Source organism: Arvicola amphibius, chromosome 4 (assembly GCF_903992535.2).
Source record: "Arvicola amphibius chromosome 4, mArvAmp1.2, whole genome shotgun sequence".
Classification (NCBI taxonomy): domain Eukaryota; kingdom Metazoa; phylum Chordata; class Mammalia; order Rodentia; family Cricetidae; genus Arvicola; species Arvicola amphibius.
Window position 1 is genome coordinate 14,854,160 of NC_052050.1, and position 108,515 is coordinate 14,962,674.

The following is a 108,515-nucleotide window of genomic DNA, read 5'->3' on the forward strand; positions in this document are numbered from 1 at the left end:
CTAAAGTTAATGTTTTAAGTTTAAATCATTGTGCTTCAGAGATCTATAAACCAACAATGCCTCTAATGTGTAAGCCCCACTTGCCTAAGGACAGACAACTTTCTGGAATGCTGGGGGCTGTGGTTCATGTAGGATAAAAAGGCCCTTGTTTTCACTTCTGGAAACAAGTTTGGTTGCCCCAGCTACTGGGATGTGTTTGATCACATGGAGGCTGGCAGTACTAGGCAGGAAGTACGCCTGGATGTATGCTTGTTCCTTATTGGGTAAATGTGGGAAGTGTATAGCACAGTGGATTTTGCCTTTATAAGCCTCTGACTAATATAATTTGGTGCCAGACTCTGGGAATCCTGAGAAAGGATCTGATCAGCGTCTGTTGTCCCGGCCAGTATTCAGTTTGCTTCACATTTGGCTCAAAAGTTGTGGTAGTGGGCTTATTCTTGGCCAGTGGTATTAACAACACCCCCTACCCTGTTCGTAGCTCCCTATGAGGTGAGCCACAGGCTCCAACACTGTACATTCATGTGGGTGCCAGCTGGGACCAGAGAGAGCATCTGTTCTGTAAGAACTGAAGTTACAGGTGGGTTGTGAGTCTCCTCATGTGGGCACTGGGAGCCGAACTGGGGTCCTCTGTACACCAGCAAGCTCTCTCACTGTGAGCCACGGCTCCAGCCCCAGCATGGCTGTTTTTGATACTTAAGTTAGTTACATCATTAAAAGTTCTTCTTGCAAAAACCAAAGCAGGAGGGACTGAGCTGTGTGGTGGTGGCACACACTTTTAATCCCGGCACTTGGGAGGCAGAGGCAGGCAGATCTCTGTGAGTTTGAGACTAGCCTGGTCTACAGAGCAAGTTCCAGGACAGCCGGAGTTACACAGAGAAACCCTGTGTTGAAAACAAAAAAGATGCTTCTTGATACTTTAATTAATTAATTTATATACATTACAAATAATCCACCTGTGGCCTTTATCTGTCTGGAAAACACAGCGCCTCGTAGGCAGCAGTACTTCCTTCCTTAAAATTAGAAAAGCATGTTTTGAGCATGGGAGATTGCAGAAACTGAAACAGCTATAGACAGACTTCTCTGTGTCCCAGCAGCCGCTTCCAAATAAGCACACAGAGACTTAATGTCAATTATAAATCCTCGACCAATAGCTTAGGCTTATTTTTAGCTAGTTCTTATAACTTAAACTGACCCATTTCTATTAATCTATGTGCTGCCCTGAGGCTCGTTTACCTCCTGTATGCACTTCCCATCCTGTGTGCTCTGTGCTTCGTGGCATCTCCTCTGGCTCTGCCTTTCTTCTTCCCAGCATTCCTCTGCCCCAAACATCCTGCCTGGCTATCAGCAAGTCAGCTCTTTACTCACCAATGTGAGTAATACATATTCATTTGTACAGAAAGAGTTTTCCACAGCAAATAACACAATCATGAAAGGGTCTGGTAGGCACGAGGTGATCCCTTTTCACTTATTGTCTCTGCCCTCAGGAATGCATTTTGGTTCTACTCCACAACTTCAAAAATCCTTAGGACAGTGGCTCACGGCAGCAGCTATTATTTCTGGACATGGCTAGTCAACATGCTTTTCCTGCATGCTGTTCTTTAATCCCCTGGAGGACTGTCACCCTCGTTGTACATTTGAAGAAATTTGCTGAGAAAGTTTTGGATTTGTGAGCAACTTGGACACTGAATATTTTGGATAGGGATGCTCACCTTGTGCTGGAATGACTGCTTTCTGTCACTAAAGCAAGAGGACATTAGCCGGCCACGGTGGCACACACGCCTGTAATCACAGAGATCAGGAGGCAGAGGCAAGAGGGCCAAGAGATCAAGACCAGCCTCAGCTATAGATTGGGCTTGGAGAAAGAAAAGGGAGATGGGGGTGCAGCTAGGTCAGACGGCAAAGGTCCATAACTCCAGCGCTAAGAAAGTGGGGCAGGAAGATGGAAGTTCAAGGCTGGTCTAGCTCCTGGCCAGTGTGGGTTGCATGTTATGATCCTATCTCAGAACCAAACAGACAGATGTTACTGGAAGTGGGAGGGTGAGGATGCAAGTCAAAAAATCCTAAGCTAACTCCAAAAGATTCCAATTATATTCTTTATTATAAGGGGAAAACTCACAGAACAAGAACGAGAAGCCCAACCTCAGGTGTGTAATACAGGAACCAGAAAGAGGGAGCGAGCCCTGGGCAGGCTGGTGGTTTTTCTCTGGGTACCCAAAAGGTTACACCTTAACCTTGTCCAGCCTTTTAAAGGTTATTGACTGAATGAGGTTCCCCATCACCTCCCCCTTTTGTCTAAATAAGAGAGTTTCAAACCCAATACAAAACTATATACAATAAGAACAGATATCAAGCAGGGCAGTGGTGGCGCATGCCTTTAGTCTCAGCACTCAAGAGGCAGAGGCAGGCGGATCTTTGTGAGTTCAAGGCCAACCTGGTCCAAAAGAGCTAGTTCCAGGTCAGGCTCCAAAGCTACAGAGAAACCCTGTCTCAACAAAACAAAACAAAACAAAACAACAAAAAAAACTAAGCCAAAAACAAAAAAAAAAAGATATCAAGTATAGGATTACAACCAATATATATAATATTAAGCAAGGAACACATGCTAATTGTTTTAATAAACATTCTATTCTAAAGAGTCTAAGTCTTGTATTGGAAATGACTTGGCTAAATCATAAGAGGAAGGTAACTAAGACTATCTAATCTTAAACCCCATCGAAGGCCTGAGAAGGGAGATAATATTACTTGAGCCCGCAGGAAGTGCAATCAAGCAGCTTCCAAAATGTGCAGTATATGACAGAGACAACTGGCTACCTAAGCAATCGCCCAAAGTCTCACTTGCAGTGTTGAAGCAACCAACTTTGGCTAAGGACTAGAGTAACTTTCAGAAGAAGGAAAATTTTCAGAACTGTCTTACCCTGTCTTGGCAAGGATTGGCAGTCTTTTTCCTTGTGTCCTTATTCAGTCCAGACACCATGCACTTTGCCAGTGGTCGAGGCATGGGCAGTTCTTTGCCCAAAGACCAATTGTGCCAAGAAGAAAACAAACTCTGAGTGGAGTGTCTTTGATGCTCAACATTCTCTCAGAAATAGATTACTGCTGTCAGGAGCAATCGTGTCTCATATCAACAGAATCCGAAGTTATTTAAATGTCATATTCTACAGATCTTTGAAGCAGCTGAAATCAGTATCTAAAGAACTTGATTCATCTGACTATATGTATAACAAACATGAATAACTATTGACCTATAATACTTAATACCTGTATAACTTAAAGACTAAGACTTTTTATCAGACTATTAAATGGGTTAATTCAAAATATAAGAGTTAGTAGAGCTGTGAGCCTGCCACAGAAGAAGCAAGATGTGATTGCCTTGCTGAAAAAGGTACCGAGCCCAGCTGTATTTTTTTTTCTGGGTTGTTTTGTTTTGTTTTGTTTGTTTTTGGAGACATGATTTCTCTATAGCTTTGGAGCCTGTCCTGGAACTAGCTGTAGTAGACCAAATTGGCCTCGAACTCACAGAGATCCTCTTGCCTCTGCCTTTTGCATGCTGGGATTAAAGGCGTGCACCACCACCGCCCAGCTCTATTTTTCTATTTTTTTTTTAAAGTTCTTGTTCGTTTAATAAGGAGTGTATCTAAGTGCACACATGCATGCAAGTGCCTGTGGAGGCCAGAAGAGGGCAGCAGATCCTGTGGAATTGGAGTCACAGGCACCAACCGAAGGTGCTGGGATCTGACAGAGCAGCATGTGTTCTTAATCAGCCTGCAGGCTCTCCAGACCCGAGTTTCATATTTCGGGATACACTTACAAAAACCCTTCCTGTCCCTGCCCTCCAGCACTGACGACTGAACCCAGAGTCTCAAGAATGCCAGGGAACCTTGTACCTGAGCTACACCTCAGTCCCCATCTCACTTTTCGTTCTGAAACAGGGTCTTAGTAAGTTGCCTAGGATTGCTCGGAACTCTGTAGCCCAGACAAGCCTTGAAGACGTCATCCTGCTGTGTCAGCCACTCAAGTAGCTTGGATTACAGGCCTGAGTCAACAGTCAGAACTTGAAAATACATCTTGTCATCTGAAATTCAAGTTTAACTGAGTATCCTCTATTCTTTCTTTTTCTTTTTTTTTTTTTTTTTTTTTTTTTACTAAGTCTGGGGCTTCCATACTCAACTTGCAGCCAGCACCCCAATTCAGTTTCAGAACCTCTCCATCACCCCAGAAGGCCCCTCTTGCCCATTGGCCAATCCCCAAGCCCAAACAACCAGTGGTTCCTATTCCTCCTGTAAATTTGAGATGACTGCTTTTTGTTTGTGGTTTGCTTGTTTTGAGACATTCTCTATGTCACTCTGGCTGTCCTGGAGCTCACTCTGTAGACCAGGCTGTCCTGGAACTCAGAGAGCTGCCTGCCTCTGTCTCCTGAGCACCACTATGCACAGCTGAGATGACTGTCTTGCCTTTTTAAAATAATTTTTTCCTTTTTCTTTTCTTTTCTTTTATGTGTACATTTGTCTGTGTGTTGGATCCCCTGGAACTGGAGTTACAGGCAGTTGTGAACTGCTACATCTATGCTGGGAATCGAACCCAGGACCTCTGGAAGAGCAGCCAATGCTCTTAACAGCTGAGATGACTATATTTTTAAGTGGAGAGAACTGGCCATTCTTTGCACAATTTAGTTAATGTTGAATCATTTGCCTGTGGATTTTGGTTTCCTTCTTCGAGTGAGCGACAAGCAAGCTGCCCATTGTGGAGTTTGTCTCTTGGTCTCTGGCTTGCAGGTAAGCGGATTATTTCAGTCTCTTGGTGTTTCATAGTTGTGGAGAGGCTGAGAGCCTGTTGGCCCAGCACTGAAGGTGGGATCTCTTCCAGTTCCAGCCAGGGCAGAGCAGGAAGGGAGGGGATGTTGGACAGTCAGAAGGGACATTTGAGCCCGCCGCATGCTATACGGTCAAAATGTTGGTACTTTGTTGCCTGGCTGGTCTTGGGGTGACATAGCTAAAGGAAATATTAGCGATAATGTTCCTAGAACCATCTGTGAGGGCCAGAGCACAACAAGCCATGGACTCAGAATCTCATCTTTGCTAAACACCCATAGGAGTCAAAGCATCCTGCTGGGGAGTGGTGGCGTGTGCCTTTAGTCCCAGCAGGCAGAGGCCAGCCTGGTTTACAGAGTGAGTTCCAGGACAGTCAATACTATTACACAGGGAAACACCATCTCAAAACAAAACAAACAAACAAAAACAAAAATAACCACAAGAGTCAAAGCATCCTGCCTGACCTGGGGTACTCATGAAGATGGCACCTGTTTATTTAGTATGTATGTACTTATTCAGTGTGTGTGGATGTGTGTGGGCTTTTTGCCAGGCACATATGTCTGTGTGCTCCATGTGCATGCCAGATGCACTGTGGAGTCACAAACCTGGGCCCTCTGGGAGAGCAGCAAGTGTGTTTCTAACTGCTCAGCATCTCTCCAGTGCTGACTTCTGATTCTACTTTTTTGTTGTTTGTTTTGTTTCATTTGAGACAGAATCTCACTCTGTAGCTCAAGCTGGCCTAGAACAAAGTAGAGTAGTCTTGGATTTGCTAGAATCCTCCTGCCTCAGTCTCCCTAGCGGTAGGATTATGGGCATATACCACATGTACCACGCAGAGGACTCTTGCTTTTTAATTGTTATTTTTTAATTATGGTCCCGCGGTGTGTGAATGAATGCATAGTGTATGCATGTGGGCTCACTTGCCACGGTGAGTATGAGGAGGTCAGAGGGCAAATTGTGGAGCTGGTTCTCGAGTTCTACCCTTAGTTGGATTCTGGGGGTAGAATGCAGATTGCCAGGCTTACACCTCTACCAAATGAAGCGTCTCTCAGGCCCCCGACTTCTGCTTTAAAAACAAACAAGCAGCCGGGCGGTGGTGGCGCACGCCTTTAATCCCAGCACTGGGGAGGCAGAGGCAGGCGGATCTCTGTGAGTTCGAGGCCAGCCTGGTCTACAAGAGCTAGTTCCAGGACAGGCTCTAAAAAAGCTGCAGAGAAACCCTGTCTCGAAAAACCAAAAAAAGAAAAAAAAAGAAAAAAACAAACAAGCAAACAAACAAAAACAAGCTGGATGTGGTGGCGCACACCTTTAATCCCAGCACTCGGGAGGCAGAGGCAGGCGGATCTCTGTGAGTTCCAGGCCAGCCTGGTCTACAGAGCGAGTTCCAGAACAGCCAAAGCTACATAGTGAGACCCTGTCCAGAAATAAAACAAAACAAAAACCAAAAAACCCCAACAACCCCAAAACACATGTTTGTATGTGTGTGTGTGGTGTGTGTGTGTGTGTGTGTGTGTGTGTGTGTGTGTAGGGGCACATGTGGCGGTCCAGACCCTGGTGGGAGTCCTGAGAGGCCCAGGACCCCAACCACCCTGGCGCCTGTCGAGGGTTTGCAGGGAATCCAGGGGAGGGAAAAATCCTGCAGCTAGCTCCCTGCCTGGTGATTTATCACTATGGAAACTGCGCTCTCTTCCGCTGTCCCCACTGCTGCTGCTGGGGGCGCATTGTTGATGCCACAGCGGTGCAGGTCACAGTTCCTTCCTCTTTCCTGCTGCAGAAATGCCACAGTAACCTACGTGGCCCGAGCACAGCCACTCACACCTGAAGGACCCGGGCTTGGGAAAAACAATCTGGCTGGATTCCCCTGGGCTCTAGGGACCTTCTGGGTCAACGAGGAGCAGAACAATGCCGGAGGAGAACAATGCAGGCTCAGTGGCCCGGCCTTCTTCCTTAAGGGGCCTCTGGAGTCAGGGGGTTAAAAAGCGGATCTATAGGCCGGCATGGCAGGTAGCTAAAAACTGGAATATCAAGTCCCTTTGTATGGGCAAAAGCTCGCTGTGGGTACTACCATCTTGGGTGGGGGGTGTCTCAGTAGAAACCTGTTAAAGCTGCGGATGAGTTCTTCAGGTACTTATATCAGACTTGGGGACATGAAGACATCAGGTAAATACTAAGAGGACCCTAGAGACAATGAAGGAAGCTCCCTGGCTAGGATATTTCAGCCCAGTGCCAGGTCTGGCAGTCACTGGCCATTCATATCACAGGTCATGGCCAACCTCAAGGCCTTAGCGTCTTTATCCGTGACCTAAGGAGTCCCGGGACAATGCTAGTCCTTGGGGAAACAGAGAGCAGCCCAGCAAGGCCTTCAGCCAACTCATCTAACCTCTTCTGGCCCAGAGGATGCTCCTCTGAGTGCTTAGGGACCTGAGGAAGCAGGGGACTTCCACACATGTAGAGCTGAAGGCCCTGGGAGTGTCCCTAGATGCTGTGACACCCCAGCCACATTGGCCTCAACATTAACATTCTCCAAAGGCAGGAGGCAGCTCCCCTCCCCTTTAAAAACTAAATATTTTAAATTGAAACAATAAAATATCCCTGTTCATTTGCAGTGAACAGTACAGAGGGATAAACACTTTGTTCTGTTTCCCCAACAGTAATATTTCTTTGGAACTACAGTTATAGGCAGTCGTGGTAGCACGTGCGTGAGACAGGAGGAATGCCATAAATTCAAGGCCAGGCTGCCGCTCCACATAGTAAAAGCCTGTCTTCCTTCTTTCCCCCCTCTCTCTCTCTCTCTCTCTCTCTCTCTCTCTCTCTCTCTCTCTCTCTCTCTCTCTCTCTCTCTCGGTCTCTATGTAGCCCTGGCTGTCCTGGAATTCACTATGGAGACCAGACTGGCCTCAAATTCACAGAGATCCACCTACCTCTGTCTCCATAGTGCTGGGGTTAAAGGCAAATACCACCATGCCTAATCCTCTCAGTTATCTCAACTGGTCCATTTAAAAAAATATTTATTAAATTAAAAAAATTGTGTGTGTGTGTGTGTGTATTAGAGGACACCTTGCTTGAACTGTGGGTTCCAGGGATTGAATTTATGTCCTTGGTCCTGGCAGCAGGTGCCTTTACCCGCTCACTGAGCCATCCTGCCAGCCTCATCACCTGCTCTGTTTTCAAAGAGCTCTAACTTAGCAGGCCCTGGACATGTGGGAGGGGCCTGGACATGTGGGAGGGGCCTGGACATGTGGGAGGGTCCTTCTTGAGACCCAGGACACTTTTCCACTCCACTTTTAGCAGTTTATGTGGCTCCTGGCTTCGTCCTGAGTCACATGACTTGCACTGCTGTCCAGAAGCACTGTTTCCTGTGCATATTCTCAAGCTCCAACTTGGCTGCCCTTAAAAAAAATGTCTTTTATGTATCTATTTATTTTGGTTGTGTTTAATCAGGTAACGAAGTTGTGAGGAAACAGGAAGCAGAGACAGTTGTATAGAGCGGAGTGAAGGATTGCATCCTAGAGCAACCGTGGTGACTAAGTATTTCATATTGGGCGTGTTTGGACATATTCAGGCTTTGACCCCTTCAGCTATGTTCTAGGCTGACCTTTTTTTTTTTTTTTTTTTTTTTTTTTTTTTTTTTTTTCCAGAGGGGTGGCATTTCAAGATACCTGAAATGCTTTTCTTCTCCAGGCTCGGAGAGGACTCAGGAGCAGGAGTTCCTACTAACTCTCCCATGCATGACTGTCATTTGTGGGTGCACTGGACCCGTCAATAAGAGGCGCCTTTCTCTTGTGAGAATGAGGGTGACCAGATATGGAGGCACATCTGTAATTGCAGCAGTCAGAAAGCCAAGGCAAGGCGACTGAGAGCTCCAAGCTGTTAGGTTTTGGAGAGGGGAGGGTGGTTTAGGTGATTCAAGAGGACCCTGAGATGGATTACTGGGACTAAAGGGTTCATTGGAAGGGTTATTAATGTCACGGACAGAAAGGCAACAGCGTTGTGAAGGCTCTCAGAGTCCCCATTGCAGAAGAGGAGTCTCTGTTATTCCCATATCATGAACCCCCCCCCCCCCCCCCCCCCCCGCCCCAGAGACCACCAGGAAGGAGTCTGAGTTCATATGCAAAAGCAAAGAGCTCAGGCTTGGTCTCTCCATTCGCTCCATAGTGGTTGGATCAGGAGAGCACTGAGCTCAGCTATCATGGGGTTTTTAAGGAGTTAAGGATGGGGATAAGGGAATTCTGGATTTAGGTGGAGGTCAAACTCCTGATTGGGCAGGAGTGAGGTGACAGAAGTCTTGTCAAACAGGGATTATTACTGGCATTTCTGCAAGGAAATTGGAGTCTACATACAGATTGTATAAGCTATCCTTGAAGTTCTGGAGCCTCTAGAACTCATTTGTCTCAATTCTGGTTGGTCCCTGGAGGGTAGAGTCTGTTGTTTCTCCTGGTTATTGTAATGGTGAGGCCCAGTCCCAGTATTGTTCATCAGCAGCCTGTCATGGCTGCACTAATGTTAAGTTCGGCCTCTTCAGTCTCATCTTTCTGAGGATGGGGGAGGCTTCATGGCATAAACCTGCAGCCAGGCTCTCTGATTCCCAGGCAGGAAAGAAGGAGGGGAGTGGGAGCAGGATGTGGCAACAGTACCCTCTTTGATAGTAACTTACTTCCTGGGTGAGAGATCCTGGCCCTGGGACACGCAAACAGTGCCTCAGGCGCATGCTGCTATCTGTGAGAGGAAGATGTTGTAGACGGGGCTGAAAGAAAGAGGGAAGGAAGCCGGGTGGTGGTGGCGCATGCCTTTAATCCCAGCACTTGAGAGGCAGAGGCAGGCGGATCTCTGTGAGTTCGAGACCAGTCTGGTTTACAGAGTGAGTTCCAGGGCAAGCTTCAAAGCTACAGAGAAACCCTGTCTCGAAAAACCAACCAACCAAACAATCAATCAATCAATCAATAAAAGGGGAAGGGAGGAAGGAGATAATGCTAATCACAGTACTCGAGGTGGGCATGGTAGTGCCCATATGTAAGGCCAATGCTCTGGAAGATTGGGCTACATAGGTAGACCCTGCCTGTCTCAATAATAGATAAATATTAGTTATTATGTATGAAACAAAAAAATCTATAAAAGTCTTGGCTTTTTTTTGTTTATTTAGTTTTTCTAGACAGGGTTTCTCTGTGTAGCTTTGACTGTCCTAGAACTCACTCTGTAGACCAGTACTGTCCTCGAACTCACAGAGATTCACCTGCTTCTGCCTCTAGAGTGCTGGGTTTAAAGGTGTGTGCCACCACTGCCCAGCTAGAAGTCTTGTGTAGCAAGCTTTCTTATCAGACTATTTTTGGATTGCCGCCTTCAAATTTTGACATAGGGACATCTTACTAATTATGAAAGCTTTTTTTTTTTTTTTTTTTTTTTTTGGTTTTTCGAGACAGGGTTTCTCTGCAGCTTTTTTAGAGCCTGGCCTGCCCACTAGCTCTTATAACTTAAATTAACCTGTCTCTACTAATCTGCTAATTCTGACACGTGGCTCAATTACCTCTGCTCTATACTGTATGTCCGACTTGTTCAGAATCTCCTGGCATCTCCCTGGTGTAATCTGTGAACCTAGATTCCTCCTCCTCTTCCTCTCTCTCTCTCTCCCTTCAGAAATCCCACCTCTCTCTCCAGCCTAGCTATTGGCTATTCAGCTCTTTCTCGAACCAATCACAGTAATATATCTTCACAATGTAAACAGTTTCATTTTAAAGCATAATTCCTAAAAGCAAAAGCACAGCCTCAAACATGTATAAAATAAACATTTATCAAATATTTTATTGACTTACCAACTAGTGCGAGATTCTCCATCCACCTGAAAGAAAAATCAGAATATATATATATACATATATATATATGTATATATATGTATATATATATATATATATATTATCCTGAGCTATACAGAAAGTTTGGGGCCAGCCTGGGCTACAGAGTGAAACCTTGTCTCAAAAACCTAACCAACCAAACAACAAAATAATATATATAAGCCTACATAATTATCTAGATGATGGACTAACAGACTGATTCATCTGTAGATATCTATTTGCCATGAAAAATGTTGAAAGGAATTTGCTTAACGGATGCCACATCATTCCGTGTGAACAGGACAGCAATAAACTACACGTCCCCATCTCATACACTGTGTCACTGGCAGAATTCTACAACCCAGGGAGATGTAAAGTATCCTATGACAGTGGAAGGCACAGGCAATCTATGGACTCAGACAACCTACCAGAGAATACTCCAGGGCTGGTGAGATGGCTCGGGGGTAAGGGTGCTTTGCCACCGAGATCAACAATCTGCGTTCAAACCCCAGGACCTCTGTGGAAGGAGAAAACCAACTCTTTCAAGTTGAGCTTTGACCTCCAGTATGCTGTAGCAAGTGCATGCCCCCCCTGTGCTAAACAAGTAAATGCAATTTTTATTTCCTTGTAAAATCGCGCTTGGCGATGCCTAGCTTTTATGGAAGATAACCAAGAATGTTTTTGATCTTGTACTGGCTGGTTTTGTGTGTCAGCTTGACACAAGCCAGCGTCGTCAGAGAGGAAGGAGCCTCAGCTGAGGAAATGCCTAGATGAGAGCTAGCTGTAGGGAATTTTTTTCATTTAGTGATCAATGGGGGAGGCCCAGCCCAGGTGGGTGGTGCCATCCCTGGGCTGCTGGTCCTAGGCTCTATAAGAAAGCAGACTGAGCAAGCCATGGGAAGCAAGCCAATAAGCAGCTCCCCTCCATGGCCTCTGCATCAAGCTCCTGCCTCCGTGATCCTGCCTTGTTTGAGTTCCTGTCCAGACTTCTTTCAGTGATTAACAGCAATGCTTAAGTGTAAGCCAAATAAACCCTTTCTTTCCCAATTTGCTTTTTGGTCATGGTGTTTGTCGCAGCAGTAGAAACCCTGACTAAGACCCATCAATTACGAAATCTTCCCCAACTTTTTCTGGTATTTGTTAGCTTGACATAAAGTTACGCCAAAAGGATAACATTTGAAATTACCTAGATCTCTGAAGACCTCCCCTCCTGCCCTTCTCCTCATGTAGTCTGGCCTAGCCTTGAGTTTTTGTAGGTCATGGAGGATGACCTTGAACTTCCTACATCTGACTTCTGGAATTACTGGCATGAGGCCCTGCACCCCATTTATCTGGTGCTGGGAATCAAACCCAGGGCTTCAAGAACACCAGACAAGCCCCTTCTCGGCTGAGTTACATTCCCTGGTCCTCCTTGGTGATGTTTCTTATGCTAAGACCCATGCTGACCTTGTAAAGAACACCCTTTGGATGAGCTGGGACGTGAGGAAGACTTGGGTACAGGGGCTTGGCACCTTTCCATGCTTGTGAGATGGAGGAAGATTAATCTTCGGGCTTTGTCAGGGAGATATGTAGCGCAGGTTATTTATAGAGCCTCTTAAAGAGTGAAGCCATCTCCCCTGCCTGTTTGTAGTTGCATGTCATGCCTGACACAAAAGACCAGGAAATTCCTTCGCCTCTGTGCACCTCCGCCCTCCCTTCTTGGAGCATCTGACAGCATCAGCATGGCTTCAGACTGAGAACTAAAATGACCCAGTACAGTGGCCATGCGCAGAGGATGAGGGGCCCGGGGCTGGGGGAAGGGTCCACTATGTGTAGTTTCCATCCTGCCCATGGTTTCCTTCCTGAACCTGTGAGAACGAATTGCAAACATGCAACCTTTGCTGGGCACTTTAGGAAGCAGCAGGGGCAGGGAAAATAGACGTCTGACTTAACCTGAGCACTATGCCATAGTCAATATGAGAAAGCAGTAGCAATGCAGGGGGACGGGGATTGAGAAGGGATGGGTCACTTAGGCCAGGAAATCTTGTAGAAAGCCATCAGATCTGTGGTTTTCTTTTTTCTTTTTTTTAAGCGCCCCCCCCCCCCCCGCTCCGTTTTGGTGCTGGAAATCAAACCCTGGGGCCTTGTGTGCACTGGGTGGATGCCCTATGGCCTTGTGTACCTTGGGTGGATGCTCTACACCTGAGGTACAGATCCAGCAGTGAAAGTCTTCCATGAATTGGCATGGAAGTATACGTTTACTTCCTAGCCACTTGGAAGGTAATCCTAGCACATGGAAGGCTGAGGCAGGAGCAGGAGAATTGCTGTGAGTTTGAAGTCAGCATGGACTACATGAGACTCTATTGCAAGCAAAAAAAAAAAAAAAAACCAGCAAGGGCTGGAGAGATGGCTCAGATGTTAAGAGCATTGCCTACTCTTCCAAAGGTCCTGAGTTCAATTCCCAGCAACCACATGGTGGCTCACAACCATCTGTAATGGGGTCTGGTGCCCTCTTCTGGCCTGCAGACAGAATATTGTATACAAAATAAATAAATATTTAAAAAAAAACAGCAAAAAGCCTTTATGTGAGCCATCAAAATGCATGTTGAATGGGACAGAGACAACAGGTAGGCAAGCTAGAGCAGCTCTAAGGGTCTTCCTTCCTGATGTGTGACAGTTTCCTCCAACTGAAACATTCTATCCTGCAGGGACGCTCCTTAAGCAGGAAGGTAAACAAACACAGACTAGCTTCAGGAAGTCCCTGAAGCTGAGCAGATTCACTAGGCCCCTCCCTGTCAGAGTAAGCAAAAAAAAAAAAACAGCTAAGCGTTCCTCTTAGACAAGACAAGCTTTGAAGAAGACTCTGACACCAGAACAGCTGCTCAGAGGAAGCAGAAACCAATTTGGCTGCCTGGAAGAAGAAGTTAAGACCAGCTGAGTCACTTGGAAAGGACACTTCCCAGCCTGTTGAGCTGCCCACAGGCTGTGAGCTGTCACTCTCCCCCTTAACACCCCCCCCCCCCCCCCCCCCCGTGCTGAGATGGACTTTGATCATGTAGCTGTCTTTGGGACATTTCTGCTCTTGTAAATAACCCCTCACCCATATTCTTGTAAGGAAATTCAGTAAAACTCACTGTTCACCAAAGTGGATGTTGGTCTGTTGTGGGATTCCTGGAGTGAGCGGATGTGTGTCATGCCTCCCTAGGAAGAGTCTTGTCACAACATGTCTCTGCCTCCCCAGCTTGATTCTGTTTATTTTTTAATGTGGGTGCTAGAAATCAAACTCAGGCCTTATGTTTGCAGGACAGGATGGGTGCTGATGTCACAGGCTGGAACCATTATATTTGGTTTGTGCAAGGCTCTGACAACTGAGCCATACCCCTGGCCCTGATTTTACTTTATTTTTCAAATTTTTATTTATTTTTTAAGATAGGGTTTCTCCATGTAACTTTTGAGTCTGTCCTGGAACTCACTCTGTAGACCAGGCTGACCTTGAACTCACATAGATCCACCTGCCTCTGCCTCTTGAGTGCTGGCATTAAAAGCATGTGCCACAACCACCCGGCCTGATTTTATTTTTTGAGACAGGGTATGGTTACGCATCCCAGATTGGCCTAATATGTTTCTTGGTATTATTTTTAATTATTTATTTTTAATTTTATGTGCATGTATGTCTGTGCAAGGGTATTGAATACCCCTGAAACTGTTATGAGCTACCATGTGGATGCTGGGAATTGAACCTGGATCATCTAGAAGAGCAACTGGTGCTCTCAACTGCTGAGCCATCTCCCCAGCCATGTTTCTTGGTATTTTAATGAAACTTTTTTTCTTTTTTTTTTTTTTTAATTTGGTTTTTCGAGACAGGGTTTCTCTGTAGCTTTGGGGCCTGACCTGGAACTAGCTCTTGTAGACCAGGTTAGCCTCGAACTCACAGATCTGCCTGCCTCTGCCTCCCAAGTGCTGGGATTAAAGGCATGTACCACCACCGCTGGCTCTTTTCTCTTTCTTTCTTTCTTTCTTTCTTTCTTTCTTTCTTTCTTTTTTTCATTTCTTGAATTCCCAGAGCTGATTTGCAGAAATGGGGCAAACTGTAGAGAGGATGTATAAAGCCACTCATACAGTGTGCCTCCACCTCTTGAATACAGCTTTATTCTCTATTATTTACTATTAATTTTTATTTATTATTTTATTAATTTTAAATTTCATTTTTATTATTTATTTATTTTATTTATTATTCTATATTATTGTGTCCTTATCACAACCCAGCAATCCCCAGGTTCTAGAGATGGCTGCCCTCTTTCCTGAATCATTAGTAAGGCACTAATAAGGCTGATGTATATAGAAATGGGGTCTCCCATATGTCAGACTGGCCTCAAAAGTGCCACAAAGCAGAGAATGGCCTTGAAGTCCTGACCTTCCTGACCCTACCTCCTAAGTAAAAGTTGCTTATGGGTCCTTTCTGCTGGGAAGAAAAGCTGTTTAGGCTCCTCAAGGCCCTCCACCCCCACCCCCTAAGGTCAAAGGAGTTCGAAGCCTGAGGTCAGAAGTCTGAAGAGATTCTGGGTTTAGGCTAATGATTCAATCTCTTTCCTTCCTTGCTTGCTTGCTTCCTTCCTTCCCCTTGCCGTTTCCTTTCCTGGGAGTGAACCCAGCTCCTTGTATCTCCATGCAAGTGTCTAGTCAGTGAGCTACCTCCGCAGCCCCTAACACCCTACCAGTTCAATTTCAGCTTCCTTATGCATAGCAGGCTTGGGGGAAGGTGCGACTAGAGAACATACTGGATATTTGTCAGTTTGCTCAGCAGCCAATTCAAACTTCTGGATCAAAACCCGGTGATAAGCTAGTGACGGCCTGTTCTTTCAACCAGAGTTACTGTTTGTGCCCAAGGCTCTCCTGCTGACCTCTAGATAACCACAGTCATTTTCCCCAGGCTATTCCTGGCAGGGTAAATTGCTCCCTAAATTTGAGATAAACCAATTAGAGGCTTCCTCTTATTTTACCAAATTTCCTCTTGTCTGAGATAGAAAGGAGAAAGAAGGAAGGCAGAGGACAGAAAGTACTCCAGGGTTGGTTTGACTGTTCATCAAATAGCATCACGGTTGCCATGGTAGCAAGAGCAGCCCTCATCTACTGCATTCAAGCATCAAGACTCAAGAGGGTGATTGCTCAGGGGGTAAAGCGCTTGCTATGTGTGCAAGCGTCAGCATCTGAGCTCAGATCCTCAGCGCTTATATAAAAACTGGCGAGCCAGCCTGGTCTACAAAAATGAGTTCCAGGACAGCCAGAGTGACACAGAGAAACCTTGTTTAGAAAAACAACAAAAAGAAAAACAGAAGCAAACAAACAGATAGGTGGTGTCACCAATCTGTAACCCCAGGTCTTGGGAGGCAGAGACAGGCAAATTCTGGGGGTCACTGGACCAGTGTAGTCAATGTAGCCAAAATGGCAAGCTTCAGGTTCAGTGAGAGACCGGTGTCAAACCATGAAGTGGAGGAAGACATCCTAAAGCCAAGCTCTGGTGTCCGCATGTGCCTGCACAGATGAGCACACCTGTATGCGTATACCACAGACACAGACACACAGATACACGCGCATGCACACATGCACACGATTTGTAACATAGCCTCCCTCCTGAGGAATCCCATTATCCTCCTGGAGAAGAGTGTGGGAAATGATGCCAGGATGTGTAGCTACCTGAACTTTGTCTCAAAAGGATCTTGACTAAGTAAGGGGCTGGTGATGTAGTTCAGTTGATGGGGTACTTGCCTAGCGTGCACAGACTCTAGCATGCGTAACAGTTCCATCCAAGCCATCTTGTAAACTGTGCTTGGTGTCTTGTCCATATACTCTAAGCCCTTGTGAAGTGGAGGCAGAAGGATCAGGCCTTTAAGGTCATCTTCCTCTGCATGGTGAGTTTGGGACCAGCCTGGTCTACATGAGACACCGTCTTTAAAGTCTTTAAAAACCTTGGGGGAAGCTGGTCAGCAGTGGTGCATGCTTTTAATCCCAGCAGTTGGGAGGCAGAAGTAGACGAATCTCTGTGAGTTCGAGACCAGCCTGGCCTGGTCTACAGATTAAGTTCCGGGACAGCCAGGGCTATTCAAAGGAACCTTGTTTCAAAAAAATAAAATTAGTTTAAAAAAAAGGCAAAAAACCAACAACCTCACTAGGAGCCAGGCATGGTGATGCTTGCCTTTAATCCAAGTACACTGGAGGTAAAGGGAGGAGAGGAGGGATTTTTATACAGTGGACTGTAGGAAACCTTGTCTGAAATAAACAATAACAATGAAAACTAACCAAACAGGCGAAAGAGTAGTAGAAGCAGGGTCCTATAGGCAGATAGCATTGTCTAGCGTGGAGTGGGGAGATAATGAACAAACCCCTCATCTAGTGGGGCCTTCTTATTTGGGGCCTCCCAGCACTTGGTCAGCCTGTAAGCTATGAATCAGTGTAGAAAGATCTGCTGCTAAATCCACCTCCCACGAAGCTCAGAGGGCAGGGCAGCCATTTGTCTCTTCCCCAGGAGTTTAGTCCAGAGCCACTCCATGGCCCATGGCTTCCTCCCTGGACCTCTGGTTCCACAGGAGAAGCATCTTGACCCCTTGAAGTCTCCAGCTTCACCAAGTGCTGTCTGATTTGAGAATCAGTATTGGGAAAGAGATTCCTTCAGCCCTGGAAAGGTCTGGCATTTCTGTGCAGGCTGTTCCAGAGACGGGCCCCCACGAGGTCCTGAGGAGGTTGCATCAACACAGGATGTTCAGTTACTGTTGCGTTCCAAACAAATCAGCTTTTATAAAACGGGATTCTGAGAAGCCAGCTGGAATCACCTTGTGGTCCTTGATTGCCACACCTGTAACGTGAATTTTTTTTTTTTTTTTTTTTTTTTTTTGGTTTTTCGAGACAGGGTTTCCCTGTAGTTTCTAGAGCCTGTCCTGGAACTAGCTCTTGTAGACCAGGCGGGCATCGAACTCAGAGATCCGCCTGCCTCTGCCTCCCGAGTGCTGGGATTAAAGGCGTGCGCCACCACCGCCCGGCTGTAACGTGAATTTTGACACTCCATGTGGGAGGCTGAGAGTGACAACCCCCCCCCCAAGCATGAAGTCCTGATTCCCATCCTGAGTGATGTTACCCTATGTGAGGGTTGGTCCCTTGGGCGGTCATATGTAATATCATCAAGTTGTTGAAAACAGAGATGCTGGCTGTGGGTGATAGATGGCTATGGGCTAAGAATATTTGCTGCTCTTGCAGAGGATCCAGATTTGATTCCCAGTTCCCACATGGCAGCTCACAGCTGTCGGTAATTCTAATCTAAGGGATCTGATATCCTCATCTGGCTTCTTCAGGCACAAGGCATGCATGTGGTGCTCATACATACACAAAGGCAAAACACATACACATAACATAAAAATATAGATATATTTTAAAAAGTAAGAAAGCAATGTTGGGTGCAGTGGTGCACACCTGTAATCTCAGCACTTGGAGGTAGCAGTAGAAAAATCAGGAGCTCAAAGTCAAAGTCACCCTTAGTGATATGGCAAGTTGAAGGCCAGCCTGGGATGCATGAGACCCTGTCTTTAAAAAAAAAAAAGAAAAAAGAAAAAAAAAAGCCAGCACTCAGTGGGACAGGTGGATCTCTGTGAGTTTGATGCCAGTCTGGGCTACTTATATAGTGAGACCCTGTCTCAAAAAACTTTTTTTTTTTTTTTTGGTCTTTCAAGACAGGGTTTCCCTGTGTAACTTACTCTATAGACCAGGCTGGCCTCCAATTCACAAAAATCTGCCTGTCCCTGCCCCAGCCTCCCAAGTGCTGGAATTAGAGTGTGCACCACCATGCACTGGCCCTCTTTTTGATTTTTATTTTGAGACAAGTTCTCACTAAATTGCCCAGACTGGTCTTGAACTCACCCTATAGTTCAGGTTAGACTTGAAGCTTTGATCCCCAGTCTCCCAACAGAGGCATTTTACTGCTTTTTCAACGTGTATTGATGTTTATCGCTCAGCACCGCTTGCCCACTTTCTCTGCCTTCTTTGGGGCGTTGATTGAGAGCCAGATGGGCTCACGTCTACCTGATTTCAACTCCCGAAACCCTTCTACGGCTTCCAGTTTCCAGCTGACAGTGTGCTCTGTAGGTTAAGTGACTTCCAAAGGCTAGCTCTTGTGGGGACTTCCTGACAAATCCGAGCAATGGGTAGATGGTCATATTAGTCCCATTATAGGTGAGGAGTGAGCTCAAAACGTTGAAGTCCTCAAACCCCAGAAAAGAGGCTAGAACTCTCTGGCCTGCACACTCTTGCTGGTTTATACCCTGGCTAGGGCATGCCTGATGCCAGCAGATTTGTCTTCAATCTACTTTCCAAGGTTCCTCAGAGCCTTGGAAACAGGTTGGGGGCACATGGCTATGAGTCATGCTTATTGTCACCACAGCCTAGAAATGGGTGGAAGCCTGCCTGGCCTGCTGCCTGCAGAAGGGGTCTGCCACCTGCCTTGTCCCCCTCTCCCCCAACCTGCTGCAGCTGCTCGGAAAAGCTATTTCCAGAAGTGTAGGCCAGAGGGCAGCTTTCTAGGTGTTGTGATCTAGCTGCCCTCACTCCCCCTGACTGACAGCAGAACTTCCTTGTGGTCTGTAATTGACAAGGATGTTTGTGTTCTTTCTGGCCAGGGGGTCTTCACAGAAGGTATAAAAGGAGGTATAAAAGGTTGCTGAACAAAATAAAGTTGCTGTTCTTCCACCTGAAAAGAAGCCTCCGTTTCTCAATCCGGGCACTCCCCGCCAGTCTCGACTGTCCAGGCTGCACTGGCTGCCGCACTAGGTGTGATTTTGGCCCTGTGCCACTTGCAGGAGCACGGCGGCTAGAGATAATCATTCAGGTGAATTTGGGGAGGAGAGGGAGGAGGAAGAGAAGGGAAAGGGAGGAGAAGGAAGAAGAACCCGTGAGAGGAACGGGGTCCTGAAGGAATCTGGTCCTGTATGGTTGGCACATCGAGGACTCTCATTCATTGTAGGAGTCAGACCCTTGATCTGTTACCCAGAAGGCAATAGTTGTAGGCAACCTTCCCTACCCACCTTCCCATCAAGGATTTCACTGAGAATAGGGACGGCAAAGAAGAAAATGGAAAAAGACCACACACAAATAGAGCAACCCGATCAACCAATAGATTTTAAATGTTATTTGTTTGTTTATTGTGGGAGCATCACTGTGCTTGTCTGTGTTCTGGTGGAAGCTCCGCCCTAAGCCCCTCCTCCGCCTCGCCCCAAACCCAGCCACATCTCAGAAAGTCCACCAAATGCTGACCTCTCCCCCAGGCATGCTCAAGACCACTCCCCAGGGAATTTAAACTGCCCTCCAGAAAACAGATATGTTTTTTTTCGTCTCTCTTCCCTGTCTCCTCTCTGGGGGTCCAGAAGATCATCCGGGAGCGTTTTACCCATTAAACCTGGCCTTTCTAATTCAGTTTGATTTGGTCTGATTAGGATTGCTGTGACGGTGGAGAGGCTTACGGGGTGCAGAAACTTCAGTGTGGACACCAGGGGACAGCTTGTTGGGGTCGATTCTCCCCTTCTGTTGTGTGGATCCTGGTACTAAAATTCAGGCTATCTGACTTGGTGGCAAGGATTTCTGCTCGCTGTCTCTCTTGCCCTTAATTTATTGCTTTTAACTTTTTTATTTTTAATGTGTATTATCTTGCCAGTCTGTATGTATGTGCGTCTGGTGACCTCAGAGGTCAGAGAGGATGTCAACTCCCAGTTGTAAACCACCATGTAGGTGCTCGGAATCAAACTCGGGTCCTTTGCAAGAGTAGCAAGAGTTCTTAGCCTCTGAGCCCTCTCTGCAGCTTCAACTTATTTTTTTGAAATGTGGCCTCAGCTAGTCACAATGGCACGCCTGGTGGCGCACAACTTAATAACAAAAAATCAACAACAACAGACAGAGAGAGAAGGGAGAAAAGCAAAGAAGGGAGGGGAGGGGGAAGAAGGGAAGGGGTTACATGCCCAAGGCTCTTCAACAGCTCCTATCAAACAAGCAGAGCAGGGAATGATTTTCTAGATGGAAACCATCACTTTTTGGCTCTGGCTGGATGCAAGCAGCAGGGTTGGGGAGCAAGGAGTTTTCCACTTAGTGAGTTCAAGGCCAGTCAGAGCAACAGGAGATCCTGTTCCTAAAGCAAAGGAGGAAGGAAGGAAAGGGCACCATCAGGGTACAGATCATCCGATTCTGACAATACGGTAATTCTCATCACTAGCCGAGACAAACGTCAGACTAATGCTCCCTGGGATTTCGTTGTTGTTGTTTGTATTGTTTTAGGACAGAATCTCACAATATGGCTCTGTCTGAAACTCTAGCATGGCCTTGAACTCAGAGATTTGTCTATGTGCCTCTGTTCCCAGAATCCTGGAATTAAATGTGCGCCACCATAGCTGACTCTCGAGTTTTCGTTTGTTTGAGACAGGTTCCTTTGACGTACAGTCTGTCCTTAAACTCACTATGCAGCCGAGAATAACCTTTAACCTCTGATCCTCTTGCTGCCATCTCGCAAGCGGAATTACAAACATGTCCCCCCACACCTGATTTGTGTGATTCTGAACAGTGAACCCCAGACTTCCTGAATGCCGGGCCAGCACTCTACCAGCTGAGTTACAGCTTTAGTCTCTAACTAATGTTTTGTATTATTATTTATTATTATCTTTTTTTTCTCGACAGGATCTCTATGTGTTCTGTCCTGGAACTTGTCCTGTAGACCAGAATGGCCTTGAACTCGAAGACCTGCTTGTACCTGCCTCCAGAGTAGCGCCAGGCGCTTTTTACTTTTTTGTTGTTGTTGTTGATTATGTAGATGTAAGTGTCTATATGAGTATCTGCAGTGTGTGTGTGTGTGTGTGCCCTCAGAAGAGGGCACTGGCTCCCCCGTGGCTAGAGTTACAGGCAGTTATGCGCTTTCTGATGTGGGTGGTGGGTACGAAGCTCTGGTTCTCCAGAGGAGCAGAAATGCTTTTAACTGCTGAGCCATCTCTCTGGCCCTGACTAAAGCTCCTTGGTCTACTAAGTAGGAGTCACTTCCCCTGCGAGCATGGAGGTGTCATTCTACTTGAGGAGACCAGGCTGTTGAGAAAATGAGGGAGGGGAAGGGGCATGGAGGGAGTTCGCAAATAAGAGGGGAAGGGATGCTTCAGTGGGCAAATGGCAATGGGAAAGGCACGTGATACATTCTGGGAGTTTACATTTCAGCAACCAAAGCCTAGGGCAGGGGAGGAACAAGGGTTAGGTAATGATGGGTAATGGAGGCTTAGGGTCTGCTTTTCCCCAGAGAGTGTTAACTACGTTCCAAACATCAAAATGAAAGAAACCAATTTTTAGTCTAGAACATTCCCTAGGAGACAAGGCTGCACGTGTCTGTTATCTCTGTTGTCTGTGATAGGAGGATTGTGTTCAAAGGTAGTCTTGGGCCATTTAGCCAGCCCCTGCATCAGAATAAAGGAAGGAATGAGGGAAGGGAATAGGGAATGTTAGCCTAGCACCTTGGCATCTCTGGAGCCGTTGGAAGGAGGGTGTAGGGAGGAGGGAGAAGCGGTGAGCTGGAACTGGAGAGATGGCTCAGCAGTTAAGGGTATTAGCTGAACAATCATGAGGATTGGAGTTCAGATCCCAATTGCCAAGCAGCATCAGCTCTGGAGGACCTGACCCCCTCCCTGGCCTCCAGACACACACAGGCACACAGGCGCCCCTGCCCTGACTCACTTATTCATACTCTCATGAAGATACATGCATAGAGGGCGGGGAAGGATGGTTCAGTGCCAAGCCTGATGCTCTAAGTTTGATTGGAGTTTGAGCCTGGGACCCTCATGATGGAAGGAAAGAATTCCTACAGGTTGGCCTCTGACCCCACCCCAAACACGTAGTGGCACACATGCTCCACTCCACTCCCACATGCACAAACAAATAAATGTTATTAAAAAACCAAACAAACAAATAAATAACAAACAGAAAGGTTGGGGGTGGGGGAAGAGAAACCTCCCTGTGATCTGGTTTGGACTACATATACATACATAAACCTATATATGGCCAAAGGGACCTTTGGTGCCTAAGTCAGAAATTAGAGCCCACTGCAGAGGCTAAAGAAAGTCCCTGTTCCTACTGAATTCCCAGCTCCGATGCCCGGGTGACAGTGTTCCTCACAAACACGGCATATTGTCAGAAAAGCCAGCCATGGAAGGACAGGAGGCCCAGATTTACACTGTGTGGACACAGGCCCCTTAGGGAGCCCACAGGAAAGGCAGGCCTTACTGGGTGTCCCACAAAAGCACTTTGGGTAGAAGATGAAGGGAGGGAAATAAGAACCCTTCACCTTGTCGGGGAGAAGGAGTCCCCAAATCCAGAGGAGGCAAGAGACTCAAGAACTCTGAGGCAAATGTCACTTCTGGCTTTTTGTTGTTTTCTCCCCTTCTAGACAAAGCCACTGGATTCCGTGGTCCCTCCGGAAGACCAGTCATTTCCTGAGGAGATATCAGGCCAGCCCAGACCTTATTGTTCTTGGTTTCCAGCTATGGCCACCATTACCTGACGAGTGCCAGAGCTGGTTGGTCTCTGGACGCCAGGAGAAGCTCTCAGAGTAGTTTCTGCTTTTCATACTGCAGGCTTCTGGTCTGTGACTGGGAAGAGAATTCTGCACCTGAGGCATGGCCAGAAGGCAAAACTAAGTGTACGCCTCTGTCGTCGCAAAAGTCTTCCTCTCAGGATGCTGCTGAGGTGGATCTCAGTCAGCAAGATGCACCGGACGGTCCTGCTCACACTGCTGCTCTGTGAGTTTTTAACCTACTTCTACTACAGTTTCAGCAGACTTTGGTCTGGGGTGAGTGAAATCAACAGATGTTTTTTTTTTTCCCCGTCTTTTCCAGATTCAAGCCTCCAGGCGCAGGAGAACTGTAAGTCCTGATGTTTTTACGTGGCTTCCTTCTTGGTGGTGTTTCTGAGATTCTCAGCTCAGAATCTTAGGGTTGGTGTGTGTAGACTGAGAAACGTATTCCAAAGGAAAACCAAAGTGGATTCCATCTTGGCATTTTTAAAAAAGAGGCTTTAAGAACAAAAACGTATTATAAGATTCCAAGGGTGTGTTTGAGAAACTTGGTTGTAGACGCTCGTTCCGGAGCTCAGCCTTAGGTCTTGGTGGGTTGCTGTTTGTTGGAATTCGGGAGATGATTTTTTTAAAAACCCAGGGATCCCTCATTTATTTGCAGTCTTTCTACCCTAAACTATTTGTTTTTACATCACACTACATCTCCATGTTTACTTTCAAACTCCTCTTTATTCGGTTGGGTTTTGTGCCTGTGATCCTAGCACTTGGGGGGTAGACACCTGAAGGATCAATAGTTAAGGCCAGCTGGAGTTACATAGCAAGTTTGAGGGAAGTCCAGGATACATGAGATCTTGTCTGAAACAACACAAAACCAACTCCTCTAAACCAAAAACTAAACACACTCACACACACACACACACACACACACACACACAACCAAGTCTTTAGATTGTTCTGATTTACAATGGAACCCAGTTGACTTGCCACAGAAGGAACTGATTGTAACTGAATATTAGGACTCCCTTTGTCCTGGGAGAGTAAAAGAAGAGCTTTATCTCCTTTTCTACCCACCTGAGAAGCTCCATTTCCACCTCAGATCTTCTGAGCCTGCACACGGGGAAGGGTTCTGTCTTAAAACTGGCCCCATGCATCCACTTGAGAGCTGCTCCGGAACCTCCGAAATCTCAGATAAGGGGTTTTATTCTGCTTGGTCTGGGCCTCTGAAGCAAGGGGCTCAGCTGTGGGCCAGGAAAAAGGCCCCAAGTTACATTCTCTGTCAGTCAAAAGTCACTTTGATGGGCAAATAGGGAACCCTGAGTTATAGGCTTATGCCTATAGCTCTTTTGAGCTGACATAGCTGCACACGATAGGGCTGAGTTAAACCAAGGATGGAGCTGTGGCCCCAGGGTTAGGAGGGCTGTAGTCCATGTGTCTCTGGTTAGTCTGCATTTCCTTAAGCATCTAACTTCCTTGACGACTCATGGAGGTAGACTGTGTGTTCCTTCAAGCCATCCCCATTTAAGGATGCTATCTCGGAGCCTCTGAAAGATGTGATTCAGCCTGGAAAGCCAGGGTTTGTCGGCACTACGATCTGATCTCCAGTACCTTCAACCCAGATGTCTGTCTGGGGTTTATCTTTTGCTTTACTTTGTGCAGTCTGGTTTAAGTCAGGAGTCTCACAGTGTGGCCTAACGTAGTCTTGAGCTCACTGTGTAGCTCAAGATGCCTTTGAACTCTAAATCCTGCTGCCTCAGTCTCCCTAGTGCTGGGGTCACAGGTGTGTATCACCGCCCCGTATCACTCATCTCTTTTAAGTCCTGGTTTGCTTTGTTTCTTGGGCTCTTTCCCTCTTGATAGAAGATGGAATGGCCCACAGATGCTGTGGCATGGAGTAGGGTAAAGTTGAGATTGAAGTAGAGGAGGTGACTTGCTTGTCCTGTCTTCAGGGGTTAGTGAATGACAAGGGTGTTCAGTCCTATGCACCTTTATAATTTAAGCTTCTCTCCCATCTACTCCCCATCCCAGCCAGTCCCCCTATTTCTCTGTCTCTCTTTCACACACAGGGTGTCGTGTACCTCAGACTTACTATGTAGCTGAGGATGACGTTGAGTTTCTGGTCCTCCTGCTTTTGTCTTCCAAAGACTGAGATTATAGGCACACATCACACCAGGTTTATGCCATGCCGGGGAGCAAACTAAGGGCTTTAAGAGTGTTAGGCAAACACTCTAGCAACTGAACTACACCCCAGCCTTCCCCTATCTCCTGTCTGGATTCTGCTCTACCAACCCTAGAGGGTTTTGCACCTCAAGATCCCATAACCTGTTTCCCGTGGTGCCCACTACGCTCACCTCTTTCTCTGCTTCAGATGACACCAGTTATAAGAAAAGGGAGGCAGATGGGGGGCAACAGGCTGAGAGTGCTTTATTGGAATAGCTAGGGGCTGCAACCTTTCTGAGCAGTGAAGGCTGAGCATTCTTAGAAGGTAGAGGGTGTGTGTGTGTGTGTGTGTGTGTGTGTGTGTGTGTGTGTGGCTACCAGGCAGTTACAGCGACTTTTTTTTGTGGTTGGACTGGAAGCAGGGTGGGTACTTTTTGATACCCAGACATATTGTTTCTGCAGGCGAAGTGGAAAGGGCAGACTAGAGGCTGAGCCATTCTTTATTGCACAGTGTAGCCTGACTCAGTTCCTCATGACCCGAGGCTATTATGCTATATACCCCAACTCTGGGAGGGTGAGAAAAAGAAGGGAGAGGTGCTGGAGTGGGGGAGGTCTTCCAGTTGGGGGGCAGTGATGTTCTCAGTGGTGAAAGGAGCGTGTTAAAGTCCCTTCCATGACATAGGGTCTTATAGTGCGGGGCCATGGAGAATGGAGTGACCCTCTGGGAGGTGAAAGCTTTCAAAGTCTTTGTTGGAGTAACTTGGTGAGAACTGGAAAGGCAGGGACAAAAGATAAAGTTAAGTACAATCATGAAGATCGGATCTGCCAAGGGGTGGCCCATGGCCCCCAAGCAGTCTGGGTAATCTTCCAGAGAATATTGCCTACTTTTTCTCCATGTTTGATTCTTTCCAAGAATTGTTCAGCATTTTCCAGCCCTAGGCCATGTTGGTTTGCATAAAAACAGCCCCTCTGCCCCTAGGTAGGCACAGGTGCCTCCCTTTTGGCCATCATTACTGAAGACTGGTCCTCTGTGGCTTTGGGGGACCACTGCAGCCAGGGGATTTGATTTCATAAGGCGACTGTGATGTGTTGTACCAAGATCAGGTGTTGCTTAGCCTGATTGGTCAGTTGGCTGGGTTGTACCTGTTGGGGCTCTATCGCTTGTGTAGGATCAGAGCCATGGGGAGAGGGGGTTGGGGGCTCACATAGAAACACTTGTTTCATTAGAGGGGGAGGTTCAGGGGGTAAAATAAGGACTGGGTGGGGAGAACAAGGAGGAGTTTTGCCTGGGAGAAGCACCAGAGTGGGGAGGACATAAAAGCCCGTATCCAGGAGAAGAGGTATGGCTGAATTTTTGCTTGGTACCTGTGTCTTCGGGTCCCATCTCAAACCATCTGGGCTTTGTTGGTGTGGAAGCAGCATCATTCTTGGAGGGGGGCACGCGTCCCACCCACAGCCGGCATCAAGTTCGGCTGCAGAGCACTAAATGGAGTTGGTCCTGAGGGATGTTAAGCTGGTCGGAATTTTCTCTTCGGTGTTGAGAACTGTTGAGACAGCAAGGTTAGTTCATGCAGAAAGGACTTCAGTCTGACTGCCCTAGTTCTGAGTACTCAAGACAGTGTGCAGCGTCGCAAGTAAGGGATGAGCCGGATTGAGGTCACGTGAACTGCTTGTAAGGGTGTAGGGAGCAGATTTTTCTCGGAATTGACAAAAGGAACAATGTAGAAAGGGCAGCAGCTAGAGGAGGGTCCACCCAGGAGGGCCTCAATAAGACTCAACAGACAGCAAAGATCCAGACAAAAGTTAGGAGGTTGTAACTGTAACCTTATGGGGAACATTAAGAGTCAAAGTTTACACCAGCCAGTCCCTTTCTTGGATTCCCAGAGAAGGTTCTTTCTATCCCTCCAAGGAAGGTTGTGGAAAGAGATCTCCCCCACTGACCCCTCAGATAGGAAGGATCAACACCAGGGGTAAGCAAGCCAAGCTCCACCTCCCAGGCCATCATGTGAAATGCATGTCTTACTAGTTTATTCCACGTTGCCCAGTCGGCAAGTCAGGTCCCAGCCAAGAACGTGACTCTCGTCCTTCCTTCTGTCTTAGACCCCTCTGGCTCTCACCTAACCACAGCCCACCTCTCTTCATTTTAGGAGATGACTTCAGCTCCATCTTCATCTAGAAAACAGTGGGCCTGGAAGGAACTCCCTGAACTTCCCGCCCAGCCCTGGCTGCTGCCTAATCTGCTTCCCCACCCATCCTGCAGCCTCTTCTCCTGGTTTCAGAGCGCAGGTCCATTCTGCAGGCTGGTCCAGGGCCCCTACTGGGCCACCTGGGCCTGAGCCCATCCCCTCCCTCACCATAAGGACCTCACTGATATATTTATTCCAGTCTCCTTTAAAAGTCTCTGCTTTACTTCCCGTTCCTTTCTCTGCATAGGCAAACCCAACTGATGGCTATTGTTTCTACAGAAAAAAACCAATCATATACAAACTACCCACCCCCAGTTGCTTCCATTCTTCATGGAACTTCGAGGCCGGTTTAGAATGGCTTGTCTCTGCTTCCTCCTGTCATGGCCTCCCTGCCGACAATCTCTGCTCCCTAAAGAGTCACCAAAGCCCTCCTGATGCCAAGTCTACTCATCCCGGAACTTTTGCTACCCTTGACTAAGGATCACACCCAGAATTCGGCTTCTCTGACCTAGGATTTCCTTCCTGGCATTTTTCTCTTTCTTAGTAAGCCCTCCTAACTCACCCCCAGGAGAGACCAGGCTCTGGCATGGGTCTGAATCTAGATACCACCCCACCCCCATGCCTCTGGAGCTCCTAGGAACAGTTTCTCCATAGCCAGTCTCCCTCCTCAGCATACCAGGCCTTCATGGTTTCCCTCAGTGCCAAGGTTTTGTCTCCTCTCTTAGCTTTTACCTGGCATTCTCTGGAACCAAGAACCTGACTTCTACTTTTCTATATTCAACCAAATCAGGCATTAAAAAATGTGGTAAAATATAAGTAATCTAATATTTATTCTTTACATTGACATTTATTTATTTATTTTTGAGCCATGGTCTCGCTATATAACCCTGGCTGACCTGGGACTTGCTATGTAGACCAGGCTGTCCTGGAACTCACAGAGGTCTGCCTGTCTCTGCTTCCCGAGAGCTGGGATTAAAGGTGTGTGCCACCATCGCCTGGCTAGTTCTAGAATATTTTATCACTCTAGAAATGAAGCTCTTTGTTTGTCTTGACAGTCTTGTGTGCCTCTGATTCAGCCCCACCTGCCTGCTCTGCCTCAGCCACTTCCATCTGAACCACTCCAGGTTGCTTACTGCCCTGGAGTCTGAGGCCTCGGTGATCTTTCTAGAACCCTCATCCATCCTGCTCCCCCGTCCTGACCCACCCAACCCCTCTTCCCCACATTCTGCTTCCCTCCTAGAACCGTCATGTCTGGAACACACAGGTTTCTCATGCCCCTGTACCCTGGTACATGTTGTTCTGGAAGACCCACAGCTGGCCTGCCTGTGGCCCAGCAGATGAAATCCCTGGGGGTCTGTCCTGCACACCGCACGGATCCTTGTGCTGTCTTGAGCAAACCCTCCCTCTCTACATCACGTGACTGAACTCTAGCCAGCTATCCATGTCTTATTTTCCTCAGATGCCCAGCGCCTGGCACAGGTGTACGATAAATGTCACATGACTGGGAACTTGACATGAACTTGGAGCTGCTTGAGATTGCCATGGGCAGATGGGTCAGCATGTTCTCTGATAACACAGACATTTCCTCAGGGACTCCACGTGTCCAGGAGCTTTGTAATTTTCCTAACAATGGCGGGCAGTGCCTCCTCCTCCCCTCCAACTCTGAGTCATTTCCAGGTTGAGAACCAGGTGGCTGGCTGGGGGTGGCGGTGGAACTCATCTTGCTAAGGGGACTTGATTTGGGAAGGGATCTCCATCGTTTTAGTGTTTGGCATTGTGTCTTTTAGTTGCTGGTTTTGGAGACAGGATTTCCCCGTGTAGCCCTGGCTATCCTGGAACTCTGTAAACCAGGCTGGCCTTGAACTCACAGAGCTCTACCTGCCTTTGCTTCCCAGTGCCGGGATTAAAGGCTTATGCCGCCACCGCCTGACTTGGCATTGTGAAGACTTTGCTACTCTGGTCTCTTTTCAACAACCTTCTCTCTCAGATCTCTTTAGGCTGTTTTGATCCCTGTGACCCCTGCTTTCCACAGCAGTTTTGAGCAGTTTGAGGCTTATTGAGGGGAATGGAAGGAGAAGCCCCCCACCCCGAAAAATACATTTGTGCATAACAGGAGTTCTATGGGACATCGCTGATGTCACGTGCGCCTCCCAGAGCCAAGCATGCCAGTTAGACTCCGTGCAGCAGTCCAGGGCGTTTCTGCTCGGGGGACAGAATTTGTTTTACAGACATGGAGAATTCTCAAGATTGGCTATTGCTTTATTTTTTGTTTGCTTGATTTTGGCTTTTGCAAAACAAAACCAAAGGCGGTAGTGGCACACACCTTTAATCCCAGCCCTTGGGAGGCAGAGGCAGGCGGATCTCTGTGAGTTTGAGGCCAGCATGGTCTACAGAACCAGTTCCAGAACAGCTAGGGCTGTTACACAGAGAAACCCTGTGTCGAAAAACCAAAACAAACAACAACAAAACCCTAAAGACGGATCAACAAAACCAGGGATATTCCTTAGCATTCGTCAGGCGTGCATTGAGTTCTAGTTTTGACCCCCAGCACTGCCTAGACCACACGGGGTGATGCATGCCTGTTAGAGACGGAAAGATCATAAAATTCAGAACTCAAGCTAATCCTTGGCCAAAGTGGGGTCCAGTCACTGGTTTACAGAGCTGTTTGTTCCAGGACAGCCAGGGCTACACACAAAACCCTGCCTCAAACAAACAAAATAAATAAAATCACCGCCCGCGTGAGGCCTGCAGGCACAATATTGTTGTCCTACTTACTTGGGAAAGTGGATCTGGGAGGTTGCACATTCTAGGGTTACCAAGATCATAAGGGGGAGTGCCCAGCCAAACCGGGCCACTCAGTGTTAGCAGAACATACAAGGGGGCTGGGAGAGGGGTGGGATGGCTCACGTGTCGTCCCAGTACTTGGGAAGCTAAGGTAGATTATGAAGAGTTTGAGGCTAGCCTGAACTACATAGCAAGATAGTCTTCCAATAAACAAATAGACATGTTTTGAAAACAAACTTAAATTATCCCAAGACTCAGTGGCTGAAAGCTGCCCAGCTTGGGGTGATAACTCTGGGTCTCATGTGATGATCGACAAACTTTTGGTCAGAGTTATTTCCTGCAGGCCTGACTGAGCCTGGGCCACCTGCTTCTGAGCTCACTCGTGGCTGTGCACTGAAGGACTCAGTTCTCTATCCGGTGAGACATCCCCTCCTCTAAGCTGCTCCTGTGGGACGTGACAGCTGGCTTGGCCCAGTGCCAAGGTCCTGCAGGGGCGAGCTTGTCTAAATGGAAGCCACACGTATCTGTAACCGACCTCGGAATCTCCCGACCCCACGGGAGTCACATAGGTAGTCCTGGTATAAAGCAGGAGGTGTGGCAAGCAGGGACAAGGGGTCGTTCTGAATGCTAGCCAGAGCAGGTTGTTTGCCATGATGCTGTGAACATTTGTTGTGCCCATGTTGTCTGTTAGGGTGAGGGCTTGGGCTGGGCTCATTCTGGAAATTTTTCTTTTCTTTCTTTTTAATTTTTAGTACATTTTTTGTGTGTGTGTGCGCGCGCGTGCGCATGTGCGTACACTCTATGATGTGCTTGTTGAGGTCAGAGGTCAATTTGCAGGAGTTAATTCTTTCCTACCACGTGGGTCCAGACTTACTCGGTCAATCAGGCATGGCAATAAATAACCTTTGCTGAGTTATCTCAACAGCCCTATTTTTATTTTATTATTATTTTTACATTTTTTATGTGTATGGGCATTTTCCCTCACATGTGAAGCATGTACCTGAAGTGCCCATGGAGGCCAGAAGAGAAGATTGAATCTTCTGGAACTGTAGGCCAGATGGCTGTCCTCCAGTCTGCTTCCTGAGTGCTAGGATTAGATAGAAGTGTGTATCACTCACTGTACCTGGTTCCGTAAATTTTCTGAAGCGTCTTCCATCTTGCAGTGTTCCTCCTGGCTGGCAACATAAAGTTCCTTCCAGTGAGCCGGGTGAGCATTGCACAAGTGGGTGTGTGCTAGAGAACTCGGCCACGATGGTAGGTAGACAACAGCCTCACTACAAAAGCCACACTTGCTAAGCATGGTGGTGCCAGCATTTGGGAGGCAGAGACAGGTAGACAGACCTCTGTGAATCCAAGCCCGGTCTACAGAGTGAGTTCCATGCCAGCCAGGACTACATAGTGAGTCCCTGTCTCAAAAAAAAAAAAAAAAAAAAAAAAAAAAAAAAAAAGAGCCACACTTGGAGCTTTAGTTGAATTTGCTTTGAACTTTTCTTTTCTTTTCTTTTCTTTTTTGAGACAGGTCCTTTCTGTCTAGCCCTTGCGGCCCTACATCGCTATGCCCAGCTCTGCATGTTTTATGTTTTTAAAGTTTGTGGGAAGTTTTATCAGCATTTGATAAAACAACAGTGGCAGAGCTATAAAAGTTCAGGGAAACGGTGAAGAGAGAAAGCCAGGCCTTTTGCATTTGGGGTGGGGCAGGGGAGGGGGACTTCAGAGCCTGGGTGAGAAAGCTCAGGGAGTCCAGGAAAACACACCCAGACTTTGCTCAGCACTGGGGAGAAAAGGAACTAGAAGAGGAAGGACATTTACAAGGGCCAAAAGATGGGACTCTGTCCGCAAAGTGGCTCTAAGCAGCTGCCCCAAGGCAGGAGACTTCTAAGAGGGAAAAGTTTCTTATCTCATTAAGGGGATAATTAGCTCTTCCCTGTCCTAGGGAGGCACTCCTGGCAATTCAAGCAGTTCCTGGAGATTCAGGGTGATTAACCCAGCCTTAATCACTGGAAGAGAGAGAGGTGGCTCCATAGTTAAGAGTTCTAATTGCTTTTGAAGAAGACAGGAGTTTGGTTCCTAGCACTTGTGTTGGAAAGTTTGCAGCTGTCTGTATAGCCAGTTCCAGGGGACTTGATGTCCCCTTTACCTCCTTGGACATTACATTAATGCACATAAACGCACACACAGGCATATACTCATACACATGATAATTTAAAAAAAAAACTTATACTTTGTGTATATGAGTGCTATGTATGTATACCTGCACACTAGGTTGTGAGCCACCATGTGGTTGCTGGGAATTGAACTCAGGACCTCTGAAGAGCATGTACTGTGTGTGTGTGCATGCGCACATGCACGGGCACATGAGAGGGAGGGAGGGAGGGACAGTGCCCGTCTGGAGAGGCCCCTATGGTACTGGCTGTGAACGATGTGAAGGAGGAAGTAAGGGATTATCCACCAGGTCTAGGCCCCTTTAGTACTGAGCTCCCTGCCTCAGTCATTGTCCAAGGTAAAAACGCGGAGATAGGGGAGTGAGGTGAGGTTGGGTGAAGCATGACTCAGTGCCAGAGTGCTTGCCTAGAGTTCAAAGCTTTGATTCTCCAGCACCAAGAAAAAAAAAATTCCCTTGAGCTGGGTGGTGGTGGCACAGGCCTTAAATCCCAGCACTTGGGAGGCAGAGGCAGGTGGATCTCTGTGAGTTCGACACCAGCCTGGTCTACAAGAGCGAGTTCCAAGAAAGGCTCCAAAAGCTACAGAGAAACACTGTCTCGAAAAACAAAAACAAGTTCCCAAGGAGTGCATGTGTTCGCATCCCCTTTTCAGCATATAGAAGCAGAAAGCCACAGGAGTACAAAACATTACCTTCCAATTAGCCAGTTACCTTCCAATTAGTGCACACCTTTGATCCCAACACTTGGGGAGACAGAGGCAGGCAGACCTTTGAGCTGGAAGCCAGCTTGGTCTACAGAGCAAGTTCCAGGACAGCCAGGGCTACACAGAGAAACCCTACCTTGAAAAACATGATGATGACGACGACGACGATACCCTCTCAACTCCACCTAAGGGCTATGGACACAGGCCTTTGATGAGAAGATGCCTATCTTTCCACACTTGGTACTTTAGCCCAGCCTGAGGCCTAGGTGGCCCCAGTGGACAGCTTATATAGAATGTTGTCTGTACAGTAGCCCATAATTGGGATGGAGACCACACATCAGTATGAACAGATCTGGGAGCCTGTTTATTTCTGTCAGTCCTGGGGATCGAACCTAGGACCTTAGACATGCTAGGCATGTGGTCTACTGCTAGCTATGTCCCAATTTAGATATTAGGATGTTACAGATCCTTCCTCGTGAAATTAATCTCTAGAAGTAGAGAAGAGATGAAACTTTAAAACTCTCATTTATTCTGTGACAGAGAGAACCCATAGACTCCAGCTACCATTTCCTAAGTATTTGCCTGGTGCCGAGGTTGATGCTATATCTCCAATGGTAGAAAGGCTGCCTGGCGCCAAGGTTGATGCTGTATCTCCCATGGTAGAGCGTTTGCCTGGTGCCGAGGTTGATGCTTTATCTCCAATGGTAGAGGGCTTGCCAGTACCTCATAAACCAGGTGTGGTGACCCCTGCCTGTAAGCCAGCACTTGGGAGGTGGAGGCAGGAGAATTAAAACTTTAAAGTCATCCTCCACTACAGAGGTGGTGGCCAGCCTGGGCTGAGTGGGATCCAGCGCTAACAGCAGATTGGAGGAACTGACTGCCCTGCTCAAGGCAGAAGTGATCTGTGGCTCTTCAGTTCCTGATAGGCTTCTTTGTTTCTCTCTCTCTCTCTCCTTTTCTTTTTTCTTTCGGTTTTCCAAGATAGGATTTCAGAAAGAGGTCACATCCTGAGAATTTTGCATTTTACATATCTTACCAGAACGTTTTTGAATTTCTTGTTTTTTATATGTGTATAAAAATTTACTGGGGATAGTTACTTTCATCTTTTCCTTATTTGCGGTCACGTTGTTCTGCGGAACATGCACCCTAAAACCTTCAGGAAGAAGCAAGCAGGGCATGGGCAGTAGGCTCTATGGTGAGGAGCTGGCACATGTGGGAACTTCCCGTTAGTTAATCCCCCACTCTTTTCTTTTTTTTTTTGAAACAGAGTCTCGCCTGTTGGCCTGAAACTTTACCCACTGAGATCCAGCCCTTGCTTTCTGTGGGTTTTTTTGAGACAGGGGCTCAACATACATACATACATACATACATACATACATACATACATATCCACACTGACCTCGAACTCCTGACTTCGTCCCTCCACCTCACAGGAGTGGAGACTCACTCGAGCCGCCAGGCACCTCTCTGCTCAGTTCAGTTGAATTTGGGGGAACCAGCAAAACCCACTGGTGGATTATGAGGCTAGAAACAAGTCAGCAATGCTTCAGTGGCGTGGCTTTGTCTAGCGCTGGAATCCCAGCTTCCGGGTTTTATTGTGCTGGTTATTTTTCTCTTTTTCTGGTGCAGGAGGCTGAACCCCAGGCTCACACATGCCAAGCAAGTAGAATTATACTCTACCCATATATAAGCAATTTTGTGGGTTTTGGGAGGGAGTATTTGTTTGTTTGGGGAGTTGTTTGCTGTTCACTTGTTTTAGGCAGGGTCTTACTATGTAGCTCTTGCTGGCATGGAACTTGTTATATAGACCAGGCTGGCCAGCTCACCCCTCTGCCTCCTGAGTGCAGGCAATAAGGGTATGTACTACCATACCAAGCTTGTGTGTGTGTGTGTGTGTGTGTGTGTATTGAGACAGGTTTTAGTTTCTTCTTAAAAAAAAAAAAAGCTCGGCAGTTGTGGTGCAGGCCTTTAATCCCAGCACTCAGGAGGCAGAGGCAGGCAGATCTCTGTGAGTTTGAGGCCAGCCTGGTCTACAAGAGCTAGTTGCAGGATACCTAGGGCTGTTACACAGAGAAACCCTGTCTCGAAAAACAAAACCAAAAAAAAAAAAACCTTAAAAAGCGAGAAGAGTGCAGCCGTTGCCCACATGTGATGGTCAGAGGGTAACTTGATGGAGGAATAGAGGTCTCTCTCTCCACCGTGTGGGTTCCAGGGATCAAACTCGGGTCACCAGGCTTGGTGGCAGGTGCCTTTATGTGATAAACATCTTGCCAGCCCTTTCCTTTGTAAGCATACACTGGTGGAGTTTGCACCCAGGGTTTTATCACGCATGCGAGGCAAACATCCTATCAACTAAGCTGTGTCCCCAGCAAGGCAGGGCTTTACTGTGTAGCTCAAGCGGAACTTGAAATCACAGCAATAATCATGTCTCAGTTTCCCAAATGCTGCGTTTATGGGTGTGCGCCAGCTCCATCCGGGGTAGTCTGTGGTGACACAGCAAACACCACAGACTGGGTGGAATAAAGAGAAATGCATTGCCCCTCAGGCGGCTGTCAACTTGTGTTGACAAATCTGGCTGCTGCAGCCTCCCTTGGTCGTGGATGACTGCCTCTCTCTGTCCTTTCTTGTTTTCCTTCCTTTGTAAAAATAGGATCTAGTATGTAGCCAGACTGGTCTCAAATTCAAAGCAATGCTCTTGCCTCAGTCACCATATACCAACATGAACTACTAGCCCAGCTTCCCAAGTCCTCACGTGAGAACTGTGTCCGGATGAGAACATAGATCCAGTGGATTAGCGCCCACACTACCGGGCCTCATTTTAATTTAATTTAATGGCCTTAGTACGGGTCTGAGGTTTACACAGAGTCATATTCTGTAAGACTGGAGGACAGGATTTCACCTGTCAGTTTGGCAAGGGAACAGAACTCAGCCCAGATTCCTCCCTCGATCCATCTGACATAATACCTGCGGATATATCAAGGTGGTCCAAGAATGCTGATTCCTGGACAGTAAGGAGATGCGGTCTACCATGTGACGGACATAGTAGTCATGACTTATGTATGGAGATTTTCCTCTCACCAGAGAATCCGGTAAGAACTGAACTTCTAGGGGGTCTTATCTAAGCCTTTGGACCCTGTTTAGCTGACTGGCATAACTTCCTTGTACCTGCCTTAGAGTTTCTACTTTTTTTTTCCTTTTTTTGGTTTTGATTTTTTTGAGACAGGGTTTCTCTGTAGCTTTGGAGCCTATCCTGGAACTCACTCTGTAGACCAGGCTGGCCTTGAACTCACTCTACAAAATCTAGTTCCAGGACAGGCTCCAAAGCTGAAACCCTGTCTCGAAAAACCAAAGGAAAAAAAAAGATAATTTAAAGCTGCCCATAGTGGTGGGCTCAGACCTGTAGCCTACACTAGGAAACTGAGGCAGGAGGTTTCCTGTGAGTTCGGGGCGTACACAAGGTGCTGGTTATGCCTCTGGCCTGTTTACACAGAGATAGCTCACCACACACCACACATAGGTTGCCACCTTCAAGCCTGGCAGCTGACCACGTTAAGCCCAAAATGTATGTAGCTAAGAGAAATTTGGAGACTAGAAATGGTGGGGGAAGATATGTGGTACTCTAGGGGTTTGAACGCCCCCCACCCCCACATGCTCATAGGGAGTGGCACTACTGGGAGGTGTGGCCTTGTTGGAATAGCTGTATGAGCTAGAGACATAAAACTACTAAAAAAAGAAGTGGTTTCAAGTCTTCTGCATCTGGTGACACCTCTGTACCCACTAAAGGGCAAACACCAGCTGGCCACAGCACAGGGGGTTTTATTGGTTTTACTTAAAGACATCTATTTTGGGTAATGACTAGTTTGTTTTTTGTCTTTCGAGACAGAGTTTCTCTCTGTAGCTTTGGAGCCTGTCCTGGAACTCGCTTTGTAGACCAGGCTGTCCTCGAACTCACAGAGATCTGCCTGTCTCTGCCTCCTGAGTGCTGGGATTAAAGGCATGAGCCACCATTACCTGGCTATGAATTCTTTTTTTTTATTTTGTGTATGAGGTGTATGTGTGTATTATGTGTGTGTGTTATTTATTTGGTGTGTATGTGTAGGTAGTATGCGTTTATGTGTGATGTATGTGTGTGCCCATCTGTGTGGTGTGTGTGTGTGTGTATCTGGTGTGTGTGTATGGTACATATGTCCATTTGTCCACCTCTGGATGGTGCTGTTTCCGTGGTAACAATATCTGCTTTGCCTTTAGCTTTCACCATTAACACCATCCAGATGGACAGCCTGCCCTCCTGGGAGGTACCGAACGGCCACAACCTGACCCTGCAGTGTATTGTGGATATCAGCACCACCTCGAAAGTCAGGCCTCAGCACCTGGTGCTGTTCTATCGGGACGACGTGCTGGTGTACAATGTCTCCTCCAGGGAGCACACAGAGAGCTTCTTTATTCCCCAGGCTCGGGTCTTCCACTCGGGGAAGTACAAATGCACCGCAATCCTGAACAACAAGGAGAAAACCACTCCTGAGTACCAGGTGTTGGTGAAAGGTGAGTCCTGGGGTTTGCACAGGGGTAAGCACGAACAGCAACTGGGAAGAGGCTGTCACACTGGTTTACCTGTCTGTCACTCGTCACCCTTCCCACTCACTACCTGACATTTTCCTGACCTTTAGAACCACTCCTCTGTGCAAGGGCGTTTCTGCCTTCTTCCTTTTGGATGCTGGTCCCCTTGTGGGAAGACCCTTCCCCATCTGCCTTAGCTCACAGATTATGCTGTCTCTTCTTTCCTCAGGACCCTCTCTACTCAATGGCTTGCTTTATTGTCTCCGCCCCCCTCTCTGAAGCACAATCTCCTGACAGCCCGGCTGGCCTCAAGCTAAGACCTAGAACAATCCTCCTTCCTCAGTCTCCTGAACACTGGGGTTGTAACCTCCTGTAGGCATGTGCCTCCCCATGCACACTGGAGTTACAGGCACATGCCTCCTCCTGCACACTGGGGTTACAGGCACGTGCCTCCCCCTGCACACTAGGGTTACAGGCACATGCCCCCTCCTGCACACTAGGGTTACAGGCATGTGCCTCCTCCTGCACACTGGGGTTACAGACATGTGCCTCCCCCTGCACACTAGGGTTACAGGCACATGCCTCCTCCTTCAATCTGGGGTCACAGGCACGTGCCCCCTCCTGCACAGTGGGGTTACAGGCACGTGCCTCACACCCAGGTACTGAGTTTCTTCTCTGGCACTTTCTCGACTGAATTGATTTCTCTTAGGACACCAATGCTTACAAGATTTATGCCCCGATGTCCTCAGAAATGTCTGTTTGCAGGAAAGCTGCTCTGCTGTGCCACTGGAAGCCTGGACTAGTGGCCACGCCTTTAATCCCAGCACTCAGGCAGAGGCAGGCAGTTCTCTGTGAGTTCAATGCCAGCCTGGTCTACAGCGTAAGTTCCAGGAAGGAACTTTACACAAAGAAAGGAACAAACAAGACACTGATCTGTGCAGTCTCTCTGCCTGGGCTTCCACCTAGACAAGTCTGTGAGCCGCCGTTCGTTCTAAATTTCAGAATCACGCCCACAGAGGTGCTCAGAAGGCCAAAGTGTCTGCTGTCAAGCCTGATGACCTGAGTTCAATCCCCTGAACCTACATAGTGGAAGGAAAACATCCATAGGGTCCTCTGACCCCCACATGCATGCCATAGCACTCTTGGGACCACACACACCAAACAAATAATAGATAAAATGTAATAAAAACATTGAACTGTGGAGTCCTCATTAGTAAAATGAAGGCAACAAGGCAGTTAGTCAGGGATATGGAGGCTAATTAAAGGCATCGTGTTGGTAGAGCACATAGCTGCCAGCCCACTGTGGACCACATACACAGATTATGATGTGCAATGTTATCAGTCAACGGTGAAGACACAGACAATAGTGGGCCCATGATATATCACTTAGCAATATTCTGCCACCTCAGTCTGGGTAAATTTGCTCTATTTCCGGGATGACATCGCCCAGCAGCATTTACCAGGTTTTGTCTTAGTTGTTATGAAACACATGACTTTCTCTCACATCTGTCTGCTCTTTGGGACTATGAAATTTCAATAGAGATTATATTTGGCCTATTTTCTATATCCTGAGTGAAGAACCAAGCGTGTAGTCAGCATTCAGTAAACTATAATAATAGCTAGGAAGATGGCTCTGTCTGTAAAATGCTTTCAACTCAAAGAGAAGATCTGAGTGCAATCCCTAAGTACCCATGTGAAAAGCCAGGACTGGCTGTGCTTGTAATCCTAGAGCTGGGTAGGGGGCACAGACAGGAGGATCCCTGGGCGGGGAGAGCAGACAGGAGGATCCCTGTGTGGGAGGCAGACAGGCAGATCCCTGGGGTGGGGTGGGGACAGACAGGAGAATCCCTGGGGTGGGGGGAGGGCAGACAGGAGGATCCCTGGGGTGGGGTGGGGACAGACAGGAGGATCCCTGGGGGGAAGAGCAGACAGGAGGATATCTGGGGGGTGCAGACAGGAGGACCCATGGGGGAGAGGACAGACAGGAGGATTCCAGGGGTTTACTGGTCAGCCAGCCTAGTTGACTCACTGAGATCCAAGTGCAGTGAGAGAGATCTCAAAAAGTAAGGTGGAGAGCAACTGAGGAAGATGCCCAACATGACTCTACACACACACACACACAGAGAGAGAGAGAGAGAGAGAGAGAGAGAGAATTAAAACATCAGCTGTAGTAATATATACTTTTTTGGTTTTTCGAGACAGGGTTTCCCTGTAGTTTCTAGAGCCTGTCCTGGAACTAGCTCTTGTAGACCAGGCTGGCCTTGAACTCAGAGATCCGCCTGCCTCTGCCTCCCGAGTGCTGGGATTAAAGGCGTGCGCCACCACCGCCCGGCTATATACTAACTTTTTAAAAAAGTTCTTGAGACAGGGTTTCACTATGTAGGCTTGGTTGTCCTGGAACTCGCTCTGTAGACCAGGCTGGCCTTAAACTCACAGAGATCCGCCTGCCTCTGCCTCCCAAGGGCTGGCATGAAAGGTGTGCGCCATCACAACCGGGTGTTTTCTTTTTGAACTGTACTGGTTGGGAATCGAATTGCACCGCCTTTGGAAGGGGACTGTAAACCATTGGGAACATCAACCTATTCTATCTGTAGAGTGAGTACCCAGTACCCAGTGCGGTGCCAGGCACACACATGCCCAGTGATTACCTGGGGCATTGGGCTGAGTCTCCAGGAATTAAAGTCTGCTGGCTGGTCAGCCACAATGACAGATAAGGGAGACTGGGCCATAATGAGGAACTGATAACAACTGTACTTTCTCATTCTCCAAAGGCGTGCCCAACCCCACGGTGACACTGGACAAAAAGGAGGTGACAGAAGGTGGAGTTGTGACAGTCAATTGTTCTGTGAAAGAAGAACAGCCACCGATATACTTTAAGATAGAGAAAGTAGAACTGGGAAAAGTTGTCAAGCGAAAGAGAGAGAAGAATTCGAACCAGAATTTCGTGCAGATGGATTTTCCCATCGAGGAGCAGGACCACATGCTCGTGTTCCGCTGTCAAGCCGGGATCATGTCCGGGATCGTCCTGCAGACCTCGGAATTCACCAGGAGTGAATTGGTTACTGTGCAGGGTCAGAATCCTGCCCTCCTTAAATTCTTTGCGGTGACAGGTTGCATGTAGCAAAAAGGAACCCAGAATCAGAGACGCCTTCTTTTGGGGTGCCTGATGTCAGAATTTAAAACCTGGTAGCACAGACTGTCATCCCAGCCCCAGCAAAGGCAGGAAGATCAGGCGTTCAAGAACTGTGAGACCCTTTCTCTCCAAAGCCGAATAAATGAATAAAATTAATTAACTAATTAAAATAAACTAGAGAAAGAGGAACAGTAGCTGTGTGTGAAGGTGCAGGCCCGTAATTCCCACCTACTCAGACAGCTGAAGCAGGAGGATTGAAAGTTCAAGGCTAGCCTCGGCTACAGAACAAGTTCAGGGCCACTCTGGGCAATTTAGTGAGACCTTCTCTCAAAATAAAAATGAAAGAGAGAACTAGAGATATGGCTAAGTGGTAGAACGATTGATTAGCATTTAGGAGAACCTGAGTCCATTTATAGAGGGGGACAGTTACAGGGGAGAGGGGAGGGAGGAGAGCCAAAGAGCCCAAAAGGGTAGGGGAGATATGTCTATCAGTAAAGGCATGTAAAGTCGGGTATGGTGGAGTACTCTTGTAATTCCAGCCCTGGGGAACCAGAGACAGACAGATTCCTGATACTCCATGGCTACTCAGTCTAAGTCTAGTTATCGAGTCCTAAGCCAGTGAGAGATCCTGCCTCAAAAAACAAGGCAAATGTGGTCGGAGAGATGGCTTAGTGGTTAGGCACACTGACTGTTCTTCCAGAGGACCTGGACTGGATTCCTAGCACCCACATAGTGGCTCACAACTGTCTGTGGCTCCAGTTCAAGGCATTGGATGCCCTGTTCTGGGCTTCATAGGCAGGAAGCATGCCTGTAGTACACAGACATACCCGTTTTGTTTTGTTAAGAAGAAGAAGAAAAACAGAACAAAAGATATACTAGTGTCTGAGAAATAATATCGTGAGATGGACTTCTGGCCTTCACTTACACATGCATCAGAAACCCCCACTCCCACCACACATACACACGCACACACACACACACACCAGTTCCTCCCCCACAAATATTTGAATAGGAAGTGTCCAGGTTTGAATTTGAGTCCAACTGGCCTATTGTTTACTTTCTTTTAGAGTCCTTCTCTACTCCCAAGTTTCACGTCAGGCCTCCTGGAACGATCATAGAAGGAGAGCAGGTCAACATTAAGTGCACAGTTCAAGTGACACACTTGGTCCAGGAATTTCCAGAAATTATAATCCAAAAAGACAAGGCTATCGTGGCCACCTCCAAACAGAACAATGAGGCTGTCTACTCAGTCATGGCCATGGTGGAGGACAGTGGCCGTTACACCTGCAAAGTGGAATCTAACCGCATCTCCAAGGTCAGCAGCATCATGGTCAACATAACAGGTAAGGATGCTGAGGGAGAAGCTCGGCAAGCAGTGAACTCAAGAGGCAGTGGTGGCTGGATGTAGTTGCACGTGTCTATAATGCCAGTGTTTGGGAGGCTGAGGCAGGAGGATCCTGAGCGCAAGGCGTTGGACTGTCTAGGGAGACACTACTGCAATCCAAGGTGGCCAAAGAATGGCGCCTTTCCTGCCCCTGGTTGTCTTTGGTGTGTTTAGGCTGGGCGTTGGGGCCTCTGGGAGAGTCAACATACAGCAGTCGGCTGCGGTGGCTGAGGGTTCAGATGCTGGCACTTGTCCAACCCTACTCCCTCCTTCTGTGCCGAGCTCCTGAAGCAGCCTCAGCTGTGTGAGATGCCATAGGATGGAAAGGTGGTTATCGTAGAGGACCGTCGCAGTGTCTGAATGAGATAGCTAGGTCTGCATTCAGTAACTGTTAGCTGGTATCTCTACAGTAGCTTTCTACTCAGCCCAACTCATCTTCATCATCTTTGTAAATTTTTTATTTCGTTTTGCCTGTGTGGATGTTTTGTCTGCATGTAGATCTGTGCACCACTTGTATGCTTGGGGCCCATGAAGGCCAGAGGAGGATGGAAGCCATCCTAGAACAGGAGTTATAGTTGTGAGTCACGGTGTGGGCGCTAGGAATCAAACCTGAGTCCTCTGAAACAGTAGTGCTCTTTGGTGTTTTGGTTTGTTTTGGCTTGGTTTTTGGTTTTTTCAAGACAGGGTTTCTTTGTAGCTTTGAAACCTGTCCTGGAACTAGCTCTTGTAGATTGGTCTGGCCTCAAACTCACAGAGATCTGCCTGTTTCTGTTTCCCAAGCTCTGGGATTAAAGGCATGCGCCACCACCCAGTGTATCCAGTGCTCCTAAATGCTGAGCCCACACTCCAGCCCAAACTCTTTTTCTAAAAGATTTTTAATGGGCGTGTTCACACACACCTTTAATTCCAGCACTCGAAAGGCAGATCTCTGTGGGTCTGAGGTCAGTCTGGTCTACATAATGAGTCCCAGGACAGCCAGAACTACATAGTGAGACCCTGTCTCAAAGAACGGGCAAACAATTTTTGAAAAAGAATGTATGTATGTGTGTATTTATGTGCACCATATGTGTTCAGGTAATGATGAGGCCAGAGGATGTCAGATCTATTGGAACTGGAGTTACAGGTGGTTGTGAACTTCCTGCTATGGGTGCTAGGAATCAAATCCAGGTCCTCTGTAAGAATAGTAAGTGCTTTTAGCCACTGATCTGTCTTACCACTTTCCCCTATTTTTTAAAGACAAGATCTCTTACAGCCGAGGCTAGCCTTGAACTTACTGTGTAGAGTTTGGCATTGAACTCCTGATCCTTCTGCCTCTACTGCCCAAGTACTAGGATTCCAGGCATGCACCACCACAACCAGCAACATAGTTTATTAAAAAATTAACAGTCGCAATCCCCCACTGTTGAATGCCATGTGATGGGCTTATATGGGTTTTTAATTTCACGTTCATCTCAATCCCAGGCATCATGAGAGACAGTTTATGATATGGAGACTCAGATTGGAAGATTAGCAACTAGCCTAATGATTACAAAGTCACCCAAGTGGCAGAGCAAGAGATACCCACAAGACCTGTTTAGTTTGTCAACCCAATGCATTTTAAAGTTCTCTCAGACTCCTAACCCCTGTGCCCGGCCTTATTTCTCTAAAATACTTACCGCTAAGAATATCATGTACTTACCTTGTTCGCTGTGTGTATTCAGCCACTAGAATGTTAGTTGCTGATGGCAAAGACCTCTTCACTCTTGTGCTCAGTGCTATATCCTTCACTCCCAGCCCAATAGGAATGTAGCACTATTGTTAGACAGAGGACTGGGCTGAGCCCTGTGTTAGTGTTTCTGAGGACAAGGTCAGCTCTTCTCAGTTCTCCACTGAAGGTGTTCATTCATACGTGAGTTTCTCCATTCATTCAGTAACTTCCTCCAAACCCCTAAGGTCTGAGCATACAGTCACAGCCACTGTCCCCAAGTCTTACAGGTAGGCAGGCTGTTAACTGGCCAGTGGAGGAATTAGCACACTATAGTAGATCCTCCTGTTGTAGGGTGTGATGTCATGTGCTAGCAAATTAATGAGCTATTTAGTGATTTACTTATCAGACATCCTCATCATGTAGCCTTGGAACTCTCTATGTAGATCAAGCTGACCTAGAACGCAGAGATCTGCCTTCCTCTGCCCCCTGAATGCTGGAATCAAAGGCGTGCTCCATCATGCCCAGCGTGGATCATATTGATCATGATAAATATTTGGAGTGCCCTTGTTAAGGTGTTTGGGGGGGGGTTGAGATAGTGTTTCTCAGGGTAGCCTTGGCTGAAGGCTTACATTCTTTTGCTAGAGAAGAAAACTGTCAACTTACCACTGATAGATTTTATATGCTGGGCTGGGTTGTTTTTTGTTTGTTTGTTTGTTTGTTTTTGTTTTTTTTTTTGTTTGTTTGGTTGGTTGGTTGGTTTTTCGAGACAGGGTTTCTCTGTGGCTTTGGAGCCTGTCCTGGAACTAGCTCTTGTAGATCAGGCTGGCCTCGAACTCACAGAGATCTGCCCGCCTCTGCCTCCTGAGTACTGGGATTAAAGGCATGTGCCATCACCACCCGGCTGGCTGGACTGGGTTTTAAGAATGGAGAGAGCTAGCAGGCTTTGCCTTTGAAGACTTCAGATACAAACAGGCCAGCTATAGCTGTTTCTTCTAGCCATAATGAACTTCCAAATGCTAATATACTTTCTCTTTGGTCATCTGCCTAGGACAACTTCCTTCTAGGCCTGATCCCTTAATTCCCCCAAGGTGAAGTTCAGTTTCCTCTCTGTGGGCGCTGCTGCAAACAGCGTTCCTGAACTGAGCATTAGGTGGAAGTTCTTTGAAGCTGGACTCTCTTGTCAGCACTGTTATCTCCCCAATGCCCAGCAAAGGGTCTTCCCTGCAGTCAATACTTGTGGAAGCCAGGCATCGTGTGCACACCTGTACTCCAACACCTGGGAGGTGGGGCTAGGAGGATCAGATGTTCAAGGTCATCCCAGTCTACTTAGTCCAAGGCCAACCTCGGCTGCTTGAGACCACGTCTCAATAAATGAATGGACAAATGGATGAGTGAATCTCCATAGACTGAGAGGCAAAAAGAGCCTGCAGTGAGATCTCAGGTTCAGAGTGAAGCCTGGCTCTGTAAAGCCATGCCCATCAGGTGCGTGAGGAGCAGGCGGGTAAGAGTTGATTCCACCGAAAGCACTGGACCACAGCGTCTCCAGGTGGTGGATGGGGGTGGTAACCAACACATCTCCCTCCTTCCCCCTTGTTCTTCAGAGCTGTTTCCCAAGCCGAAGCTGAAATTCCCCTCCAGGTTTCTGGACCAAGGGAAAAGCTTGGATCTGTTTTGCTCTGTCCCGGGGACACCTTCAGCCAACTTCAGCATCCAGAAGGAAGCGATGGTCTTGTCTCGGGACCAGAATTTCAGCAAGATTGCTGAGGAGAAGGACAGCGGGATGTACCGCTGTACTGCAAGCATTGGCAAAGTGGTCAAGAACAGTGAGCCGGTACTGATAGACGTGTGTGGTGAGTGTGTTCCCAGCTCCTCAGATACACGATGGCTGAGTAGGAGCAAGGAGCCGGTGGCCAGTCGTCCTCAGTGTGGTTTCAAAGGCTGACCAGGTTCAGGCAGGTGGAGAATTCCATCAAGGGCCAACAAAATGGCTTATTGGGTAAAGGTGCTTGCTGCCAAGCCTGATGACCTGAGTTCAATCCCTGTGACCCACAAGTTGTCCTCTGAAATCCATATTCATTCTGTATGTGTGTATGTGCACACTGGTGTGCCCATATGCATGATCACACGTGTGTACATGCATACACATGCACAAATAGATAAATAAATGTAAAAAATTAAGGAAAAAGGCTGGTGGGAAAGGAGCGTCGAAGAGAACAAGTGTACATCCCTGGAGAACGGAAGAGAAGTAGGCTTAACCAAGTTAAGGGCTGTTGTGACAGCTGCTGTCATGGTCTTAGAATTGGGAGGATTCTGGCTTTGAAAGTGGGCACCCACACTTAGGTCAGGGAGAAAGCACATCCACACACTGACTGTCCAGAGGGTACAGTGTAGATCCAGACTGCTCAGACTTCTGTGTATATATAAGACCTGTTTAGGAGGTATAGTAGCAAAAAGATAAAAAAGAAAAAAAGTACACACGTGTAGTATAGTGTAGTGTAATGTATTGTAGTATAGTATAGCAGTACACACCTATGGTATAGTATAGCATAGCATAGCATAGCATAGCATAGCATAGCATAGCATAGGAGTACACACCTATAATCTTGACACCTAGGTTGAGACTGAGATTGCTGTGAGTTCAAGACCAGCCTGGACTACATAGCAAGGGCCTGTCTCAGTCCTCCCTGACACCCAACATAAAAGACCTTGTATTTAAAGAAGAAGATGAACCTTTAATCCTAGCACTCAGGAAGCAGAGGCAGGAGAACCTCTTGAGTTCAAGGCCAGCCTGGTCTACAGAGCAAGTTTCAGGACAGACGGGGCTGCTGTTACACAGAGAAACCCTGCTAAAAAAAAAGAGAGCAGAAGTCTCTAGGTGGGTGGGGTGAGGCAGGCAGGAGAATTGCTGCAAACCTGAGGGCAGACTCCTGTGTCAAAAAATAAACACATAAGGGGTCTGGAAAGATTACTCAGTGTTTAAGGATACTTGCTGCTCTTGCAGGGGACCTGGGTTCAGTTCCCAGCACCCACGTCATGCACAAGCTGCCACACCCGGCTGGTGGACCGGTTCTTCCACCTCTGTTTTCCTATATTTCTTCCTCTTTCTTTCTCCTCATTCTCCCCCATTTCTTCTTCCCATCCTCCTTTTGAGACAGGATAGGGGTGCACTCTGTAACCCAAGCTAGCCTCAAACTTGTAATCTCCCTGCCTACCCTCCCAGGTGTGGGATGCTCCACCACACCCAGCTATTACATTATTATTATACTTATAGAAATTAGGTTATTTTAAAATTGTTTTTGATCTTTTTAACACAGGGTCTAACTATGTAGCCCTGGCTGGCCTCAAGCTCACAAGTCTCTTCCTGCCTCTACTACCCTAGTGCTGGGAATTGAACTTGATACCTTACATGTTAGGCAAATGCTCTACCACTGGGCTGCATTCCCATCTGTCTACAATAGTTCATTTTTTCCCTTGTTACCAAACTCACTCACATAGATAAGCATTGCTTGGCAGCCTTCTAGGAGCCCCTTAGTGATAAATAAGGCAGGTAGGCGGGCATTTGAAATCATGATCTTGATGGAGAAAGCCAAGCCCAGAGTCTGCAGAAAGAAGGTCCTAGGCTGGGTTGTTGTTTCTGTTTTATTTGGATTGTTTTTCTCTGTTGTTCTAGAAATGCTCTCTAAGCCTAGGATTTTCTATGATGGCGAGGCCGAGCTCATCAAAGGACATGCCATAACCATCAGCTGCCAGTCAATAAATGGAACGGCGCCTGTCAATTACAACCTTCGAAAAGCCACAGACTTCGTCCAATCTCGCACGATGTACTCCAATCACCCAGCCACCTTCGCAGATAAGCCTACCAAAGACGTGGAATACCAATGCATGGCAGATAATTGCCATTCTCATCCTGCGCTCTACAGCGAGATCCTGAGTGTCAAGGTCATAGGTAAGCCACTGTGACGTGGGGACCTAGAGTGGGGCTTTAGCAGGGCGGAAGGTTGGAGTCAATTAGGGATTCTGGGGACAACGGGGATAGTACCTGTGCACCCCACACAGCAGATCGAAGCAGAGCCAAGCCCCAGCAAGTGCATCTGGGAAATGTCTGGGGTCTCTTGTCATTGCTGTTGCGATCCCTTTTGACCTTTCAAGTGACAGTTGCATCCCTTGCGAAGGGAAGGTGCCTGCACTTGAGGAGCAACTGATATTGTGTATTTGGGCTTCTTTGTTTTTTGCGCCTTTTCAGGTGAATAGAGAGCCACCCCCAAGAGCAACAGGCCAGAACTCTTTTCTGCCGTTGACCTTGGTGGAGCATCTGGGTCACACAGGAAACCTATAGCAGGCAGAGTTGCAGACCATTGGCTCATGGGAATCGCCTGGGATTCTCACCGTACTCTTGGGGACAGAGATCTTTCCCTCAGTGTCTGACTTGTGCCCTTGAGTGGCCTTTGTAGTGCCATTGCCTGCCTTGCTCTGAATGCCATTGATAGACACTTTACCTTCTTCCTCTGTCACTTGTCAACTTTTGTTTAACAACTCTGTGTCGTCAACACGCCGTGTATAAACACACAGTCTACATGTGCTGGCATGGGCAAGCACTGTCTACAGGATAGGAGCAGTGGGAGAGGCAGTCAGGCCTATAATCCTAGCAAATTATCCCCAGTAGTATCTGTGAATAATAGTAAAATAGCACATGAAAGTCATCATAGTTTTGCCCTTGGATCTGCAATGAAGTCACTAAGACTTAGAGAAAATACATGGTTGTTGCAGAAAATTTCAAAGACAGTTAACTTCTTTTGTGTCTAGAATTAAATTCTAAGCTTTTTCAGGTTTTTAAGTGGATTTTAGTTGGCCACCTTGGGCGCCAATCTGTTGCAGGGGGGAAGTCGCTTGTTGGTTCCCAGCCACCCAGCAAGATTAGACCTGAAATAATCACACAGAAATTGTATTAATTAAATTACTGCTTGGCCCATTAGCTCTAACTTCTTCTTCTTTTTTTAAAAAAATATTTATTTATTTATTATGTATACAGTATTCTGTCTGCGTGTATGCCTGCAGGCCAGAAGAGGGCACCAGACCCCATTACAGATGGTTGTGAGCCACCATGTGGTTGCTGGGAATTGAACTCAGGACCTTTGGAAGAGCAGGCAATGCTCTTAACCTCTGAGCCATCTCTCCAGCCCTAGCTCTAACTTCTTATTGGCTAACTCTTTTTTTTTTTTTTTTTTTTTTTTTTTTTTTTTGGTTTTTCGAGACAGGGTTTCCCTGTAGTTTCTAGGGCCTGTCCTGGAACTAGCTCTTGTAGACCAGGCTGGCCTCGAACTCAGAGATCCGCCTGCCTCTGCCTCCCGAGTGCTGGGATTAAAGGCGTGCACCACCACCGCCCGGCTTTATTGGCTAACTCTTACATCTTAATGTAACCCATTTTTATTAATCTGTGTATTGCTACATGACAGTGGCTTACTGGCAAAGATTCAGCATGTCTGACTCTGGTGGCCACTCCATTGCTTCTCTTTTATTCTGCCCTTCTTCCTCCCAGTATTCAGCCTAGTTTTCCCTGCCTAACTAAGTTCTGCCTTGCTATTGGTCCAAAACAGTTTCTTTATTCACTAATGGTAATCACAGCACACAGAGGGGACTCCCACATCACATGGTGGATGGTGGGCTTGGTATTTGAACCCAGGTCTGGCTCCTGATTCCACTAATCCCTTGTGCTTTCCTGTGGGAAGAGCTGTCGGGTTTGGCAATGTGCTCAGTCTGTCTGTCTCCATGTGGGACCACCGCCATCCCAGGGCTGATGCTTGGCTCCCTTCAGATCTCACCAGCCTTTGTACTCAGAGAGGTGACTCACTTCTGTCTGCTGGCCAGTCTATTGTCACTAGCAGGGAAGGTGACCTGGGATGATAACATAGAGCCAGAATTTGAAGGGTTAAGAATGCTACTGAGGGAAAGGGGACACAGGGGGGGGGGGGGGTGGTACAATGAATTTGACTCTAAGTCTCCAGGTGGGAAAGGAGCCCCTAGGCTCTGGTTCCGGGAAGCTGTCTGGACAGGAAGCTTCTATTTAGGTTTTGATGCTCAGAAGTAAAAGCTGAGTGTGGAGGTGAAACCCAAGAGTGGAGATAGAGGGGTCAGAGAGATGGGGCTTAGCAGGAGGAGGTGCCTGCCCAGCCTGATGACCTGAATCCAATCCCCAGGACCCCACATGGTGGAAGGAAAGAGTCTCACAAGTTGTTCTCTGGCGTCCACACAGACACTGTGGCATGTGCACACCAGTGCAAAGAATAAACAGATCAAAATGTTATTTTTTTTTTTAGAAGAGTGGAGTTGGAAGACTGAGGGCCAACTTTCCAGAAAGTCCTTATTTCATCATCAGAACAAGTAGTAAGGGGGAAGGTAACGGAGGAGAGTCAGCTTCAGAGACAGCACGACTAGTGAAGCCATGTCTACAGGAGGAGCTGGGCGAGTCCGGCTCTGGGGGGCTAACACCAGGAAACTGCATGAGGAACGAATGACCTCCTCCACTGATTGTACTCTGCTGGGCCGCGAACTCGGGGGTCAAGGACTTTGCCAGTTTCTGTGAGACTAGAGTTAGCAATGCAGTTTCAAAAGCAGATGGGTGTCGGGGGCTGGTGGCACACACCTGTAATCTGACACAGGAAGACCTGGAGTTCATGGCCAGCTACTTGAGACCCTGTCTCAAACGAACAAAACAGGGACAGCGTGTGGTGGCGAGGCACACCTTTAATCTCAGCATTTAGGAGGTAGAAGCAGGCAGATCTCTGAGTTTGAAGCTAGCCTGGTCTACATGGTGAGTTTGAGACCAGCCAGGGCTACATAGCGAGACCTTGTTTCAAATAAATTAATGGACAAATTAAATAAAACAGAAACATCTAGGCGGTGGGGGTGCACACCTTTAGTCCCAACCCTTGGGGAGCAGAGGCAGGTAGATTTCTGTGAGTTTCAAGGCCAGCCTGGTCTACAGAGCAAATTCCAGGATAGCTAGGGCTACACAGAGAAGTTCTGTCTCCTAAAACAAACAAGCAAAAAACAAAAAACAAAAACAAAACAAAAAAACAGAAATGATGGCAATAGTAAACCACAGTAATGAAGCCAGATGGATGGAAGGCATAGCAAGAAGATGGGCAATGAGGCTGTGAAAGCAAAGAGGAAAAAGGAAAGAAACCAGGGTAAAAGTCACACATCTGTAAGCAGAAGGCAGAGAGAAAGCATTCAAACATATGCATATGTGTGCGCGCGCGCACACACACACACACACTAGTGCACACGTGCATGCACACACATCTCCAAGAGAAAATACAATCTTGTAGTGTTGCTTTGTGGCTGGCCATACTCAAAGTGGGAAGATGGGGTATGTCCCTAGTGTGTAGGAAGAGTTTTTCATCAGGACCACCGGCTCCCCAATAAGCACACAGAGACTTATTATTACCTATAAATGCTCCGTCAATAGCTTAAGCTTGTGACCAACTGGTTCTTACAGCTTGAATTAACCCATATTTCTTATCTACGCCCTACCGCGTGGTGGTACCTTTTGTCAGCAAGGCATATTCATCTTGCTTCTCTCCGCGTCTCTCTTACTGGCAACTTCGCCCTCCTCCTTCCCTGAACTCTCGTTTTTTTGCCCGCAAGTCCTGCAGAACCTTCTTCTGCCTAGCTATTGACCAGTCAGCTCCTTATTAAACCAGTGAGAGTAACACATATTCACAGTGTACAAAGAGGTTGTTCCACAGCACTGGTGTCCTGTGTTTTATCAATAGATGAGGACAGGAGGTATCTGTTAACTGTCTTTCTGGGCTAATCGGGGAAGGGACCATGTGGAAGTGGGGAGCAGAGGACTCAAGTCCTAGGCTGGGAGAAAAGTTGACAAGAAGAAGTGGCTTTTCCATGTTCCTTCTCCACATTCAGTTCCCTTCCCCTCCCTCTTGGGTTCTCTGTGACTGGGCCTTCCTATGTCTATGTTGTGCTCTAGCCTGGAATATGAGATCCTTTTGTTCCCATCTCCCAAGTTCTGGGCTCATAGGTGTTCAGCCCATACTTGCCTCTGCCCTTCTCTGCTCAGGGCTAATCCTTTGCCTGCTTTCCAGCCCCGGTGAATGAAGTCACGCTTTCTATCCTGTCGAGTACTGAGGTGCAGTCTGGGGATGAAATGGTGCTTCGGTGCTCCGTGAAAGAGGGGACTGGCCCAATCACGTTTAAGTTTTACAAAGAGAAAGAGAACAGACCCTTCCACGAAACCATCCTGAATGAAACTCAAGCGTTTTGGATTGAGAAACAAGCCAGCAAGAAGCAGGAGGGACATTACTATTGCATGGCCTCCAACAGAGCCAACTTTGCAAAAAGCAGCTCTCTAACAGTCAGAGGTGAGTCCAGGCCTCACCAGCGAGGTGTGGTACAGGGGCCTCCAAGGGGCTGAATGCATATACGCACCTTGTAAAAGGGAAAGGAGTAGAGACTAGTTCATTTACGTGAAGGCGAAGACACTGGTGTCTAGCCAGGTATGATGGCACATGCCTTTAATCCCAGCATTCTGGTAGCAGAAGCAGGTGTATCTCGGTGAGTTTGAGACCAGCCTTGTCTACAAATCAAGTTCCAGGACAGCCTGACCTGTTTTACAGAGAAACCCTGTCTCGGGAGAGAAAGAGAGGGAGAGCAATGGCTGATCAGTTACAGTTGGCAGAAGCCTGCTCTTACGAGCTGGAGTGGAAAAGGAGATGATTAGCTATAAGGAACTGAAAATATTTTATCCAGTTCCAAGTATCTGCCAAAAAGACACCAAATGTCCATCCATGAACTAATTGTATCCAAACACAGGCGTGTTTATAGGAGCCTAGCTGTGTGTTTGACTAGGAGAGTTCTATAGAGACGGAGATGGAGGATGGAAAGACACCCTAAAGGGAGCAGCATCTTAGGGAAACTGGCTTGGTACGTTATTCAAGACTATAGCTGACCTTGGCTTCTAGCAGAAACCCCCCATCTCTGCAGGCAGACCCCAAAGCAAGCCATGTTTACACGGACCGCAAAGTTGGGTCTGTGTTGCTGCTTAAATCTGCTGTTATTTCTTTCTGTCAGAAGAAAAATGTGTTTCCTTTCTTCTCCCCCACTTTCAGTCTTTCTTGCTCCGTGGAAGAAAGGGCTCATCGCTGTGATTGTCATTGGAGTGACCATCGCCATCTTGATAGTTGTGGCCAAATGCTACTTCCTGAGGAAAGTCAGAGGTGAGCACCTGTCCACAGGTCATTCTCGCCAAGAAACTGGCCATGGCTGAGAGGCATCCTGGAGGAGACTGAGGAGGCACCCACGAAGTCTCCTTCTTGGGATCTTACTTTGATAACTCAACGTTCTGGCTTTGGTGGGCGTAAAGCTTTTGCTCCTCATGAAAGTGGGTGCTTATCTAGCTGGGCAAGCCAACTAGGGGGAGCGTGGTGGCATGTCTAATGTAGTCAGAAGAAACTATTTCTTGGAGTGTGCTGCGGAGGGTGGGGGGATGCACACGCATACACACACATGCACGCATGCACACTCACATTGTGTACCTCCCAGATAATCTTGTAGTTAGTGCCATGATCTTGTACCATGTACGTTCGTGGGAAGTAGGAGCACCAGCTGGCACTTAGGAATTGGGTCTAACCCAGGCTAAAGGAAAATGACACACAATACCAGTGTATTCTGAGGTACCGGGTTTGGGTGGTGAACAGAATGATGGAGAGACGAGTTCTTAGGAGTCTCTGGTGCTGCTGTCTGGGCTGGGAGAGCAGATGAGACAGGGATGGGTCTTTGGTCCTTTTTGAGGTAGGAAAATTGCCGCTCCTTTGGAAACAGACAGACCTCAAAGAGACCTCTTCCCAAGGCTGACCTGACTTTGGTCTCAGGCCAGATTGGACCTAAAAGCACAGGAACTGGCTTAGGATTTGCCTTTTGCAATCATCTCGAATCAAAGCAATAGCTACCGGCATCTCGGGGAATCTGGGTCCTGTACCCGGTCTTAGTCACATGTTATGAACTAACGATATACATATGAAGAAACTAAGTAAGGTCTCTTATACAGCCAAGGGGAGGGGAGGAGGATGGAGCTCAGCAATGGTAGCATTTTGCAGTGCTGGGATGCATCCTAAGCTGCATGAAAATAAGCAAGCAAAAGTTTCCAGGGGACGCTGTTCGTCTCTCCTTTCCGCTCATTGTGAATGTGTTTGATTTCATCTGGAGCATTCTCTCTCTTTCTCATCCCTAACCCATCTGCTCCCTTACCTTAGGCTAACCTCAGTTGAGCTGAGGGTGCCCTTGAACTTCAGATCCTTCGCCTCCACTTCTGGAATGCTGGGATCGTGGGCAAGCACACGGTTCATGTGGTGGGGGACTGAGCCCATGAATTGTACGTGCTTGGTAAACACTCTGCCAACCGAGCTACACCCCTAGCTCCTCTTTCCCCTTCGTTTTTATGGGTATTCAGTCAAGGGAGAGACTGCTACTGTCCAGAATTGTACTGACCTGGATTTTTCTTTCATTTTTTAAAGCCAAGCAGAAACCCGTGGAGATGTCCAGGTCAGTGTCCTTGTAAGGGGCAGGTGGGCTGCTTCATGGGCAGGGCTGAATTTGTCTGCAGGCACAGTCTGGTCATAAGGAAATTGTTAGAGATTCTTGGCAAACTCATAAAGAATAAGGGCTTCATTATAATGTGTGTGTGTGTGTGTGTGCGCGCGCGCGTGCGTGCATGCATGCGTGTTTCTGTTTGTCTGAATTAGCGGAAGATTGCCTACACTACATACTTAGAATAACAGAGTTAGTCTTTTTGGTTTGTTTGGTTTTTTTGAGACAGGATTTCTCTATTTTCTGTGTGGCCCGGAATTTAATCTATAGACCAAACTGGCCTTGAACTCACAGAGATCCGCTTGCCTCTGCTTCCTGAGTGCTGGGATTAAAGGCCCGCACTACTGCCACCTGGCAAGAACTGGTCTATTTAAAAAGAAATATTTTACCATGCTGGAAAGATGGCTTAGCCTCTGCAGGTAGCCATACACCGTGCACATGTACATACCACACACAAATACACACACACACACACACACACACACACACACACCTAAAAATAAAAATTTTTAAATGTTTTTTTTAAAAAACATTTTGTTTTTATTTTGAAACATGATCTCACATAGCCAGACTGGCCTTAAATTCCTGACCCTCTTGCCTCTACCTCCCAAGGGCTAGGATTACAGGCATGTAATCCTAGGATTACATGACAAGCTTTTTTTTGTGTGTCTTTGTATGTAGCCCTGGCTGACCTCAAACTCACAGTTATTCTCCTGCCTCAGCCTTCCCGGTGTTGAGATTACCAGTGTATAATGGTCATATTCATCTTGCTTTCTTCTCTTGATCTTCCTTTGGTGGTTTTGTTGGTTTGGGGGAACAGTGAAAAATGTTAATATCTATTTTTCTCTTTTCTTTTTGATTTTCATGTGAAGGCCAGCGGCTCCACTTCTGAACTCCAACAGTGAGAAGGCTTCTGACCCCAATGTGGAAGCCAACAGTCATTACGGTAAAGCCAAGGCTTCCTGTAATTACAAAGACTTTTACCAACTCAGAGTGGATAGGGTCAAGGCAGAAGGGAAGCTGTGGCTTCAAGCAGTGGCACCTAGCTAATCCGCTATTGGAAGATAAGCTAATAGAAACCCAGACTGAAAAGGACAGTTCTGCTTTCACCCTTCTATGCTTCATTTCTTTGGAATGAAAAATGGGAACTAACTGTAATGCTGTTGCCTCCAAAGACTGAAATTGCCCTGAAGTTTTCAGACTGCCCTTGCGAGGCAGAAACCAGGTGTCAGACTAAATTGTCGGGAACACATCTCGGACGGGGTTTCCACCACTTCACTCTGCCACAGAGGGAAACCAATGGAAACACTCTGCTCTTCGCAGAGGCGTTTGGGGGAAGTGCTGAGATACCACCCCATCCCTGAGACAGGGTTGCTCTGTGTAACAGTCCTGGATGTCCTGGGACTCACTCTGTAGTAGACCATGTTAGCCTGGAACGCACAGAGATCCACCTGCCCCTGCCTCCTGAGGGCCGGGGTTAAAGGTGTGTGCCCAGCTTGGGACATCAGCCGCATGCAGACCTCAGCCGAGTGAGGCTGCCCCCGTGGGTCTGTGAGAAAATACTCAGAGCCAGGAGTGGTGACTCACGCTAGCATTCCAACGCTTGAGTGAGACATCAGGAGGATTACTACGAGGCCATCTTGATCTACACAGTGAGTTCCAAGCCAGTTAGGGCTACATATCGAGACATTGTCTCAAAGCACAAGCAATAAAAAAACCCCAAACCAACTATTTAAATAATGATAATACTAATTAGTTCATCCACACGTTAGAGAACCATGTGTTCTTGAAGAATAGTATTTATAATAGCTATAAGAATTTTTTAGCCGGGCGGTAGTGGCGCATGCCTTTAATCCCAGCACTCGGGAGGCAGAGGCAGGCGGATCTCTGAGTTCGAGGCCAGCCTGGTCTACAAGAGCTAGCTCCAGGACAGGCTCTAGAAACTACAAGGAAACCCTGTCTCGAAAAACCAAAAAAAAAAAAATTTTTTTTAATGATTTGTTTTTATTGTATTTGTGTTTTGCTTTCACATATGTATGTGTGAGGGTGTGGGATCCCCTGGAACTGGAGACACAGACAGTTGTGAGCTGCCATGTGGGTGCTGGGAATTGAACCCCAGTCCTCTGGAAGAGCAGTCAGGACTCTTAACTGCCGAGCCATCTCTTCAGTCCCATATACAGATTTTTTTTTTTTAAAGCAAAGAGCATGCTAAAATGTTTGCTTGCTTGCTTGCTTGTTTTTATAGTGCTGGGCATGAGCCAAAGCCTCACACAGTCCAGGTAAGGGCGTTACCACCTACCAAGCTCCACACTTTGTTTTGTCTGTGCCCACTGAGGTGATAATCTAGAGATACTGTTGCTTCTTTAAACCATACTCTAGTCAGCCCAGTTTCCTAAATGCAGAGCGTTAGCTAACCATCAGCTTTTGTGTTTGCTGTTAGTAACTGACCCCTTCTAGAAGGAAGCTTAATTTTTAATTACTTTGCTTACAGCAAACCATTCTGACTTCCAAATAACTCTCAAACAAAAGTGCCCCATATCAGCCATGCATTCTGCCCTGCATTGAAAGGGTCCCATATACAGATTAGGAAAACAACCACGTAGCAGAGAGAGACCTGCTTAGGAAAAGACCACACAGCAGAGAGACCCAGCACCCAGAGGCAAGGGTGTTTGTCATTTGTATTGAAGCTGGGCCGTTGTGGCGCACGCCTTTAATCCCAGCACTTGGGAGGCAGAAGCAGGTGGATCTCTGCAAATTCGAGGCCAGCCTGGTCTACAGAGTGAGTTCCAGGACAACCAGGGTTACACAGAGCAACCCTGTCTTGAAATCCCTCTCCCTCCCCACACCAAAAAAGGTGGCGAGGAACAGTGGAAGATGTCAACTTCCAGCCTCCACACACAGGAAGAGCACAAAGGTGCATGCACACACACAAACAGACACGCACGCACACACGCACGCACACAGACACACACACGCACGCACGTGCGCCCGTGGTTACAGCAAACTAATTTCCACTGCCCCTCACTGTGAGTGTTGTTTTCTACCAGGTTATGACGATGTTGGAAACGATGCAGTAAAACCCGTCAATCAAAATAAAGGTAATTATTTAAACGCTTCATTAGAAACTTTCACATTAGAAAATAGTCACAAACAGCTGTGTGTGGTGGTGCACACCTTTAATCCCAGCCCTCCGGAGACAGAGGCGGGTGGATATCTGTGGATTCAAAGCCAGCCAGGGTTATATAGTGAGTAGTAAGAACCTGTCCTTAAAAATAAATAACATACCCACAGGAAAAGACAATTTAAACTCTGAGGTAACTGGGTAATTTCTCACCGCTCCTAGAGGACCCATGTGTGGTAAAGTATAGACCATGTATGGTAAAGTATAGTGTTTCCTCTGAGGAGGCTAGCCGGTGGTCTGAATGGTAATGCCTCCTGATCCAAGTGGAAATGAGCTTTTTATCTTAAAAAACAAAAACCCAATAGCAACAACTTCCTGGCACATGTAGGAGGAAGTTTCTCTTGGGTGACTGAGGTAGAGTTCTTTAAGATTTTTTTTCAGACATCAACAGTTTGCTTCTGCCTCAAGCTTAGTTGGCTTAAATAATTTTCTTTCTTTTCTTTAAATATTTATTTATTTATTTATTATGTATACAATATTCTGTCTGTGTGTATGCCTGCAGGCCAGAAGAGGGCACCAGATGCCATTACAGATGGTTGTGAGCCACCATGTGGTTGCTGGGAATTGAACTCAGTACCTTTGGAAGAGCAGGCAGTGATCCTAACCTCTGAGCCATCTCTCCAGCCCCTTAAATCATTTTCTTAAAGGTGTTTTCTCTTCCATGCTGCTCTCACAAGAACTGAAACTCCCGACCTGCTTCTGTGGAGTCTCTTTGGCTACTCAACCTCTTCTAGCTGCTAGCAAGAGTCCCCCATTCTGTGGGACCACAAAACCAAAACAAGGCCAGGCATGACTTATGCCTTTGATCCCAGCGCTCAGGAGACTGAAGCAGGAAGACAGATATTCAAGGCTAATCCTGACTATCTAGCAAGTTCTAGGCTGCTCTGGGATACACCTGACCCTGTCTCAAAAAACAGCAACAGGGGCTGGAGAGACAACGAGAGGTTAAAAGCACTGACTGCCCTGTCAAAGGACCCAGCTTCAGCTCACATACAGTACCCCTAGTCCTGGAGCACCTGACACCATCTTCTGGTCTCCTTGGGTATTAGACACAAACCACAGCAGCAGCAATAGCTTGAGTTAACAACAAAGTCATTTCCTGGCCATTTCTCCCCACGGAGCCTGGAGGTTTCATTACCTAGAATGCTTGCTTAATCTTAGAACGCTCAGATGCTCCCACAACATGCAAATCTTTTCCCATGTCTTTCAGACTGGTGGGAGTTACCTGTGAGTCTGTCCTGGGCTGTTTTCCAGGCCTGTTAACCTGGTGGATGTCTTCCCATACTATTGAAACCTTGGCAGAGGTTCCATCGACACTCAGGTGCTAAGAGTCAGAGAGGCTGTGGCATCTACTGCCTAGACCAGTGTAGGGCTATCTGGAAGGAAGGCTCCTAGTGTGGTTTAATTCTCTAGAGGAGATGCAGCCTACACTCATGGTGTTGTGGTTCCTTTGAACAGACTCTCAGAACTTGGATGTGGAGTACACGGAAGTGGAAGTATCCCCCCCTGAGCCTCACCAAGGTAAGCATACTCACCAGTTGAGTCAAGCCCACATTAGGCTCTGGGTTTGGATGTAGAAACCACACGGGAGTGCTGTGCAGTCAGAACTGTCAGAAGGGAGGTGTCTACAGACCTACTAGGTGCCCCTGTCTTAGTTAGGGTTTCTATTACTGTGAAGAGATACCCTGACCCTGGCATCTCTTATAAAAGAAAACATTTAATTGGGCTGGCTTACAGATCAGAGATTTAGTCCATTGTCATTATGGTCGGAAGCATGGCAACATGCAGGCAGACATGATGCTAGAGAAGGAGCTGAGAGTCCTACATCTTGATCCACAGGCAACAGGAAGTGAACTAAGACACTGGGCATAGCTTGAGCATAGGAAACTTCAAAGCTCACTTCCACAGTAACACACTTCCTCCAGCAAGGCCACACCTCCTAATAATGTCACCCTCTATGGGCTTATGCGGGCCAATTACATTCAGACTGCTATAGCAGCTAAGTTTGAACTGGCCCTGGGCACTCACAGGGTGCCGGGCAGGCACTAAGAGTTAGTTAAGCACCTTCTTTCTCTGGAAGAGTTTTTTGGGGGAGCCCCCCTCCCCCTCACAGGGAAGTCAGCCTCTGCCTAGATGCACTGTTTTCCTAGAACAGTTGCCTTGTGGACCAAAGGGTGTGTCAATCAATTGCATGTCTCAGATAGGGAATGCAGGCCTGGAGGAATGGCTTGCTGGCTAAGAGCACATATTATTCTCCTAGAAGACCTGAGTTTGGTTTCCAGCACTCATATCTGGTGACTCACAACCACCTGTAACTCCAGCTCCAGGGGATCCAGGACTCTCTGCTAGTCTCTGTAGGCTCCTCTCTCAGATTTGCACACAGCACCTCCCAAATTCCAACTCCCCCACCCCCACATAATAATAAAATAAAATAGGGAGGGCATATATGTGACTTACTTTGTTGTTGTGACCAAACACCTAACAAGACCTTTAAGAAAGAAAGGGTTTATCTTGCCTTACCATTGGAGGAGATGCCATTCTTCACATGGGGAGGGCATGCTGGAAGGGCCTAAGGCAGGTTTTCACACTGAGTCCCAGGAGAGCAAAGGAATGAGCATGGGTGTCAGGTAGCTTTGTCCTTTTATGCAGTCTGGGACCCCTGCCCCTAACATAGTGCCACCTCAATTAACCTAATGTAGAAACTCCGCCACAGTCATGCCAAGTTTCCGTGGCGAGTCTAAATCCATTCAAATTAGCTTGAAGATTACCCGTCCTAGAGGACTTTCCTTTTCAGAGGGACTCATGAGCCCCTCTCTCAGCATGGCATCGGGTCTGTGCCTCAGCTTTTTTGTTGGGTGTATGGTTCACTCAAGGGCAAACTGCCCGTAAGTCCCATCTCTGATTCAGCAATGGGAGACGGACGTACAGTAGGTGGGTCACAGCAAACACCGGAACATGGATCTCAGCAGTTTGGGGCCTCAGAAAATGCATCTCCCAATCTTCCTCCACCTTAGCCCACCCTCGGACTCCTGCATGCTTCAAAGGAACTGGCCATTCCAAGCCTTCCGGCCCTTGGGGGACGTTCCCTGGACTGTTGCCATCTGTCTCCCTTTGCATTGAGGCTAAGGCTGTGTGCCGGGTTCTCAGCCAAGCAGAACTGGGCTGTTTTCCAGACTGAGCCTGCCAATCATTAGCTGGAGTCACTTAGTGATGGCGTCCTGAGGCTCCCTCTTGCTCAATGATTTAGGAGGAGTTCTGGAATTTTCCCTCCTACAGTTGCTGGGCATGGTTCTAGGTAGCACGTTAGTAGGTGTGTGTTGTGTGAACTTTCCCGTCAGGGGGCGTGTCCTGTGTTACACTGCCCTGTGTTGTACCATTGGCCTCTTTCCCATGGTCTCTGGTACCCAAAGGTGTACACCGGAGATCTTAGCTTTATGGGACCTGTGGCATCCATGTCCTGACTGGACCTGAGGGGTGGGGAATGTGGAAGGCCTGAGGTTCTCGTCTTTTTTAGAGTGAAGTGTTTTCACTCATTTTGGTAACCAATAGAAGGTAGCAGTCACTGTGCAAGACACAAAGGAATGGGGTGGTCCCTCCCTGGAGGAAGCAGAGCCGAGTGGGAGCAGGGAATACTAAAGAGTAGATAATGTCAGGTGATCAGAAGTGCTGGGAATGGGTAGAGTGGAGTACGGGAGATGTAAAAGCGGACAGACGTCTCCCCGGCCTTTTCTGGGTCATGCAAGAGGGTCTCTTTGAGAGTCATAGTTTAAGCAAGGCTAGAGGTTGTAAGGAAGGGTGGGTTTAGAAAGACCCAGGGCATAGGAAAGGCAGTTTTGGTGGTCAGAGCTAGCTCATTTATTTTGGTCTGAAAGGGGAGCTGGCTGTGGTGGTACATACCCACACATAATCCCAAAACTTGGGTGTGTGACACTAGAGGATCATGCATTCAAGGCCAGCCCAGGCTACATGAGGCCCTGTCTTAAAAGCATCTGAAAGCCTGGGTGATGGTGGCTCCCTCCTTTGGAGACAGAGGCAGGTGGAGCTCTGTGAGTTCGAGGCCAGCCTGGTCTACAGAGTGAGTTCCAGGACAGTCAGGGCTACACAGAGAAACCCTGTCTCGGGGGAAAAAAGAAAACTATCCAGGAAGCTCATGTGTCTGCAGCGATAAAAAAGGATGGGATGGAATCAGGAGGACAGGGTGGTGGCAGGAACACAGGCCAAGGGTGTCAGAGTCCAACTCTAAAAGGCTGAGGAAAAGTTTCGGAAGGCTTTAGGCTGGGAAATAGCTGGTCTAAGTAAATAAATATCCTTAGGGGATGGGGAGAAAACCCTTACCTTTCCAGTGTTTGGGTCTTGAGAGCCCACATAATCACTGAGTTGGCGTGGTAGCCCTCCTGTGATCCCAGGATTCCTCAGGGGCTTCCCAGAGCATGCTGGCTAGCCAGACCAGCTGTGTCAGCATCTGGCTTCAATGAGTATGGTAAAGAACCATTTTTTTAATTAAAAATAGATTTTTTTCATATACTATATTCTAATCAAGGTTATTCCTCCTCCCCACACTCTTCAAAGATGCTCCCCAACCTTCCCACCCACCCAAATTCACACCCTTTTTTCCCTCTCATTAGAAAACAAACAGTCATCTTTGAAAAAAAAAAAAGTACCTGGATGGTGGTGGCATCCATCTTTAACCCCAGCACTCGGGAGCCAGAGGCTAGCAGGTCTCTGTGAGTTTGAGGCCAGCCTGGTCTACAAGAGCTAGTTCTAGGACAGGCTCCAAAGTACTGAGAAACCTAGTATCGAAAAACCAAAAAGGAAAAAAAAAAGGTAAATGCAGTACAATACAGTAACACAAACAAACCAGAATAGGACAAAACAAACAAACAGAAACCAAAGAAAAGCACAAGAAACACACACAGACTCGGAGATACACACAGAAGTCCATGAAGATACAGAGGACTATTGAGGAAGATTCCCAGGGTCAACTTCAGCTCTCCATAGGTACACACACAATTGCCCCAACACGTGTACCCACACACACAGACATGCACACACATACATACACACCGTAGATACTTAGTTTATTAAAACAAACTCAGGACAGCAGGAAAAGGTTTAAAGAAGAACAAGAATGGAAGTAGTAGAGATACGTGTGCTATCGTCGTGCAAGAGATGAGGTGGGGCTGGGGGAAGGCAATGGATGGAGTCTACGTGTGTTTTTGAGACCGATCGCAGCCCTTTACCCAGCACAGAGCAGCCAGGACGCCCATATTCCTTGCTGGAGTAATCGTGTGGATTGGATGACTGCGGTGTTTGAGGATAAGCTCTAGTTTGCCTAGGTTAAATCTGGGGAGTCTGTGTAGACTGTGATAGCTGAAACTGGAGTGCTCAGTCCCTGCTGTCGCTGGTCCAGCCTGGACTTGGAGTATCCTCCAGTCATCATGTATCCTGGGCTTGGCAACACAAGTAGCAGCTTTTTCCTTCTTAAGAGCAGAAGTCAGGATTGTAGGTGAGGGGAAGGCTAGCACGAGGGCAGGATGGCCCACAGAGCCTTTCTTTCTCTTCCTGACCTCCATACTTCCTGAGTACCCCAGGGGATGGGGAGGAGTGTCGCAGAGGGCATGGGGGGCCAACCCCCTGCTTTCTGTCTGTGCAGAAGATCCCAAAGTCCCCATCACCCTGTGCTCCAGCACCAGGCTTCTTCAGTTCTCCCACAGAGGTCCTGGGTCTGGGCAGGTAGAATTCTGAAGGCTGTACCTGGTACCTGGGGAGTTTGGGTTTTAACGGGGGGGGGGGGATTGAGAGGGTTGGAAAGAGAAGGAAGCGCCAATCCCCTTGGGAAAGACTCAATTTCCCTTCGTTGGAAATGTGTCCTTGTATCTGGTGTTCTTTGCTTTCTTGAGGATGTGGAGGGATTAAATGGAGGAAGTGTGGCAGTTCCTAGAATAGGGTGGGACGGGGACAATTGCCTCCGGCTTCCCATCCCAGGCTCTGCAGCTGTCCTTTGCAGCAGAGCTGTCGGTCACATTTCTCAGCTTGCACAAGTTGCTGTGTGCTCAGTTAGGGTTCTGGGGAAATTCTAGAATAAAGGTCATTCAGGTGGGAAGGGGGAACCAACTTTGGGGGGACACATGTTGTATTTATTTGTCCCAGCCTCCTTGTTGCACAGGGGTGGTGAGGAACTCAAGTCTGAACCCCTGGTGCTGGCCCCTGGTCCCCTCTCTAGCAGGGACAAGGGCGTTACTCGGTGAAGAAAGGGTTTTGTGATTTCAAGGCCAATGATGACTCAGTGAGACCCTGCGGCCCGGTTCTCAAGATCGCCCATCCTTCACAGTTGGAGGAGGTTAGGACCGTGGCCAGCTCTAACCCTGGCTGGCAGCTAACCAAGTGGGATGGGATTGGAGGAGGGTGGGAAGGAACTCATTAAATCCCAGTTTGCTGTCTGTTTGCTGGAGGCTAATTGCTGGGAAAACCCCATGACGTAGAAGCCATCTCCTCTTTCTCTGTTAACACGGAGAAAAACAGAAACCAGAATAGAGTCCCATCAGGAAACGCCTCTGACAGCAGAGACAAACAGCCTGCTGGCCTGGGTTAGTCATTAGCAGGCAGCTGCTGCCACAGGGACAGAGGAGGAGGAAGGATAGTGAGCAGCTACACCCTGCCTCTCCCTCCCCCTATAACTACCACCACCACACCAAGCTGGGCAAAACCAGGGGCAACCATAGACCGTGGGTGCAGCTCCACCTAGGAGTGGAAGCCACCCCTGGTGCCCTGACTGGTCTGAGTTAGGCACAGACTGAAGCAGCGGAGGTCCAGAGAGTATTAGAGCATCCCCAAGAAGACCAGAGAGGTCTTCTGGCCACCCAGGCATGCTTGAGGACAGTGGAGTTCCCAAGATGTCCAGACTACCCCCACCCAAATTGGCTGCCCAGCCCTCCCTGCTCCCCCTTCATCCTTTTCTTGTCCTGCCTCCATGTTAGGATAGGGCAGAAGACCTGGCCATCCCTCTCATAGACAGCATCTTCAGATGCTACCACAGTATTTGTTTTAGCTTGGGGGGGAGGGGCTACACACGTCCCTGAGCACATGCAGAGGCCAAGGAGGGACATCAGATGTCTGTCACTTGCCACCACCTTATTCTTTTGAGACAGGATCTCCCACTGACCCTGGATCTAGGCTGGCATCCAGCAAGTCCCAGCAATTCTCTTACGTCTGCCCTTAAAATTGCTAAGGTTACAGGTACCTATAACTATGCCCCAGATTTTTATGGAGTGCTGGAGATTCGAACTCAGATTTTTTTTTTTTTCTTGTACAGCAAGTATTCTTACCCACTGAGCCATCCCCCAAGCCCTGTGGTATTCGTTTGTTGTTTCTTTGTTTGTGCTGGAGCTTAAACCCAGGGCCCCATACACGCTGAGCCACCTGTGAGTGTACACAACCCTTGCCTGTGTCTACACATCCTGTGAATGTATTTCAATATGAAACAAAGAGGTAGCCTTGTCTTCTGTTCTGAAAGGGTCTAACGCGGAGATTTATGACCTGTTGACCCTACTTTCAGTCTCACGGAAGATTAGGTGGGGATATTCTGAAGTTGGAGAATGGCATGTTTTGTGACACCTCTGGGCAGGGGCCCTGTTGGGTGACGGGTGGGTACAGCAGTGGGCTGGCCTGGGTCCCAGAGGTAGCTACTGACCTGTGACTGGTCCCTTTTCCAGCTCTGGGAACGAGAGCCACAGAGACAGTGTACAGTGAGATCCGGAAGGTCGACCCTAGTGAGTAAGGGGCCCCTGATTTTTGGGGTGGGAGGGTTCACGCTAGAATCATTGATGGGGCCTTGAGAGTGGCCAGGGGAATAAAGCCCAGAAGGTCATCAACTCTTAGGGCTTAACTCTTTCCCTCCTACTACCTTTAAGAAGACAAAGGTACGGACAGTCATGACATTTGCCCAAGGTCACCGAAAAAACGTGCCTCTAGATTCCTTTCCTAGTGGCTTTGTCTTTGGTTGGTGGGGAAGGGGCTGGAAGAATAATAGTTTTGCCCTTTATTCGTCTGGGTTTCTGCCTGAGGTCTTGAAAATAAGACAAGACAGACCAACAAGTGATAAACAAACTGGGTTCATTAACATGCAGAAGAAACCTCAGCAAGGAATGACTCAAAAAGGAGATGAGAGGGTAGGGATTTATGCAACTGCTTAATAAAGAACAATTAACATGTAAAGAAACGACAAGATGTTGAGCATGGTGCTGCATGCCTGTAATTCCAGCACACCGGAAGGAGAGGCTGGAATATCAAAAATTTAGGTCACTATTGCCTACATATCAGGTTCTAGAATAGTCAGGACTAAATGAAAGAAGTCTTTAAAAGATGAAGGGAGGGAAAAGGAACAAGAGAGAGAGGAAAGAGTAGGGACTGGAGAGACCACTCAGCGGTTAAGAACACTGGTTGCTCCTGCAGAAGATGGGCTTTGGTTTCCAGCACACAGATGGAGGCTGGCTGGGGACTTCAAGTGCCAGTCTGTGGGTGTTGTTATTGTGCCACACAGATCTTGCTCCTTGGGTTTCTCTTCTTCCCCAAGCATCCTGGAGTGATTAGCCAGGGTTGCTGAGAGAGAAATCCAGAAACACTGTGTGTCCACAGAGGGTGACATGGAAGGAAAATGGGATGTGGGCAGCCAGTAGCTGGCTGGTATAGGGCTGGGTCTTAGCAGACACCCCCCTCACACATTCCTTGCTGTCTTCCAACCAGTGACTGTTTTGGGAAATGGCTCATAGGGCGTAGTTTTGGCTCTTAAAACCCTTTTCCCCTGAGAAATTCAAAGGAAGGCCACTCCCCTAGATAAGAAGAAGGGCATGGGCAGGACTGCCTCCAAGGAGCAGCCCAGGGAAGGGGCCCATGGAAAGACTGGGGAAAAGGGGCATCACCAAGAGGCAGGAGGGAGTTTGTGGGCCATGGGAGGCACATGGTGTCTGCAATCTTGGCTTTGGACTCTAAGTTTACCCTCTTTCCTTTTATTGTAAAAATGTACAGAAAACTTAGTATTTTAACTATTTTCAAATATCTAGGTGGCTGATTTTGTGTCCTTAAGTCTTTTCACGCTGTTAGGCAGCCATGGTTCCCACCAGGCATCTTCAGAATCTTTTTGTTTTTCCCCCGTACTTTAACCAATAACCCCACCCCCACCCGGCTGCCTGCACCAGCCCTTGGTCATTACCGTTCTACCCTGTCAGTTAGCCAAACTCAGCTTTTTTATCTGTCAGATAAGGGGACTGAGCCAACAATTTTCAGCTCTCTTCTAATCATAGCATTCCAAAAGTCTCGAGTTGCACTGGTAAGATGGCTTCATGGGTAAAAGACACTTATCCCCAAACCTCACAACCTGAGTTCAAACTCCGTGCTTCACATGAAGAAGAGGAAACTGAGTCCTGAAAGTTGTCCTCTGACCTCCAAATGAGCCTTGTGGCATGTACACCTCACCCCCCCAATTAAGTAAATAAATGTAAAAAGAATAAATAAATAAGATGATACACACTTTTAATCTTAGCACTCAGGAGGCAGAGGCAGGCAGAGCTCTGTGAGTTCAAGTCCAGCCTGGTGTATAAAAAAGTTCCAGGCCAATCAGGGCCACTAAACCAAACCAATAAAAATAAATAGTTTCAAGTTCCTGCCTTTTGGAGATGGAGATTGTTTCCTCAGCCTCGGCCCCTCTAGACCTGTCCATCTGGACTTGTGGGGGTGTGATCACTTTAAGGGTTAATCCAGCCTTTAGTCTCAGCACTCAGGAGGCCGTGCCAGCGGATCTCTTGAGTTTGAAGCCAGCCTGATCTACAGATCACACAGATCGAGTTCCAAGACAGCCAAGACTACACAGTGAAACCCTGTCTCAAAAAGCACCTATGGGGGGCGGGGGGCAAAGGAGAGGAGAGATTATGTACTGGCTGCTGCCAGGACAAGCTAAGAAACTATCCTTAGTAATCTGCATTCTTTTTGATTTTGTGTTTAGTCTTCAGTTTTCTTAGAGGAATGGGGCTGACAATGCTCATCCTCCACTATGACTCGTTTATTTCCTTATCTATCTATTTATTGAGTGGTACTGGGGAGAAACCCAGGGCCTATGTCTGTTAAGCGCCCACTCTGCCACTGAGCCACATTCCCAGACCTTTTCCTACTAGCTTAGACGCAGACTTAAGCTATTTTTCACTCTAAATTTTTAAAAAAATTGTAAGTATATGGAGTACTTTACCCTTCGTATACGTCTGTGTACGGTGTGGGTCCCTGGCACCCACAGAGGCCAGAAGACCGAGTCAGACCCCCGGGAACTGGAGTTACAGGTGGTTGTGAGCTTCCATGATGGTGCTGAGACCCAAACCTGGGTCCTCTGCAAGAGCAGTCAGCGCTCTTAACCACTGAGCCCAGATATGGAGATTAGCATTTCACGCTTTTGTCTGATTTTAGAAAACATGGGTTGGGCAGGAGATGCCAGAGCGTGGGGCTCTGCTGCTGTGTAGCCCTTAGGATGGGAGGTGCTGTCACGGCCTCCCACCATGTGTGGAGGCTGACGTGATGACTGACTGGTACCTGGGCTGACCTGGCTGTTTACCAGAGGTCACCTACCTTTGGCCTAGCTAGGCTAGAAGAGGGCTCCTTAGGTAGAGATGTTCCTGTCCCCTCTCATGGGGAACGGTGAAATATTATAAGACAGGGTTCAAGGGCAGGTAGACTTAGGAGAGTAGGTTTTTATTTGTTTGTTGTTTGTTGGTTGGTTGGTTGGTTTTTGGTTTTTCGAGACAGGGTTTCTCTGTAGCTTTAGAGCCTGTCCTGGAACTAGCTCTTGTAGACCAGGCTGGCCTCGAACTCACCGAGATCCACCTGTCTTTGCCTCCCGAGTGCTGGGATTAAAGGTGTGCGCCACCACTGCCTGGCATTGAGAGAGTATTTGAAAGTTCTATAAATCATAAACATTCTGCATAAAAGGATAGGGTAGGAAATGTCACAGGCCCTGTCATCATAACTTTCCCTGACCCTCCCCAGTGTGTTCTGCTCAGTCCACTGCGGAGGAAGAGTGGGAGTGGCCAACAGTGCCTGGAGGGTGGGAGCAGAGATCACTTTTATTTGCAACTTTCTAATTTCCTATTTTTATGTACTAATTAAAAAATAACATTAGCCAAGGGTGGCACCTTTAATCCCAGCACTGGGGAGGAAGAGGCAGGTGAATCTCTGTGAAGTTGAGGCCAGCCTGGTCTACAGAACAAATTCTAGGCTACACAGAAAAACCCTATCTTGAAAAACCAACAAACCAACCAACCAGCAAACAAACAAATAATAACTACAAAAAAATGTCAAATGAGAAGCCAGGCATAGTGCTATAGACCTTTACTCCTAGTACTTCAGAGGCATAGGCAGGTGGGTTTCTATGAGTTTAAGGATAGCCTGGTCTACACAGAGTGTTTTGGTTTTTTTTTTGTTTGTTTGTTTTTTCGAGACAGGGTTTCCCTGTAGTTTCTAGAGCCTGTCCTGGAACTAGCTCTTGTAGACCAGGCTGGCCTCGAACTCAGAGATCTGCCTGCCTCTGCCTCCCGAGTGCTGGGATTAAAGGCGTGCGCAACCACCGCCCGGCTACACAGAGTGTTTTAAGACAGCCAGAGTTATATAGTGAATTCTGTCTTCCAAAAAAAAAAAAAAAAAAAAAAGTCAAGCTGGGAGTGGTGGTGCATGCTTTTAATCCCAGCACTTGGGAGGCAGAGACAGCTGGTTCTCTGTGAGTTTGAGGCCAGCCTGGTCTACAAAGTGAGTTCCAGGACAGCCAGGACTGTTATACAGAAAAACCCTGTCTCAAAAAAACCAAAAAAAAAAAAAAAGGTCAAATGTGGAGGGTGGAGGTGTAGTTGGGTAATTGGTAGACTCTGGACTTCACCCTCAGGCCCATGGTCTGTGTGATGATTCACTGCTTCATGCCAGTAATCCCAGTCCTGGGGGAGGAGGCAGAAAGCTCAAGGTTATCCTGGACTACATAATGAGTTAGAGGCCAGAGCTACATGAGACCCTGCTTCAAAATAGCAAAGCAAGCAAACAAAAAAGGCAAAGAAGATTCCAGGGACTCTGCAAGCCTGTCACATGGCCCAGACCATCCCCAGGAGCTTGTCTAGGGACAAAAGACCATCAGCAATGGACTGAGAGCCCTTCTGCATGAGTGTCCCCTCTCCTATAGCCTTGTGCAGCCCCAGCAGCCGCTCCGGTGTGAAGCTGCGCTGGGTCCTGCACACTTACCACTCTGCTGTCTTTGTTTTGCAGATTGCGTGGAAAGCAGATATTCTGTAAGTACACACTTCACACACATCATGTTAAAATGCTCTGTGGGGCCAGCTAGTAGCTCGTGCGTGAATCGCACACAGACACTGGTTGTGGGAGTTCCAGGCCATTAGAGACTGCAGAGTGACTTTGCAGGACAGCCTGGACCGCAGAGTGACTTTGTTGTTGTTGTTTACAAAAGTGCTCTACAGAACACTGAACTATTTCCCAACTTGCCCAGGGTCCGCTTTCCACTAATTCTCTCACCACATCGTTCTAGCATGGTCTGGTTGAGAGCAGGAGCCCTGGTCTAAACCAGCTCCACGGTTGCACCTCTGCCCCAGTTTACCCCATCACGGCTCAGCCCATATAGGGAGAGCGATCCTGGGAATCCTCCGGCATGGCTGGGTATCTTACTGCTCTTTTCACAAGAAGACAGGCTCAGGCATAGTGACGCCAGCTTGAAAGAGGAGCTTGAGTTCAAGGCCAGTTTGGGCTACACATTAAGTCCCTGATGAAAGAGGGAGGAGGAGGAAGAGAAGAGAGAGAGAGAAGAGAGGAGGGGCTGGGGAGAGAGCTCAGTTAATAAAGTGTTTACACAAGAATCTGAGTTTAATCCTAGAATGCAAAGTGAAAAATTCAGGTGTAGGGGCTCACACCTGTAACGCCAGACCTGGGGAGGTAGAGACAGGCAGCTGGATCCCTGGAGCTTTCTGACCAGCCAGTCTAGGTGAGTTTGAGGCCAGTGAGAGACCCTGTGGAAAGAAAGGAAGGAAAAGGAAGGGAAGGGAAGGGACGGGAGGGGAGGGAAGGGAAGGGGAAGGAAGGAAAGAAAAGGAAAAGATGAACGCTGCTTAAGGAATGACATCTGAGATTGACCTCTGGCCTCTACATACACAGAACACACATGTGCATATGCATGCACTCACATAGGAACATGCACACACATAGACACAGAGGAACAAACAAGAAAGGAAGCAGGGAGGGAGAGGCATTTAAATTCAATTCATGCAGAAACCACTGCCTTCCAGTTCCCAGTCCCTCTGTGGGCACCCAGCAGTACAGGGGTTACTGGAGGAGCTATTATCTTCAAATAGGAGGAACTTGCCTCTGAATTGATCTTTTGGGTCTGGGAGAAACTTCCAGCAAGACTTCTGCAGCCTACAGTGGGCCCCTGACTTCCTTTGTTTTGCGGGTCTGAATTCTTGTTAAACAGAGCTCATTATACTTGTGACAGACAGGAAGGCGCTGGTATTCTTTGTATGGAGGAAAGGTATCCGTTTGAGGAAAAGAGGAAAGAAATGAACGGCTTTTTCTATCCTGCACCCACCTAGGCTTCTGAAAGCACTATTGCATTGGAAGGGCTAAACGGGCGTATTTTATAGATGAGGAAGCGGAGGCCTGGCTTGATAAAAGTTTGCCCAGAATCACACAGAGCCAAGGACTGGGCCTGTGCTCTGCCTTCAGTGTCAATAAATGACTGACACTGGACAGCAGTGGCACACACCTTTAATCCCAGCACTCAGGATGCAGAGACAGGCAGGTCTTTGTGAGATCGAGGCCAGTCTGGTCTACAGAGTGAGTTCCAGGACAGCCAGAGCTACAAAGAGAAACCCTGTCTCAAAAAACAATAATAATGATGATAATAATAATAATAATATAAAAGAAGTTGCATGACGGTTCATGCAACAAGAGTTGAATGACAGCTTTGTTCCATAAACAGTGTGGGACCCTAATAAAAACCCGTTATCTGGCTGTCTGCATGTATCTGTGGCCACCCACGGCAGGGCAGCAGCTTGACAGACCCTGCGGAACCAACTCAATTACTTTGTCTTCCACCAAAAGGGCCTCTCTGGACAAAGGCTCTGAACTCCAGACCAGTGGGGGCGTGGCTTTCCCTCAAAGTCTCCTCTGATCCCAGGGTGTTCCAAATGCTTGGGCCAAGTCCTACCCCCAAAATAATAAAGTCGTTTGGCGGGAACTCAGGGGTTCCCAGCCGTTGAGAAATGAATTTTGAATCTTGAAGCAAATAGATTTTGTTTACGAAAGAAGTAGGCAGTTTCCCTAATAAGCAGCCACGGGCAGCCAGAAGAAAATGAACAGAATTGCCCAGCAGGGAAATGGGAGGGGCTTCCTTCCTGAAATCAAACCTGGCGATCATTCCCCTCTTGTTTAACTGCCCTTGCTTCTGAAAACATATTGGAGGAAATATCTGGACAATGAGACAGCCAATTAGCCAGCAACTAACTTGGTATTGTTTGACTTGCTTTAATGGCACATTCTGACTTCACTTTTCCTCTGCCATTTTTGCCTTGTTTATAGATTGTGTTTGTGGCCCACGCAGACAGATAACGTGGAACAGCCTGTACTTGAAGTCGAATCTGGACCTGTGAAGGTCTCTAGATTTTAGAAAGAACCCTGACTCTCAGGGGTCAGGAACAAGACAATGCTAGTTAGGGCACCCTTCCCTCCTCCCCAGGGCCAGCAGGGGGCCCAGAAGTGGGGCTGAGGTGCTGGAGAGTGGGGTTCCAGTTCTGTAGCTTGCTTGTGGGTGACTTCCTCAAGACTAAGCACCCCTACCTATAAAGCAGATGTGGTGATCGTGATGGTGATGATGATGGTGGTGATGATGATGATGGTGGTGGTGATGGTGGTGGTGATGATGGTGGTGATGATGGTGATAATGATGGTGGTGGTGATGATGGTGGTGATGATGGTGGTGGTGGTGATGGTGGTGGTGATGACAACGATGGTTATGATATTGGTGATGATGATGGTGATGAAAGGGATGGTGACATCAACGACAACATCTGCCTCCTGGGATTTTCTTAGGGGTTAAATTAGATACTTTGCAAACCCCAAGCCATCACAGGAAACCACTTCTCTTCTTTAAAGGTCCCTTCCTTAAGTGCTGGCAACCATGGGTGTGGTTGTGAGTTTCTTTATTTGGCTCTGAGATGCCCCCACCCACACATGCAGGGGAAACATTTACAAGGTTTAGGGTTTAACCAAAGCCTAGGAGACCCACATTCAAACTTTTGAGTTGCCCTAATTAAATGCTTAGTCTTCTGTAGGTAGGATTCTGTTTACTCATCAGTCATCAGTTAAAACGATTTTGTGTGAGTGTGTGTGTGTGCATGTGTGAGTGTGTATGTGAGAGTGTATGTGCGCGCGCGCGTGTGTGTGTGTGTGTGTGTGTATGTGAATACAGAGGTGCACATGATGCAATCGGGATAACATTTGAGAGTCCATTTCCTCCCTCTGTGGGACAGAACTCGTGTGAGTATCCACCCTTGCGCCATCCTGCCCAGCCCCATCTCCATATCTGTAAATTGAGTGACTTCTCAACCTGGACACTGCAGGGATTAAGTGAGCACTCGGCACTGTCCTGATAGACCAGAAGGGCTCATCCTGGATGCTCTCTAGAAGTAGAAATGAGTGGTCTGGGGGAGGAGGTGGAATCAGAGGCCTTTGGGGGTTTCTCGGCACCACATTCTGAGCAGAAAGCAGGGCAGTTCCACAGCTGAAGTGTGGGTGGCTGACAGCAAGGCGGGTATGTTAACCTTTACTTCACAGTTCCTGGGGCCCTGCTGATGGCCCAGCCCTTCCTGTCTGTGGAGTTGGTCCACCGGCAACATTATCCAGAGTGTTGTTTGCCTCCAAAGAGGGAGAACAGAGGCGTCTGGGGACAGACTTGGTCTGGGGCCTACAGAAGCCTGAACACGAGGATCACGTCTCCCTTCTCTGGGAGAGTGGAGGAAATGGCAGACGGCAGCTGCCAGCGCTGGCAAGCCTCCAGCCCTCTGGGGTCACACAGCTTTCTTGGCCCACGTGTGCAGTTCTATCCTGGTGAAGGAAGAGCTAGAGTCTTGGCCTCCTAGTTGGGCTCTCAGGTCTGCATCCTGTTCTAGAAGCCCCAGACCCAGCAAAACAAAATGGGGACTCTCTCAGCTTCCCGCAGGAAGCCAGGCAGTCTGGTTACTGGGTCCCAAGATGTCAGGCAGGTGTTCCATCCTCTTTTGCTCCCACTTTTATGAGTACTGCTTACAGCATGGTGTCCTGTGTCCACAGAGGGTTCAGAACAGGGGACCCCGATACTTCCTGCTCTCTCGGGCTCTCCATCCTCAAGGACTCTCTGCTCCCACATCTCCCAGCATGGCCCAGCCCTTTGGCCCAGCAAGTTTACAAAATCTTTCAAGTCAGCTCATGCCACTTCTGCAATCTCCTCTCTGCTCAGTAGTACATGGTGCCCTGGCTGCCTCCAGACCACTTCATAGCAGTGCTGCTGATCAGGAATTGGTAAAGGGTCATGGTGAGGTGGCTCCTAAATTCAGATTCCCACAATCCATCTAAAAGCCAGGCATCTGTAATCCCAGCATTCCTTTGTGGAGATGGGAAGTGAGGAACCCCCAGAAGCTCTTGGGCCAGTTAGCAACAGTGAACAGTAAGAGACAAGACTATCCTCTGATCTCCAGAGCACACACACACATGTCAATATTGACACAACTGAATATGCACACATTATCCACACACACACAAACAAATACAAACAAAATCACCGATAGAATATGAAGTCCTTGGGGCAGAGTCGTCCACTTCAGCATAGAGAGCATTGCTGGGTCAGATAAGGCTCTGGGTACCAGGAGGTGAGTGGGTGACTCAAGCTGCCATTCCGAGCTCTGTTTGTTGTTGTTCTGAGACAGGCTGTCGTGTAAAACAGCCCAGGTTCGCTGGGAGCTGTCTGTACAGCTGAGGATGCTCTTGGGATCTTTACATTCCTGAGTGCTGGACTGAGAGCATTTGTCACTATGCCTGGCTTTTTTGTTCCCCTTAAATTTTTTTAAGTATAGTAAAAGCATAACACAACCTAAAATTAATCGCTGTTTTATTGTAAAGTATATCGGTCAAGAACTGGGGTGTGGCTCAGTGATGGAGCCCACGCCTAGCAGTGTGAGGTCCTTCCCCTGCACTTACAGAAACAAAAGGGAATTCAGTTGCCTGCGGTGCATTTGTATTGTTGTGTGATTGTCACAACTCATCTCCAAAATTTTTTCCTTAAATTCTTCTTATGTGTTTGTGAATATACTCAGGCATATAAGAGCCAAAGGACAACTGCTGGGAGCTGGTGCTCTCCTTCAACCCTCTGGGTCTTGGGATCGAGCTCAGTTTATGAGCCTTGGCAGTACACACCACAACCCACTGAACCACTTCAGCAGCCTTCTAGAACTTTCTTTTTTAAGGATTTGTGCGTGAGGACTGTGTGTGTGTGTGTGTGTGTGTGTGTGTGCAGGCTAAGAGGGTATTAAGTGTTACTTACCACCACCTGCTTAGTCCTTTGAAGCAGGGTCTCCCCCTGACCCTGAGGTGAGCATATTTTTCATTAGGCTGGAAGCCAGAAAATCTTAGCGTTTTGCTCCCTCCGAGCTGGAGTTACAGCTGTGTAGACTGGGATGGCCTTGAACTCACAAAGATCCATCTGCCTCTACCAGCTGAAGAGTGCTGGGCTTCACCACACCTAGCCAAGTTTTTGTTTTTGTTCTTGTTGTTGTTTTGGTTTTTCAAGACAGGGTTTCTCAGTACTATAGTGCCTTTCCTGGAACCAGCTCTTGTAGACTAGGCTGGCTTTGAACTCACAGAGATCGCCTACCTCTACCTCTCAAGTGCTGGGATTAAAGGCGTGCACCACCAGCACCCGGCTCTTAGCCAAGTTTTTTAATTAAAAGGCTGATCTAAAGGACCTTAAATGGCCTGGTGACTCACACCTACAATCCCAGCCCTGGGAAGGCTCAGGCCAGAGAATCACTGAGAGCCTCAGGCTGGCCCAGGCTATAGAGTGAATTTCTGTCTTAAAAACAAAACCAAAACCAACCAACCAAACAAACAAACAAAAACCAAAGGCAGACTGGAGAGGGAATCTGTGTTAGCTAGAGGCCCTGAGGTCCTAGCTAGAGCCAGATGTGAGGTATCTTGTACTTGACGGTTCATCCCTGTGCAGCGCCCGTAGGACACCACGCTGGACAGAATGCAGGGGTGGAGACAGCTCCTACAGAACAGGCACAGAGGGAACAGAAGATGGGTTAGGACAGCCGCTGCCCTAGAAGTTGGGTTCCCAGAGGATGGTGGCACAGCTTCCAGTGGTTTTGCTTGTTTGAGTCAAGATCTCATGTATCCCAGGCTAACCTAGAACTGGGCTTTGAACTTGAGATCCTCCTGCCTCCACCTCCTGGGGCTGGCATTACAGAGATGTACCGTATGTGGTGCTGGTGCCCAGATCCTCTTGCATGCTAGGCAAGTACTATACCCAAGGATCCACATTCCAATTCCTTTAAGCTGTTCTGCTCCAATTTACACCTCTCGCTAGTCCTGAGGGTGTGACCTAACTTGTCCTGTCTTCTGTCCTGCAGAGAACGAAAGACTCCCTTGATGGAACTTAAGACACCCATGACAGGTGCACATGCCTGGGAGGACGTCCACAACCCGAGAAGAGCAGCCGATTTCCGTGCTCCAGGAATCCTGTGCACGTACTTACGAGCCGGCCCTGCCCCCACTGAAAATAGTGATTCTTGAGGCCAAGCCACCCATTCTTAAATCCTCCTGCCTTGTTAATGTCGGGTATAAAGAGAAGCAGAGGCGCAGTTTAGTGGCCAGCCCGACTGTCCTTCCAAACTAGAGCATCCTTGCGATTTGGGAGAGGGAGAGGAGGTTGGGCGAACAAACCGCTGAAATATTTTGAAGCTCAAATACTGTGTCTCAGAGAGACCAAGCGCTTTCTCATGTGCCTGTTCTCATGTGCACACCTGTTCTCACGTGCACAGAAGCCTGTTTTTGTCCTGTAGTCAGTTACTTTTAGCGAATGGTCTGGACTCGGGGGTAGATTTGTTTTGTTTTGTTTTCTTTGTCTTTCTTTTTTTCCTTCTGGGCTGATCTTGTTTTTTGGAGATATACAATGCTGCTCAGAGAGCGTCGCCTCGTCCCCTGTATGGTGGGTTCATTCTCCAAGGGGAGTGGGGGGCACAGCTGACTGGGAGCAATGCCTGTGGATGGAACCCTGAAGACAAGCCTCAGGCAGGCAATGCAGACTAGCCTGGAGCGAGCACAGACACCCTTAAGCTGCTGCTTTCCAGGTCTTTCTTTTCCCCTCTCATGCCGAAGGCCTAAGGAGGAGAAACAGTTGGCTACAGTTAATGGTATATTTTTTTTCAATAGTAAACGGAAATGTGTACTTTTCTCACTAATTTTTATTTATTCCATGTTAAAGAAACGGTCTCCCGAGGTCCCAGGCTGTTTCCGAGGGTGGGGTAAGTGGGGGAGTGGGAGCTGCCTCCGTTTTGCCATGGAACACCCATACCTAACATTATCTTCCCTGTTTGCCTCAGCCACCCAGCTGCAGGCCCCCTGAGGGGTGTTGTATTAAAATAAAATTGGTTTTCACTCTTCAGTCACCTGTGAGGTGTCATCTTCTGAGACAGGCCACAAGCCAGTAGAATAGCCATAGCCCTAAGGGACTTTCTGCTGCCTCTGGTGTCAGAGAGCCAAGGTGTTCTGTCTGTTCCATGGGTGGAGCCTCACACAGACCAATGGCCAGGGGTAGCTGGGTTCTTTGCTCTGTTCTGGGGGTCCTCATGTTCGCAAGGCGAGCACTTTCCCGGCTTCCCCGCCTTCCCTGCCTCCATCATGCTTTCTCGATTTTCATTTCGTCCCTGTTTTTGTTTCTTTTTTATTTTACTTTATCTTGTTTTATTTTATTTTGAGATGGGGGTCTCACTGAGTGTAGTTCATTAGTCTAGGCTAGGCTGGACTTGAAATTTATTATGTAGCCCAGGCTGGCCTCAAACTCTGGCTCTTCTTGCCTCTCCCTCCAAAGGGCTGGACCATCTTTCATTCTTTTTCTGCTTCTTCCTTTCCCTTTCCCCTTCCCCTCAATTCTCACTTTCTCTTCTCCGCGCTAAATAGAACAGAGCTCGGGTGTACACAGCTATAGGCACTGATGAGTTTTGCACTCTCCATTATTTATTTCAAACGTCGACACATGGACTGTTTTCTGTGAGGTCGTTCTCTGCATCCTTCACCCTTCACAGAATACTTTTCTCCAAGTGTTTACTGGTTTTTAGGAAAAAGTCCTTCACTGCAGCCTGACTTCATCCCGGCCTGGGTGTGGTTTTCCTGGACTGTCTTGGCATAGGCTATCTGGTGGTGTGCCAGCAACTCTTCCATTAGTTTCTGGTATGCCAACACTCCCTCCTGTGTTGTTGGGACCAGAATTCGCAACATGAGGAAAACTCTCCCCCACTCTCAGGAACTCTACGGGGTCCCAGGAAAAGGAAGTGAGCCAGAACTGGATGCCATCTCTAGAGACTCTGCCATGCCACCATGTACTGACTGGAAGTGTGTGTCCCGGGCTGGGAATGTGGCTCAGCTGGAAGTATGCTTGCCTGGCGTGCACTAGATCAGGAGGTAAACAGGCAGCAACTAGGGTATTTTTTTTTCTAAAGAACACAGTAAATACTTGGAAAAATGATCCACCAAGGATCAAATCTACCCAGAAAACAACTTTACAGACATTTGGAAGCGCTGGGTTCAGTTCTCCCCCTCCCACTCACCCCACTGCACAAAACCAGGTGTGAAGGTTTCTTCTGATTGTCAACTTGACAACCTGGGAAGAGAGTCTCCACCAGGAATTATCTAGATCACACTGGTCTGTGAGCATGTCTGTGGGGAATTCTCATGGTCGCCTTCATTAGTGTGGAAAGACCTTGCCTGAAAGGAGGCAACACCATGCCCAGGTTTGCACCCCTGGACTAGAGAAAGGCAGAGAAAGCCAGCTGGGCACCAGAGAGGCATGCATCCACGGATGTGGTGAGCTGCTTCGAGCTCTCGCCAGTGTGACTTCTGGCCGAGATGAACTGTAGCCTGCAGCGGTGAGATGAGATAAATCTCTTTATCCCACGTGTTGCTTTTTGTTGGGTATTTTTTAAAAATTAAAGATTGGTTTATTTTATGTATAAAAGTGCTCAGCCTGCATGTATGTGTTTATGTGCACCATGTGTATGCCTGACCCTAGGAGGTCAGAAGAGGGCATTAGATCCCCTGGAACTGGAATTATTGGTGGTTACGAGCTGCCACGTGGGTGCTGGGAATTGAACCCAGGTCTTCTGCAAGAACAGGTGCTCTTGACTGCTGAGCCATCTCTCTAGGCACGCCCCCACATCAGAGGATTTTCTCAGAGCAATAGGGGTGAACCTGAGACACCCAGTGCGATAACAGACACCTGTACTCCTAGTACTGGGAAAGTAGAGGCAAGAGGTCAGAAGTTCAAGGTCAACTTGGGCTATATGGCTAGCCTGGACTAAACTAGAGCCTCATTTCAAAATCAAAGCCGCAACAGTGTGTGCCCTGCGCCAAGATGAGTTTGTTTTGCTGGTAGCTTCTCTGGTAAGGTTAGTTTTAGAAGAAAAGTTGATGGGGCTGGAGAGATGGCTCAGGAGTTAAGAGCACTGCTTGTACTTCCAGAGGTCTTGAGTTCAATTCCCAGCCAACCACATGGTGGCTCACAACCATCTATAATGGGATCTTATGTCCTCTTCTGGCGTGCAAGCATGCCCGCATGCAGAATACTGTATGTGTGATAAATAAATCTTAAAAAAAAAAAAAGTTGACAAAAAGGGCAGGTTCTTTTTATTTATTTTTGTGTGTGTGTGTGTTTGTTTATGCACACACACCATAGTGCCTAGCTGGAACCAGAGGACAGCATTCAGGAGTTTTCTTTCTACCATGTGGGTCCCAAGGATCAAACTCAACAAGCTCCTAGTGATTGATGCAGGGTGGACAGCTAGGAGAGACGCCCATGGTACAGGAACAAGGAGGCCGAAGGGATGGAGTGGCAGACGAGCTATAGATGAGAAGTTCTGCAGTTGTACACAGACCCTTGTTTTCAAACGCCTTCTTCAAACCCTCACCCACCCGACAGCATTGGAAATGTAGAATCCCAAGACCCACTCTGTGTCTACCATACCTGGGGGATTCGTGAGACGCCCTTCTGGAAAGGACACTGCACGTCTTTACAAACACACAAAAGCTTTCAGTGTCTCTTGAGCCACGTGTGACCCGCACACAACAGGGTTGCTGGTTTAAACAGCTCTTTGCCAAAGTCCTTTGAGGATCACGGATGGCGACATCGCCACCTGGTGGCAGAGTATGTTAATAACATTTACCTTCCTAGGACGCTATCCTGACGAATTTGGGGACTGTAGTTAAAGAATGTGAGAATCCTATTTAGCATGATTGTCTTGGACTTTTCAAAAATGGGATTTCTAAAAAGGAATCTCATGTAGCCCAGGTTTGCCTTGAATCCTATAAGTAAATGAGGATGACCTTGAAGTCCTTATCCTCCCCTGCCCCCATCACCACCTTTTAAGCCCTGGAATTACAATTTGCTTAGTGCTGGGGGTCTAACCCAGGGCCTCCTGCAGGCTAGGCAAGCACTCTACCAACTGCCAGGCATCCTCAGCCCTGTAAAGGTTACTCAACTGGACAGAATGGCCTGGCGATGATGGCACATGCCTTTAACCCTAGCACTTGAAAGGCAGAGGCAGGCAGATCTCTGTGAGTTCGAGGCCAGTCCGATCCACAGTGCTAGCTTCAGCACAGCCAGGGTTGTTACACAGAGAAACCCTGTCTATTGCCATGGAACCCTGAGTGGGTCTGTGAAGCTGTTCTCAGAAAGGTTTAACTGAGGGCGGCGGTGGCACACGCCTTTAATCCCAGCACTCGGGAGGCAGAGGCAGGCGGATCTCTGTGAGTTCGAGGCCAGCCTGGTCTACAAGAGCTAGCTCCAGGATAGGCTCTAAAAAAGCTGCAGAGAAACCCTGTCTCGAAAAACCAAAAAAAAAAAAAAAAGAAAAGAACGAAGTTGCTAATTTTAAGCCGGGCGGTGGTGGCGCACCCAGCACTCGGGAGGCAGAGGCAGGCGGATCTCTGTGAGTTCGAGACCAGTCTGGTCTACAAGAGCTAGTTTCAGGACAGGCTCCAAAGCCACAGAGAAACCCTGTCTCGAAAAACCAAAAACCAAAAAAAAAAAAAAAAAAAGAAAAGAAAGAAAGGTTTAACTGAGGAAGACTCACCTTGACTCCATGGGTTGTGGTCTTGGATTGAATAAAAAGAAGGTGAGGGGCTGGTGAGCTGGTTCAACAGATGAAAGCACTTGCTGCCAAGGCTGACGACCTGTTTGATCCTGGGACTTACAAGATGGAAGGAGAAACCACTTCCTCCCAATCATCCTCTGACCTCCACATAGTCACCCCCTCCCCACACATAAGAAAAACAAAACCTTAATTAATAGAAAGGAAAAAGGAAAGAAGGGGAGCTGAGTACTGCATGCATGCATCTCCTCTGCGTCTTGACTTCAAGCGGGACTGAGCAGCTGCCTCTTGTCCCACCGCTCACACTGTGGGTCAAAGCAAAGCCTACCGTGGGGTGCCTTTGTCAGCTATCTTGCCACAGTAATTGACAAGTAATTAATACAGATGCCGTCGCAGAAAAGGCCAGAAGGACCAAGCAGGTATTCTTTGTCAAAAGAGGCTGACTGGAGAAACCCAAGCATGGTGGCAACTGGAATTTCAGTACTGGGAAGCTGGGACAGGGGAATGATGAGCTTGAGGTTGGCTTGAGCTACCAGTATATTAATAAACAGATAGATAGATAGATGATAGATAGATAGATGATAGATAGATGATAGATGATAGATAGATAGATAGATGATAGATAGATAGATAGATGATAGATAGATAGATAGATAGATAGATAATAGGAAAGATAGATAATTGGGACTACTGAGGTTGCATGCATACATGCACCCAAGACCCTGGATTGGGTCCCAGATTTAGAAGGCACATCAGGTGATGGTGGTGTTTGTTGACAAGCCCGATGGACCAACATCCTCAGATCAAGTCCCAGGATCCACGTGCTGGAAGTGATTCTCAGACACAGACATACACACAAATAGAGCAGACCTAAGATCTTTGGAAACTCTTCAACAAAGAGCTGGCGCCAGACATGACGGTACACTTGGGAGGCTGAAGAACTGAGTTTAAGACCAACATTTGATACAAAGCAAGACACAGTCAAGGAAAAGAAGAGGAGGGAGAAAGAGAAGGAGGGAAAGTTGGAAGGCAGGAAAAAAGCCAGGTTTGGTGGCAGAGGCCTTTAATCCCTGCTACTTGCAGGTTTAGGCATGAGGACCTTGAGTTCAAGGACAACCTGGACCATTTAGTGAGATCCTTCCTCAGAAAAAGAGTAAAGAGGGAGAGACGGATCGTGGTGGCCACACCTTTAATCCCAGCACTCAGAAGGCAGAGGCAGGTAGAGCTCTGAGAGTTTGAAGCCAGCCTGGTCTACAGAGTGAATTCCAGGACAGCAAGGGCTACACAGAAAAACCCTGTTTCTAATAAAACTTAGAGAGGTGGGGGAGGAGGGGACTGAGGCTACAGGTAGAGTCTAGCATGTGTGAGGGCCTGGGTTCAAGTCCCAGAGCCAAGGAAAAGAAGAGGGAACCCAGGGCCTGTGACTCCAAGAGTTTATCTATGGTGACCTTGACTCCCCTACAAGGTCATGTCCATGGCTCTGGAAGGGGTGGCAGTGGGAAAACAACACCTTGGTTGTCACAGACTTGCCTTTTTCTTTATCAAGAGTCAGTATTGGTAAGTCTCACAGGTGTTCTGCATATCAGGAAATGAGTTTATGCTGTACTGTAGAGGATTTCTGGTGGTTAGATAAAAGCCAAAATTCCAGAACTAGAGCAATAGCTCAGCAGTTAAAGTACTGGTTATTCTTCCAGAGGACCAGAGTTCAATCCCCAGCACCCATGCGGTGGCTCACAACCACCTGTAACCCAGTCCAAACTTTTTTTTTAAATATTTATTTATTATATATACAATATTCTGTGTGTATGCCTGCATGCCAGAAGAGGGCACCAGATCTCATTACAGATGATTGTGAGCCACCATGTAGTTGCTGGGAATTGAACTCAGGACCTTTGGAAGAGCAGGCAATGCTCTTAACCTCTGAGCCATCTCTCCAGCCCCCAAGTCCCAACTTTTGTCCAAAAGGTTGAGGAGGCCTTTGGCCCTCCATAGTCTTCTTATCCCAGCCAATCAGCTTCCTTCCTTCCTTCCTTCCTTCCTTCCTTCCTTCCTTCCTTCCTTCCTTCCTTCCTTCCTCCCTCCCTCCCTGTTAACCCATCCTTGCTCTGCCCAGCCACAAGCTCCACCTATTTCTGCTGATAACCAAGTCTGAGAGTCACATCTAATACTTTCTCTCCTGCCTTATAATTCGTTCTTTCAAAGAGTGGACTCATTGACTTACACCTTACTCTGCCATGTGTAAGAAGGCCTATTTCTTACAGAAAGTTCTGGAGGATCCCCACACGTCCGTGGTTACACAACTGAATGGGGCACAAGCCCCAACCCCCCTCACTTCTCTTCCCCAATTCACTTCTAAGCACGGCCCCTCGGGGTTAGAAGCTGCTCAGATTTCAAATCCGGCTCTGCAACCATAGCCTGGAAGATGGTGAGTTTCCTTTTTTTTTTTTTTTTTTTTTTTTTTGGTTTTTTGAGACAGGGTTTCCCTGTAGTTTCTAGAGCCTATCCTGGAACTAGCTCTTGTAGACCAGGCTGGCCTCAAACTCAGAGATCCGCCTGCCTCTGCCTCCCGAGTGCCGGGATTAAAGGCGTGCGCCACCACTGCCCGGCCGTGAGTTTCCTATTTGGAGACTCCCCCTCACCCCCCAAAAAAGCCATGAAGTTTATCCCAAGGGACCTCCATCAGGGGTTCCCAGGTTGGCTCTTCAAGAGGAAGTTCCAGGAACAGAGGCCAGGTGAGTCGGTTTACTCTGAGCCCGCAATCTCCCAGACCAGGCCGTTCTCTTGTCTCCCTGGCTTCCTCCCGTGTCTGGGAAGATGATTCAGCTGTGGTGTCCCTACTATGCTATGCGCTAGGCATAGAGAAAGTCCTTTGGGTCTAGTGGAACGACAAATGAACAGAAAGAAAGGTTTCTGCCCTTGGAAAGCACCCTGGGTGGGCAGGGGAAAGCAGCTGAGGTACACCTAAGAAACTGCGGGGGAAGGGGGGAGCTCGGGGGAGGGGCTTGTGTGGAGAAGCAAGCATCAGCTAAGAGTCAAGCAAGCAAGACTGCCCTGAGAAGGTGACATTTAATGGCCAGGTGGTGGTGGCTCATGCCTTTAATCCCATCACTCAGGAGGCAGAGACAGGCAGATCTCTGTGAGTTCGAGGCCAGCTCTGGTCCACTGAGTGAGTTCCAGGACAGGCTCCAAAGCTGGTGAGGGTAGTGAGCTATAGAGGGTGGTGAAAGCCCCAGCTTTGACCTTTCAGACTGTGCACAGAGCCCTGGATTCAATCCCCAGCAGGACATAAAACCAAGTGTGGTGGCTCACACCTAGTACTTGGCAAGCCTCAGTCACATAGCAATTTTAAGGCCAGCCTGGGCTACATGAGTTGTTGGATTTGGGGGGTTTTGTTTTGCTTATTTAAGGCACTTAGTAATAGGTGCTGATCCTGAGGGGCACAGCAGAGACATGCTGGTGGGTAGGTAGACTTCCTATTTTACTGTTGTTGTTATTTGAGACAGGGTCTCACTATGTAGCTCTGACTGACCTGGATAGGTAGACCAGGCTGGCCTTGAGATCTGTCTTCCCCTTCCTCCTGAGTGCTGGGATTAAAGCATGCACCATTACACCCAATTCACACTTGATTTTGAGTGTCTCAAATAGGTGAGGCTGCGCTGGTAAATTTTTACATCGACTTGACACAAGTAGGGGCTTCTGGGAAGAGGGAATCTTTGAGAAGCTGCCTACATAGGATTGGCCTTTACGCAAGCCTGTAGGGCACTGTTTTTGTTTTGTTTTGGTTTGGTTTGGTTTTTGAGACAGGGTTTCTCTGCAGCTTTAGAGCCTGTCCTGGAACTAGCTCTTGTAGACCAGGCTGGTCTTGAACTCACAGAGATCTGCCTGCCTCTGCCTCCCGAGTGCTGGGATTAAAGGTGTGCGCCACCACCGCCCGGCTAGGGCACTGTTTTGATTGATGATTATTGTGGGTGGGTCCTCCCACTGAGGACAGTGCCATCCCTGGGCAGGTTGTCCTGGATGGTATAAGAAAGCAGGCAGAGCCAGCCATGGGAACAAGCCAGGAAACTCCCCCATGGCCTCTGCTTCAGCTCCCACCTCCAGTTCCTGCACTGGTGGATGTGACCTGAGAGTGTGAACGGAAATAAACCCTTTCCTCCCCAAGTCGCTTTTTGTCGTGGCTAAGACTTGGGGAGGCCCAAGGACCCCCGGAAAACACTCACCACTTAGACACACCCACAGAAGCCCTTGGTTTTCCAGGCCTGGATGACCTACATATGACCCTTGAGCTCATTTAAGCAGTTTCTGCCAGGTCTAAAGGAAGCTCCTTCGCAAGGCAGAAGGGACCAATGGCTACCTGTGGTGCCTATTAGTATCCCAAAGTCATGCTGGCCTCCAGGCTTCCTCAGTACCCATTTCAAGTACCTGTTACACACTTCAAAGTCTGTGCCCTTCTCACCTCCTCCCCTACCCTAAACTCCCTCAGCCCCTGGCTTCCCTCCCCACAGCTACTCATTCTCCTCATAACCCTGCTATGTTAGCTGTGCTCTCTTGGTCATCTTCTCTCTGTCTCTCTCCTCCCCTGTCTCTCTGCTCTCTCTCTATCTTCCCCATCCCCATTCTGCTCCCCCTTCCCTCATGGCCAGCTCTAGTCTACTGGCCCTGTTCAATCTACTACCTTCTCTCCCTGCTCTGAACTCTTCCAGATGCCCCTGGCTGTACCCTCTCTCATATCTACAGTAAAAATTTTCCTATTTGCCAGGAGATGGCGGTGCATACCTTTGATTCCAGCACTCGGGAGGCAGAGGCAGGTGGATCTCTGTGAGTTTGAGGCCAGCCTGGTCTACAGAGCGAGTTCCAGGACAGCCAGGGCTACACAGAGAAACCCTGCTTCAAAGTAAACAAAAAGAATGAGCTGCTTTGTGGTGGCTTCTCTCTCCAGGGCAGCTGCATTCAAACACTGTTAGGACAAACCCAGGGCCTGGCGCGTGCCAAGCAAGGACTCTACCACTGCGCTATAGCCAAGTCCTGAAGCGGCGAAGATTGGAAATAACCAAAAATAGTCCTTTTATAATTACTCAATTTTAATACAAGGGGAGATAAGGGAACTTACAGAACCAAGGGTCCAGCGGAGCCGAAGGTGAGTGCGGGGCAGCGCAAAAGAACGGGGCGCCTTCCGGCTCCCCAATCCTATTTAAGGGGAATGCTACCCCGCTGGAGCAGCCACGCCCCTGAACGCAGGGATTGGGCCAGCTGCCCCAACATCTCCCCCTTTTTGTCTAAATAAGACAGATTCAGAAACCAAATACAACTATATACAATGGGAACAGATCATATAAAATTACAAAAAGTAAACAATATCAGGCGAGAAGTATATAACGAAGAATTTTTCTAATCACTCTACTTTGGGAAGTCTAAATAATCTAGAAGGTAGCTACCATTATCTAATCTTCAACCCCATCAAAGATCTGAGAAGGAGAGTAAAATTACCAAAGCAACCAGGAAGCACAAACGAGAAACTTCCAAAATGTGCAACAGAAGACAGAGACAATTGACTACCTGGGCAACCACACGAAGTCTTGATAGCAATGTTGAGGCAACCAACTTTGGCTGAGGCCTGAAAAAACCTGACATACCATTATACAATGGCAAGGAACCTTTAGTAGAACTATCCTATCCTGTCTTGGCAAGATAAGACAATTCTGTTTTATCCACTTATGGATATTTCGTACTTTAGTCAGTAATGGAGGTATGGGCTTTTCTTTGCCCCAAGGCCAGTTCTGCCAAGTAGAAGACAAACTCCCAGTGGAGTGTCTTTGGTGCTCAACGTTCTCTCGGGAGTAGAGCATTGTTGCCAGGAGTGATTGTGTCTCATAAATACAAAACTGTAGGTTAGATTAAAGGCCATGTTCTACAGTTCTTCAAAGAGGTTGAAGATTATGCTATCTATACTAAATACAACCTCTACGTGTCTAAAAAACCTGATTGTCCTAAATATAAATATGACCAACATATAATTCTCAACACTTATGTAACTGTATGACTAATAGAATAGACAACTGCAAAAAATGAAGACAATGATTTCCAAATGTAAACAGGGTCCTTACATAAATAATATCTGAGGTAGAAATGTACAGTGCAATATGGTAAACAATGTCAATATAACAATTGTTTCAAACAGAGGTAGTATCATACTCTCATACAATGTTCAATATATCAATATACAAGAATCAACACTCATATAGTTTTTTTTTTTAAAAAAAGGAAGAAAAACAATAACTCACAAAAATCAATTATTCCTTCAGATCACCAGTTAATCCCTCCCTCCCCCCCTTTTTTTTTATAAATACATATAGATGTACACATAATTTATACCCCTGAGTCCATATAAAGCCTTCCACAACCCGACCACCCTATACCAGCCACCAATTAGTGTCCCTAAATCTGAGGGTAAACTTTGTTGGGAGGGGGGGCGTCGTCATCCAAGATTGCTTCCAGCTGACATAGGGGCGACTTTTCTTCCCAGGGGTTCCTGTGAAAGCAAATGATGGTAGAATACCCAGGGTAACATTTCGTCTAGGAAAAATGTGTCCAGCCTCTGAATTTTTTTTTTTTTTGAAAAATGAGGCCAGAATGTTGTCAAAAATGTGCACCATTCAAAAGTGTTCTGTGCAATTGGTACCAAAAAACAGGCCAAATATTAGCGCTACTAAAACATGACGTCATAATAACCAGTTGGAGTTGATGTTGCGGGGCCCCGTCTTCATCCTGGAAACTGCAAAGATTACTGAAGAAAAAAAATTTTGTCGTTTGTTGCGAGAGAGATAAGCATTATCTACAAGGACACATACAGACGTATACATGCATATCTTCAATGAAAGGTGCATTAAAAACAACCATAGATATGAATGAAGGCAAAGAAGGCAAATATATTGGTACCATTATCAACATTATTGTTATTAATATTGTAACTTATGATTCAGATCCGTTGTTCCTGACTCCATACCTTGCATTTTCCTCTCAAGTGATAAAGCCATCTCAGAGAGAGATCTGTTATTCCTTTCCTCATGAAATTCAAACTTCTCCTCGAAAGTTCCAAATTTCTCAAGTAACAAAGCCATCTCAGAGGAAAGTCTATTATGCCTTTCCTCGAGAGCTGCAACCGTCTTTTCAAGCTGTTTATTAGTGTTTTCCAAACCAGTTATGTCCTTGTTTAGTTTTTTAGCTCCTGCCTGTAAGGACTCTATCTCCTTTTTATTTTCCAACCACGTTGTAATGAAACAAACAAAAATAAAGAAGATACCAAGCCCTGTAAATATCCAGCCAAAGGAAACCACATCTGTATCGTTCAAAAATTCAGTCATCGTGTAGTTGAACAAATTATAGAATCCGTTAATAGTGATATTGTCAGACATTGTTAATCCAAACGGTTGATTTTTAATCAAATGAAAAATTACCTGTAATTACCGTTGTCTGCCACTAGATGGCGAAGGGCCCCGAGTTTCACGTGTTTTGGGAAACCAAAGATGGCGTCCCGCGCAGAGCTCAGTAGCTGGGGAAGCAGCGGCGAAGTGGCGGGCGGGGCTTCGGTTCCCTGCAAGAACTTCACAAACGATTTGGCGGGCGACTTGGCGCCCTGAGGTGTGGGGAGGGGGAGTGCGGCGGGGCGCGCAAGCTGCGCGGGGCCGAGTACCTGGCTATTGGGACTTGGGACGCACTGCGAGCCGCGGTTTCTGGTCCCGCAGCGCAGAGCAGCCCGTGAGGCCGGGCAAACAGCTCCCGGGCAGAGCAAAGCAGCAGGCCTGGTTTCAGGTGGCTTGGCGGGCCGGAGCAAGCCGCAGTTTCGTCTGGGAGGGAGGGGGAGCGCGCGCTCGCGGGACTCCCAACGACCGGCTGCTGGACGACCGGCCAGGCCGCGGGGCCCGAAGCGAGTCGCGGTTTGTCCCACGTAAGGTTTTTAAGTGGATTTAGCCACGTTGGGCGCCAGATGAAGCGGCGAAGATTGGAAATAACCAAAAATAGTCCTTTTATAATTACTCAATTTTAATACAAGGGGAGATAAGGGAACTTACAGAACCAAGGGTCCAGCGGAGCCGAAGGTGAGCGCGGGGCAGCGCAAAAGAACGGGGCGCCTTCCGGCTCCCCAATCCTATTTAAGGGGAATGCTACCCCGCTGGAGCAGCCACGCCCCTGAACGCAGGGATTGGGCCAGCTGCCCCAACAAAGTCCCATGGTGGATCCAAACTTGAGAAAGTCTTCCAGGAACACCTTGCTTGTCACCGCTAGATAAAGAGGAAAAGGCCGGAAATGTGGCAGCTAAGAACCTGGAGCTTGAGCACAACTGTGGGCTGTGATAGCGAGCCCCTCTTTGCCCCGTGAGCCTCTCTGTTAAGTTGCTGTCGGCCGAGGAAGCCTGTCTCTTAGAAAGAGGACAAGGAGGAGGAGCTTTACTGGCTTCATCTGAGGTGGGAAGGGAGCCTGGAAAAGCATATGAAGGGTGCTCCCAGCACTGACAAAATTACCAGCCACGCGCTGCAATTCCCAGGCTCTGTAACACGCAACAGCGAGTCTGCACGTAGTTGGATTGATTAAACAGCAATTAGGCTTCAAAAAGCTCGCGAAATGCCTCCCTTTCAAAAGCTCCCAGCTAGGCAATTTTTCTCTCATATTTAATAGCCACTGTTCTTGTATTCTTTTCAGCCCAAAGTGGTCATAATTGTGGGGTGCTGAGACAAGTACCCTAGGAGGCTGCTTGCAGAGAAGGCTGTGCCACAGTTGCTCGTGGGGAGATTTGGGGACAATTTGTCCCAAGGACTAGGAAACCTTTCTCTTGCTCAGTGACTTCACCTCTTTGAGACTCTCCTAAGGTGACAGACAAGGCTGGGGTGTAGCTCTATAGAGGGTCTGCCTGGTACGCGGGAAGCCCTGGGTTCAATCCCAGCACTTGGGAGGTGAAAGCAGGAGGAACAGAAGTTTGAGGTCATTTGGGGGTACACTGTAAGTTTGAGGACAGCCTGGGCTTTGTAAAACCCTGCTCAAGGAAAAAAACAGACCAGAAATGAAGATTTATGCATGAAGACGTTGGTTATTATACAAAAAACATTGGTAATCACTTAAGCAGTGCCTGTTAAAGAGATATGGGCCATTTAGTCTCTCTCTCTCTTTCTCTCTCTCTCTCTCTGTGTGTGTGTGTGTGTATGTGTGTGTGTGTGTCTGTCTTGTCTCTGCTCTCTCTCTTTATGTCTCTGTCTCTCTCACTCTCTTTTTCTGTCACTGTGTGTGTGTGTGTGTGTGTGTGTGTGTGTGTGTGTGATACGGTATGGGTACTTTTTTTGTTTTGTTTTGTTTTTTCGAGACAGGGTTTCTCTGTAGCTTTGGAGCCTGTCCTGGAACTAGCTCTTATAGACCAGGCTGGCCCCAAACTCACAGAGATCCACCTGCTTCTGCCTCCCAAGTGCTGGGATTAAAGGTGTGCGCCACTACTGCCCAGCTACTCTTAGACTTCTAAAAAGTACAAGCAAAAGGCTTTGAGTGATTGCTGTCACCATTATATAATCTTCTATTTATTATCTTTAGGAAGTTGTAGCTTGAACTGGACGTGATAGCGCACGCCTTTAATCCCAGCACAGGGGAGGCCGAAGCGGACAGATCTCTGTGTTTTTAAAGCCAGCCTGGTCTACAGAGTGAATCCCAGGACAGCTGGAACTATGCAGTGAGACAAGAAAACAAAACAGAAAGCTGAAGGAACCCAAACACATTCAGGGTTGGAGGTTCAGGTGCTGTGGCATATGCTCCGCATGTAGTAAGGTTGAGGAGGTCAAACCCAGTGAGGCTAAGCCAGAGAGACCTCAGGGATGCTGTGGGAGAGCCCTGAAAGCTGCAGGACTTGGTGGCAGGGCACGTTTGACTCTAGGAGTGCCGGGAGTTGGGGTGGGGAGAGGATTAGCCAGAGCACAAAGTCAGGGAGGAGTAGCACCCTAGGGAGCCAAACAATGGCTCTAGGCCTCTTTCAAACTCTGGTTCTCTGGCAGTGACTCTGGGCAGCTCTAAATGCCACTCCTTGATTTGTTTATTTTTCTTAGAACAGTAGACAGAATGATTGCTTCCGATTTCAAATAGCAATTTATTTTGTTTTTCTTTGCCAGGCTGGAACTTTATTCTTTCTGTCTTTCCTCCCGCCTGGGACAACACAAGGAGGAAGGATAGATTTTAGTTCATTGGCTCTCTCCTGGAAGGTACTGCATACTTCCCCGTCCCATAGCCCAAGTCCGAGTACCTTCTGAGTACGTTGATGCTTGTCATCCTGCTGCTGAGGAGCCAGGCCAAGAGTGACAGTGTTGCCTTCAGAATGGTCAGTGTTTTCTAAGTGGGAGCTGTCAGCCCGTCTTCTTCCTGTGAGTGGTGGTATCAAGAAAACATTTCCAGGCATTTTATGTGAGGTCAGTTCCACCCTCTAACACAGGAAAGATGAATAAGGATGGACGATCCTCCCTCTAACACGCAGGGAAGATGAATGAGGATGGGACCATTTTCTCTTAAGATTTCTTTCTTTCTTTGCTTTTTGGTTTTTCAAGACAGGGTTTTTCTGTGTATCTCTGGCTGTCCTGGAATGCACTCAGATCAGGCTGGCCTCGAACGCACAGAGATCCGCCTGCCTCTGCCTCCCAAGTGCTGGGATTAAAGGTGTGAGCCACCACAGTCTAGCTTATTTAAGATTTCTTAATTAAGTTTTTAATTTTTTTTAATTTATTTATTTATTATGTATACAATCTTCTGTCTCTGTGTATGTCTGCAGGCCAGAAGAGGGTACCAGACCCCATTACAGATGGTTGTGAGCCACCATGTGGTTGCTGGGAATTGAACTCAGGACCTTTGGAAGAGCAGGCAATGCTCTTAACCTCTGAGCCATCTCTCCAGCCCTAAGTTTTTAATTTTTATTTTTACTTTTTGTCTTTGGTGTTTTGCCTGCCTGTGTGTGTACTGTGACACCCACAGTACACACTCTCTCCAGGAAGGAGAGAGACAACACTTATGGGTTCCAAAGATTTTTAATCAACTACCGCATAAGCAGGTTACTGATCCATCAGGGCCACAGGACAAAGACTTGGGAGCCTTGTTTCTCCTGGCAGGCCCAAGCAGGGCCAGAAGCAGGTTTATAAGCACAAAATCCACAACATTTGTTGCCAAGTTACAACTGTCACCAACCAGGAATCAAAGATTAGGGACTTTCCTTGTGCGTTCCTTCATTGTCAACTGACATACAATGCAAGCGTTTCAGTCCAACCAATCAGATTCATTTGTTCTTTCTGTGGTTAGGTTTCTGCAGAACCAAAGATGCAGGAGGATGACTGTTGGGAAGCTCTGCCCAGCCCCACTCCAACCCATTCCAGACCCCTCCCCGAGAGAGCCTGCTCCTCCCCTGGACCTGCTCAACACCACCTATGGGCCGTTTAAGACCCCTCCCCCGCCCCCAGAGATCTGTCTTTGTTCTCTCACCTGCCTTCCTGAGGGTCAACCAGGAATGCTCTGCTCTGCATTGCCCTGTTTATTAAATCTGAATTTATTAATTCGGTTTGATTTGGTTTATTGCATTTGAGGCAGAGGAACCTAGCAACTGGGGAATCTAATTTTTTTTTTCTGGTTTTTCAAGACAGGGTTTCTCTGTAGCTTTGGAGTCTTTCCTGGAACTCTCTCTGTAGACAAGGCTGGCCTCAAGCTCACAGAGATTCTCCTGCTTCTGCCTCCTGAATGCTGGGACTAAAGGCATGTGCCACCACTGCCCAGCCTGGTCTTGTACTTTTGATCCTCCTGCTTCAGCTTTATAGTAGCTGGGACTACTGACCTCTGCAAGCAATCCTGAATTGCTTTTTATTCTTGTTATTGTTTGTTTAAAGACAGGGTCTTAGTATGTAGTCCAGGCTAGCCTTTAATTTGAAATCCTTCTGCTTCAGTTTCCTGAGTGCTGGGTTTACAGGCATGTACCAACTGACTTTGCTAAAAGGTCAGCATCATTATTTTTAACATTAAAAAGAAATTAAACATTGTGTGTGTGTGTGTGTGTGTGTGTGTGTAGGCATGTACATGTATGAATGCAGGTGCATAGAAGAGTGTTGGATCCCTGGAACTGAGAGTTCCAAGTGACTACAAACTGCCCCATGTAGGTGCTGGGAAGCAAACTTGGGTTTTCTGGAAGAGCCGGGAACAGTCTAGACAGCTAAGCCATCTCTCCAGCCCCGAAGGCCAGCACCTGTGCTTTTGGCTGTCTGAATGCTGCCTTCTCTCTGTGTTAGATCTCAATGCTTTTCTCTTTCGGGGACACTCACAATTTCCTGGAGGGTCTGCTCAGAGACTCCAGAAGTACTTCCCTCTCAGGATATCCAGCTAGTCTGGTTCCTTTCAAAGACTGCTGTAAATCTTGGTTAGTTTGGACCAGGCAGTGTTTGTAACTCACTCTCGCCCCTGTTGAGGGGAAATGCCCTCAAGTGTTCAACCTATGCTCTGTGAGCTACAGGGTCTTCCTCTCCACCTGACAGAAACACAGACTAGCACTTGGGAGGCAGAGGCAGGAAGGTCAGGAGTTTAGTGTCAGCCTTAGCTACTTAGTGAGTTCAAGGCCAACTTGAACTACATAAGAGCCCATCTCAAACAAACAAATCCAAGTATGAGAACACATGGCTGTGATTCTAGCATGTGGGAGGCAGAGGCAGAAGAATCAGCAGTTCAGGGCCATCCTCAGCTACATAGTAAGTCCAAGGGCAACTTGAACTACATGAGTTTCTGTTCTCTCCAAACAACCAAAACCCACAGAATATTCCCCATGCTTCAGGGATCATTCTCTCTGCTCCTTCCCTGTAAATCTTTCTGGTCAGCATTTAGCTGGTTAACTCCAGGAGAGCTCTATAGGTTTCTAAAGATCTCTCTTCTCCAGGTGTCCAACCTGCAGATTGGCCTCACGTCTTTCCTCATCACAGGGAGTCGCCAGCCCTTCCCGGATCTATCTATCCTACCCACCCCAGGACTGCAAACTCTCCAGGTAGGTATTCAGGGTGACCTTGGGATTGTGTGCCCTTTTCCAGGTCTGTAGGTGAATCCACGAGAGCCCGTTTAAAAGGGTAACAAAGATTTATTAGGATAATAAATCACGGATACAAACAAGGTAGATGGCCACAGTGGTCTTCTGTTCTGCCTGGGGGTGAATGGCACCAGCAACCCAATCTCTGACTACCGCAGGAGAAAGAGTACAACTGACCCCCACCCTTTTTCCTTTAAAGGGGTCACATTGGCAGACCAGAAGCACTGCCTCTATCAGGTCAGAAAGCCCGAGGTCATGGGCAGAGCGACCACCACTACACAGGTCACTGTCCTTTGTAATTTTTTTTTTGTTGTTTTTTGAGACAAGGTTTCTCTGTAGCTTTGGTGCCTGTAGACCAGGCTGGCCTCAAACTCACAGAGATCTGCCTGCCTTTGCCTCCCGAGTGCTGGGATTAAAGGCATGCACCACTACCACCCGGCCTTAATTTTTTTTTAGATTTATATATTTTATGTGTTTCAGCATTTTGGCTGCATGCATGCCTGTGCACCATGTGCACGTCTGATGCCCGTGGAGGCCGGAAGGCCTCAGATCCTCTGGAACTGGAGTTACAGATGACAGTGAGCCACCATGTGGCTGCTGGGAATTGAAGCTGAATCCTCTGGAAGAGCAGTTGGGGCTCTTAACTGCTGAGCCATGTCTCCAGCCCCACTTTGTCCTTTAAAAAATATTTATTTATTATTATTGTGTGTGCATAGTGTGTATGAGTGTGATGTGAGTGTGTAGAGACACATGTGCATGGCGTGTGTGTGGAACTCAGAGGACAGCTTTCAGGAGTCTGCTCTCTCTCTCCACCTTGGCTTCTGGGTTGTCAGTCTTGGTTGTCAGTCTTGGTTGTCTGTCAGTCTTGCACAGTGAGTGCTCCTTTTACCTGGAAAGCCTAATGACCTGAGGCCTGATCTCAGATCCCACAAGGTGGCAAGAGAAAGCCAGCTCTGAAAAGTTGTCCTCTGACAACACGTGCCTAGCATGCAAATGCCTGCCTGCATGGGCATGTACCTACATAACGTTTACAAGACCCTGGGTTTAATCCTCAGCATAGCAAAAAAGAGGGAGAAACACCATGTTGTGGCATCCTCCAGAAGGAATCATAGCTGAAGGGACAAAAGAGATAAGCTCTCTCAAACCCTTTTCCTTTCCTCTCCCTCCCCCCCCCCCCCCCTCTCTCTCTCTCTCTCTTTTAGCTCAAGGACTATTTGAGAGCAAAACAACTGGGAGGGAACACCCTCATCAGCTTCTGGGAAGAGGAAAACAGAAAAAGGAATCGAGGAAGCCATGCCCTTTGAGTTAGGATCCAAGGAAGCCAGCATGTTCAACAACAGAGGTCTGCAAGTAGCTGCATGGGGTAGAGGGACTTGAGAGAGGGGCTGCCTAGGGTGTTGGGGCAAGCGTGCTTAGGGCTTTTTGAGCTAGAACCCAGAAGAGCAGGCAGGCTCAACAGTGAGGATTTATAAGCAACCCCTCAAACCCCCGTGCGAGTCCACTGATCCTGTCATCAGGATGGGACGTCCTGAGTGCACCACTGTTCCAATGAACTGTTGATACTATCTGGTGGTGAAGACCCTGGTTCAAGCCTCAGGCACCACAACTGTCTGTGACTCCAGTTCTAGGGGATCGGACATCCTCACACAGAAATACATGTGAGCAAAACACCAATGCACATAAAAAAATAAAAAGGGATTTAAAAAAATTAAAAAAAAAAAACCTGTCTGGTGGTGCTGAACCTGATGGTGCACACCTTTGACCCCAGCTCTTATGGGGAAGCCAGAGGCAGGCAAATCTCTGTGAGTTTGAGGCCAGCATGGTCTACATTGTGAGTTCTATGTCAGCCAGGCCTACATAGAGAGACCCTGTATCAAAACAAAACAAAACAAAACAAAACAAAACAAAACAAAACAAACAAAACAAACAATGCCAGCTAGGGCTACAGAGCTGAAAAGAGTAGTTGCTTAGTTTGACCACAAGGTGGTGCAAACGAGCTGAGTAACAAATAGCCGGCGTCAGGCGCTTCCTCCACTCTCACTGAGAACACAGCTGTCTGAGGAAGGTGGAGCTGGGATGTCTAGAACCCAGCACACTCATTGACCGGCCTTTGCCTTCTAAAAGGTGGCATTCCGTCAGCAGCAGCGTTTATAGGGGCCTGCAGTGTCGTGGCCTTGGGGAAGGAAGGAAAGATGAGAGCTGGTCCCTGATCTTCTTGTGGGGACTCCAATAATGGCTTGAATCACTCTCAGTAAGTGTCACAAAGGAGATGGGAGAGACCACAGCAAGACAAGAGCAGAGAAACAAAGGCCACTCTCGATTTACAACCTAAGGCCAAAGGAAACGGTTACCAGAGTGACAGGCTTGACTTCATCTTTAGAGGAAAAAGAGCTCAAGCCTGGTGAGATGGGAAGGGGTTTGAGGAGGAGGAGGCCGTGCTCACTGTCACAAAGATTAGGATTAAGAATGGATTGACCTCCAGTGAGCAAGCAAAGGCAGGAGGCTTCATGTGTCTCCTGGGGCAGCCTTTGTGAGCATGAAGCTTAAAACAGAATGATACATGAGTTTGGTAACTAGGTTCTTGAAAAGATCCCGGCAATTCAATCCCAGCTCCACAGGAACCTTGAGTGACACTGGGCAGGCCTTTATCCCAGTGTGGGCATTTTTTCCCTGCTCCTCAGCACAGGTGGTGTCTGAGTTCGCGAGCCAGCGCCCAGTCTTCTCAGGTTTTGTTTGACACTCAGATTTTTCTGTGTTGCCCAAACTTTTTTTTTTAAATACCACTTCTTTTCTTTTCTTTAGATTTATTTATTTATTACGTATACGGTATTCTCAGTATTCTGTCTGCATGTATGCCTGCAGGCCAGAAGAGGGCACCAGATCTCATTACAGATGGTTGTGAGCCACCATGCGCTTGCTGGGAATTGAACTTAGTGCTGTTAACCGCTGGCTGAGCCATCTCTCCAGCCCTGCCCAAACTTTTTTAAAACAGCAGTTGTGGGCGCGAGGGAAGGAAAGTGGCAGGCGTCATCCTCCTGCTCTTCGGTGTTTCGTTTCTGGACGAAGGGAGCAGGGTGGCCAGGACATTGTTTGGGCATTACGGCCGCCATCACACCCTGCCCTGGTCAATGTCCCAGCTGTGTTTCCTGACACCAGGGACCAGATGAAGGTCCTGCCTCATTACAGATGGAAAGAGACACCAGAAATGTGTGGTTGGGTCTCTCTGAAGACCATAAGAGATCAGACCAAGTCAGACGGTCCTGGATGAGTTGAGAGATGCCAATGGGTGCATCACGAGATAAAGTTACCAGGCTCCAAAGCTACACAGAGAAACTGTGTCTAGAAAAACTAAAACTAAAACAAAAGAGAGAGAGAAAGAGAGAGAGAGAGAACGATAAAATTGCAGAGAACTGGGTTAGAGATGTAATTGGCTTTTATTTGTGATTCATGAGTCAAAGCAGCCTTGATTTTACGTAAGGCCCATAGAGCTGCCACATCGCTGGGCAATACCAGAAGCGTGGGTTTTGAAAGGTGAGAACAAGGAAATAGAACAATAGAAGAAAGGTTGGGTGGGAGAGAGAGAAGGGGGTGGGGAGTTGGCTGAAGAGATAGAGGCCCTTGCCCAACAACCCTGGAAACTTTCGACCTCCACTCTCGCCTGCATTCAAACACACAGATACATACATACATACATACATACATACATACACACACACACACATTAATAATAAAGCTAAAAGAGAAGAGGAAAAGCCACAGTAAAGACTGATATTCCTACTGCGCAGTGTCCTGGGGACCAGCTTGTGCCTCTAATACTTCCTGCCTGGGCCAGTAAGAGACTTTATGCTCTCCAGCTTCTGGAAACTGGGTGACTTCTGAAGTGGGGGGCAGTAAAATATGGCTTTACTAATCATGATGACGGTGTAGGGAGGATGCAGAGACAGTTGCTGTTGGCCAGTAGCAATTTTAACGGGTCACTTCCACAACTGCTCAGTGTGAGGTGGGAAACAGCATGGGAAGCAGCAGGCCTTGGGAACAGAAAGGAGGCCAAATTCATCAGTTAGTGTGCTTATGAGCAGAAGCCATGGCTTCTTGACTTCTTGATTTTGAAGAGTTTAGTCTTCTAGTGGGAATGATAGCAATCACCCGTGCCTGTAGGCTCTGCTAGTAAAAAGTAATTGCGGAGGCTTTTTAGTAAACAGAGGCACTTAACAAAGCAGCAGCTAGATCTTCCCAGAAACAGAGACCACAGCCCTGTGTTAAACTCAGCTCAGGCCCCTGGTACTCTGAGAAACCAGTCGCTCCTAACCAATAGGCAGTTACAGAACGTGGCCTCTTGGAAGTTAGGTGGCATTGCTGCCTAATTTATGTCAATTTGACACACGCTAGAGTCATTGGAGTGGAGGAAGCCTCAACTGAGAAAATGTCTCCGTAAGATCTGGCTGTAGGCAAGCCTGTGGGACATTTTCTTAATTAGTGATTGATGGGGAGAACCCAGCCCATTGTAGGAGGAGCCATCCCCAGGTTGGTGGCCCTGGGTTCTATAAGAAAGCAGGCTGAAGCCGGGCGGTGGTGGCGCACGCCTTTAATCCCAGCACTCGGGAGGCAGAGGCAGGCGGATCTCTGTGAGTTCGAGACCAGCCTGGTCTACAAGAGCTAGTTCCAGGACAGGCTCCAAAGCCACAGAGAAACCCTGTCTCGAAAAAAAAAAAAAAAAAAAAAAAAAAGAAAGCAGGCTGAGCAAACCAGTAAGTGGCACCCTGCCGTGGTCTCTGCAGCAGCTCCTGCCTCCCTCCAAGTTCCTGCCCTGCCGACCCTCAGGACTATGATGTCGAGTGTAGGTCAGATAACCCTCTCGTGCCCAAGTTGCTTTGGCCATAGTATTCCACCACAGCGACAGTGACCCTGACTAAGACAGGTGGCAAACAACATTTGTTCCACTTTTTCCCTGTGGGGCCCTGGGACCTGTTGGTTCTGTTTGGAACTGTTTCTAGTTCTGTCTGGCTACATAGAGCGGGTGTCACCTGGAAGGCGAGGACCTCCACTGCTTTCTTCCAGCCAGGTGCCGAAGCCCTGTGGTGGAAACCAAACCTCTGGAGCACTTCCTTAGGAAGCAGCTGCCCAGGCCTGTGAGCACCCACAGAAAAAGGAAGGGGGTACCGGGTGGGGAACAGAGCCTTGAAACCCCAGCCATCTTGCTTCCTCGGGTTGCTGTGGGTTAACTGAGCTCAGCTGTGTGTTCTGTGTCATGTGTGTTCCATGTCATGGTAGCTAAGGCTGCAGTTTTCTAGGCTCTGAGGAGACTTGGTCCAGAGATGGTCGTTGGTGCTGGCTGCCAGCTGGGCACTCGCTAGGCAAGCATTCTATCTGGAGTGTCTAACGTCCTTCTTATGTGAGTTCTCCACACGGCTTGGGCTTCTTATGATATGGGGATGATTGTAAACCAGAATGAAACCTTTGATCCCCTTAAGGCCTGGACCAAGTGCCAGGCTAGCTCTTCTTCCTTAGTACGATGGTTAAAGCTAGCCATAGGTTTGTTAACTATCTGCTGGTCCAGGAACAGTCTCCAAACCCCGTGGCTTAAAATGATGATGCTAACCGGGGCTAGAGATGTACCTCACTTGACAGAGTAATTCCCTGGCCTGCCTGAGGCTCTGGGTTCAGTCTCCAGCACCACTTAACAGAATATGGTGGCACATGCCCAGGATCCCAGCAGTAAGAAGACAGAAGGACCGGAAACTCAAGGACATTCTTAGCTTTGTAGTCAATTTAGGGTTAACCTGGGCTACATGAGATCCTGCCTAGACAGGGAAACATGAAATAAAATGATGATGGACAGTTTTCTTTCACACGTAAGTGGGTCAGGAATTCAGGGAATAGTTTTTTTCGATCATTTCTTGGAAGTCTCATGAGACCGCAGTCTAAATGTCAGGAAGGGCTCTGGGGAGGTGGCTCAGCCAGTACAGTGCTTGTACCATGGGTATGGAGACGTGAATTCAGATCTCTAGAATCCGCATAAGAGCTGAGCATGGTAGCATGCATCTATAAGCCTAGCACAGAGGGTCGGGGGAGGGAGCTGTGGGAAGGAGACAGGCAGGTACCCTGAGTTCTCTGGACAGCCAATCTAGCCAATCATTTCGTTCCAGGTTCAGAGAGAATATCTATCTCAAAAAAAATAAGGCAGAGACAGATAGATCATTCAAGACCAGCCTGATCCACATAATGAGTTCAAAGCCAGCCAGGGCAGTATAAACAAACAGACAAATAAATAATATAGGAAATTATCAAGGAAGACACCTGAAGTTGATTTCAGCCTTCTGTACACACACACACGCACACGCACACACACACACACACACACACACACACACACACACACACACACACACGTCTTTAGCCAGGACTGTGCTTGTCTAAAGGCTTGATTGGGACTGAAGGATGGCTCATTCATCCAGTTGATTCTCCTGTTGGCAGCAGCCCCTGCCCTTAGCACATGGGCTACCCTGTGGGCAGCCTGAGGATTATTACAGCATGGCCACTGCTCCCCCAGAGTGCTCCAAAACACCAAGGCAGGATCCTGAAAAACACTCTCTCTCCCCACCAAAAATCCTGTTCACCCCAAAGACCAGCCCTGGTTCATCTGAGGAACTCTGCAAAGTCAGGAATGCCCAGAAAATGGGGCTCACAAGACACTGTCTCGAACTGTGGGTACCACAGAAGGACGGGGAAAGGCTACAAAGGCTGGAGAGATACGGGCTCCTGAGGATGGGAGAGCCGCTGGGGCCTCTGTCTCTCTCTCTCTCTCTCTCTGTCTGTCTCTCTCTCTCTGTCTCTCTCTCTCTCTGTCTCTCTCTCTCTTTGTCTCTCTCTCTCTCTCTTTCAGTTTTTTGAAACAGGGTTTCTCTGTGTAGCCCTGGCTGTCCTGGAACTCACTCTGTAGACCAGGCTGGCTTCAGACTCAAGGAGATCCACCTGCCTCTGCCTTCTGAGAGCTGGGATTAAAGGCGTGCACCACCATTGCTTGGCAAGGTCAGATTTTAAATAAAGAGTAGGAGATTTATATAATGCCAACAACAGCAACTGTAAAACGATGCTTTAGAGTGCACGCAGGGAGATAAAGCCATGTTAGCTGTATGATAAAGCATGATAAAGTATGTTAGATAAAGCATGCTTCGGACCGCACTTGGTGAGATACAGCCATGTTAGCAATTGGGAACAGGCTGAAAGAAAATGGGTGTTTTCTCCCATCTCTGCTGAAACTGCTATCGTATTCATAACAGAAAAACTCAAACCATTTCCTGTGTGGTGGATGACAGGGGCCCAGCAGGACACGGCTGGGAGTGGGGTTGGAGATGCAGGAAGTGGAGCCCCTGCCTCTTTGGATCTGGTTCCTCCTCTGTGGGTGGTATTTTGGTATTTCCCGTATATGATTTGTTTTATTTTATTTTTAAAGCCCTGTGGCTGTTACTTAGCTCACCTGTATAGACAAGAGCTCCCCACTTCTCTCATCCACCCTAGCTTTAGATGATAGCTTCCCCCCCAAATCTGGGTCAGCAAAAGATCTCTCTCATTTTTTTTAAATCATTTTTTTGAGACAGGGTTTCTCTGTGTTGCTTTGGAGCCTGTCCTGGAACTCAATCTGTAGACCAGGCTGGTCTCGAACTCAGGGAGATCCACCTGCTTCTGCCTCCTGAGGGCTGGGATTAAAGGTGTGTGTCTCCATTGGTTTTTTTATTTTATTTATTTATTTAATTATTTTTTTTATTTTATGTGTATTGGTGTTTTGCCTGTATGCGTGTCTGTGTGAGGGTGTCAGATTTTGGAGTTACAGGTGTGAGCCGCCATGTAGTTGCTGGGAGTTGAGCTCCAGTCCTCTGGAGAAGCAGCCAGGGATCCATCTCTCCAGTCCATCTCTTTTTTGTTTTTTTTTTAAGTTTATTTATTTGTTGTGTATACTGTGTTTGGTCTACATTTTGCCTGCACACCAGAAGAGGACATTGGATCTCATCATAGATAGCTGTGAGCTACCATGTGATGCTGGGAATTGAACTCAGGACCTCTGGAAGAGCAGTCAGTGCTCTTAACTGCTGTTCCATCTCTCTAGATGGACTCTTTTTTGAAAATAGTATCTGTATCAGATAACACCTGCGAGCCTTCCAGACACTGTGGGAGTGTCCAGACGTGACTGACAGCTGCAGTTGGCTGCACCTTGCCTGCAGGGCACATGTGGGATCTTTCAGTCTATCTCGTGCTGTCTGCTGACACTGTGGTTTAGAAGATGTGGAAAGCCATTTTGTGCCAGGCCAGGGCATCCTGGAAGCAGGGTTGAGACCCCTGTGCAAAGTCAGCCACTCATAAGGGCAGGCAACAGTGAGTAAACACCTTGGATTCCTCGGGTCTTTCTGCCCACTCCCTGCTCCCTCCCCTGAGCCTCGGGTGTGCACGCTGCGTGTACACACCCGATAACACGTGTTCACACAGGGGCTTCTGCCACTCACTCTCAGCTTTAGGCAATTCTGGCCAAAATAGATTTCCAAACAGTTTCTTTGTCAATGCTGTCACCCAAACACTGACCATCTTTGTTTTGTGAATCAAGCAGGCGTTAAATGGCCACGTGGAGACGGTAGGAGCTAGTGAGTCCTGGGCATTTCCATTCGCAAGTCTGTTGAACAGCCTTGGGGAGAGCTGACATTTCTACTTCTAGCTATGCTGCATTAGGGTGCATGTGCATAAACCACTTCAAAGTTAAAAGCAAGTGGGGCGGTGGCGGCACACGCCCTTAATCCCAGCACTCAAGAGGCAGTGGCAGACAGATCTTTGAGTTTGAGGTCAGCCTGGTCTACAGAGTGAGTTCCAGGACAGCCAGGGGCTACGTGGAGAAAAGCTGTCTCAAAAAACCTAAAAAAACAAAAACAAACAAAGTTAAAAGTGAACAGAACACATCTGACCCTCCCCTGTGTTTATGTGGATACAGGTGTTACTGGGTGAGTCTTTCTACTTCTGCAATCCGAAGGGTGATGGTTGGGTGAGGTTGAGAGGAGCAGGGCTGGAGGCAGCACTCTGTAAAGGTGGGTTGTACTTCTAAACCAACCACACACCCATTCTCTGGAGTTGGAATTGTTCTTTATGGCTGGGCACAGTGGCCCATGTCTATAATCCCAGCACTTGGGAGGTGGAAGCAAGAAGGATCAGAAGTTCAAAGTTATCCTCAGCTACACAGAAGGTTTGAAAGCAGCTTGGGCTGGGCGTCTCAGTGGATCTCTGTGAGTTCGAGGCCAGCCTGGTCTACAGAGTGAGTTGTAGGACAGGTTCTAAAGTTACAGAGAAACCCTGTCTTAAAAAAAAAAAAGAAAAGAGAAGAGAAGAAAGAAAAACAAACAAATAAATAAACCAAGAGGCCTGTCTCAAAAAAAAAAAAAAAAAAAAGAAAAAGAAAAAAAAAGAAAGAAACAGGCTAGGTGGTGGTGCACACCTTTCATACCAGTACTCAAGAAGCATAGGCAGGTGAATTTCTGTGAGTTCAAGGCCAGCCTGGTTTACAGAGTGAGTTTCAAAACAGCCAGGACAACACAGAGAAACCCTGTCTCAAAAAAAAAAAAAAAATTAAGAACAAAATAAAAGGGATTCTTTGCATGACCACCAGACCTCGTGAGTCTAAAATCATCGCCTCAGACCGCCTTTCCACAAATGCTCATCTCTTGAGACAGACGGCAGGCCCCCTGATTATTAACAGGATGTCCTTCTGAAGGAAAGCTGCTGGGAGGACAGCCCTTCCCTACCCCACCTCCACTGAGGGTGTTGCTCCCATGGGGCGAGACAGCGTGGACATCCGGGGCTCTTCCAGGTTTTAGATGAGTCTCCATAGAAGAGCTAGAGCTGACATAGAGGAGTCAAGTCCCTTTAGAAGCTAAGCACTCTGCTTCTGTGGTCACACTCGACTGTACCACGGCTCAGAATTTGCCTGTGCCCGCCTGGCCTCCTTTGTGCCAGGATGAACCGGAAGTCTGCTCGTTCCCAGCTCTCGCTCATTCAGTTTTCTTCTTCCGTCATCCGGGTAAAACCCCTGACGCGATACTTCAGCGGTTCTGTCCTAAGTCCTCCCACTTTCAGGATCTGTTTCTCCTGACCTGGTTAGCCACTGACCCTGAGTGGCCAGGGCAGTCCTGTGGCCTGTGACGTGACGGAGAAGCCATGCTGGCAGGCCTGTGAGGCAGCTGCTCACATTGTGTCCACAGTCAGGAAACAGAGAGACAAAAGGAGGTGCTTAGCTCTTTCTGGTTCCACCTGTGACCCCCCACCCCTCCCCACACACACACACACTGAGAACGGGTCTTCCCACCTCCGGTAATTCAGCCTAGAAACCCTTCACCAATATGCCCAGTTCTTCTCCATCATGCTAGGCAGCACCCTCAAACTATGAGCCCCCCCCCAATCAACCCTCTCTCCTCCGATTGCTTTTGTTAGGTATTTTGTCCCAAGAAATGGAACAAGTGCTGGGTCCTTGGTGTCGCACAGAACACTCCCTCTCCAGAGGTAGCACTCTCCTTCATTCCCCTCCGTGGCCTTCCCAGCAGCCACTGTTTGCCACAAAGCCTCTTGGCTATTGGTTCCTTACCCAGTCTCAAGAGATTGACCTCATTCTTATTTACAAGCTAAAAGCCAGAAGCCATCAGGCCAGAGTTCCCTCTGCTTCCTGCCTCCACCTATGGATGAATCAGCACCCCACCCCTTCTTATTTATGTATTCATATCCAGCTCTGGGGAAGAGGCGACCATCTTCCCGCCCCAGAAGAAGGAACTTCCTGTCTCCTCAGTCCCCTCAGCCTTCACATTCTCTTCTCTTCATATCTCTTCTCACCTTGGCTCCAGAGAGGTTCAGTATTTCCTGCCCCAACTACATTGTTTTTGTTACCAATCAACAAAAAAACCTGAACTTTCTTCACTTTCTTCTTCTTCTTCTTCTTCTTCTTCTTCTTCTTCTTCTTCTTCTTCTTCTTCTTCTTCTTCTTCTTCTTCTTCTTCTTCTTCTTCTTCTTCTTCTTCTTCTTCTTCTTCTTCTTCTTCTTCTTCTTCTTCTTCTTCTTCTTCTTCTTCTTCTTCTTCTTCCCCTTCCCCTTCCTCTTCCTCTTCCTCTTCTTCTCTCCTTCCTTCCTTCCTTCCTTTCTTCCTCTTCTTTCTTTCTTCTTCCTTCTTTCTCCTCCTCCTCCTTCTTTTTTGAGACAGGTTTTCTCTGTGTAGCTCTGGCTGTAGGGGAACTCGCTCGGTAGACCAGGCTGTCCTCAAACTCACGGAGATGCACCTGCCTCTGTCCCCCGATTGTTGGGATAAAAGCACTGTGTCACCACCACCTGGCTTTAGGATCATTTCTTCTGTAGCCCAGGCTAGTTTCAAATTCACTGTCAAACCAAAGGTGACCTTGAATTCCCAGTCCTCCTTCTGGGATTATAGATGTAAAACCACCACATCTGGTTCATTTTGGTTTTACCCCTTTTCTGATTTATTTTTAACAAATTCCATCTGGTTATCCTAAAACATTATTGGAAACTCTGGGGTTCATAAAGGTCTAGTGTTTTCCCCAACACTCCTGGGTTTACACCTGAGGGAGTCTGCACTGCTCTCCCAATGGATAGGGTTTTCATTCCTAGATCTGGTGTTCAAGTCCCTCAGGACACTGCTGTACACCATTACACCTGGTACTTTGATATTGATAGCACTAATATTAGACCTGTACTTCTAGAATGTTTGGTACAGTTTGTGACGCAATGGGTCCCCAATCTTTGTTAAATGCACAAGTGGTTCAACTTTTAGTCTTGGGTGATTTTTTTGTTTGTTTGTTTGTTTTCCTTTTTTTTCAAAACAGGATTTCTCTGTGTTATTTTGGAGCCTGTCCTGTAACTACTCTCGTAGCCCAGGCTGGCCTTGAACTCACAGAGATCTGCCTGCCTCTGTCTCCGGAGTGCTGGGATTAAAGGCATGCGCCACCACTGGCCGGCTCTTTCCCTTTTTCTTTCTGGTATCATGTAGCCCAGGCTGGTCTATAACTCACTATGTAGCTGAGGTTGACCCTAAACTTCTGATTTTCCGGCATCCACCTCCTAAGTGCTGAGATCGCAGGGATGTGCCATCATGCCTAGTTTATGTGGTGTTGAGGATCAAACCCAGAGCTCCCTCTATACTGGGTAATCATTCTGCCAACCAAGCTACATGCTTAGACCTGTGCTTTTCTTAACCATTTCTCCCTCTAAACATGCAAGACCATGGCAAATATGGAATTAGCTTTGTTGTTTATAGATTCATGAGAAAAGGATTATCTTACGTTCTAAATGTTCACAAAAAAAGGGTTTTCTTGAAATTTCTGACACAGAAGATTCTTCCATATGGCTGGAAAGGTGGCTCTCTAGGCAAAAATGCTAGACGACCTGAGTTCCATTCCTGGGATCCATATGGTTTTAGAGAATGGACTCCTTTAAGTGTCCTTTGACCTCCACATAACCGTGCAGGCATGCACATGCCTATGTACATACACATGCGCATACAAAATAGACAAAAATGTAGTTTTAAAAAGACTTTGCTGAAAGAACATGTTAGTTCCTTCTGTTCTGGCTAAGCATCCAGAACATCTGGACTGTGTTTTTGCATTTGTTTCCCCCATCCCCCGAGACAGGGTTTCTCTGTAGCTTTGGATACTGTCCTGGAACTAGCTCTTGTAGACCAGGCTGGCCTTGAACTCACAGAGCTCCGCCTGCCTCTGCCTCCCGAGTACTGGGATTAAAGGCTCGCGCCACCACCACCTGGCTTTAGACGGTGTGGACGGTGTGGACGTAAAGTATGGAACCTTAGTTGATATGTAAATTGGGCATCACAGCCCCTAATCAGCCTTCTTAGCAAGCATTTTTGCCTAGAGAGCCACCTCTCCAGGATATGGTGGCGCATGCCAATGTGAGAAAATATCAAAATTTGAAGTATAGTTTCTACTGAACGCCTTTCATATGTATCCTATCGTAACATTTAACACTCATCAGTGGGGGCCAGAGAGATGACTCGGTGAGTAAAGGTGCTTGCCAAGCCCGATGACCTGAGCTCAATCCATGTTATCCCACATGGCGGAAGGAGAAGACTGACTCCCACAAGAGGTCCTCTGACACATATGTGCCCCTCAAAAATTGATGATGAAAGCCATCAAGTGAACCAGCATGAGTTGGGGCCATCCGTGTAGTTACATATGGTCTTTAGTTAATGTGATCTTTGTGCAAGCCCAAAGAGACAGAATTTGTTGTTTCCAGGGATGGAGGGGGAGGCTAGCTCAGTTGGTAGAGTGTTTTCTTAGTATAAATCCCTGGCTCAGTTCCCAGCAACACATACATTGGGCATACCTATAATCCTAGTACTCGTGGAGTAGGGGCAGGAGGATGAGTTCAAGGTTGTCCTTGACTATATAGTGAATTTGAAGCCAGCCTGGACTACATGAAAACCTCTCTCAAAAAAATTATTTCCATTTTATAGATGAGCAATCAGGTAGTCAGAGTTTAAATTATATAACTGTTCAAATCAAGGGCAAGCAGATGGTAACTGGACTTAACCCACCCCAAAGCTGTGCTCCTGTATTATATTTCCTTTTGGCACAGATCAGCGCGATTTGCTTCTTGCCTTTTGAAGTCAGGCTGTGCCTGGGTATTTTGGCAGGCCTAGCAGAATGGTTAGGAGGAGCCTCATCTTTAGGGAAGGGGCTTGCTGATTCTTTAACTAGCTATCCCTGACTTAGACACACCCCTGGCACTCTGAGCATCAGTTTCCACACCTATATGCCAGAGATAATCATATCTACCACACCAGGTCACTCTACAGTTTCAATGACTTCCTGTGTGCCAAGGACTTGGTACGATGTCTGGAACACAGTGGCCTCTTAGGAGGAACCATCGGTGTTAGGCTATTGTTTGTTCATATGTTCAAAGCATACAAATTCTTTAGTGTTCTTTTTTTCTTTAATATATTTTATTTATTTATTTATTTATTTGGTTTTTTTAGAGACAGGTCTCTGTGGCTTTGGAGCCTGTCCTGGAACTAGTTCTTGTAGATCAGGCTGGTCTCGAACTCACGAAGATCTGCCTGTCTCTGCCTCCCGAGTGCTGGGATTAAAGACGTGCACCACCACCGCCCGGCTTTTCTTTCATTTATTTGGTTGAGATAGAGGTGTGTGTGTCTTATTCCTGAACTTGCTGAGTAGACCAGGCTGGCCTCAAACTCATAAAGCTCCCCCTGCCTCTGCCTCCTGAGTGATAGGATCAGAGGATGTGCCACCATGCTCAGC

General features: G+C 47.6%; 1 protein-coding gene across 3 annotated transcripts; it reads left to right on the forward strand.

Annotated features, from left to right (window-relative positions):
- The first annotated feature begins 23,108 nt into the window (after window positions 1–23,108).
- Pecam1 (platelet and endothelial cell adhesion molecule 1) lies at window positions 23,109–77,439 on the forward strand. Of its 3 annotated transcripts, XM_038325768.1 has the most exons (16): window positions 23,110–23,409; window positions 23,506–23,532; window positions 37,424–37,717; window positions 40,504–40,803; window positions 41,933–42,208; window positions 45,538–45,786; window positions 47,607–47,882; window positions 52,039–52,314; window positions 53,062–53,169; window positions 54,466–54,493; window positions 55,411–55,484; window positions 57,586–57,636; window positions 59,178–59,240; window positions 65,432–65,488; window positions 70,005–70,027; window positions 76,406–77,439. In XM_038325768.1, exons 1-16 carry the CDS (start codon window positions 23,346–23,348, stop codon window positions 76,433–76,435), a joined length of 2,196 nt encoding a protein of 731 aa, XP_038181696.1. In that variant the 5' UTR covers window positions 23,110–23,345; the 3' UTR covers window positions 76,436–77,439. The 3 variants fall into 3 exon arrangements, with proteins under 3 accessions (XP_038181698.1, XP_038181696.1, XP_038181697.1); XM_038325769.1 differs by lacking the exon at window positions 70,005–70,027; XM_038325770.1 differs by lacking the exons at window positions 65,432–65,488; window positions 70,005–70,027 and having other exon boundaries at window positions 23,109–23,409.
- Window positions 77,440–108,515: the final 31,076 nt, after the last annotated feature.

What these genes read in the sequence shown, in the direction of transcription:
- Pecam1 (XM_038325768.1), top strand. Translation starts at nt 23,346, where the DNA reads ATGCTGCTGAGGTGGATCTCAGTCAGCAAGATGCACCGGACGGTCCTG. An exon ending in CAGCTCTCTAACAGTCAGAG is followed by an intron (nt 52,315 to 53,061) that starts GTGAGTCCAGGC and finishes CCCCACTTTCAG; the next exon opens with TCTTTCTTGCTCCGTGGAAG. An exon ending in AAACCCGTGGAGATGTCCAG is followed by an intron (nt 54,494 to 55,410) that starts GTCAGTGTCCTT and finishes TTTCATGTGAAG; the next exon opens with GCCAGCGGCTCCACTTCTGA.